The sequence below is a fragment of the Camelus dromedarius genome, chromosome 32 (assembly GCF_036321535.1).
Source record: "Camelus dromedarius isolate mCamDro1 chromosome 32, mCamDro1.pat, whole genome shotgun sequence".
Lineage (NCBI taxonomy): Eukaryota > Metazoa > Chordata > Mammalia > Artiodactyla > Camelidae > Camelus > Camelus dromedarius.
The window spans coordinates 2,923,273-3,067,451 of NC_087467.1; positions in this window are offsets into that span (position 1 = coordinate 2,923,273).

Consider the following 144,179-nt stretch of genomic DNA (forward strand, 5'->3'; position numbering starts at 1 on the left):
GTACTCATGAGGGAAAAAGGTGAAAAATCAAAAAGGCAGAAGCCATGCCACATGATCACTTATACCACTGGCTTCGTACACACAAGTTCTTTAATTAAAAAAAATTTTTTTTGAAATACAAACAGGTAATGAAACTTGAAAGACATACATCCCTACTGTCAAAGAGCTTATGATTTTTTGCACTTTGTGAAAAGCAGGTGGACTGTGAACACCAAAACCTCCATTCTAGACCTATTTTATTAAGACAAGAAACTGACTTGACCACACTGGGCTAAAATTTCTCCATGCTGTATTGGAGGTGATAATCCCCATCTTCCCATAGCACCAGACAATTTAAAAATCTAAATATAATTAACTATAATTAATATATACATAATTCAACAGAGTTTTTAAAAAATGCTGTTGATGTAAAACAGACAGAAATTTAAAAAAAAAAAACAATGATAATAAACACTATGGAAGTACTTTAAAAATTAAAAGATACTCTACAAATACTATATAAATGCAAAATACACCTGTTAGTGACATTATTATGGTATTTTGGAAATTCTCCCTTTGCTCTACTTCTGCGGGCATTTCATTAAAAGACAAAAGAAAACAAAACCACAACAGACACAAAGACTTTGCATGCCATTCCTATATTATTAACAACTTGATCAAATGCTTAGGGCTAATTCAGTCTTGGGATTCTAGAAACCATGACTACCTGAAGCCTACCATGGAGAAATGCAAAGTTTATGAAAATACAAATCTCTCTTTAGTCAGAATGAATAGAATAACTTGTTAGGCATGATAGCTTCAGAGCTGCCATTGTGTCTTCAAAGCCCTGGTGCATGAGGTGACTAGGAGGGACTTGATGAGACGAAGTTTCTCCATCAGGAACAAAAATTGCCTTCTCCAAGCCCAGGATGGAGCGATTCTGTAATGGCGATCATGGTTCCTGCCCTCGAGCTGTTTTTAATTTTCTATAGAAACAACCAACCAGCCGAAAATGATTCGAATCCAATATAAGGAAGTGTGCAGTTGAGACCTGGTCTTTGCAGAACGCATTTTAAGGAGTTAGAAAGGCAGACATTATGAGCTTTAATAATTTGTGATAGAGTGAGATGACCTCTAGATATTTATATTTCCCACCCTTCATTTTCCCCTCTGTAGTGAGCTGTGGCAGGACCAGATGGACAGCCGGGCTCTTCCCCAGCCCCCTTGCATGCAGGGGTAGCCACGTGACTAGGAGAGGCATGGAGGCATGCCTTCTTCCCCAGTCTCTCAGGCCCACCACTAACTGGTATTCAGCACAGACCCTGCAGGTCAATAAGGGAAGGTGGAGACAAGAGGTTACAAGAATCTTATGCCTCTGGATCACAGTCCAGAGGAAAGCCTGCAGGCAAGGACACCTGCACCCGTTGGTCTCCTAAGAGATCATCTTGCAGGAAGGGAATAGCTCAGTGGTAGAGTGCATGCCTAGGATGCATGAGGTCCTGGGTTCAATCCCCAGTACCGCCATTAAAAAAAAGAAAGAAAAGAAAAGACAAGAGATTACCTTTCATTGTGTTAGACTAGCATACCTGGAGGTTTATTTGTAGAGTAGCTAGATTCCCCTAACTAATGCATTGGTCATTAAACACAAAATAAATTGGAAGTCATTGTTCATTAGACAGAATTCCCAAAAGAAATTCTTCCAAAACATTAATTTTCACAGAACAACAAAATATGAACTAATTTACCAAAATTGATAGTTTGAGAGAACTGTGTCTCCCACAAAATGAAGGTTTAGCTACAGGGATTACAATGATTCAGACAGAAAGGAAGGAACGGGAGGTCCAACCTAGGATTTAATTACTTTAGCAACCTTTGAGTAGACAGAAAGGAAGGAACAGGAGGTCCAACCTAGGATTTAATTACTTTAGCAACCTTTGAGTAGCTTGTAAGATAGAAAATTCTCAGCACGAGGGCCCTTGTTGTGGGTACCAGCTCAGCCTCCCTCTGAAGCGAGACTGCAGGGCCCTCTGAAAGTATCCTGAGTCCTGAAGAGAAGGGTGAGACAGTCTCTGAATGAAAAGCTTAGGGCAAGATCTAATGCAGAAAAGCATGTGTGATAAAGGTCCTGCCCTCAAGGAATGTAGAAAAAGACCAAAAAAACAGCAAAGCACAAAATCAGAATGAAATATGATACAATTTTGGAGGAAAGAGGTGGGGGGGGGAAAGTTGTTTTTCTTGGAGGCTGTTTTTCCAAGACAAAGAGGGCTGCTCTCCCTGGAGAACAACACTAGAAGGGAATAATGATGGTGGATTTGAGCCCTTTTTGTGCAGGACCCAAGAAGCACCTTCTGTCTGCCCGTATCTCACACAGCTGGCTCCGGGCTAGTACTGATCCTGAATACTCAGTACTTATGGAGCCTTTTGCTAGTTCCAGGGAGGTTTCTCACTGCTTCATCACGACCAGTCCCTGGAATAATATTTGGATTAATAATTTAATGATTAAAAAACAAATTGTGTGTATATATATATATATATATAAAATTATACATATATGCTACACATAATATTTCTTTCAGTTTTAAAACTTTTTTAGCATTTTTCATAAATACCTAAACTAAGATCATGCTCTTTTATTGATGAAGTGTGTGATAACAGATACACGCAGGCAGGCACAGGGATACACACGTGCACACACACATTATTGACTGAGCATATTTATTCTCCAGAAAGCTCCCGTGACTGGGCATTGCTGTTACCAGTTGGAACAAATTGCTGTAATTTTTACTCTGTGGTAAATATTTGCTCAGTGGCACGAAGAGGTGTGACATCAGATGCTGAGGAAGATGACAAAGACTTCCCCGGCAGTCCTCGGTGACTTTGTACAGTCGCCCAAGGAGGGGCAGGTACTTCAACCTCTATCTGTAGCATTGCTGGGCTAGTATTAGGAGAACAAGATTAGCCCTGGAGGCCTTTTCTACTCCATCGGAAGCCGCCTACTACAAACAGTTTAATAACAGAATAACATCACAATCATAATACCATATTTTTTCTTTTTAAAATTCATTTGCTGCTAAAATTAAGGAAATACAATACTACATTTATTTTCTGAAAAATGTAAATTTGGAACTACAGATTTTTTGGCTATGTTCAAATTCTGAACTCATGTGTTCTATACATAAAATTAAATCAGTGAATCATTATAATGCATTCACTGGCAAAAAGCCACAGAGCTAGATGCTGTAGAGAAATCTGGACACATAAGGTAGTGTTCCCACCCTCCATCAAGTTATAACTGAGAAGGAAATGGAATTTTTATATATTTTAAAGGTAAATAATACCATAAAGTGTTTATAAATCCCAAGCCTCAACAAAGGAAATCAAACAAAAAAGCAATAGCGATATTAAATGTTGTGATTTCAAGGGTGCAATAATAACATAGAATAGTCTATGAAACTCCATGGAAGGGAGGGGAATATAAAGCTAGATTATCCAGACTGTTTAGTATTTTAGAACAGGAAGAGGACAGAGAATATTCCAGGTGGAACGTGAGATGTAAGCAAAAGCAGCCAGGGTGAAAATGTGCACGATGTCCCAGGGGAACGGCAGGAGGACTATTTTAATTCCCTCAGGAGGGTTCTGCGATGGGGTGGTAGAGACTAAGAGAAAGCACAAGTCCAGACTGTGGAATACCTTAGAAGTAAAACCGTGGAATCGGATCTTCCAACACTGTGGAACTACTAAAGACTTTGAGATACGAGCTGTCAAGGTAAAATTTATGTAGCTTGAATGGAGAGCACTCTGAAGTGTGAACTGTTAGTTGCATCAGAATAAAGAAGGTTTACCACAGGTGGAGGCAGAGAAGAAGCCAGTTTCTGAAAAGGCTACAAACTGCGCGATTCCAATCAAATGACATCCTGGAAAAGGCACAGCTACAGGAACAACAAAAAGATCATGGTTTCCAGGGGTTTGGGGAGAGGGAGGGAGGGAGGGATGAACAGATCAAGAACAAGGGATTTTTAGGGTGATGAAATTATTCTGTATGACACTATAGTGGTGGCTACATGTCATTATGCATTTGTCAAAGCCCATAGAATGTACAACATCAAAAGTGAACCCTAATGTGAACCATGGACTTTGGGTGATAATAATGTGTCCATGTGGATTCATCGATTGTACCAAATACGCCACACTCATGAGGGATGCTGAGGGGAGGGGAGTATGGATGTGTGGGCGGGGAGGGCTATGCGGGAACTCTGTATTTTCTGCTCAATTCTGCTGTAAACCTGAAACTGCTCTAAAAAAAAAATAAAGTCTATTAAAAATAAAAAAGAAAGATGCCTTTTGGTGTCAGGTTGACTTGAGATTAAGAAGTGGCTATGCTGTTTAGTGGCTGCATGATCTTAAAAACATATGTAACTAGATAAGCCTTACTTTTCTCATTCATAAAATGGGGGACCATAGTAATATCCACCTTGCTGGGTTGTATATTAAACAAAAGGTGGATCTCAGCAAAATATGTGAACTAAGTAAGTTCCTAATAATAGTCACCTCTTATCACACCATCATCATCATCCTTATTACAAATATCAGTTTTTAAAGAGGCTGAATTAAACATTAAAGAGGTAGACAACTGAACAGTTAGACATTAGACGGCAAAGGGCATTTTTCTATATGTGAGAACTCAGCCATTAATAACCAAACTAGAAGCTGAAAAATGACACTCACACCTGCTTTATTTCTTTTAAGTGGAAAGAATGTGTACTCCATGCCAGACAGAACTCGATTTAAGTTCTAGCTCTAATAATGAATGCTTATCAGCTTGTATGGCCCTGGTTGGGTCATTTCACTCATCTCAGTCCCTTCTAGGGCATTAATTAGTTTTCCTGCGGTTCACCCAAGTCAAGTGGCCCCACCATATTGAGTTAAGTGTTGTTTGTAGAAACTAGGAGATTGGACCATTTTTATTTCAGGTAAATCTGAATCTTTCTCAAAATCGATGGAAGCATATATCCCTTGACATGTTCAGATTTTGTTACATAAATAAATACTCATTGCTCGTGGTTTGAGATGGTGATCATATTATATTTCTTATACATACTGTTTTCTTATATATTTTTGTTTTTCTTTTCTTTCTCTTTTTCTAGTAGTATGGTTTAACCCAAAGGTCAGAGTGTTTTAAAGCAGACAGATCATGTTACTTTTTTGACAATTTCCTTCTTGCACTTTTGTGCTTTGATATGTACCTTTAGGAATAGGAGTTACGAAGAAGCAGTTTGTTCAATACAGCAGACAGAGAAACAAAAATTAAAGAGAGTAAGAATGGTTTCCCTTGATTATGAAAAAGAAAGCAAGGTTTCCTTTGATTATATATAAAAAAAATTACCGTCTCGGGAATGCTTGGTGTAAGTGGCTTTTAGCTTTTGCTACGTTTTTGTAAACCAGTGTAGTTGGCTGAGTTTCAAACTTTGAAGATGCAGCTCTGGTCAGAAATAGAACAGAAAAGAGTTATCCAAGGTCAGGAGCATTATTGAAAACAATCACCCCTCTGGCATTTCATTCAGCTTATACATCATAGAAACAAGGGTCAGACTCTGAAAACCTCACAGAATGTAGAGTTGCTTTTAATATAACTTGACAAGAAGGGAAGTTCTCAAATAGCGTATCTGTTGTAGTTAATTTGAGTAGATGTTAAAGAACAGATAATAAAATACCTTTGTTTTACTGTTTTTTACCAAAAGTCTTGGATATGTTGTTTCATTTCTGAAACACTGGATTGGGTCCACTAAGTACCACTGTAATGTTCAATACAGTGATTATGAGATATATTTCGATTTAAGTTTAATATTCCAATGGAAATTTCAGATCCAGGCAGCAGAGTTAATCTTCCTACAGCCCCAAGTTCTTTAGCACAACAGAAGAGCAGTTCCTGCAGAAAGGTTACCCCATCATGTCGGCCATCTGGGATGTGAGAGCATCTTGTGACATATCAGGGAAAAGAAAGTTGTCAAGACTACAAGAAAAAAAAAAAATTAGACTGAGTGTCTCTGCATCAGGATGTGGCAGAAATCTCAACAAAACTTGTTAACTAGAATTTCCCAGGCCCTCACAGGGAAGTTGAGAAGGGAAAATTCTGTATTCTGGATGTGTGAACTTCAAGTGCATTTATCTCAAGCACATGACTTTCTTGACTATGTTTCTGAACTGAGTCTGTGGGCATCCCCAATCCTTCTTCATGTCTAAACTTGTCTTCTTAACTCTATTTCTATTTACTATAAAATTTTTACCCAAAATGATATTTATTTACTTTTTTTTTTTTTAACCTGTGCCTGGAACCTGAACTAAACAGCGCCTATTTGGTTTACCATTTGGTTCTGTTTTCTAATTCTTAACTGCTCCCATGTTACTTTGTCAGATACAATAAGAAAAGAAAAGTGAATAATTCCAGGCATGAGAGACAACAGGAACCAGTGCATGGTCATTGAGGTAAGTTGATGTAACTGAGAGGTAACTCACCTGGTTTGCAACGAGTAAGCTAGTGAGATGTGAGCTGTGAGATGATTTTCATTACCCCTCACTGTCTCCACGTTATAATGATATGTTGTGGTGATTTGATTTAACTTAGAATAATTGGGTTGACTCACTTTCCTTGAATTTGTTCAGAGGTTGAAAATACAGCATCACAATATTCTTTTTGTAAGTGGTTAATACTCAAACTCATTGCACTACAGTTTTTGTACTTACAAATATCACCCTGATATTACCTGGGTCCTACTTCCCAAGATGTCTGGGCATCCTGTCCCTTTACAGTGGTTTGATATAATATCAACTGAAAACTTCAGTGACTTTGGGGGCTATTTGCTACCTGGGCATCCCATGGACATCTTTATCAATAGGAAAATTCTTTCAGGAAGCTAAGGTTAGAACCTCAATCCTGCTGGAAATAACTTAAAGTAATTCTAACAATCAAGGATTGATGAATCAGGAACAATTTTAAGAGGCAATCTAGCTATGGAAATAGAAATAGTTACTTTTGAACTAAGACAAAGCATTCTGTTTCTGCCACTGGATTAAAGTATGCTACCCCAAACAGGGGAGTTTCAAAGTTTTTTAAAGCAATGCCTTGAAATCAGCAAGTAAAAGGCTTTTAAAGGAGTAAATATTATTGTTTTCCACCAACGTCAGTGTTGCTGGGAAATTTGTTGCAAAACTATTGACAATGTTTCCTGTCCCTGAATTTACAAGCCTTATCGATCCCTTCCATTTGGTCGGAGTATACAGAATCAAATGGAAACTTCGACCATTTTTTCACCTTTTTCGTCTGATTGGCAAATATATTGATTTCAAAGGCATCGTCAGCAGGGGCTGTCCACAAAATGCAAGGGTTAGCTCTGTGCCTGAGATCACCCTCAGCCCTTGTTCAATGAAAAATTTGTCAAGGCCTTCCACTGTCCCCAGGGTGACAAATACAAATTCGTTTAAGAGAATTTTCAATTCTGAAAGGGTCAACTAAAAATATTGCAATGGTCAGCAAACTTTTCTGTAAATGGTCAGATAGTAAATATGCAAATATGGCTTTGGGGACCACTGGCTTAGCTCCATTTACTCCACTCTGCTGTATTAACACAAAGGCAGCCTTAGACTGTAGGTAAACAAATGAGCGTGGTCTTGTTTCAAATAACTTTATTTATAGGCACTGAAATTTGAATATCATATCATTCTCAAGCTTTATAAAATATTATTTTTCTTTTGATTTTTTTTTAATCACCTAAAAATATAAAACATATTGCTAGCTTGTGGGTTGTATAAAAACAATTAGCAAGTTTTCCTTGTGGACCTTAGTTTGCCAATCCCTTATGTGTTATAATGTAGTATATTAAAATTTTCTTGCTCTAAACCCTATGGCAGTTGTAAAACTAAGAGCCATTTTGGGTAGATTATATAATAAAAAAGAAGCATGACTCTGTATAAAAGTAACATGTGCAGGCAGAAATGACAATAACACTCAGAACTTTAAGGGTCTAAAGTCGCCACCCCAAGTGGTCTCCCATCTCTAGACAAATACAGTTATCCAAGGATTACATAGTCTTCTTCCAAAAACCATTGCCTTGGGGGAGGGTATAGCTCAGTGGTAGAGCGCATGCTTAGCATACACAAGGTCCTGGGTTCAATCCCCGGTACCTCCTCTAAAAATAAACAAACATAATTACCTCCATCCACAAAAAAAAAAAAAAAAAAAAAAAAAAAAAAAATTGCCTTAGTAGCTCACCTGGGAGAGAAGGAAGTATTCCTAAAGTTTTAGGAGAAGGAAAATTTGTGTGTTATAATGTGAGGAGGCACCTCTCTTGGGTTTAGTCTTCCTTTAAGAAATAAGATATATTCTTAGATCTCCAGCAGGGTTCATTTTCTGGGTCCAAACTAATGTCATTCCCTTCAGTTGCGCATTTTGTAAAATGAACACATTGCCGAGTCTCCTTATTATAAAATCTGTATTTTAGGAATAAGTTCTCATCAAGGTGACCGTCTTTTGAATTCCTATAGACGGTGTCACTCATAATCTGTATTATTTATTTGGCAAGCTTCCTGGTATTGTCAGATTGTAATGAGGAGAAAGCAAATGAGCACGCCTAACACAAGGCTGGACACTCAGCAAATGCTCAACAAATGTCTCTTAAGTTTTATCCTTTCAACGGTATATCCCCGGTATTCAAAAATGTGTAATTCACGTACCTTAATGAGTCTCTAACGTTGATGATGATGATAAAAGCATTCTTAGTTTGTAGCTTCTCAACATTTCAAGTGTGCTTGTATGTGTGTTATCAGAGGGAAGAGCTGACATGAAACAGTCTGATGAAACAGTGACACTTCCTTTCCATTTCTAGTATTATCCAATGAGAACAGTCCTTAAAAAGGAATTTGACATATATATTATTTTAGGGCCAATTTAGCCTTATTTATTTTTCCTTTCTCTAGTCCCAATCTCATAGCCTAGATAAAATACTCATAAAGCCATTTATTCTGCTCCTTGACAATGTTATACTGGCAGACAATGGAGTAACCCATTGAGGACTTGAAAAAAAATGTGACAAAAAATGGACTCTCCATGTCTACAGAGAAGTTTTTTGAGTTGAAGTTTACTTCAGAGGTTTTCCGTCAGTGTTTCTGCATTTCTGGGGCTATTCTTTGCTCTCATGCTACAAATAGGACAGAGTTCAAAGGAGGTCAGTCTTACTTTCTTCCGAAGCATTTTGCCCAGTCTATAAGTATATTTCTGGATTATAGTGGGTCAAGAATTCCACACAATTTCTAGATTTGATAAACTAAGGTTCAAGACAAAATAGAAACCCATAGCATCTGAAAATAAGGTTTTGGTCAGCCAATTTTTTTTTTTTTTTTACAAGGCAAAAAATATAATTCTCTTCCATTTTTTTTTCTTGGCTATATAGTTGTCATGCTCAACTAAGAGAAACAGAAAGTAAATGTTAATGGAGTCTTATTAGAAGATATTAGAAATGAAAAGAAATATGCCTTCTTTTTACTCTACTGTAAATGCAAATGTTGTGAAATCTGCAAAGTGTTGGAGGAAATTGAAAAATATATCCTGTCATCTTTTAAGGAATAAATACGGGGTAAATTAAGAAAACCAATTAAGATATAAAAACAGCAGGACTGATGGTTTCAAGGCAAGAGATAACAGATCAAAAGTTTCAGGAAGAGACAGAAAGATCTCTTAGCTTGCAGCAAAGAATAGCACATGAATGTCGTCAGCCTTAGCAGAAAGTAACAGGAGGTTAAACATAAAAATTGAAATGATCAGAGAAAATGACTGTGAACCTTCAGACTAGCTTCCTACTCTTGGGGAAAGTTTTCCTTTAGCTAATGGAGAGCCACAAAAAGAAAGAGACAAAGAACAAAGGGTGTATTAAGGCTAAATGTTTGGTAAGTGTCCAAGAATCAAATAAAATAGAAATTTCCAAGTGTTACAACCTAGGAGTTATGTTTTATTTTCCCTCAAAACCGTATCAATCTTTTAAAAAAATAAAGCAAAAGATCAAAATATGTTCTCATTGTCTCCAAAAAAACGTACAAATGTATAACCCAGACCACCACCTTTATTTATAGGCTTCTGGCTGAGTATACAAGCTAAATCAATCCAGTTTGAAAAAGATTGTTAGAAATCATATTGCCATTTGCACATTCCCTGTGGTAGATGAAGGATAGCCACATGTTATCTGGTACTGCCCTCATTGACAAACAAGAGGGTCAATGCTTTGAATCTGGGCAGTTTCCACGACTGCTTCACCAAGAGAACACAGCAGAAGTGATGTTATGCCAGTTTCTGGGTCCAGTCCTTAAATAACAGGTAGCTTCCACTTCCTGTTTCTCAGAACACTCTATCTGAGAGTCCTGAGCCACCAGGTGAAAAACCCAACTAACTGGCTGAAGACAATACTGAGAAAAGGTCTGGGAGTCTACGGAGAAGGAGACAGGCTCCCATCAGCTCCTTCCTCCAGCCATCCCCACTCTGGCGTTAAGCCTGGCTGGCAGCTCAACCTCAGCGGAGCCCTGGGACATGGTCTGGGTCACAGAATAAGATGAAGTAAAATCACTGCTTGAAGTCATCAAGTATTGGGGTTGTTTCTTACTCAGAAAGAGACAACTGGAGTAGAATTGATTCCTGGAAATGGCGTTACTGCACACAAACCTAAAACATGAAGACAGTAGACGAGAGAAAAGAGGGTCCCCTTTATGTAGTGGTCAAAAGATTATCAACACCATTGCCCGTGGCAACACGGGAAATAGAGGGACCGAATGAAGTCACGGCTAGAGTTCACTGGATATTTCACTCGATAGATTTTCAGGACAGGACGTAGAAATTGCCAGCTGAATTTTCCTAGCTGCCTAGGATAAAATACGAGGAAAGAATTAAAGGGCTTGTTAAGTTATTGAGCAGACTGAGAGGGAATATAAAGAAACCAGGAGTTGAAGGGCTGGAAATAGGAATGTTTCTCATTTCTGATCTCTACTGGGACATAGATTCTCAAAGTAAGAAATGGCTTTGGGGGAAAACGTCAAATCCAGTGGACTCTCGGAATACAATGGCTTGGTTCTAAAGATTTCTCTGACTTGACTGTAAGACCTTATTGTTTTAGACATCAGAAAGATTTGAGGGTATGACTAAAAGGGCTTCTAATATTCTTAAAAATGTGCCTTGTAGATGAGCAATAGGCTTTCTAAGAATATGAAAGGTGTTGTTTTACAGTAGTTTTATTGGGGCCCAAAACCGAGAAGAGCCTAACCTCATAAGATTAAGATTGAATAGATTTTATTTGGTTCATAGAACTCTCCCAACCTTTTAAGTAATTATCTAGCATGGACTGTAAAGTACAGAGCTAAGACAAAATTAAAAAAAAAAAAACTTTCAGGCTCCTAATTTATTATGCCAAAAGAAGCTTAAGAAAATGACTCAGCTCCAGAAAGAGTATTTCTGATGGAAAGCAAAAGATTTTGAATCATCCATGGCAAAAGCCACTGTGGCTCATTTCCAGGGAACAGGACTGAGGAGAAATCAGTGAACTGACAGCATGCACCTAGCTACATTTCAGGAATGCGATGAGCCAGGGAGTTTCGTATAGATCCGAATTCTTCCCTTTCTCAGTGGAAGGGTATGTCATAGCCTCTCTCACATCATATGTGATTCATGCAGGGCCAGATGACTTTTCTTTTAAATCGCAAGACTGAGCACAAGTGAGATGATGTACAGAAGCGCCAGCAGCCCCATGGAGAGGCTCATCTGTGGAAGAACAAAGATGTCCAGCCCAGATCTCAGCTGAAAGTCAACACCAACTTTCTAGGTGTGTGTGTGAGCCATCTGGAAATGGGTACTTCAGCCTCAGTCAACTGCCCAGCTGATGCCACATGAGGATGAGATTTACCATCTCCCCTGAACCCTGCCCAAATTTAAGATTCATACACAAAAGTATTGGCATCATATGAAACCATTGAGTTTATCATAGAACAATAAGTGATCTGCACAGTTTTATGAGGTTGAGGACAGAATGAATCTACTGTCTCCAGGATTGTAAGCAGACAAGGCAAGACAGAAAGTCACAAAAAAATGGACAGATCTCCTCATAGACAACACAAATACACAGTTCAGAGAGTAAGTGATGCATTGAGCTCAGTGCAGATCACATGATATTTACCCATGAATATAAGATCATGGATATAAGATGATTCAGAAGTTTTATAACATGCATTATAGATAAAAGGCATTACTATGGTGAAGTTGAAACGACGGCATTAAGTGGTCCTCATCAATCCTTGAAGATCTGAGTATCTCCGGACAATAGGTTCCAAAAATATTGGATGCAGCAGAGTAGAAAAGCCTCTGAATTGAGAATGGATAGTCCTTACTAAAATAAAAGGAGGAAAGAATGCTCATGAAGAAAAGATATTATAAGCAATTCTGAGGTCGAAATGCCTTTGGTAGCAGGTAGAGGAGATCATGCTTGTCTTGAAGAGTACCACTTCCTTAGATGAACGGTAAGAAATGATCTAGAACTAGAGATTATAGAAAAGCTAGGAGTCAACAAGCTGGAGGCTTTTGAAATGCATGAAAAATGAAAGTGGATTGGGTCTGTATCCCAGGATAATTTCAAATGTGCTGTACCTGGGAGTTTAAAGGATAGACTTAACTTTATACGCAATGTCACTTCTGCCATTTTTTTTTTCTGTGTATGCCATTTGCAGAATTAAGAAAATATTAGAAAATAGCAACAAAAAAAAAAGCCCCTCAAACTACAAATACAGGTCTATTCATTTAAAAATGCTGATTCTTTGAAACCAAAAGATAATTATAATAGGAGAGTTTCAGGGAAAAATGCATGGTTTTCATGGCCACATTCTGCCAGGGAGCTGACATGCCCTGTTCTCTCTCTACTACTAAGGTGCATTCTGTTGGGCAGCTGGATTTTATTTTATCTCATAATCTGAAGTATATTTGAAGGGGGTATTGAGGGACATACTGAAGATAAGAAAAGCATTTAAATACAGTCAAGTCTAAGGTGGGAAGTAAATGTAAAGACAAGCGATACATGGTGGCAGTCATCACCTTGAACTCACTGAGCTCTTTTAGGAACAACAGGCCATTCAAATAGCTTCTCACCGCAATCTTTGTGTATTTTTTAGTTTAAGATTAGGTGGAGTGAAAAGGTACTCTGTTAAATTTGCAACACAAGGTTCAATTATTGAAAATGCAATGAATTAGTTTTCTATTTATGAAACGACTCAAAGTCCTGACCCAAATGAACTAAACTAGAGGAATCTAGATGCTCATGTTTTTATCATGAGTTTTTAAAAATCTCATTAAAAACACAGCAGAGGGAGGCTAGTGATGGTGTATAAGCTGGAAGGGAAAGTTTATCTCCTTTCCGTTGTCATATTCCTGTTACCGAGTCCAAACTAGGTTAATAAATCGGGAGACGAGATGCTGGGGCAAGGAATAGTGACTTTATTTGGAAAGCCAGCAGACTGAGGGGATGGTAGACTAATGTCTTGGAGAACCATCCTGCTTCAGTCAGAATACAGGCTCCTCTTATGCAAAAAAAAAAAAAAAAAAAAAAAACAGGGGTGGGTGTGTGGTTGGTTGTTGTAAACTTCTTGCTACAGGAATTCTTTGTTCTTGCAGCCATCCATGTGGGTCATCCTGTAAACCTCCAGCAAAACAAAGGCTGTTCTCTATTTTGCAACTTTCCATCTCTACCTAAGTGCAGAAGTGCTGACAACCTGAAAAGTCAGCTCCCGGAGACTAGGCTCTCCTGTCTATTTCAGGCTAAAGGCAACATTGTTTCCCAAAAGGTGCAGGGCTGGCAAGACTGAGCCTAGAAAACAGAGCACAGTGGTTAAAACTAAAGGAGCAGATCCAATATGCACTCAGATTTGTTCTACTCTGTTACATTCCTATGTTCCATTCACTCGAATTAATGCACACCCTGTCTCAAATACCCCCACATTCCTTCTCCAATATGACACCTGGAATTCCCTCTTCATTGCTCTCTATATCCTGAAATTGTATCCATAATATGCAGCAAATGTTACTCAGACTCTGACAGGGCTGTTGTTCTTATAGGATTATTTCTGTCTTTTAAAAACCTATGACACATATTATGTATGTGTCATTATTATTTTTAACCTTGTATATTTATTTTATGGTTTTCATATGGATCATCTTGCCAAATACACACAAGCGACAAATGTTTCCGAGAAGACTAAATGGCCGACAAATAGAAATGTACTATAATGAATCAGTTAGGAAATATTTACTAAAAATTTACCCTATGAAATTACTAGGTAGAAGTTGTTTTCTTGCCAGAATTCTCATCTATATCAATAAATATGTGGTTTTTTTTTAGTAGTATAAATTTCCTTCAGTCTGAAGGATACTGGACATAGTCCTTTTCTCTGAAGATCAGTGTGAAAGTTACAAATGTTATTTTGTTAGTGTTTCAATTTTCTTCTTTTTTTTTTTTTGATTATTGAGAGGATGAACATTTTTAATGAACTTATCAATACTCCTCATCTCACTCCACAGAGGGAACAGACATTATATTTTATGTCTGTAGTGGAGGGAAAACACATCCTACTTTCTTTTCTTTTCTCTTTTTTTTCCCATAGTATAGGTTTTCCCTAGATCTGGTTGAAAAACTTACTCCCCTACTCACAACTCCTTTGACTACAAGTTTCCCACTTTCTCTAAAAGCTCATCAACTTTCACTGTCCCTTGTGTATATCATGGATTTGACCAGTTTTCAGAGAATAAGATTGCCTCAAGGTTAAAGTCAAATGAATGTGCAAAATTTCAGAAGAGGATAGTTAAGTCAGGACTAGATTGACTAAAAACCACCTCCAACATGGGGGTGGGAAACAAAGCCGAGTATGTTAGAAAGAGAAGAAAGCACAGAAAAACAAGTTATAGTTGGAACATCTAGAAAGTAGCTTAGAATTTAAATTTAGTATTGGTGGAGGTTAAGCCTAGCTTCCCTCTGTGTTAAACAGTAACCTGATTAGTGCCTGCCTGAATTTCCCCACAGGGTTTATTGCAAGGATCCAAGGAAAAAAATTTATGATCATAAAGCTGCAAAATCTCATAGCTTAAAAATATATTAGATCTGATTAAGTATTGAATGATTAGCAAAATCATGGAAGCGTAAGTTGGAAGGAAAAGTGGTATAAAATCTTTGCCTTAACTTTTCTTCAGTCTAAGGTAAGAAGCAGACACACAAGGAGTTACAAGTTGGCACCTTTAACTGTCATGTTTATTCTTGGTTGTTCTAATGAAACACAGGGGATGGGTAAATTCGGTGGGATATTTGATACTTTTCCATGAAAGTTACATCTGTTATATGATTTTTAACATCTTACGCCAAGGTTGTTAGTGTCATTTCAGAACTGTAAAAGAGGATGTGGTACCTTGTATCCTTGGCAGAGCTGGGTCATGACTCATCTCCAGTTGCTGTTCTCTGGGCGGGGAGCGTGAAGGGTTTCCATGGAGCAGAATTATCTCAGGAAAGCCTATTTGCCATTTAGCCTTTGGGGATCAGCAGAAGGTGTACCAGTCCTCTGCCCCACTCTAAGAGTCTGAACTAACATCATCATTTGGGGAATACATTTGCCAATTAGTCCTGAACACAGAATGTTATTTGCAGAAAGCAAATTTCCAATTAATCTTGAGGTGGGGAATGTAGCGTAGTGTTGTTTTCTGTTGTCCCTAATGTGATGGTGCTTGGCAGCCTTTTCGGAGCACGTGGTGGGAGAGTTGCAGTTGCTCAGCTGGGGAAAGAAAAAGAACTCGAAAGTCAGATAAAGAAAGTTCTGGATATTCACTGGGTGCGTGGTAGAGCAGTCATATTTTCCTTGAATATAAAGGTAAGACAGTTATACTGGGGGCTTCCAAAAAGCATCGATATCTTTAAGAATTTAAGGTACCAGCACTTGCCAGGGAAGATGATAAATATGAGGCATAGAAACTACAGAAAGAAGGCACTGAGAAGAATATACCCAGGCTAGAATCAGCCTTAATAGTTGGCTTTTGATTATGATATTAAAAAATTTTTCACGAAAAAAAAATTTTTTCCATGTTTTAATAGAAAATTGAGCAAAACAAAATGAAGCAGGAATAAAGAAAATAATTCCATAGTTTATAGTAAAAAGAGGCCATAATAAATGTCAAAGATGCTGCCAAAAGGTGGCATTGTTTAAATTTTGGAGTAGAAATATTTGGAGTCTGTATAGGAAACGTACATCTTCATCTGGGAGGAAGGTTTAATTGTTGGGGGTGGGGCAGTGGCTACGGGGCAGAACACAAAGTGACCCATACAGGACAGAACAGCCTGGAGACGGGGATCATCACTGCTCCAGCACAGGAGGGTTGGTCCTCGGTGAGAAGGCTGCCCCTCTCTCTCGGTTCTGTCTTCTGAGCATCTCAGAGTAAAACCTCCTCAGCTCTCAAACAGAACTCTGTCCCTTTCAGAACACTCAATGCTGGTACTAGGCTTGTTCTTTTCCCCTTGGAAACAAATTTCTCATTGGGGCAGGTTGTTCTAATTAAGGGGGTTAGAGATATACACTGGTCAGGGCAGCAAAAACTAAGTCAGGGTCTTAATTCACAAGGAGGCTTAGCCAGACATCTGGCTCTAGGTATTTTGGCAGACTTCAGACTGATTTATATTTGAATGAAATCCAAGACACAACTATATTCAAATTCTTGGAACTTGGCACCTATGCTATTGAATTATTGTTTTCACCCAGTTTCCGTTGTTTTTTCCCAGTATTTACTAGTAAAACCCTAAAGGAGTTTGTTTCAGACATAGATAGTAAATTAAGAAAGAAATGAGAAACGTTCTCAATTTTTCATTGACTCTTAGGAGAAATTAGTTTATATTGACTGTGAAGCAGGGGTGGGCTAGAGTTCTGACCAGCTGATGAGAGGTGGCTGTGTCCGACTTCCAGCTTCACAACGTGACATCATGTTGGTAGCTTAATGGCCACACTGAGGTTATTTATACCCAATAAATTGGGAAATGCTACAAATCAGTGTTTCCCCCCAAGAGACAGCCAGTTCTGAGCTGTTTACCAGCACGCAACTGATGCTGGGCGGTGGCAGCTAGAAAGGATATATGAATTGCCAAAGCTGGAGTAACAGTGAGGTCACTGATGGAATGATAGTTCAAGCTAGTAAATACCCTAAAGAACATTTAATATGGGAGACTATTCTTCAAACACCAATAAACAAATAAATACATACATTCAAAGAAAACAGTGAGTAATCACACAGTTAAAAAAAAAGTGATGGCCATCTTGCCATTGCAACTCATATCCTCAGATAGCAGTTGTCAGAGCACAGACAGCGATACCCTCTTAATGGCTGCAACAGTAGAACTTATCAAACTGAGCGTTGTTATTTGCCATATTTCACAGGTGAGCAATCTGAGGCTTACTGAGCTTAGATGTTGCCCAAGATCAGACAGCTGGTCTATGACAAAAGTCAGGGTGTCATTTTTCAATTGATTTTCATACTATCTGGGGCCAGAGAAGGACCCGTATATTATGACTCAAATGTTTTCCTAGGAGGCAGCTGATTTTTTTTTTTTAATCCCAACCTTTTGCTCATTTTATTTGCTTAGGTACATGTCAGGAGATGCGCCACAGCCGCAGGCCTCAGGCTCACCCCTCATCTACCGCACACGCTCAGCTTCATTGAGGTTCCGCGCTGGTTGTCCACCACATGTTCAATGAGCTCTCCCTACTGAAGGCTGTGACAACACCCCAGAGAGTAAAAAGATGGCCATCTGTCAACCAGTCATCATTATATATATATATATATTTGCATTTTCCATTATTCTCCACCTTCTGTCACTGTTTTTAGTGTGTGAATTGCTCATTGTTTATTTCTGCTCCTTTCTTTCATCACTATTTCTAATTTTAATGACTTTCAACTGCCAAAATATTCTTCAGAGCAAAGCTGCACTTTTCTTCATAAAGAGAAAGATGACAGGCTATGTAGAGAAATCCAGAGGTGTGAGATATTTTTCCATCAGCGGCAGGAAGTGTGATGGTTGCCCTGACTTACATTTTAATCCCATCAGATTGTTGCTGAAAATTATGATAGAGTGGTTATTTTCCCACCGAAACGCTCACAATTTAATTGAAGAAGGCTGAATTTGAATCATCCTAGAGACAACCAGATTCTTAGTTGAGTACTTAGACGTGTGAAATGTTAAACTATTATCCCATTATTTTGTTCCCTTCTGCTTGACTCCTCTTTCTGAATCTAATTCAGTAAATCAAAAAACTTTTCACCAAAACTTAATACCAGCTAACATGCTAAGTACAGACCATACAAATATAAATATATCAACAGACATCCTGCACTAAAGGAGTTCATGGCTATGTCCCAAGAAAATTATCCATAAAACTATTTATAATAGAATGTAGTAATAAACACATTAGAGATAGGTACAAAATTAACTATGGGATAACAGAAGAGGGAGTGATTAATTTTCAGCAGGAACTTAGAAAGTCTTTACAAAACTAATGATATGTTATCTGGACTTTGAATTATGAAAGCAATTTTTTTACATGCATGAATTAACAATGGTATTCTGCACACTAAGTAAAATATGGCTAAAAATTACAGGAGTGTATGCTGGTCTGATAAAATAGTATGCAGTGAATTTGGTACAATGGTAGGAGATAAGGATTAAAAATGTAGTAAAAGATAAATTGTGAAGAACTTTGAATGCTGGACTAAGTTTGCAGAAATGTATCTAATGGGTGCTGCTGGCCCCATGGAAATTTTAAATTATTCCCCTTGTTTATGTATGAGCCCCACAAAAGATTGGAATTTAATCTCATTTTGATTCATACTCTGAATATTAACAAAAAACATAACATATCCTTGGTTGAGTAAACCTTGAATAAAAATTCTCTGTTCAATTAATTTATGCTGCAAACATTTTTCAGTACTTCCTCTGTACCCCAGATTCTGCTCAATAATGGAGTATAGTGGGGAACAGTATAGACACGTTGTGCGCGTGACAGGGTTATTCTTTGCAACATTTATTGTAATAAAAGTACTGCATATATTTGCTGTATATAAATATTCTTTTCAACTTTATTCTGAGTATTCATCTAACTATACAGAATGATTTTGGCTTGAATACTCAGGATTTAGAAAGGTTTTGAGATTTTAAAAAAAAATGATCTTTATGCTTGCTGTAGCATTCTACTTGGCATATGTGGAACCAACTTCTGGTTCTTAAGTCAAAAAGCTGTCCTGGTTAGTAATTTAGTTAGAACAACTTTGTAAATAAGGTAGTATTGTCACCTCTGCTCTGTTCATCTGTAACCGAAGGTTCTGAGTGATTAAGTAAATTGGCTTCCTGGTAGTTGGTAATTTCTGCAAGGAAATTCAAACTCAAATTTGTCTGGGCCCTCGGACCCAAGGTTTACATTTTATAAATATATTTATTTGTGTCTGTTTCCTTGTTTGCGTATTACATAGGGAGCTGAAGAAGTCATTGAATGGGATGGAACTAGACCTCTCCATTAACAGCTACACAAGTACTAGTAATTAAATAATCATTAAATGTGAATTAAACACCCACTAATCTATCTCAAAAATATGAAGATTAAATGGAATCTAAGTGATGTGATACTTTATTGTTTCTTCAGGAAATGACAGATAATTTTTTTTCCCAAACCAATCAAATCTGTTATATAAAGTGACTCTGTCTTTCTTCTAATAAGAAAACTGTTTGCGTCTCAAAGGATTCATAAAATCTTATCCATTTGATGAAATATAGGTAATTTCTTTCTGGTTAACACTCAAGCATTAAATGTATTCCTCCAAATAGATGAAAAACATTTTCTAGTTGATAATGTTTCTTTTAAAAGTAAAGATACTGATCTTATTACATAAAAAGCAACATACACCTAATTGAAGAATAATAAGATAGAATGTATCTTCTTAGGAAGCATGAAAAAATGCAAATCCAATGTAACTGTTTTGATTTCAGAAAGAAACGAGTGTTACACAAACATCTAGTTTCAGTTTAAAAAATAAGAATTTTGACTCTGTAGATAGTCAGAATACAAAGTTGGATCGATAGACAGATGGATAGATATTGCAAAGATGAAAACTTAGCAATTAAACTACCTGGAGATGGTTGTAACATTCTAGTATTGACAGATACTTTAATAACCTTCATTTTGTGTTTTGAATATTGGACTCTTTGTAAGGGGTTAGCTGAAACCTTTCCTACACTGATGTTGTCTGTCTCAGTTTCTCAAGGCTCTGTAAGCATCAGAAAAATTCTGACATTGCCACTGAGGATGGGAACCTGAAAATGGCATTTTGTATGTAGATGCAAATTGAGTCTGCCAAGAAAATTCTTCTGCTCACGCGTTCACTGCAGACAAGGTTTTTCTTGTGTGAGTGATGCAGGGTTAAAAATGGAAAGTGTAAATTTAGACCTGCTGTATTATAATCTGTGATCATTATAAATAAGATTGCTAGAAATCCTGGAAGTCAAAATCTAAAATGTCCCCAGTAGGCTTATTACATCAGCTCCTTTTGTTGGCTTTTTTTTTTTTTTTCCACTTTCCCATTATTTGCTCATCAGAGATTACATATCATAGTTCTTCCCAACCAGCAGCTGACCTCTTAATAACTGATAAGATAAACTGCCAAAGACAAAGTAAATACAGGGATTTTTAACCAGGAACAGGTTTCTGTCATTAAAAGGTATTAAAATGAGAACTGTGTAAAGAATCAATGCATTCAAACCCATGAGATAGAGACCTGATATTTGATCTCTATTATTAGCTGCTAGTAGGTTTCCAGCGAAAGTTGCTTCCTTTTATGCCCAGAGCTATTCTGGAACCGTGAATACCGGGCTCCTTTAATTCCATTTCATGATCATCCCAGGAAAGGACACAGTGTGTTAGTCTCTTTGCTGGACTCGTCAGATTCAATCGCATGCATTAACCTTCATGGTATTTGTTGAGTTATTCGACTCTTTGTATATCATGAATAATTTCATTAAACATTAAGAATTTACCCATACTGTATCTTTGTGTATTTTTAAATATTTACAATTTGTAATACCGAATAAATATGTAATAGGTGGGGCAGTGTTTCCAGGTTTTAATATTGCTTAAACCTGTCATGTACTTTAACCTTTGGGAGCCTATATAATATTCAGCTCCTTAATTCAGCGTCAGAGCTGTTATCATATGTTGATGGGGAAAATAACGGCCATGTTGGGGCTCTCCAGTCACTAATAATTCCTATTTTGATTTGATTAGCATATAAATGTTCCTAGATTTATGCAGTGTCAGGGGAAAATGTATTAAAAATACTCCTCAGGGTTCTCTTTCTCTCATTTTAATCAGGCAAGAGAGAAAGAATCTGGTCATGCATGAAGCCTAACTTGCCTTTCTTCAAATCCTTGACTTACAGAAGTTTCCAGAAAAACAAAAAATTTGGTAAAAGATCACATCAAAGGGAACTTTATTTCTCAGTTTATGAGCAGGAACCAGTGAGGAACTAGACCTTCCCTTAAGGTCGCCTTTCCCAGGATGTCTGTAATGTGGTCCAAGATTGGGTGAGGATTCTGCTCATAGAAACATCTCCACTGAGCTCTGACCAGATCACCTAACAAATGGCAAAGTGTCCCTTGGATTAATCCTAGATAATGAAATCCCGTTAAGCTAAACTGTGCACAATAGTTTCTGCACATTTCTCTTTCTCTCATACACTGAAAATCCAAATGTATCTATTTCGTCTCCAGTCCCACATTGTAAATGCTCCTCATATAACTATGTGACCAAATAGAACTTTGTGAAACCACCAATACATCATTACAGTCATAAGGACACAACCCCTTAAACATCTCAGTAGTCATTGTATTGGAAGGACGTGAAAATGGAAAAGAAGAGGCAAAGCTTCAATGAGCATCAAAGCTCTATTAAATTCAAACTATGAAGCAGAAGTAAAGCCCCCCCGCCCTGTAAATGGACACAGTAGACCTCAGCACTGAGCCTTCCAAAAAAAGAAAGGAATTTTTGAGAGAAAAACTTGACCAAAACACATAAACAATCAAATTTAAATTAATATAATATAATCCACCTGGGGTGAACAAGTCATCTCTCAATAATTACACTGGATCAAAAAAAAAATCTAATTCAGATGAAAAATAAAAGGCAAAAATAATCTAGGATAAAAATCGAAATAGATATAATTTAGCAAGATATTCTTTACAATGTGATTTAAAAGTTATATTTAGAAAAAGGATTAATGAAATTATCTCACCATTTTGCAATTAAATTTATATTTATCTTTCTGATTGGTTTTTAATTTTTATGTGTCTTCTTGATTACTGACCATTTAAAAAAGTCTTCTTTTTCTGACTATATTTCTAATATCATATTTTAAAGATCCAAGAATTTTTTTTCCAAACTTCATCTCATTTTGAGTTTAATCTTTCTTAACCATTCAGTGAGTTTTTCAGTCACCATTCAGATACATATCAGCGCATGTCAACAGATACGTGCTACCCTCTTATAAAATTATCTTGCTGTTTTTCTTTTTGCCATGTGGAACACATGTTCTTTAAAAATATAAAAATCAGCTTTTTTTTTGGTCAGGGCAAATTTATTATCCTCATAGGCTACTCCCAATTCATTCTTCTTACCAGTATTATTTTAAAAATGCGATAGTCTGACCTATTTAATCGAATAGTTATAAGTCTATAAGAATTTTGTTACTCTTGGCTTTTTTTTTTTTAAATTAAAGACATATACAACTGCCTGCCATTTATTTGAATGATTTGCAATTTATCTTTGTGAGTCTCAGACAAAATTTATATTTCCTCCCTGACTATCAGGCTCTAAAAGATTTCATGATCACTTTCTCACAAAGTTCCTACCATTTTCACTTCACCAACTTATTCCTACATCTTATGCATAATTAGGGATAGAACCATAGTTCCCCCATCATTTCCTTATCTTCTCGGGAATGAAATTGTCAACCAGTATATTAAAAATTTGTCAGATTAATTAGGGTAGGGCCTCTCAATTGAAAACCAGCAGACATTTTACAAATATTTGCTACATAAAAATATGGATATGCCTAATGGCACAATTTTATAATAAATAGGAAAGTATAGGATTTTATGTGCAATGTGATTAGAACTCTTTGGGAATAAATACAGTGATGTGTAGCAGAGAAGTCTAGATTCATGAGTCCAGGTACAAGATGACATGCTAAATGCATGCTATAGGCTTCCTCTATGTGCTGGAAAAGGCAAAACACATTTTGGCAGAGAAAGAATCATGTGTAGAAACAGAACAAAATGGGAAGTATCAGAGAGACAGAAACTGAGCAGACAAGGTTTAGTTAAAGAGAACAGCCTGTTACTGAGTCCAAACTTGTTCTGCTCACCACACGACAGGCCAATAAATCAAGAGATGAGGTGCTGGGGCAAGAAATAGCATCTTTATTCGGAAAGCCAACAGACCAAGAGGATGGTAGACTAATGTCTTGGAGAACCATCCTAGTCAAGTCAGAATTCAGGCTCTTTTTATACTAAAAGGGGAGGGGGTGTGGTTGGTTGTTGCAAACTTCTTTGTGTAGGAATCCTTTGTTCTTGCAGCTGTCCATGTGGGTCAGATCATGGTGTCCCTGTAAACCTCCAACAAAACAACAGTTATTTTCCATTCTGCAACTTGTTATCTTTATAGGAGTGCAGAAGTGCTGACATCCTTAAAGATCAGAGTCCCAAGAATAGACTTTCCTGTATATTTCAGGCTAAAAGCAACATTGTTTTACAAACAGTGCAGAGCTGGCAAGACTCAGCCTAGAAAACAGGGCACAGGGTTAAATCCAAAGGAGCAGATCCAATATGGGGTCAGATTTGTTCTTTTCTATTACAAGCCTATACACATGAAGGCATTTCAGGAGAGTAAGAATAGTAAAAACAAGAAGGAAGTCAACAGATTATACACCTATAGGAAGGGTTAGATGGTCACCTAGCAGAGGTGGGGCTTCCCACAGTGGTTGCAACCAGGCAGACTGGGCCCAAAGTATAGTTGATCCCTGAAAGAGAGCAGTTTTAACAAGATTTCATGATATCTAGCAGGAACTAGAGATAACAGCATTTTGGCTGTGTCTTATGTTGTGAGAGTCCTCAGAAGCAATGAGAAGTAGTTGATCTTTAAGGACCACCTATGAATGCATCTACATGATAATATATTCAGTCCTTTCCCCAGTGTTCTGGAACTCAATTAGGATCACTTGCCCTGACAGTGGATTTTGTTCCATATCCCAGGTAGACTACACAAGGGGAGGAAATTGACACATTCTTAGAGAATTGCTTAAGTGTACGTATGAGCTCATATAGAGGAGTGAAAGGATAACTAAAAATAACAATGCATCAAAGGAGAAAATTAAGAGAAAATTTAAAGAGGGTTGAGGAGCACAACATTAGTTGTCAGTCCCTGTGGTTTTATGCTAATGCGTGTATTTTTTTTTTCAACTCTGATATATTTTTAGTTTTACTTTGACCTTGAAATTTTAAAGTAGCACTTTAGGAAGGAAAATAGCATTATGTATACTTTAACATTGTATTCTGCTTCCAATAATGCGGGGATAAGTAATTTGGACCAATGTTTTTTGCTAGGAACCATAAAAGCATGACAAAATGTTTTTAAAAACATACATTTAAAGGCCCAGGATAATTATCAAAACAGTGAAGAATTATAAGCTCAAGATCTAAGAGACAAAGTAAGGGGGTAGGGGTTCCAAACTAAAACTCAGGGTCTTATGCTGTCTAGTGAGGATCTGTAGAATGAGCCTGGGGTAGAAAGATTATTTCTTAGGAATTGAAGCCCAGCTTAGAAAACTAACTCATATTTTACTCAGATTAACTAGCATTGTAAAATTCTGTAGCCATGTGCAAAATAAAAAAAAGTAATAATAAATGCTCTTAGGAATTCTAGAGGAAGACAACATTATCTAACAACTGAAATTATCTCAAATTTCTTTCATAAATAATGTCTGCCTGTTACTCAGAAATAATCAAGTGTTAGAGGAGATGAAACATTATGAAAACCCAGGAGAAATAAAAATGAAGTGAAATTTATAGTTATCTAAATAATGGAATTATTAGTCATAACTAAGATAATTATGCTTGCTAGGTTCAAGAACACAAAAGCTTAGACCAAGAAGTTGTCATAGAAATTGAGACTATAAATAAGATCAAAATGGACATTCTAGAATTGTAAACAACAGCAACAGAAGACAACTAACCAAAATTAAAAGTAAGAACTTAATTGATGGTGTTAGTTGGAAATTAGATGCAACAAAAGAGAGAAGTAGTGAAGTGGAAAATAGGTCAGATACAAATTCCCAAAATAAAGCACATAGATTTTAAAAATCTATAATAGAGCATAAAATATGCAAAGTTCCAATATATATTGAATTTCAGTATGAGGAGGAAAGGAGATAGATTGCAAGAAATATCTGAAGAGAAAATGGCTGAGAATTTTCAAAAACAAAAATAAATTTAAGCCATGACAATAAAAAGTGCTATAAAACCTACGAAGAATAAATAGAATAACTGTAAATAGTAAAACTGCCAGAATCCAAAAGCAAAGAGAGCAGTAAACTGAGAGAGAAAGAGAGAGAGGGGCAGAGAGAGAGAGGAGGAACCATTATAGGTAGAGAATTAAAATGTAAGGTCGACTTGGCAAAAGAAATGATGAAAGAAAGAAGATATTAGAGTGATAAATGCTACAAGCAGTGAGAAACATATTGACATTAAAGGTATAGCAGTAAAATCTAAGATTTGTTAAAATCAAATGTCTATATTAGAAATAAAAATCTAAAATCAACAGCCTATGCTTCCACCTTAAGAGATTAGAAGAAGTAAAGCAAAATAAGCAGAAAGAGGAAAAGCACACAAATTGGAATGAAAATCAATAAAATGGAAATGAGAAAATTAATAAGGAAAATCTTTGACACCCAAAAGCTTTTCTTGTAAAGTCATCAAAATGAAGAAATTTGTTGCCAGACTGATCAAGAAAAAAATAAGGCAAGCCACAGATTACCAATACCAGGAAAGAGGGAACATTATTAGGAATTCCACAAACATTAAAAGGATAATGAGAGAATACTACCACAACCTTATGAACATAGATTTGACGACTTAGATCAATGGCCACTTTTTGAAAGATATAAACTATCCAATCTCACGTAAGAATAAATAACTAACCTGGATACTCTATATCTATTCCAGAAATTAAGTTTACAGATAAAATACTTAGCAAATACAGTAAAAGATCCAGAAGATTTCGCTGAAGAGTTCTTCTGGATGTTTAAGGAAGAAATAGTACCAGTTCTAAATGAACTCTTCCATAAAATTGAAGAGAGATCTTATCTCTACTCATTACTTGAGGTCAGCATCCCCCTGATACAAAATCCTGAAAAAGACATTGTCAGAAAAGAGAACAAATGTCAAGGTCACTCACTGATGCCTACCCAAAGAGTCTCAATACACGGTAGCAAATTGAATCCAGCAAAACAAGAAAAGTTAATATATATGACTAAGTAAGGCTACTTCCATTAATGTAGGACTGGATCAACATTAAAAAAATCAGTTAATAAATTCCACTGCAGTAATTGGTTAAATAAGGGAAAACCAGATGAACATCTCTCCAGGTGCTGAAACGTATATAAGTAAATTCAATATACATTTTTAATAAAAACTCTCATAAAACTAAAAATAGAATGAGATTTCCTGAACCTAACAAAGATTATTCATCAAAACAAACAAAACACTCCACAGCTAGCTTCTCCCTAATATCAAAAACAGATCAAGAATGCTTTTTGTCTCTACTCAGACGTCCTACTGGGGACATCTTAGCCATTGCAAGACAAAAAAAAAAAAAATTATAATACAACCTTGAGCCATGTATGTCTCAACTTATACACAATTAACTTAAAATGGTTTATAGTTCCAAATGTAAAAAATAAAACATTAAAGAATAAGCATGTTAGAAAATCTTTGTGATCATTAAGTTTGGTGATGATGAATTATTTAGATATAACATCAGAAGCAAGATCCTCAAAAGAAAAAAAAATTCATTGAAATTGATAGAAGTAAAGACAAACGTTTGTTCTGTTGAAGACACTGTTAAGGAAATGGGAAGTCATATGACGCACTTAACTATAACTCACATATCTGATGACAGATACAGATGCAGAACTCTTATAATTCAAGAATAAGGAAACAACCAAAGATTTTTAAAAAAAAAGGTAAAATATCTGTACAGATTTTTCAACAAAGAAGATCTATAAATGGAAAATAAGCATATAATATTACTCTGCATCATTAAATATTAGGAAAATGCAAATTAAAATTACAGTGAGATGCTACTGTACACTTCTGAGTATTGTTGATGTCAAAAACACTGTCCATGCCAAATACTGGCAAATATGAGGAATAACAGAAACTTTCATTCATTGCTGATAGGAAGGCAGAAAGATACAGCTACCTTTAAAATCAATTTGGTAGTTCCTTAAGAAAATAAACATGATTGCCATATAACCCCCCTCCACCTCTTTTAGGTGTTTGCATGATCAGGTCATTCAGGATGGCTGGTCTCGAGTTCTCTGCACATGCCCTGCTGGACCACTGGCTGCTTCACTTACAATCTACTCACATGACTGACCTTCCCACGCACTTGTCCCAGGCCCCAGCTAATAACTGTTCTAGCTTTAGATCAGAACCCTCCACTATGCTCATCAAAGAGGCAGTGAGTGGCTCACTTCTCTGCTGATTTCCTTGGTAACCAATGAGTCAGTCCACCTGACTTCAATTCCCCCATGACTAATGTCCTTCCTTTCCCGGGGGAGTGAAAATTGCCACCACGTCCTGCCCACCATCTGCCACAGACAGTGGAGTGTTGCTCCAGGACCTTGCTTCAGACGTGTAAGGCCCTCCATCCAATACACCACTGATATCTCTGTTGCTGCCTCCAGGCTCTTTTTCAGTCTTAAAGCTGGGGAAGTGCAGGCCTTGTAGGACTGCGGGGTGCAGTCCAACAGGATTTCTCATGGAAAAATAAAAAAGAAACTTGCGCTTAAACATGTATGAAAACATTTACTGCGGCTTCATTCATAACTCTCCAAATGGGAAACAGTTTCCAGCAGATGAATGGATACACAAACTGTGGTACATCTGGGATGCTACTCAGCAATGAAACAGAACTACCGAGTCACATAAAGACACAAATGAATCATAAATGCATTTTTCTAAGTGAATGAAGCTAAACTCAAAAGACTACATATTGGGTGATTCCATTTATATTACATTCTGAAAATGGTAATACTTCAGGAACAGACAAGAGTTTGGTGATTGTCAGGTTGGGCTGGAGAAGGGACTGACTACAAATAAAGCATAAGGGGATTTTAGGACGATGAAAGGGCTTTGTTTCATACTTCTGTATGCATTTGTCAAAACTCTTAGAATTGTACTCTACAAACAATGAAATTTACTACATGCAAATACATAATAAATGGCCAGATTGCTGGGGAATCCTAGAACAGAATGCTAACTGTGGCACAAATCTATCTGCATTGCAAATGCATGGCATCATTTTACTGAGAAGATGGGGAAAAAAAGGAGCTGAACTAAGTCTGTAAATGTTATTTTGACTGGATACTGTAAGGCTAAATGGGAAAAATAACTGCACATATACACTGCATTATAGTTGGTAAATTTGTTTTTCACAGAGCAATAGGTTAGCAATTCTGATATTATTTTATCTGTATACCGGGTTTGAAGAAATACACAATTTGTTGATAACAAGCGTATTTGTTCACCATCAGGAAAGAAGTTACAAATAAGCATGGGCAGAAGATTACAATGAACCTTGTATTGCTGGATTAGAGTGTGGGTACACAGATTGATAGGTACACATGTATGGTCTATCTTTGTCCATTGAAAGAAACGAGAGGCAGTAGGAGAAGTGTATCTAGTGCTCAGATCTTGGTTTCCAAATAACAATCTCCAGATAAAGGAACCAGAAACAGCTAATTCTAGAGCCAAGGCAGGGAAAATACCAGATGATTCTAGAACATCCCCTGGTTTCAAAAGTTAAGGGAAAAAAAAGACGTGTTTACACCAAAAGGACACACAAGTCAATCTGAAAGAACTTCCAATGACTAGAGCAATAAAATAATTTCAAAGAATTAGCTTATAACTGAAATACACTTATGCAAATGAATGGTTGAATTAAATAATTAAATGGTGCTTATTAAATGTCAATCTTCCTCCCAGAAGGATATCAATATATGTAGAAGAAATGAGAGAAATAAAAAATGTAGTTAGACATCACAGTAATACTTACTTTAGGCAAGACCAACAGACAAAATCTAAAATTGGTGAGGGGGAGGACATTTTTGGAACTTTGCCTAGATGGTAGAGTAGGAAGATTCTGAACACACCTCTTCTCATGGGCACATCAAAAGTATAACTATTTCCAGAGCAACAGTTGATGAGAAAGACCAGAATGTACCAGAAAACTACAACGAAAGACATAAAGTAGAAACCACAGCAAGATGGTAGGAGGGACAGAGTCGTATGGTGAAGACCCACACCTGTGGGTGGGCAACTCACAAATGACAGAGTCACTAACTCTGCAACTGCAGAGTTTCTCCTCAAGGAACGAGGGGTCTCAGCCCCACATCAGGGTCCTCAGCCCAGAGTTCCTGCACCAGGAAGACGAGCCCCCAGAATGGTTGGTTTTGAAGGTCAGAAGGACTTACTTTCTGGAGACCCAGAGGACTGTGGGAAATGGAGACTCCTTAGTTAAAGGGGGCACACAAGAGCTCACGTACTCCAGGACCCAGGGTAGAAGCAGTCATTGGAAAGGAGCCTGGGTCACACCTACCTGCTGATCTTGGAGAGCCTCCTGGTGAGGCAGGAGACAAGTGGTGCTCACCCTGGGACACAGGCACTGGTGGCAGCCATTCTTGGCAACTGGTTCTACCACATGGACACTGATGCTATCAAGCACCAGCCTCAGGACTCAGCCTTATCCCCGCCCACCAACCTATAGGCACCAGTACTGGGATGCCTCAGGCTAAGTCACTCACTGCACGGGGGGCAGACCCATATACCAGCAGGCAAACTGTCTTAAGTCCTCCTGAGCCCACAGCTGCCCCTGAACATGACCTCGTCCACCAGAAGGGCCAGGAGCCAGCCCCAACCCCACACACCATTGCACAGAGGCTAGAACCAGGAACCCGAGGGCCTAGCAGCCAGAAACTGGGACCCAGCTCTGCTTACCAGGGGCAGGCATGAGCTACAGGGCACACTGGGCTCCAGCAGTGCCCACGCTGGCCCTAAATAACCCATTGACTAAAATAGGCTTCATAAGTACACACAGAACATTCCAGCCCAAAGTAGCAGCCTACACTTTTGTTTCAAGTGCACGTGAAACAGTATCCAGAGTACATAGCGTGGTAAGTCACAAAGCAAGTCGTAACAAATTTAAAAATGCATAGCCCCCGTCGAATCAAGAGAAACCACCAGAAAAGCCAGACTGAAGGACCTTCTATCAAATACCTGCCGAATACTCTTCAAAAGTGTCCAGTTCATGACAATGAGAAATTGTCACTGATTTAAGGAAACTAAAGAAATATGACAATTAAATGCTATGTGATATTCTGAATTGGACCCTACAACAACAACAACAAAAAAAGGGTATTAGTGGAAAAAAGTGATGAAATCCCATAAAGCTGCAAGCTGTTGTCTGGCATAGGTTCTCCTCTTGTTCCTAGTAACACCATTTTCCATTTTCATCCATTTAAAATACACTGTTAACGAGGTGAAGATTAAATTTCCCAGTCTCTTTGCAGCTTTATCTGACCACATGACTGTGTGGTTCATCAAGGTGGGAGTAGAAGTGATGTATATGACTTCGAGGAGCTTCCTCAAAGTGAAGAGGCATTCCCTTCCAACCTCCCCCATTACACACACACACACACACATACACACACACACACACACACACACACACACGATCTACTCTGTGGAACAGGACCCATCTTGGACCATCAAATTGGGAGCCAAAGCAAAGGGATGGCTGAGTGGAGAACAGGAATTCTCTGGGATTCCTTCTACCAGCTCAGAGTTCCCAGACAGCTTTCTTTTTTAGATGATCTAACTCTCTTGCTTAAACCATTATTTTTCAGCTCCTTTATCCCCCTTGAATTCCCCTTGATACATGTTACTTTATAATTGTTTCACATTTTACTTTATTTTTCCTCCTGCAATACTGTAATCTCCTCAAGTGACTACTGTACCCCCTCTGAGGGGGGCAACACTCAGTATGCATTCCATAGTAATAACCAAGAGCTCATTAGATGGATTAATCATTATTCTATGCCCCGAAATTCCTAAGAACGAGACTCTAAACTGTGGCAGTTGTGAAACAGCCCCTCTGAGCAAGTTTTGTAGATCCTTTAAGGTTTACGTCTATCTGTGAAGTTTCACAGCACTTCTCTTCAGTGCACTCTGACTGTCCTGCTTCTCAAGGTGTTCCAAATCCACACAACAAATATTTGACTCTATAATGAGTTCACTGTTAAGAACTGAAATGGCTATTTGTGTCTCTGTTCATATATTGATACAGGAGCATTTATTGATTTGGGTGCTCTGCTTATCACTGTGACATTAATCCTTATTAACGCTAATGCAGCTTACCCTAAGTCTAATTAAGATTCACCAGGATAAAAATGAGATTGGGACAATTCTTATTTTTTGCTTAAACCAGCTTGTCCATTCCCATTTGTCAGCCTTTCCCTGTTCATTTGTTGAGAATGTTGCTTTTCATTAACTCTGCAAAGTAGTATGTCGTTTTGATAGAATGGTGCCTGAGAAAATCAGATGATATTTTAAAAATTCATTTACGAAAATAGAGAAAAATGAGCAGATGATGAAAATCAAAGAGTATTATTAATGTTATTAATAACAATAACTACCTTTGAGGATATTTCTTCATATCTGGGAATTACATTAGCTCTAAATCTAACTGCTGCGATGCCAAATGGAGACAACCGTTAACTTTTACATATTGGGGGTGGGGTCGGGCAGACTTCACTGTGATGGTCACTTAGTTACATAATGTGATTCTGGAAATAGAAATAGATTTAAGCCCATGTTTGCATTCAGTCAATACACCAGATAGGGGTTCCTTCCTATTTACCAGTAGTGATGGAGTCTTGGAATAAATGTTTCCTTTTATTTAAACTTCCAAATGTATGAGCTAAGCAATGAAATGTTACAGCTCAAATAAAAGGACTTGTGAGAACTATGAACTCTTTTCTTTGCCTCTCAGTAAGATTCCATTTAAACCAGTTCTTCTCATATAAGACGTGCATGGAGATTTCCATAGAGAAGATTGAGCTGTCCCCAAACTAAATTATGCCTTCTGAACATTAGGAAACTAGCATCATTTAATTAATCCTCAACAATAATGAGAAGACTGTTTCCCATAAAGGTGCTAAAAGATGTTGAATTCTCAAACAATGTTTTTTTTTTAATCTCAGGAGATGTTCAGTTGCATTTCTGAAGAAATATACAGAATACTTGTGAAAATGTCTGAAATAACTGCCCAATTTTCTTCCTTTTAATCAATGTACTCTTTTAAAATGTTTACATCAATCTGAGTGGGTTTCCCCTCTATTTTTAAATTAATTTTACATACTTTTTCAATAGTCAATACATAAACACAAAAAATGAAAAAGGTATACAGTATAAAGAAAATTAAGTCTTCCTCCCATCCTTTCCCCATGTCGTCTAGTCCCACATCCAGGAGGAACCACTGTTACCAGTTTCACGTGTGTATGATCATAGACAATTTGTGCACATAAAGACAGGTATACATAAACACATATGTTATACAAGGGATAGCAAGTTATGTATACTATCTGAAATTGTATTATATTGAGCAATAAATCTTGTAGATCTTTCTATAAAATTGCATGGAGAGATGCTTTATTCTTAACAAGTACATAGAATTCCATTATAGCGTATAACATTTAAAGGGATTCTAATCTCTTGCTATGATCAACAATGTGCAAAAGAAATTGTTATACATGTGTGACAATAGCTGTAAAATACATTAATAGAATTGCATTTGCTAAATCAAACTGTATGCTTTCCTTTTTTAAAATTTGGTTAAATGTTGTCAAATTGCACTCCATAGACAACACACCAGTTTATACTCTATCAACAATGTATAAGAATCACCATTGGTAATCTTAACAATACTATAAGGAATATAGCGTTTTGGGTTTCTTTTGTTTGTTTGTTTTGGAATAGAGTGGATTATAAAAAAGTATCTCATTGTTTTAATGTGAATTTGAACTATTTTGCTTGCCCACTTTTGTTACTGGTTTATTGGTCTCTTATTTATTTTTAAGAAATTACTTCATATACTACAAGTCATTCATCCGTTGAGAAAGAAAGTAATCTTTTTTGTTTTGCAATGAGTTGCAAATGTGTTTATATAGTTTTAAATTTGTTGTTATTTTATATATGGTTTATTCACAAAATTTAAGTTTTTATGTAACTAAATTCTATCAAAACTTCTTTATGGCTTCTTATCCATAAAGCACATCAAAAGTTCTTCCATATCCCAAGACCATATTCAAAACACAATTATATTTTTCTAAGTACTTTTATGATTTTTCTTACATTTGAATTTTCACCCATTGGGCCTTTAGTTTGGTGTTAACTTAGAATAGATTTTGAGCTTCCTTTTTTTTCAGATGACTGTTTAGCTGTCTCCAAACCATATATTGAATAGTCATTTATTTTAGTAATTTGAAATTCTATCTTTACCATATACAAAATGCTGACATAAAAGCTAGTACTTAAGAACACTTACACTAAACCAGGTCTACCCTCAGCACTTTCTGTATAATTTTATTCTCAAAATCATTCTGTTCTCAGTTTCTGGGTAAATCGTGATGTGTTAGAGCTGGCTTGCATTGGCTTTTTCTAAGATGTGTAAAGCCAGCTCTTAAACATGGCCATTATTAAAAAATAAATTATATCAACATAAAATTAAACAGGTATAAAAAAATAATAAATATTAAACACTCATTTTCTTCTAACAATTGTACTATTATTTATGCTCCAAAGTTTATGCACATCTACAGATATATGTGGTAGAAATATTATAGAATGATGTACTATTACACATATTTTTCTGGTTCTATGTTCGGTAACATCATGATTTTAGCTTAGAATTCACCATGGTGGGAGTGTTCATATCATATAAATTGGAAAAGGATAAAAATCAAGGCTTCTCCCTCCTCTGTTAACTTGTTAAACTTTTACCAGCCCACAATTGTAATTATGCACACAGCCATGGTAATGTCCTTCTATGCATGTCATGTAAGTTATGCATATGTGTATTATATATGTATGTACTTTCTGTGTATTTGAATGTGTATGTATGATTATCTATACATTTCCAAGTATTCTAATGTCTTGTTTTGTTGTCTGTTCTGCTAATTCCCACCAATTTTAACAATCACGGTTTTTAAGATGTTACAATATTGCATGAGAGTCACAAAACAATTTTCTCTACCTTCAGATTTTTTCCTGGCTGTTAATGCTTTAAAATATTCTGCATTGTTTTTCTTCTATTTCAATCTAGTTTTCCTGATGATTGCTGTGCTTTTTTTTAAAGTTGGGATTAAGTTAAATTTATACATTATTTAGGAAGATGGACATATTTAGGCAGTTGAGAATATTTATCAGAAACACAGTATCTGTTTTCATTTGCTGGTATCTTCTTTTGCTTTACTCAGAAGCTTTTTGCAGTCTTTGCTTCTCTTCTGGACTCTTTTTAAAATCATGTTGGTGTCATTTATTCCTTAAAGATTTGGTTACATTCTTCTTTTGAACCTTAAGCCCATTTTTCTTGTTTGTTTTGTTTTGTTCTCAAGCATAGGAGTTGGTAATGGGGGTAGTAAATCACCTGGCTATTTTTTTTTTTTTTTTACCTCTATAGCAATTGGTCTGTTTAGAATTTATTTTCTGGGCTCAGCTTTAATAATTTTATATTTGCCCACCAGTTTGAGCAAAACAGTGCATCGAGCAGCCAGTGACTTGCCCTGCCTGTATCCCTCAGGACTTCTCCAGTCAGCATCTGCATTTCTTTGCATGAAGCTTTGTCTAAGCTGTGGAAGGCAGCCTGGAAATGCCTAGGACTTGATTCACAGATGCTGGGAACAACATTCAAACAATGACTGACGGAAGTTGGTGTGCCTGTGTTTCTGTTTCCTCACCCCATGTGAGGTAAAGCTGAGGCTGGTACTTTCAACTCTCTCCCTGATTAAGCTCCAGTTACCTCCCCTGGGTGATAACTTTCCTGATGACGGTCCTTATGGACTGTTTTCCCATTGCTTTTTCTGTTTCCCACAAAATAAACTACTTAACAGGAGAATCCTTGCCTGAGGATCTGCCCCTGAGCAAACCCAGCTAACACGGATTAATTTTCTTGTCTTTTTATCTATGTCTCTGAGTATTTCCCTAAATATACTTTTAATCTGGTAATGCATGTGCGTTCTCTAATTTTTACTGTTTCATCAAAACGTCTATCTTAAAGGTTCTCAACTAGGGAAACTCCCCCAGAAAGCACTGAAAAGGGGTTCTTGATGGTCCCAGTAAGTGATGGGGTGGTATTTACCTCCCAAGGCCAGCTACACTAACTGTTCTTTACTTAGCATCACACAGCCTCAGAAAACAAGTGACTTTCTGCTCCAAATACCAAGAGCAACCCTGTTGAAAGGTCTACTATATTTTTAGGTCTTCCAAAGAACCAAAATGCTATTGATTTTTATTTTCCTAATTCATCAATTTGTATTTTAATATAGGAGCATTTCTTTCTTCTGTTTATGTATTTTTTTCTATTTGTAACTTATGTAATTGGTATCTGTTAGACTATTTACACTGTAAATGCTTAAATCAATGTTATTAAAATATTCACAGCTATGTATATTCATTAACTATATCCTATAGAATCTGCTATGTAAGTGTTGATTATTCTTATTTTTTAGCTATTAAGATATTCATTTTTGATTTCCTGAGTGCCTCAACCATTTTTAAGATATTTTAAACAGCATTGTGATATGATATTGTTACTGGGAAAAGGGAAATAAGAATTAGCTCGGTTCTTAGTCACCCCCAAAAAAAGAATTTTTGACAAGAGACAGAAAGCGTGATATAAGCAAGATTTTTATTAGTGAAGTAAAAAAAAAAATAGTAAAAGATAGACTCCTGAGAACTGAGAGCAGGCCAGTCCAAGAGAGGAAAAAATGGTGCCACTGTCTCCTTCCTCCTGTTTTCATATTCTGGTTGAGTAATTGGTTAATAACTGATTGATTCCCTGCGCTCTGGTTAATTGACACCTCAGGTTCCTAGTGCTCTGGTTAATTGACAGCTCAGGTTCTGTGTGTTCTGGATTGTTCCTTTCCCTTCCTCTCTCCCTGCCCAGTGCTCAGTTCTATCTAAACCACTAAACAGTATAGTTGTTTTTTCATTGATTTTATTGTTGTTAACTTCTAGCTTTATTGAGTTATGATCCTACCATAAGCCTTGTATTATTTCTATTTTTGAAAACTTTCGAAGCTTTCTTTGTGGTTTAATGTGAGTCAATTCCACTGTTATGTTGATACTTGTATTTTCTGATTTTAAAGAAATACTGCCTCAGATAATTATGCTGACCATATTAATATGTTATTTTGATCTTATATACTATTATTTTAATCTTATTTTTATTCCTTTCTATCTGTTGTGAAATGAGAGGTGAACTAGAGTCATCCAATGTGTTTTGTCTTCCTCCCCATATTGCTTTATGAATTTTGATAAATAGGCTCTTAGTTGTGCACATAAACATAACTGATTAATTTTATTTGTGTACTGTACTCTTTGTCATTGTAAAACACACTTCATCTCTTTTTAACATTTTTAACTTAAATTCTATATTTAGTGATAGAATTACTTTGTTCACTGTTCTCTTTTGCATCCATTTGCAAGTAGTACTTTTGTCCATTCTTTTATTTTTTAACATTTCTAAAGGGCTATGGTTTGCAGAGTCTTGTATTTGGGATTAATGTGAAATATGCGCTATGATCAGTTCTGAAAGTCTCTCTCTTTTACTAGGTAAGCTAAGAACACTTATATTTATTGATGTGGCATATCTGTTTAATCATAATTCTGTCTTTGTACTTATTTGCCAACATACACTTTCTCTATATTATGTTGTCTGTGACCTCTCTACATAGCTGAGTGTGTTTGTACTCACTCTGATAAATTTGAATGTTTGAATTTGATCCTTTATTCCTATTTTCTCTTCCATTACTCAATTTCTTATTCTTTTCTTTTTATCTTCAAATATATCATTTTCAATTTTTTGTCAATTTTGTGTAATTGACCCTCATATTCCAAATACTATCTTGTTGTTTATTTTACCTTCCATTCCTATAATTCTTTTTTCAATTTCTATATTATTGATATTAATAGCAGCCTTTGTTTTTTTTCCTTATCTTCTTTCTGTCAGGACATTCCAATAACTTTTCTTTACCCCTGAAATCCAGATTTTTGTGAAGATGCGACTTGTTAGTTAGTTACCCTGACAATTATTCCTGGGGTAAATTGTGCCTTTTCAATTTGTTAATTCAAGTGTTTTTGTTTGTTTTGTTTCATTTTTAATTTCTTGGAAAAGGCTATTTAGCTTCATTTAAAATTAGCTAATTCCATTTATTTTTACTTTGAAAAATGTGAAAGTGACAAAAAGTTCAAAAGAACAGTTCAGCTAACAAGTATCCGTATTTTAGTTGTGCTCCTTAATTGTTTAAGTTTTCCCTCCCTGCGATCTCCCTCTTTCTTTTTGCTGAACCATTTAAAAGTAAATCACAAGATCACTCATCCTGAAATGCTTTATTATATTATTCCTAAGTACAAGTATAATTTTCTATATAACCACACTAACATTATTATACTCAAGACATGTAATATTGTTCTCACATTCTAATATGTTTCCAGAGTCATATTTCATTAATTGTTCAAATACATGTATTTTGTATCTATATAGTTCTCTTTGTTTGAAATCCAGTCAAGATCCATGTATTTGTATTTGGTTGTCAAGTTTCTTTAACCTCAACTAGTACCCCAACCACTTTTGTTTTCCATGTGATTACTATCTTTTGAAGAATTCTGACCAGCTGTCTGGTAAAATGTCCTACATTCTTAACTTGTTTGAGACGATTGTTTTTTCTTTTTAATTTCTGCTGTTCCAATAGGTGAAATATGGGTTGTAATATACATATATATATATGTATATTATATATATATAGTCTTATTTTGAGTGAAGTATTTTAATAAATCTGAGGGTAATTTACATTTCATTTTCTGCAGAATGTGTGTGGCTGCCATTCTATAGAGCTTGTGGTTTTATGCTTCATCTGTTTATATAGTATGGATAGTATCCCTTTGCCCATTATATAAGTTGTAAATATTCTCTCAGTTTGTCATTTATCTTTTGACTTTACTCATATTATTTCCATGTAAACTATTTTTACTGATTTGTATAATTAAGTTCATGATTTCTGAAAATTGAATCTGGATTTTCAATTAGAAGACCCTTCCCCACACCCTGGTTGTGAACAGTCCCCCTAGATACCAGAATATCATCTAGTATTTATAAAATTTATTTTTAACATTAATTATACATCCATGTGAGGTTTATTCTTGTTTATGGTGTGAGCTGTGGATCTTACTTTATTACTTTTTAATGGCTATAGAATTGTCCAATACTATTATCTAGAAACATGTTTCTCCCAGTTATTTGAAAGCCTAATTTAGCTCTATGCCAAATACTTACAGGTATTTAAAACTATTTCTGGATTCTTGATTGCATTCCATTGGTCTGTCAATTCATGTTCCAGAAACACCTTGGTTGAATTATATGGAATTTTTAATATGTTTTAATATTTTACAAGACTGGCCCTTATCCATTGCTCTACTTTTTCAGGTTTTTCCGAAGTATTCTTCCAGGGTTATGGTTTGATATAAGCTTTAGAATCTATTTTGTCCAGCTCCAAACACAAACAACAATGATTTGATATTTTTATTAAATTTGTATTAAATTTAGATATTAGCTTTGGGAGAATCAAAATCAGTTCAGAGAAAAAGCATGTCTTTCTACCAGTCAAGTTCATATTTCCATCTTTCTGCAGTATTTTGAAGTTTTCTTTATATAGGTTTTATTTCATTTTTTAAAATTTTTATTATTCCTAAGTGTTTCATTCACTGTTGTTAGTGTAAATTGCCTTTTCTCTGCCATCATATTTTTAAGTTAATTCTTGTTCTTACATCTAAAGGTTATTGATTTTTGTTGGGTAATTCTGTATCTTGCTGTCTCACTTAATTCACTTATCATTTGCATATTTCATCATGTATTTTCTTAGATTTTCTAGATATACTATTACAGTATTTGTAAATAGAGCTATTTCTACTCAATGGTGTGCTGGCAAACCTTTATCAATTGACTGTCAGGAAAACTGAAAAAAAAACAAAAAACAAAACAGAATCCTGATTTGTAGGATTTGCCAAAATTCCATGATGTGTTTCCCACCATGGTTAATTTCATGCTACCCACGTGTTTAACAACCATCTCAGACAATTTCTGAAAAGTTAAATTTTGGGTCTAGCCAACCAGTATTACCAGGTGTGGGCAGGCTCTCACACGCCAATTGGTTATGTTTCTGCCTTCCTAGTTTATTAGTTTATAATTGCTTTATTTTATTCATATCTTTGAGTAATCCATCTAGCAAAAATTTAAATAATAGTGGGTATTGAGAGCAGGTTGCCTGCTTTAGCAGGGATATTTTTAGTAGACCCTATGCATAAAGCCTTCCTCTCCCAGAAGTAAGGATTTTCCACCTCTTGCCTTCTTCCAAACTGCAAAGACTATTGACCATTGCCCTAAGCACAGCAGTGCCCTTTCCTCCACGTATGACAACTTCAGTTCAGTAGGAGAGATTGAGAAAAATCCAAGTATGGTTCCTCACTCCTACAACCTGATAGCTGTTTTCTTTCCCCAGGTCCATGACACAGAAATACATTCTAGGGCTCTTTCTGACCTTTTCTTTGAGAACCTGATGGGGTTCCTAGAGGAAGAGACTGCAAGACAGTGTAACTCTCCCAATTTCTGGGCCCCAGGAATTTTCACATTCTCCCTCCCACGCACACTGTGGCTTCACAAAGTTTTCAAATCTGTTGGCTGAAATTATCTTACTAGTGTTAGGTTACATCTATTTCAAATGAGGAATACCTCTGGTCTCCTCAGTACCTTCAGGAAAGATCTCGCCTTTTGCTTTAGGAGCAAATGATTGTTTTTCAGTGGTTTTGGGAAAAGTCTTAATTTAAACTTTGTTCGGTTCCCTTCTGCTGTAATGAGGGGAGTGATACTCCTTCTTGTTTCTACATTCTAGGACTGAAGATAGAAACTCCACTGTGCTCTCTTTTACCATCTTCTCTATTGAATAACAAAAAAGAACAGATTAAAAAATCCTTAGAAATACTACTTATACACACATATATAATATATATGTGTGTGTCATGTATATATTCATGTGGTTTCATCTTCCTGTGGTAGGAAGTATTGAGGATACAATACAACTCTATATGTGATCATGTGTGATTACGTATTTGCATGCATGTAGGTGCAGCATATATCTGTATATAAATGCATAGACAATAATCTAAATTACACATGCAAAATTGACAATGGTAGTCAGATCTAGGAAAGAACAACATAGTTTAAGTGCGGGAGAGACAGTCAAAGTGGACGTTATCTCTTTGATATAATGTAACTGGTAAGTAAAAGACAAGAAAAGCATTATTTCCAGATATTGTTTCTAATTATGTTATCTACAGGGATGGTGCAGGTGATGATAAAAAGAAGATAATAAAGTTTTTTCTTTTTTTACAGATATAGGGAAGCTGATCTTAAAATTTATACATAAAGCGAAGGAATCAGAGTAGTCCAAATAATAATAATAAAAAAAAAAACCCAAAAAACAAAATAGGAGCACTCACATTACCTATTTTTATTTTATAAAGCTTCTATAATCAAGACAGTGCAGCACTGTGGAAACAAGACACATAAATCAATGAAACAGAGTACAGTCTAGAATTAACACCCACACAAATCTGGTCAATTGTTTTTTGACAAATGCAGAGGCAATTTGATGGAGAAAGAAAGACTTTCCAAGTTATCATTTTGGGACAATCAGACATCCAAATGAAAAAAATAAAATAAAAGAACCTTAATCTGTAACTGAGAATTCTGAAAAATAAGCTCAAAATAGGCCATGATAGACAATATGTGTAAATATAAAACTGAATTATAAGAAGACAAGAAAATCTAACCTTGGGTTAGATGAACAATTCTTATATGACATAGAAAAAAATAGTCATAAAAAATACATTGCTGGTAGGAATGGAAAATGGTGCATTCAATTTAGAAAAGACTTTGGCCATTTCTTACAATGTTTTACCTACATTTACCATTAGGCCCAGGATTCTACTCTTACTTATATATCCAAGTGAAATTAAAACTTAAGTTCACATAAAAACTTATACAAAAAAATCATTGAATTGTATACTTTGAGTGAGGGGATTTTATAGTACTTGAAACTCAATAAAATTGTTTACAAGAAAAAAAGAATGAGGCATTGATATAAGTTACAACATGGGTGAATCCCAAAGGCATTATGTTGACTAAAAGAATCGGTATCAAAATGTTACAGTTGTGTGATGTTCTGGAAAAGACAAAACAAGGGTAGAGACCAGATCAGCAGTTGCCAGGGTGTAGGGTCTGATCATGCGTTAAATCTTAATAGATTGTATGACCAAAGACAAAGATAGTCTTCTTTTATATAGCATTTTTAGTAAAAATGATAATGAATATTTGATTCAGAAAATTGACATGAATTTTATAAGACCACCCCCCCTTCTCTTGACCTATACTTTTGAAGATACAAAAACAGGTTAAATAATGTAAAATACTAAAATCTAAAACTCTACTACTTGCTTACTGCTTGATTTTGGACATAATAGTTGGTCTCTTAAACCCGATCTGTAAAATGGGAATATTAGGTCTAACTTTACGATGTTATCATGAGGGTTAAAAATATATGAGTGGATATGTATGTATGTGCATATAGTGTTGGTATGTTTTCTCTTTATGTGACTTGAAATGCAGTGTGTAGGCACTCATTAATTTGCAGCTGCTATATCGTTATTGTTCTTTAGAATTAATTTAGAAGAATAAAGAAGTTTTCTTCATAGGTGGTGAGTTTTTATCCTACTTACATTTGTGTCTTGGGGCACTCTTCATTAAACAGAAATATATGGCACCAGAGAGTATATGTTGCCAGATGAGTTCGGTTTTATTCCTTGGATATAAAGAGAGGAACATTGTATGGAGAGCTGAATTGTTCATATTATTTATTGATATACATGCTAGTCTTCTCATATGCACCAACTAGTCTATTTTTATAAATGAACTTGATAAATAATTGAATATGAAACTGCCCCTGCTGTGCTGTCCTTGGACCCCTGGGGCATTAAGAATTCATGCCTCTCTTGACCTGCAAACTTCTACTCGAATTCCAGCAGCCCTGTGTGACTTTTGAGGGGACTTGTCGCTCAGGCTGAACTGTATAGTGTTTCTCTGATGTGCAAAATGTTGACCCCTGGGAAGTCTCTGGACTCATTTTCATTAGTAACCTAAACACATTTGGAGAGTAGGGGCTGGGGTGGGCAACCGATTATTTGCCTCTCAGCACAGCAAATCTACCCTTATTGTCACTGCCCACTGGCTTGGAAGAAATTGGCCTCTGAAGCCTGATTGTCGCTTGTTGTGCATGGCGATGGGCTGATTTGTGCTGCCGTCTGGTTCTTGGCCGTTGCCAGTGAGGGCCAGATCTCCACCGAGGAATCAGGCAAGCCAGAGCCCCAAGGAACAGGGCTGGTTCTTTGTGTTCATCTGGGGGCTTCTTTTGCACCTGTTCTGAGTTGTGTGCAGAGTCAGAATGTCAGCTGGCTTTTAGTAACGTTGGATGCTACCTTGTGTTGAGCAAGTTATCAGATTCTTGGCTACTTAGTTATTTAGTACCTAAGAACCAGCCATTAATATATCAGAAATCAGACCCCTGTTTCTTTTCTTGTTGGTGTCCAGGAATCATCATCCTGCAAGGCCCAGTTTGACTATAGCCCCCTAATATAAGCATTGTACTTCTATGATCTTTAATAATTTGAAGGAAAACCATGATGTTAGGTATTCGGTAGCCCACAGTTAAAAAGGACTAGTTGTGGATGACGTGAGCTCAGCAAGGATGATATTCTGTAACGGGAAACGTTACCCTGGATGTTATAAAAGACACAAAGCAGCACCACTTCCAGACAGTGCAGTTAGGATAGTTTCCCATTAATTTGCAAAGGAGAAAAACAGAACGTTTTTTTCCCCCTCACATTCCAGGAAAGACCTCAGTTTTCTTTCTGCAGCAGTTTCTTGTCATTTATCCTTGTCTTTCATCCATAAAGAATTTTTGCACTAAATAAGTTTTTTAAAGCTCAGATAACACAATGGAACAAAATTGTTTAAAGTCTGTTGGAACACCAATCATATTAGTTTCTCAATTGTTTCTGGGATGGTTGGAGATCTGGCGTCAGCCTTGAGCGGGGCTGTTTAGCAAGTGAGCTGAGAAATGCCAGGGGCTCACAGGTCCAGCCCTTGTCTTGGGTCCTCCAGGGATGATCACCGTCACGGACCTGCTGCTGCCCTCTGCTGCGTCGGCTTGTATATCTCACAGTTTCTCTCTCTCTCTTTCTCTCCTCTCTCTCCAACTTTTTTTCTTTTTAACCGAAAAAGACAATCTTTTATTCTAGCTCTGACTGTTCTGATGCAGCTAAGATTTCAATCGACGGGGGCCCAAACCACAAAGATCTTGATACAAAATCAGGAGATTGTCAAAGAATCTGCCTGTTTAACAGTATCCGAGTTGATTCAAATACAGCAATTGGAGATGCACTTGAACAAGAATGCCTTAAGGGAAGGAAACTTCTTTTGTAATTTTTTTTGCAATGTCTGATCTTGTCAGGAGGTGTCATATGATTTATAGTCATTATCACACTTTATACTTACAAAACCCCTGTGAGTTAAATATTATTAACTGTATTTATCAGATGAAAAAAAAAAAAAAAAAAAGCCAGGTTAGGGAACTTTAAGTACTTGCCCAAGGTTACACAGCTAGCATAGAGCAGAGCTGGGATGAAAACCCACGTCCCTTCGATTCAGAATCGATCGCGTCACACTGCCTTCCAAGGGGAGACATTGCCAAAAACCTTGCCAATGGCTCTGGCAACCTGTGACTCTGGCATTCTCCCATTCTTCTCTCTGCATCCTTCTGTGACTCCATAAGGACTAAACACTCATATATTTTTGGGCTTTGTCCCAAATAATGTGGGTGAGGCCAAAAAAAAAATTGAAAATACAGTATCTGTGCTCCAGGATTATGGATTTTATTGACAAAGACGTGTGTCACAGGTAACAGTATACACACAGAATAAATTACAATAAATGTGATTATGACTTGGGGCTGACTTGGTTTTGAGATAAAGAGTGTCCTTTTTTTCACTTAAAATTGATGTTGATGTTACAGAGATTTCCTTTTTAGCAATAAAGGCGTGTGTCAAGGTCAAACACACATGTTTCTAATACTGGTTTTACCTGTAAAATCTCCAAAATATTGTGTCTCCTAAACTTTGTAGGACACGCTACTTCTGAGCGAATTCTTTAAAAAAAAAAAAAAGAAAAAAGGAATCTTGAGAAGCATTTCACAGTTAAAATCATAACATATCAAAGATAAATGTTGTCATATTCAGGAAACACTGATCACGCTGGTGGACTGAACTGATGCGGACGGGACCTCCTCTGATGGAAAATACAGGTTGTGCGTCGCAGGCAACAGATACAAGTCACACAAAGAAAGAGTTGATGGCCCAAGAGCCCACACAGCAAGCAGGAGATTCAGAACTCTAAAAACACAACAAAATAAAACAATCATCAGAAAGACACTATGAAATAACTATGAATGAAGCACACAAATAGAGCTGAACTCTAAAGAAAGAGAAATACGAAGGTGTTAAAATTGAAGACAGAAATCAAGGCAAATGCGTTAAAGAAGTTTTGCTCCTAATGTTTATCATAAGCTACAGACAGGGCTTAAAAGTTACAGTCTGGGGGGTCTGACACTGAGGAACCTGGAAAAAAACAAGAGTTTGAACTTGAACAGAGTGATTATATTAGAACCGAATCTCTTGCATAAATCCTAGGACTCCAGGCTCTCCCCATCATTTTGGAAAATACTTGTGGACACCACACTGGGCTATTGAAATCCTTGTAGGGATAGAAGAGTTATTTCTCCAGCGTCAGCAAACTGCCCTCACCTATTTTTTTTTATTATTTTTATTTGCCCTTTTTTATTTTTATTTTTTATTATTTTTATGACCCTTTTTATTACTATTTATTTTAATTACCCTTTGGTAGTTGTCTCAGCTAAAGAGGGACATGTTTCCTAAACTTATGCTCCCTTCCTGGGCTGGACCCAGTCCAATGATTGGACGTAGAGGCATAAAAAGACTGGCTTCTCCATCCAACTCAGGACACATCTGTGAAGTCGTCCCACCTCCAGAACTCCTCACAGAAGCAGCCAGGTCTTCTGCTAGGAATGCATAACTTTTATCCTCCCTCTGTCCAGTCCTGCACTCCTTCCTGACTTCCCTTCAGCCAGTGCCGATTTCACAAGCACTTCTTAATAAACCTTTTCCCAGGGAACACCAGCTGAAGAATACTTCTAGAGAACTCAACACGAAGAGATTCACAGAGGGACAAGCAAGTCTGCATTTTACTTTTTATCGCAGGCATTTGATGTTAAAGAAGGTGGGGTGGGGAGGAGGAGAAGGACAAAGAGAAGGGGGTTAAAATAAGAACTTGAAACTCCGAGACATTGCACCCACAGCTTTTAGCTGAATTGATACGACGTGTGCTGTGAGTAAACCAAAGCCAACAAATTAATCTTAAAATTGCTCTTTGGGGGATGAATCCCCAAGACCCAAGTTGATACAGGTAAGAACTTCCCTGTCATGAAGCTTCCATACACCATGATGTACAGGGCTTTCAAAGATTAAACAACCTCACTGAAGAACGGTGCACAGTCAATGCAACATTACATGAAGAAATGGAGAGACCTCTGACAATGTCGAATTTCTGCTGACTCATATTCCCAGAGAAGACAATGGTAAAGGAGGACTTCACATATTTTGTGCTTTAAGAAACAGCTAACTGCAAAGGACTGCCTTGGTCTTACATACTTCAGAGCTAAGAGGACCCCTTTCCTTTGCTTTGAGAAGTTTCTCATTAGTGAATGTATTTTCTATTGTAATAGCCTGAATAAAATGACCTCCTTCACTGTGTGTTGTAATTTGTCTTTTATCGATTTGGTGGCATGACTTAGGTCGCCTGGTCCCTTGGCTTCCAACTACTTTTCTACTCAGCCCAGGGACAGAGCCTTCTTGAAGCCCCTCTGCTCTGTCTCTGACTCGCAATCTGGGGACCCTCCTGTGACTCCAGCTCTCTCTCCTGCATTCTTGACTTTTCTTCATCTGCTCTGTGATGAAGAATTGATTTGGATTCCTTCTGATTGCTCACGTGTTTTCTGGTACTAGCATCTCTTGGCACCTTTGATCATTTTGCAATGCCAGTAAGTAGACTGATGGTTCGTAGAGAGTTTCTGTTTGGCAAAAGACAGAGAATCTGGCTTCTTAGTGTTTCATATTTGTTTGTTTATGTTGAGCTCAAATAGATTAAGAATTTCATGTGCACCAGGAAGAGTATATCTGGATGGACAAATTTGATTTTGTGTATTTATGTCTAGCTCATGGTTATATTTTACAAATGAAGTAATAGGCTTTTTTGTCTGTATCTCCGTATGTTTCTATGTTTATAACTCAGAAAGGCCTTTACTTCTCACGTGAGTGTATAATATTATCCTACCTCTAAAAGTTATTTTCAGATTCAATTATACAACCTTTTGAAGGAGTTCTATTGTAATTAGTGTAGAATAAATAAGCATTAATGACAATTAATTATTCCTAAATTTTCCATAAAATAAATCTCTTTACTTTTCATGTAAAAAATAAAAATTATTCTTATATCTAAAAATTAATTCAAGAATTAATATACTTTATATTAATATATAATATACTTTATGTCAATATATAATATATAATAACTTTGTATAACTTAGGTGAATCTTTGGCAAATGAGATTACTATGTATGGTTTAATAACAGCAATTGTATCTTCTCTGTCCATACTCTGTAATATAAAAGAACACATCTTTGGTTTATTATCTCTAAACTTATATAGGTTTACTGATTGAATCAGCTAATATCACTCCTATTAAATGTTTAAGATAACTGAAAACATAAATCTGTGAAAGCAAATTGAATCATTATTGTGATAAATTTTATCTCAATAGTAATTATGTTTTGTGACACATCAGATTGAAGATTGATTTGAAGATCTTTAGATAACTGAAAAACTTGAACTGATAATAAACTGAATTAGTTAATGGGTATCCAGTTAATACCTAGAAGTAAAACAGGATGCTGAAACATTGATTGCTAAACATAAGTTTAAATTTATATATTTTTCCACATCTTTATTTGGTGAAGCTGTACATTTTGCCATTTGCAACTCTGAGAAGTTGCACTGTAAGAGATGTAGATAGACATAGAACACAGGTTTGTGAAAAGGCAGTTTTACTTACTATGATCAAAGCTAGTTAGGGTGTGATGGGTTGTGATGGGTTTATTATAAGACTTTCAAAAACAGCTTTTGTAGTAATTATACTAATGCAAAACTGGAATTTGGTTTGGCTCTCTGTTTAAATAAATAATTTTGGATATTGGTCTTCCCTTATAAAAGACTGTATAAAATATACTTTACATTCTGTATAATCTTGAGATAGCAAAGATTCTGTGTTTTAACAAGAGAATTTTTTTTGGTTTATATTTATTTTCTTATATCCTGATTATTTAAGTAAACCGAGTTGTCTTGCTTAGGGAAGACTACAGTTTTTTAGAAATCATATTACCTCTTTTTTCAAAAAAAAAACTTTATCTTTTCTTTGGTTAAATGGGTGGTAAAGTATTCTATATTAATCAAATGTTCAAATCTCCTGACAACTGTTGATATTTTGCCTTCTTCAAATAAAATCCTTAATGATGTGTTTTGCATGTGAAACTGTTCTTTAGATATCCCAGAGGGTTCTCGGAAAATCACAAAAATGCATTCTTTCATCTCGTAAAAAGAGTGCTGCTAGACATAATTAGGTTTATTTGATACGTTACTATTAATGACATATATGGAAGGATTTGTCAAGTCAAAAGACATGCTTAGCCTTCCATAGGTTAAATTTGGGTGAGTCAAATGATGTTAATATACATAGTTCATAAATTGTATACTGTACGAGAGGTTCCCAGAGATTTGCCAATGCTCTTGCCAGCCATGCAATGTTTCTGTTTCTCAGTCGTGGTGCTATGTTGCCTGATGTTAGAAAACAACAGTATAAATCAGCAGCCGTAATTTCAGTTATTTGTAAAAATGTTGTTAGTCACATCTTTACTTCTTTAATATGAATCTAGTGTCTTCTAGGTCATTCATATACAATGGAGGATTGACATTAATTACGTATTTTTATTTTATTATTATATGGATATTTTATGACCTACTCCAGACTTAATGAGCCTCTTTATTTGATATTCTTGATATATCCTAGGTATATTCTTACTGTATGCATGGTTTATTATTCTCATGATTATTTTATGCTATATTTGAATTTTTTCACTGTACAAATTATTCATTTTAAAAATTTAGATATCATATCCACTCTTTTATGAAAATAAGGTTAATCATTATATTTACAGATACTCTAATTTTTGGATTAATTTTACCCTCTTGCTTTACATGCCACAGAAAGAACCAAATTTCCTTGCCCGCTGCACTATTTTTGTAGTGAGCAAAATAAAAACCAGCCAAAGTGAGAACGGTAAGACAGATCTGACAAGAGTTAAATGTTTACCTAGATGCAACAGAGAGATAAAGGAAACACCTGGAGAGTGGTGAAGGCTGCCTACAATGTAAGTTCTCCATTCACGCCTCCTACCCATTTGCATGTGGATGATTGTTCTTGCTGCCATCTTTTGTGGTCCTTTACCTGAGGGCATTCTCTGACTCAAGCAGCCAGACTCTAGACCACACACAGAAAAAGGTGCAAATGTTAAAGAACTGAAACCCGAGGGAGCAACTTCAAGAAATATTATATGGGAGTTGGTGGGTAAGTGTCCCACGTTTTCAGCTATTTGATGGTGATTCCGTAGAGGTCCCCCTAATACTGAACTTTAGTTGCTCATCATGGTACTCTCCTTATGATTTCTCCCAGTATTGGCCTCCTTCCTGAATTAGTCCCTTGTGGCTGCCATAACAAAGGGCCACAGACTAGGGGGCTTAAATGCAGATACTTACTTTGTCGCAGTCTGGAGGCTGGAAGTCCAAGATCAAGGCGTTGGTAGGGTTGGCTTCACCCAACGCCCCTCTCCTTGGCTTGTAGGTGGCCATCTCCCTCCGCTGTTTTCACACGGTCCTCTTTCTGTGTTTGTCTGTCATGTGCTGAATAGTGTCCCCACATGTGAAGCCCTAACCCCTAGTACCTTAGAATGTGATGACATTTGTAAGACAGGGTCCTTAAAAAAGATTACCTACATTAAAATATGGCCAGTAGAGTGGGATCTAGTCCAATCTGAATGGGGTCCTTTTAAGAGGAGGGAATTTGGACGCAAAAAGGTACCAGGGATCCTCGTACAGAGAGGGCAGAGCTTGTGAGGACACAGAGAGGGGGTCTACCTGCAAGTCAAAAAGAGACATCTCTGGATAAACCAAGCCTGTCTGCATGTTGCTCTTGGACTTTGAGACTCTGGTCCTATATGGGGTTAGGGTCCACCTATATGATCTCATTCTTCTTAATTACCTCTTTAAAGGCTGTATCGCCAAATAAAGCTACATCTCGAGGTTCTAGGGTTAAGGACGTCTACATACACATTTTGGGGGGAAGGCAATGCTGCCCATAACACTTCCTCTCTTAAAAAAAAACCCTCCTGCTCTCCTCCCTCCTCCTCGTTTCCCTGGGAACATTCTCCAGCAAGCCAGGGGCAAATTACTCTTTGACACAGACTCTGCTTTTGAGGAGTCTCAAACTAAAGCAAGTTCAGTGAAAAAATGTGGAGAAGAAAAGGAGGAAGTTGAAAACGTGTTCTAAAAAGCTTAGAGAACAGGAGGATAGAGAGAAAGAGGGAAAGGTGTTTAAAAGATAGTATTTTTTTAAAAAATGGTGGAGCGACATGAGTTTTCCGATTAAGGGTTACACTGAGTTCTGAATAAGATAAATGAAAACAATGTCTTTGTACATTGTACCTGTCTTTGTACATGTGATTTGTTAAGGTCATGGCACATAAAATTGCTCAATCAGTATTTCCTAAAACGTAATGGTTCAAATTCTTTGAGGTTTGTTTTCCCCTTGCAAAGCCATTCAGGGCAGGTGCTCTTAGTTTATGAGAAACTCTTTTCTCTGTGGAAATTTGTGTACTCCCAACCCTGCCTGTTTTTTGTAGCTCTGCCTTTGTGTGAACTTGCTGCCATCCAATGCTAGATGGTGGAACGGGAAATTTAAAGAAGCCAACAAAATAGAATCTTAGTTTAAATGATAGAAGAAAATATAAAAATCAAACAAAGCAGAAAAATTTTGAATAAAATAAAAAAGGGGAATTCTTACAAAAAAATCATCAGTAATTCTTTTGCACAATTCTACTTATACATCTGAAAATCTGAAAGAAATGGGTTACCTTCTAGGAAAATACAATTAACCAAAATTAACACCAGTGGAGATAATTTAAACTGACAAATAACTGGAAAATAATTTAAGAAATTATACTATGAAAAGCATCTCCATGCATAAGTTTCATAAAAAGTTTTACAGGGAAATTATACCAATTCCATAAATGTCAGATAATCCAAAAAGTATAAAAATAATAAAACTTCCAAATTCCTACATACAGCAAACATATACTATGGTTACAAAAACATCACTGAGAAAGAACACAAAGTAAAATTGGTAACAAATCTCAAATATCAATGTTGTTGCTAAAATATTAAAGAAAATATAAGCAAAGATAATGCAACTACAATTAAAAATATATTTTAACTAACTGACATGAGTCAAACAGGAAGGTAGTAAAAAAGAGAGATTTATTTTTAATGGAAGATTTTTGTATAGCAAAACCCCACATGCAAAGTCCAAAGAAAAAGAGCAAGCAGGCAGAAAATATTTGCAGCTTTTATCACAAATAAAGGGCTTATATCTTTATATGTCACAACTTCTACACATCAAGTAAGATGTGGCCAACCATCTAATATAGAGTGGGGAAAACATAATCAGTTCACTGAACAAGAAATCAAAATTCTTAATCATGTGAAGCAAATATTCAACTTCATGTATAATAAGAAAAAAGCATATTAAGTCATTGATAATACTTTCATATTGTCTAAAGGGTCAAAATCTAAAAGATTGGGAAACATTTTATTTACAAGTCTGTATGTTGGTTCTTTGAGAAGACCAACAAAATTATGACCGCATTTAAACAGTACAAAAGAAGAAAAATAAATTGCCCAAATTAGTAATGAAAAAGACGTCATCACTACAAACCTACAGAAACTAAAAGGTTAAATAGGGAATATTATGTACAATTTTACGCCAACAAAGTAGGCAACTGAGATGAAATCAACAAACAATTAAGAACAAACTTTCATAATTTGTTTTAAGAAACAAATTAAAAACTGAAAAAGAAGAATAAGAAAACCTAAAAGATCTTAAGTAATGAAATAAAATAATAAGTTAAAATACTCTCACAAATAAAAGCCCAGGCCTTACTGACTTCAGTAATGAATTCTGCCAAATATTTAAAAAAGAAATAATAACACTCTCTCTCAAATTCTCTTGGAAAACAGATATGAGAAAACACCTCCCATCTCATTCTGTGAGGTCAATATTAACACTGGTACTAAAGTCAAAGTATTAAAAAAAAACCTACGGATTATATACCTCATCAATATAGACATGAAAATCTTCAACACAGTATTAGAAAACTGAGCACAGCAACACACAAAAAAGATTGTATACGATGGCCAAGAAGGTTTTATTCAAGCAATTTAAAGTTGGTTTAACACCTGGAAATCATTTAATGTAATTTATTTTATTAACAGAAAATGAAAAAAAGAATCACATGATCACCTCAGCAAATAAAGTATTTGAGAAAGTCATAAAAACTCTCAACAAACTAGAATTAGAAGTGAACTTTCTCAACATGATAAAGGACATCTATAAAAAACCTACAGTTAACAGCACAGTTAATGATGAAAGGCTGAATGTGTCCCTTGTGACAAGAAGCAAGGCAGGATGTTGACTTTTACACTTCTATTCAATACTGTGCTACGGGTTCCAGCCTGTAAAGTCAGGAGACAAAAAGAAATGAAACACACTCAGATCAGAAAGGAGTAAAACTGTCTTTATAGGCAGATGACATCATTCAGTATGTCGAAAATCCTAGGCTATCTACAAAACCAAACAGGCTCCCCTCAAAAAAAAAAAAAAAAAAAAAAGTGTGCACTATTAGAATTAGTAAACAAGATTAGCAAAGATAATGAGACAACAATTTTATTTCTATATTCAATCAATTAACAATCAGAAAACAAAAGTAAAGTTATCCTATTCTCAATTGCATCAAACAGAATAAAACCTTAAAGAATAAATTTAACCAAAGAAGTATAAGATTTACTCTGAAAACTATAAATCTTTGCCTATTGAAATTAAAGTCTAAATGAATGGAAACACATTCTCTATTCATGAATTTGAAGAGTCATTATCATTAAGATAGGTAGTCTTCCTGTGGGAACTCTAGTTTTTAAAGGTCTCTCCATACTGTTTTCCATAGTGGCTGCACTCAATTACATTCCCACAAATAGTGTAAGAGAGTTCCCTTTTCTCCACACACTCTCTAGCACCCCAAAGTTCATAGCAGCACTGTATACAGAAGCCAAGATGTGGAAACAACCTAAATGTCCATCAACAGACGATTGGATGTGATATATATAGAGAGAGTAGTATTCCATTGTGTGTATAGTTGTGTGTGTATATATATATATACACACACAAAGGAACACTACGCAGCTATAAAAAAAGAATGAAATGCTGCCATTTGTGACAACATGGATGGAACCTGAGATTATCATACTAAGTGAAGCAAGTCAGAAAGAGAAAGACAAATGCCATATGATATCACTTATATGTGGAATCTAAAACAATGGCACAAATGAACATGTTTACAAAACAGAAACTCATAGACATAGAAAACAAACTTATGATGACCTAAGGGGAAAGGGGAGAAGAGATAAATTATGAGTTTGGGATAAGCAGATACAATCTACTATCTATAAAATAAATACCCAGGTCCTACTGTATAGCACAGGGAACTATATTCAGTATCTTGTAAGAACCTAAGATGAAAAAATGTATATATAAATGTACAACTGAATCACTATGGTATACACCAGAAAGTAACACAACATTGTAAATCAACTATATTTAAATTAAAGACAAAAAAAGATAAATTGTGTTTGGGAAAAAAAATAAAAAGGAATCTTCCAAAATCAATCTAGCATCCTTATAAATAGACAAGCTGATCCTAAAATTTATATGGACCCCAAATAGGTAAATCAATACTAAAGAAGAACAAAGTTGAGGGACTTATATTTCTCAATTTTAAAAACTTAGTGCAAACATACAGTAATCATGATAATGTTCCATTGACATATATGTAAATATATATATAGAGAGAGAGACAGAGACAAAGACAGAGAGAGAGAAAGAGGATTAAAAGTCTAGAAATTAATTCTTACACTAACAGTTGATGTTGACATAGATATTGTCGACTGAAATAAATGGGCAGCCTAAAAGTTGAGAGTTATGTTTTATTTGGCAGACATCTGAGGACTCGAACCCATTCCAGCCCGGGATGATAGCCTCTTGGTGGCTCTGAGGGGCTGCTCCAAAGAGACAGGGGAGGAGCCAGGACATATAGGAGTTTTACAACAAAGACCACATAGTTGGAACATTAAAGGATTACTTGTTAACTAAAGAAAACCAGGCATCTCAAGTTAAAGAATTGAGTGCTTTTCTATGCATGGGAGGAAACAAACATTTGGGCTCATTGAATTCATTCCTTTGACAAGCACCTCAATATCTAGGGCCAGTGTCCTGTCCTTTCTTATTCTGAGTCCCCTCAGGGTGCACCATTGTGAGTGGCTGCAGAGGCCGGGCTGCAGGCTTGTCTTCCCTGGGGGGTGGCGGCAGCTGCTGATGACTTGATGGTTTCAGCATTCTTTGTTTACTGATATCAGGTCTGCAGTATTTTTTGTTCACAATACCAAGGCAATTCAATGGAGACAGGAAAAATCTTTCCAAGTAAGTTAACTTCTGCTAAGGAAATTAGATATTCACATGCTAAAAGATGGATTTAAACACTTAACTCACATCATACACACACACACACACAAAATTACAGTGAATAATAAAATTCAATGTAAAAGCTAACACTGCGAATGTCTTAGAAAAATACATAGAAAAATAAAATCTTCATGACCTTGGTTTAGGCAAAAATTTCTTAACTACACCTAAGGCACAAGCCACTAAAAAACAGATAAATTAAACTGTATGAAAATTAAAAATTATACTTCAAAAGACATTATTAAGAAATCAAAAAGATAAGCCAGACATGGAAAATTTATTTACAAGTCATAAATCCAGTAAAGGACTATGTCTAGAATTTGAATTTAAATAGGCAATTGAGTAAATACTTCACAAAGGAAGATAGACAAAAAGTAGATAAGCCCATGAAAAAATGTCCCACGTTGTCATTAAGAAATGCCATTTAAAATTATAACGATATAATACTTCACACCCACTAGAATAGTTGAAATTAAAAAAAAAATAGGCAATAATAAGTATTGGAGAGGATCTGGAGAAACTGGTACCCTCAAATATCCCTGGTAGGAAGTAAAAAAGTGTTATCCACTTGGGAAGACAAGATGGGAATTCTCAAAAAATTAAACATAAACTCTCCATATGCCTGTCAATTCCAACCCTAGGTGTCTATTCGAGGAAGTGAAAACACACATCTACAAAAAACCTAGTATTCAAATATTTATAGCAGCATTATCTATAATAGTCAAGAGCTGGAAGCAATTCTATCAACTGATGGATGGATGAAGGAAATGTGTTATATGCATACAATGGAAAACTGTTCAGCAGCCACAGGTAGGAAGTACCAAAACACGTTACAAAGTGATGACACTTAAAGGCATGCTCAGCCTGGGACAGACTGCTCCTCTAAAGAGACAGATCATAAAGTCTTTGGATTTTGCAGTCCATAAAATTTCTGTTGCTACTACTCCATTCTGACCTTGTAGTGGGAAGGTAGCCATCGATACTATGTAAAGGAAGGGGTTTGGCTGTAGGCAATACAACTTTACTTGCCAAAAAAGGGGTTATGTTAGAGCAGGCAGAGAGCTAGATATGAGCAGAGAAAGGGGGTCACAGACCAAATGGCAGGAATTGGGCAAAAAGGAGAGACAGAGGCCAAATGCAGGAAACCACACGTCATGGAAGCACCAGGGGTCCCTGGGCAGAAAAGGAAAAGCAGGAACCTCTAGGCTGTTAAGGGGCCACACTTTTTGGCCTGGAGGCCAACAAAGAAAGGTGGGAAAAGGCAGGAATCTCCAGTGTCCAAATGTAACCTTTTGCTCATTATGCCCTCATTTCAATAAAATTAGCCTTGCAGATCAGAAGTACCCATCCTGCACTGACGCCATGACACTTCTAAGCCAGACTAAATAAGGACAAAAATCCCTCTTCCATTTGGGAAGGTGGAGTTGGGATGAAAATCAGGGAATACTTCCCTAAACCCTTCCCTCCGCAATGAATACTCCACCCGTTCATTTCTACACCCTATGTAACCAACTTGTCAAAGAAACACAGGGCAGCTGCTCACCTGAGCCTGCCCACTCTCCCCTTGACAGTGTACAATCCATCCCTTAATACATCCCCACTTTATTTTTCTTAACCTCTACGTCTTATCTCTGAATTCTTTCTGGGACGGGACAAGAACCTGGATCACCGGTTGGGTCCACCGGCAACAGTTAGGCAGGCAGGACTGGCCTCTGGGTTGCAGTTTGCTGATTTGTCTGCTAAAGGGAAAAAGCCAGACACAAAAGACTACATACTGTCTGATCCCATACGTGAGATGTCCCAAATGGGCACGTCTGGGAATAGGGATTGACTGTGAAAGGCATTTAAGAGATTTTTGGGGGGTAATGAATGTGTTCTTAAACCTGGATTTTGGTGATGATTACACAGCTCTGTAAATGTATTAAAAATCTTTGCGCTATAAAATGAAATTTAATCAATTTTATGATGTACAAATCATATGATGAAGTATTAGCATGTGTTAAATATGTGTAACAGAGATATGATTATAATACCATCCGGTACGCTTTTCTATATTCTTCAAATATTTCCACAATTAAAATATGAAAAGGTAATTATGTGAGGCTTCAAACCCACGTATGGAACAGAATTAAAATAAGACCCAGAGAAGTTACGTGACTCATTGAGAATTACGTAACCAATTAATACAGAGTCAAGACTCAGATTCAGGCCTCCTCATCTTCGTTTCTTTCACACTGAATTTCATTGCTCTATTTTCATAGAGGGGGAAAAAACACGGAGGCAAGAGAGTATTTTATTCTTTGCTTTCTATTTCTTTTCCTAATTTCTCCATGTTTATCTATTCTATAAGAAACGAGCTCACAGAAGGAATAGTAAATTCCTGAAAGTTTATAGGAATTCACACAAACATGAGTAAGTAAATACTGTGTTCTGGTGGCCTCTTTTGTCTTTGATAACTCTCTGTAAAAATTACTTGTTAACCTACTAAAACTTTAGAAAGACATTCTCTGAATAGTATTCTGGATTTTTTTTTTTTTTAAATCATCTTTCACTTAGTGTCAGACTGGGTACACATTCAATGAATTAGTTTCACAAGGGTTAATTTTTTTTTATTAAACGTACAATTTTCAAGTGCTACGTAGAAATTATTTTTGGAAAACTTATCAACTTGCCATGACATGTTAATACTGTGTGTGTGTGTGTACGTGTGTAATTATTTCATCTTTTCTTTTTACATCTTTCATAACAGTGCTTCTTAAATTTTAACCTACATAGATAAACACCTGCCCTGTCAAAAAGGGAGCAATTTAATTCACCCCTTTTTGCAAATGCTTTAAAAGCTGTACGATTATTTAACAGGTACAATAAGCCAGAATCCTAAAACAAAATTTTGATGAAAAGTTCAATACTTAACGATAGTTATTTTTTATTTTTCATGCTGACTTCATTACATTTGTATGTTTGCCTTTGATATTTCTTTACATTGGGAAAAGTCATTCATGTAATTTCTTTCTGTGTTGATTTCATACAGCTTGTTTCCTCGCTTGGTTCTAGGATACTGACTTCATTTCTCACGAAGGATACCCCAGATCATTAAGTTTAGCCATCTGTATCCCAAAAGTTTTGTGTCCCAATTTCTTTTAAGAGGTTGCTTGGCCAAATTTTCATGTATTAAGTCTTTAAGAAGGAAAGAGGAAGATGTAGCAAAAATATGAATCAATTTCTGTAGATCTCAGCAATTGGTTCTGCCAGAGTAGAGCTTGTGAACGAAAAATACTGCAAACCTCGTATCAGTAAACAAAGAACGCTGAAACCATCAAGTCATCAGCGGCTGCCGCCACCCCCCAGGGAAGACAAGCCTGCAGCCCGGCCTCTGCAGCCACTCACAGCGGTGCACCCTGAGGGGACTCAGAACAAGAAAGGACAGGACACTGGCCCTAGATAGCGAGGTGCTTGTCAAAAGAATGAATTCAATGAGTGTTGAATGTTTGCCCCCTCCCATACATAGAAGAGCACTCAATTCTTTAACTTGAGATGCCTGGCTTTCTTTAGTTAACAAGTAATCTTTTAATGTTCCAACTACCTGGTCTTTGTTGTAAAGCTCCTATATGTCCTGGCTCCTCCCCTGTCTCTTCAGAGCAGCCCCTCGGAGCGATCTGAGAGGCTGTCATCCTGGGCTGGAAGGGGTTTGAGTCCTCAGAAATGTCCCCCAAATAAAACATAACTCTCAACTTTTAGGCTGTACATTTATTTCCGTCGACAAGCTCTAAGTAGAGCTATGGAATAAGAGTGGGATTTGGGGCATATCTGGAGCAATTTCCCATTCCAAATTTCTCATCCTTGTCTATTAGAGAGCTAAAATACAAAGTGAAGGGAAACAAAACAAAAACATTAAAATCCAATAAATGCAAATCATGGGAATGTGTGCAGGTAGTCAAGAGAAAGTATTTAAAATTTTATAGACGAGACCCAAGCTCATTCATTGCCAAGCTGAGTTAATTGGGATAAAATGCTATTACTCGTGTTATTTTATTAGGTTGGAGTTGAAGTTATCACTGCAGGAGTTTACACTTAGGTCAGAGTTTACTATAAATACGGCAAATGTTATCTAATTTGTTTATTTTTATTTCTCTCTTTAAACTGTGTATGTACACATATATACAATAGCTGACTGCATATGAGATTTTACTTTGGTTTTAAACTACAATTATTTGCTAAGGGTCTTTAGTGGCCTGGATGGCCAAAAACCTGTGAAATCGTTCGCTTTCCAAGCGAAGCTTTATTAAAGATGGAGACATCCTTTTTGCATTCGCTACATGACATACGTACTGTGACTCTGACTCCTCTCTACCTAGTGAATAAGTTTTAAAATATTGGGTCATTTAACTGGCAGTAGAAAAGTGAAAACAAAACAAAACAAAATAAAAAAACTTGTTTTCTGCTGAATTTTAAGGTTATCACTTCATTATCTATGGGGAATAGAAAAATGTCATGAATTCTGGACATTTCATTATGCTGTTTTTTTTTTTTTTTTTTAAACATTTTCCGCCCCTTGAGATGATGTGTAAGTCTGGCAGGAGAAGAGGCTCTGGATAAAAATAGTGGGGGAGGTGGTGGATGATGGTCCCAGTTGTATAAATGCCAACAGCTTGTGTCTCTTGACATATGTCTCATTAATTGTTTTGCATCAAAAATGAACTGCCCGATTTAACTACCTGTATTTTTTTTTTAACAGTCTCTGTCTCAATTCTAGTATTCGCTAACATTTTTCAGAGTTGTGTTTGTTTGTTTTTACTGTATCGTGGGCACTACTTGGAGCCTTTAAAAATTTAAAATCTACGAAATCATTTATTTCTCCGAATGACTCTAGGAGGTTGACACTTTTTTATTCTAACTCTACAGATGGGGAAGTTGAAACACACAGAGATAAGTGACTTGCTCAAATGCGTCCCCATCTTAAGAAACAGAGACAGGATACACACAGGCTTTTGCATTGGATTTTACCTTTAAAAAAGTTGAAACATGGTTATAATAAGGACTCTGTGAAAGGAATACATTATCAGCTCTGAAAGCAACATGCAAAGGAGCATTCCTACCATTTTGGGAACAATGTGGGCTGTTTAGAAGGATATCCTCTCAGTTTCTCATTTTTTAAAGAACAACACTCCTATGGATGCATAACGCCTCATTTGCTTTTCAAAAGCAAAAGCATCACCTGTCTTCTCTCTGATGCTTGTAAAAGTGTTTCTTTCTCTGAGAACGTATTCTTCACCAGCCTGTCCCTTTATCCTCTAATCCCAACACACACACACCAGTCCCTCTCTCTGTGTCAAAGCATGTGAGTGTGTCAGATTCTCATGCAAACTGGTCTGCTCTGGAAGCCCTGTAAAGGCTCCCACCTCACTCTAATTAGCAGATCTTAACACTACAGTTTGTCGCTTGAGGTTACAGCCCATCAGGACAGCGAGAGGGGCTTTTGCTAACGTAAGCCTGAAGGCTGCCCTGCACCTGCCACCCACGTCAGTAGATACACGTCCAGATTCTTTGACCGCTGCCGAATCAGAAGCGGAGACTGGGTAATGAGAGAAGATTAATGCAGATCTGAACATAAGCCTGCATAGACAGCGAGCTTCCCTCTCTGGTCAAAAGGCCACAGGACTCTTCCACGGGTGGTGGGGTCAGTACTCAGTAGCCCTCAGCGTCCAGCTCAAACCCATCATATCACACAAACATCATTATTCATGACGAAGTTGCCCAGCCCTGCCACAGCACAGCTCTGCTTTACTTGACTCTATAACCTATTCTTAAAGTGACTCCTAGGGGTTGACTCCATGCTGTGTACAGAGAACAATTTTTTCCCTTTATTTGTTAAACTTATTTCCGTCATTAACCTCTTGCTGTAACTCTTTGATCTCCCTTTTCCACTGGTTTCAGGATGTGGGTGAGAAATAACTCACCTGTTTATCTGGAACCATCCTAATAGGAAACCCCACAGTGAAGCCTCCTTGGCAGGAATTTCCCTAGTTGGGCATAAGCTCTCCTAAACCAAAACCTTGTCTTAATGTTCTCTGCACTGGGGGCCAATTCAAGCACCCCAAATTGTCCGGCACGTCACTCCACAGTTTTCTACAGGGAGAGAAGTGATCACACACCACTGGGTCTGGGACACATTCTCTATCCTTAACCGAGTTTTCTAAGTTTTCTGTAATATTTTCAAAGACAAAGTCTCTTTTGTCAGCCACATTCCATCCCTGAGGTGCAGGCCTCCGAGAAAAGAGGATGCACTGGATACAGTGCAGGCTGGACCCAGCCACGTCCACCTGCAGATGTGTCATGAGGGAGACCAGGACACTAGGCTCAGGCACTGGACTCCAGGTCTTCTCTCTGTAACCTGGGAGATGTGCAGATGTCCCTGAAAATATCCATACCCCTAAACAAAACTGTCTCCGTAAAAGCACTGCTCTCCTTCAGCAGTGTACACTTATCTAATCAAGACTCCTCCTTCAAACAAAATCTGCCTTAGGAAAATTTAATATATTTTAAATTATTTTAAAAGAAAAAAATACTTTCATCCTGCCAATATTTGCTTGCTTCCAGAAACTCAGAATGCTTCTAGGCTGTAGTCATTTCTTTTGTCAAATTAGGAACCTGGACTAGGACCAGAGATTCTTAAAGTCTGGAATCCAGAGCATCAGCTGGAAATGTGTTAGACATATGCCCGTTCCCAGGTCCCACCCTAGATGTGTTAGAGCAGAAACTTCCTGAATGCTTATTTCCCATCATATTTTGAAATCCATCTTCCTACTGAAAAATCGTTGAAGTTCATCTCCCTACGTCAGCTCACTGCAGCTACATCTCCGCTATGTTCAAAATAACTCCCTGGTGATCCAGAGTTGACAAAGGCTTTAAACGTCGCTTGAGCCAAATCAAAGCCTCAGGATCCCCGGGGGAATCATGTTACAGCAACAGGGTTATTTGACGTGCGTGTATGTGGGTGTGTGAGTGGGTGGCGTGTCAGTGTGTCTGTGCAGATGGTGAAATCGAAGACTTTACTACACGGACTATATTACATAGAATAAATAATTTTCTGTTCTGTTTCCTTAATATGTTTTGCCCTCAACTGATTTGGATCTTTTTAAAAAATGGCTTTTCCACTTGTCCACATTCTTGAGTTAGCCTCGATAATTACCAGGTGTTAGGCTCTGAGGCTCACAGAGGCACTCCTCACTCTCTCCTGGGTTCTATAAGCCATCTGCCATCACTGGACTAGGACGCCAGGATCTCAGGACTACCTTTAACGGCACTTCGGGGAGGATGACACACTTGAGCGACTTGTAGGCCATGAAATGGTCCCATCCTTCTTGGCCTGGGACAGGTTTTTATGAACCTGCTCACATTTCGATTGTTGGATGATAATGTTATTAACGAATGTAGGAGACTGGAGATTGAAGACATCTGGAAAACAGCTTGGATATGTTGACAATTTTACGTAACCTAAAGATTGTTAACCCTGGCTCGGTATGAAGGAAAGACTAGCCATTCAACATTTAATGTTAAGCATACATTAAATTACTTTTGCCACCTTCAAAAAAAGCAGTCAGTGCTTAGTTTCTCTCTCATATTATTTCTGCCTGCTTCTCACACTGTATCCCTGTAATGCATGGTCAGGGCTCCCTCCACACCCGCCTCCTTCTGGTAGATTCCATACCCGAGACTTTTCTTCTTCCCCCTCTCCTGCTTGTTTTCAGAAGGATTAATTCTTTTTCTCTATCCATCAGTGTCCGTTTAATTAAACTCTAATAAATTTTCCTAATTTTGTAAGTTTCTTCATTCAGTTAGGACACGCTGAACCCCACCTCATGTAGGGTAGTTTCTCAGTGATGGGGAAGCTCAGAGAACCAGGGCATGGTACGAGTGATGGCAGGGAGAAGTCCACTTCACACAGCGGGTCAGGGAAAGCCTTTCTCTAGGATGACATTTGAAATGAGACCTGAATGTTAAGAAGAAGTCGGCCACGTGGAAATCTTGGGAAGAGAAATCTAGGGCGAGGAAACAGCAAAGTCAGTGCTGGCGAGGCAGGAAGAAACTTCTCATGTTAATGGAGATGCCAGACAGCCTGAGAGTGGGCGGAGATGAGGGAGGGTAAGGATTCAGGTTCCAGGATGCCCATCAAGGTAAGTCATTTGGATGTTACTCTAAGTACTTGGCGAGACTGCTAGCAAGTTTTCAGCTGGTGGTATGAGTTGACTTAAAGGGTGACTCTGGTTACTGGTGAAGGAAGCTGGCAAAGGGGCAACTGAGGAAAACAGGAGACCAGTTAGGCGCACAATGCAGGAATGCAGGCCAGGCACAGCGATGGCGCAGCTAGGTTGACAGCCGTGGACGTGGAAGTGGCCAGAGCCAGCACGTACTTCAGTGACAGGGTTTTCTGTGATGGGTTAGATGCAATGCAACGAAACCTGTGAGTCACATCCCAGTGGAATTAGCCGTGTAAAGGAAGACTCTTTAAACCTGAAATGCCTTAACTCAGACGGACGCTGTTGCTAATGGTGCAATCCTACATAGGGGCATTTTAGGACAGGCGTCTTTTATAATTTTTCAGATATCACTCATAGCTGGATAGAGCGCACTGTTTAATGCTCAGTCACTCACTTGACCAAATCCAGCCTTTTCCTCATCTGCATGACAAACAAAGGCTAATTATTCTTGCTAAATGACTGCAATTTACTGAGAAACAAACAGCAAAAAGCCAACTTACAGAACAAACAAATCAACAAAACAAACAAACAAACAAACGAGGGTGGAGAGGAATAAAGAAAGAGGAAACTCAAAGCACACCAGGCCGAGACATCCTGGTTTAGACCTTAGAGGTCCCACGTTCCTTGACCACCATGGGATGCCCGCAGCCTGTGGTCTGGAGGCAGCACGACCGGAAAAGAAGCAAACCCTGTTCACTTTGGTTGACCTTCCCGTCACTTTCCAGACAACCACAATGACAACAGTGGCCACAGTAGCAACAGCCATAAAATCCCCTGGCCTGGCTCTCCCTCCCCTTTTATTTCCCTCCCCTCCTATGGCAGGGAGCACAGAGGACAAGTCTGTCATTAACTATTTGCAAATGATCAGTTACCCGGGGCAGCTGTTTGCTCACCGGATGGCCATGCCGAGCACAGCTGCTCAGACGTGCCAGCCCAGTTTGGCTGGGCCACTCACCACCCGCCCTCAAACGGCCCCCAGGCTGCCTCAGGAAAAACAGAGCGGGCTGAGCCCCAAACTGGCAGGATGGACAATGGTTTCTCACTCCCCGAGGAGCGCAACTTCCCCACATCCTGGCCTCCTTGGACCCCGCTGCGAGACTGGCGGAGAAGCGCTTGACCAGCAGTCTCACCTCCGTGGACGCTGCTGGGCTGAAGACTGAGGGGTGATAACTCTTCAGGGGTTACTGGCCGGTTCCTAAGAAGAGCCGCCTCGCCGCTGCCTGGGTCCTCTGGTTGCATTTTTAAAAAGCAAGCGGCTTTGTGCTTCCACTTATTAATTTTCACCAGCTTCTAAAGGTCAACGACCTGGCAAGCGGAGATTCACAAGTAACAGGTGCAGAGAGGCTGCCGCCTGCCTCCACGGGACATCGCTCTGTCACTTTTATTTACTGAATCAATCCACCAGTGTCCAGCAGGAGAACAACAGCTAAATGGCCATTAATTGTGGGCTGATGTGCAGATGAAACAAATCTCCAAAGGGACTGTAAACCTTTGTTCCTTCACCTCCTCCTGCTCCTGCTCTGGAATTAGCAGTAAATCATCCAACAGCCTCACCTCCTTATTATAAATTTACCATTAGGGGCGTCCCAGGTGAGCCAGCGCTAACCTCTCTCTCCCGCATCCTTTCCTCCCTCCCTCCCTCCCTGTCTCTCCCCTCCTGCCCTTCTCTTCTTCCTTTGCCTTCATCTTTTTTCATCTCTCTTTTCACAGTCTTTCTATCTCTGTTTTTCTTTCTCACACACACATACTCTCATTTCCCAGCATAATGGCCTTTTATTAAAATTACCTCACTGTCCCCAGGAACGTCATTTTCTGCCCATGCCAACATCCATCTTTGCCCTTCTCCCGCATGTGTATATATAGACACAGGGTATGGATACAGCTGGGATTCCTAAGGAATAAAAAAAAAAAAAAAAAAGCAGAAAAAGTTATCTTCAAAAGGAGTTCTTCCTCTCCACCTTTCTGTCCTTATTCTTCAGAAAAGCTCTTTAACTCCTCAGAGTCCAAAAGGAGCTTAATTAAAGTATAAAAGGGAATTTGAAAGTAAGCAATAGACAAAGAAGAAATACAGTGGATCTGAGCTCTGTCGAAGAGTCTGGGGAACACACTGCGAGGTTTTTTTTTTTTTTTTTTAATCATCTCTAGGACATGCACAGCACTGACCTGGCCCCTGGTGGCCAGCTACGGGTACAGTTTGATTTGAGAGGCATTAGGGAGGCAACCTTGAGTCCCCAAATGAATCTTCAAACTGGTCACCATAATGAGCACAAATCCATAATGGATTTCAGTCTGCTCATATATTGGTATTAAGCATCATCTTTTTCATATGTCCTTTAAAAATAATGTATGTTTTATGCTAATCAGTCATCTATGCCTTAACAGAGCGATTTCTCTCTGCAGTCATAGTGGGATTGAGACAGCGGGATGGTACTGACAGAATGACTTGGAGTGAAGTGGGCGGACCCGAAAAGACCTGTCCTTAGGGAAATGGTGCATAGAAGCAGGGAGGGCGAGGTAGCAAAAAGAATATACTTTCCATATTTCATACCAGGGCTAAGGAAAGGCTCTGGGAGTAAGTCTCCAGATCTGGAAAGGGGGTGTAAATCACACTTCCCTAGTGGTCACTGCTATTAATAAAGCACAGTGGCTGGTGTGCACGCCCAGTGAGTTATTCATACACCTGCTTTTGTAGCTTCACGGTGCAGCACATTGCCTGGGACACAGGAAAAAGCAAAACTAACTTGCACAATTGTGTACTGAGGGCTAAGCATATTCACAGCTGGGATTTCCAGGTTATCCAGAATTCCAAAGTCACTGAAGAATAACCCAATTTAAAACATTTGTATTGACATTGTGCATTTAATATTGTTTCCTTACTAATGTTTATCAACTATTTTGGAGAGGAAACAGTGTAGTTTTAGGAATATCACCTCAGTCTAGACAGCCTGGATTTATACCCCACCTCTTCCATGTATTCACTGTGGGATGCTAGGTGTTTTGGGCTTTTATTAATTTATTCAACAAACAAGATTTTCTAGAGTTCACATGGTGAACAGAAACTGACTGTGGCCCCGCCTCCATGAGACTAACAGCCTAGACGTAAAATCCTGACTCTTTTTTTTTTTTTTAATTGACGTACAGTCAGTTACAATGTGTCAATTTCTGGTGCACAGCACAATGTCCCAGTCATGCATATATATATACATATATTCATTTTCATATTCTTTTTCATTAAAGGTTATTATAAGATATTGAATGTAGTTCCCTGAGCTATTCAGAAGTTTGCTTTTTTTAATCTATTTTTATATAGAGTGGTTAACATCTGCAAATCTCAAACTCCCAAATTTACCCCTTCTCACCCCCTTTCCTCCTGTAACCATATGATTGTTTACTATGTCTGTTTCTGCTTGTAGATAAGTCCATTTGTTTCTTCTTTAATGTGCTAAGAGGTTTAAGATGCTGTAAGACAGGCTAATTTGGTCTTGACCTCCTGGAGAAGGGTAAGTGCTTAGCAATATTTCCCACCTATGGGCTGTGAGGCATAAATGGGTTACAGGTGCCCAGAGTTCAATCTTTTTGTGCTCAGAATGACTGGGTAGGACTCAGGCAGGATGGACACCTACTGATGATCACCTCTACTGTGAATTATCCTGTCTTTTTTTGTGTTTTTTTTTTTTTGTTTGTTTGTTTGTTATCATCATTTTCTGGGAATACCATCCTGTGGAAAAGTTTGGGAACAAACAGAGTGAAGAAAAACTTCACAAAGAGATTGGTTATTATGCTAAAATCTAAGTGATGACTAAGTGTTAACCAGCGCAGGGTGGGCTCTAAGAAGAGCATGTTTGCTGGTCTGGGAGCCAAGCGATTAGGGCTTCTCCAAGGACAATGGAAAGCCAGCCTGACAGGAAGGCAAAGTAAAAGGCAGCAAGGAATGGAAGGGGGGTGCCAAGAGGTGGAGGCCTGAGGTTGCAGGGCCAGTAGGGGACCTGGGAGACCTTGACCTCAGGATGAGCATTATAAACAAAGGTACAGACTCACTGAACTTTCTGTAGCCTCATAATCACTGAATACTGGGGACATTATCTAAATCTCAATACGAGCTCAGCTGTAAAGTAACTTTGTGAATTTTGGTCACCCAGGTAACAACTTTGTTTCTCAGTTTCCTCTTCTCTAAAATTAGAAAATGTAAATACATTTTCTCACAATTGTTTCTAGCTCTACAATTCTGATTATTACATTTATTGGCAGAGATTCAAAAGTGTCAGAGGATTCATCTGAGAGATAATCCAAGAATAAATTACAAAACTTACTTTTTGTGTGTTTTTTGTTTTTGTCTTCCAAGTACATACTGGCAAGTAATAATTGTGCCATTTGACTCAATAAACCAGCAGCAAAGTGGACTCTTGCTGTAGCCATAAAATCTAATTACTAATGAGAACAGGCAAATATCTAAATTTCAGTGGAGGCTTTATCCCTAGAGAAATCCACACAATCACTCAAACTTCTTAAAAATCTAGAAATAGAGAATTCCAAATATTGAGTATCTCCTTTCAAGCATTTAAAACAAACAAACACAGAAAAAGCCTCAAAGCCATTGCAGAATTGTAGGCAGACAAAGGAGCTAAGACCACTCAAGACTGTGGAAGGAAAATTCCACCCTGGCTTCCATGAATACCAGCCAGTCCTTTGAGTTCTGCACGTGTGGAACTGAGCTAAGTTCAGATCAGCGAGGATTCAGGTCTGATCGCCAACTGGATACGTATGAAGATGAAGAAACTCTAGTATACAGGATTATAGAAAATCCTTGACTAGAATAAACCATTGAGAATTTAAAAGAAACAAAAAACAAAAAACAAAAAACAAAAACAGATATTGAGAAGACAAAATGCATTGGTAAAGCTTTATGTAAATCATGTAGTCATTCTGAAAAGAACGTTCCAATGACCGTGTAGCTTATGTATAAAGTTCCTCTCCACATCCTTGATGGTAATGAAACTTTATTTTCATGTTACAGAAGGAACAAAAAGTCATGTCAGCATTCTTATTAGGAAAAAAAATAAAAGCTTATTTTCCCTTTTACTCCAGGCTATAAACAGCTATATTTAACTGGAAAACCTACCTAGATTATTGTAGAAACCATTAATTTATTTACTCTTTTACTTATCAAAGAAAATACATTTTTATCATATACCATGTCCAGTGCTTGATGCTAACACACAAGATAGACAAAATTTATGCCCTTGTGAAGTTTATAATCTGAATATTTTGTTATGGTAGCTCACAGAGAAAAAAATGTGACAATGAATATATACATGTTCATGTATAACTGAAAAATTGTGCTCTACACTGGAATTTGACACAACATTGTAAAATGATTATAAATCAATAAAAAATGTTAAAAAAAAATACTTTTCATGGAAACTAGGGAGTATATGAGCATATAAAAGGGACCCCTAGTCTGCTCTCAGAAGCCAGGAAAATCGCTGGAAAGCAATGTTTTAGGGGCGTGCCGAAGTAAAAGTCTGAACAATGCCTGAGAACTTAGGAAAAGTTTTAACTTTCTGGCAATTGAGGAGAGAATCAATCTTGAAATTTCATCTTCATTTTGCGAGCACCGTCCATGGTACAAGCTTTACCAAGCTTTTGACAGCGAGAACGTTACCCACAGCACTTTTTAAAAATCTCATGGGTATCGCCGCATATATTTCAGCCTTAGCACCATTCAGGGATTGGACATGAATATTCTTTAAACCTTTGATCATTTCAAGAGGGTAGGACAGGATAGGAGGAGACTTTCATGCTGGAAATTCTTATGTCATTGTCCAATGTAATACATAATGCACCTGTCATCTTCACAGGAAAAAGGCCAGTTGCCTTTTAAAAATTCAGCCCTAAGGGTCTCTCCTGTGATATGTGACCTAGAAGACAGATAACTAGGGGGTTCTTTGAGTGAAGGAAGCCTGGGTTTTATTGCTTTCCGATGTAACCACCTCCAGAGCTATGGAAGTATTTCTCTATAATTAGAGAGATTAAACCAGGAATGTACTTTTCTCCTAACAAAAGGAGAAGACGGTGGGACTCGGGGGAGTTCTGGATATCTATAACCTTGCCCAGAAGGCAGGATTTGCTTCTTTAAAATGAGGCATCCATATGTCTGGATCTGGCTGTCTATATTTGTCTTGTTTTATTTATACTTATGAAATAACTATCCAGTGTCCAAGAAATATGGGCACATTTATCTACCTGTCCTCACTGTTGGGGCTAGGCTTATAATAAAAGCTTTAGATTGTTTATTAGAACAATTGTGATCAAAGTACCGGTTTATATAAACCAGGTTACCAAAAAAAAAAAAAAAACTACCTATTTTTGTGGGATTTGAGGGGTTTACAGAAGGATTTCTACTTGAGAAATCTATTTTTCTTTGATACTTGTTTTTCCATCATGTAAGAAAGAAGCAATGCACAGATTTAAGATACGTAGGGGTTAGAGGTGAGAATGAGATGTAGAGGTTTGGTTGGGAGTAGCTGTGTCAAAAGGTTAGCAATGTACTTACCAGGGTACAGAGACCCTTTTATGGTTTCGAATATGAGATTGACATATTCCAGCCCTCATTTTCATAAAGTAACGGCAATAAGGTGTCCGGCAAAGTCTAATACGATGGCTCTGAGCACGCTTCCATATTGTTAGTATATGAACGGGATTCTTACGCTGACTGGAAGCTCAGATAGCCCAGAAGACCTGGAGGAAGTGCAAATGGCAACAAATATGGCTGCAGTGGCTACCATCTTGCTGCATTAGACCTATTTAACGCCTCCTGGTCGTGTGCAAACCACTTGGCACTTCATTTCACCAACAAATCCAACTTGCATGCGGTTCAAGACCTCTCACCAGGCATCCTCACTCTATCCCTTTTACTTCAGCTACTGCCCTTGCCCCTACTCTATCTGAATGCCCAGTTCTGATGAAATCTTTGCTGTTGTTTTAACTCCCTTGTAGTTTCAAGCGTCCATGCCCTTCACTCAGAATGAATGAATGAAGGATCGTTTGTTATCAAATTCCAGCTTAGCTTTAGGGCTCAGTTCAAACACTGCTTCTATGTCAAAGAACACCTCGCTCTCTCAGTTAGGCTTCGCACCTCTGCTTCCCCAAGACCATGTGCTCAATTTTAGCACTTCATCCTTTTAACAAATATTTGTTGAAAAACTCTTACTACAACCCAGGATACCGCCGTGAGCATGTAATTCTCCATTGAATTCTTTGGTTTTGTTTTGTGTGTTACTTCCCCACTAGACCACAGATATCTTGACAATGGACCCTATTCTAATCATCTGCATGTTCCTGTTATTTACCAAATTCCTCAGTAGTTGCCTGATTTATGAATGGATTTTGAATAAGTGTATTTTTATGATCATGCCTGATTCTGATCACGTTAATATCATCCGCATCCCTTGTTGTCAGATGGCTGTGTTTCTATGTACCTTATGTTGCAGAGGGGCTGTAAAGTCATTCATTTGTTTATCAAATAAGTTTTGAGCCCATAATCCAGACCCTTCCATTACTCTCTCCTCTCTTCATAAAACCTTGCTTTTTCCTTGTCCTCTAGGCCACCTCCTGAGAGGTCAGCCACTGTGAACCATTCATTTGCTCCAAGAAAGTAAAGTAGAGATAGGGGGTTAAAGAAGGCTTCTTGAAGATTACACATATTCAGTGCACCATGGAGACCACAAGGAGGGGTGAGTCATATCCTAGGACATTCGTGTTTCAGGTTGGATTAGCTGGGGATGGCAGAATTGGAGGATGTTTGATTTAAAGAGAGTTTGCACGTGACTTAACCTCATATCCTACCACAGGCTTCAACTTCATCACTGATAAAGTTTCCAGGCTGTACTGGAACGGTTCCAAGGAGAGGGCCCACACTGTGTCTTAAGACATTTTATTCTAGTTTAGAAACATGTTTAATGTTTTGTTGTTGTTGTTGTTTTTATTACTGATCCCAAGTCTACCTGCTTATCACTTCCTGGTGCTGAAAAAGTCATCAGGATAAATAATCATTAACATGTTTATATTAATGTGTTAACAAATTGCAAAATCTTGGAGGAAAATCCTAACTTTCATTTTAGAAAAAGGTGGTTGAGGGGAACTTGAAAGTCAGCGTGCCAGGGTCCAGGCTGAGCTCCTACCCTATTTTTACTTCTGTGACCCAAGGAGGGGCCAAGGGGGCATAGTCCTTAAAGCCATCAAGGACTCTTTTTGCCAGTTTCTGCTCGGTTGTCTCACTGGAAGCTCTCTCTCGCCCCCTCTGGGTAATTAACATGCCTGTTGGATCTTGGCCGTTGACACGTTTTACTTCCCTAGTTTGTGTCATGTAATCAACACTTACAGAGAACCTGCTGTGACAGAACTCTGTGCTAGGCTCCGCGGAAACATTACCAACAATGGCCATGGCAGTCACCACTGCTTTTTTGTTTTTGTTTTTGTTTTTTTACCCCAGGGGCTCACATGAAACAGAAAGGAAAGAAGAATGTGAGCGCAGCATTCAGTTTCTCATTCTCGGTCTTCTTTCTAAGAACTCTGGGGAGCATCCTCCTGAGGTCAGTCAACAAAATATCTCTTCTGGGAATCTCTGGAGCTTAGGTTACCAATGTTTCAATTCAATATTCTTCAAAATACAATTATATTTTTATTTGCACATATGACTGAATGGGCAGCTCTGTAGAGAAAAAGCTGAGTGTCTTACCATGAGACCTCAGACCCTGAATTTGTCACTTAGTGGGGATCATATCTGCCCCTATCAGAGCTCTTAAGCCAAGGGCGATAGATGAATATTAGGTTGACATTTGGGCTTCATGATTTAACCCTCCCCCAAATTACATGCAAATTGATGCGAATGCTAAGTTTTTGAGACTGATGATGTTCATGACTTTCATCAGAAAATAAACTCTAGGAAATAGACGCTGCACAGAACCATGACAGACAGCTCTTTCTCTGTTTTCAAAGACAATTTATTCAAATAACTAGTTCTGTCCTTATTGTGGCTTTATCTTTTTGCTCTGTACCTAAATGCAGAACAACAAAACACAAAACAAAATGAAAACATAACCACCACAACAGCAACCACAAGCTTTTTGTGGAGCTCTCTATTTACAGCAATGTAAGAATGCTGGAAAAAATTCATAAACAAAAACAAAACAGAGTTATTCAGATTTCTAAGACACGGATAACTATTGAGGTTAAATTCAGGGCCACTTATATCTGTAGAATTAATCAGATGGTGTCCTGTCATTGTTATTAACCAGATGAAGATAAACATAGATCTTTAAATGGAATAAAAAGTTTGAAAGAAAAAAATACAGAGTTGTGGTTAAAGACAGTGACCAAATAGGTCAATGATCAAAGCTTTGCTTGATAGATTCTTTTTTTTTTTTTTTTTTCTGTGTTTCATTATTTCTGGGGCCTGTCAGTTGCTCTGGGGAGAGAAACTGGGCTGTTACGAGTTTTCCCGAGGAGGGGAAAGGAAAAAAAAAAAGGCAGTTAAAAGGCTTTTGAGTTCAACAAATGCGTCCTGAGAGCCAAATGGAACAGGGGTGAAATCTTAGCTAAAACCCGTGGGGAATAATTTGTTGTTCGCAGCATCTGGAAAGAACAAATGGAAGGAAAAGGGTTTTTAAAAGGTAGGTTTGAAGGCGGGAGGGGGAGGGAGGCAGCGACGGACGCTTCGCCGAGTCTGGGGATTTGGGAAGGAGATTTAATAAACTGAATAGCAGGTCACCGCTGAGGAAGTGAAAACACGAGCGAGAGATGTGGGTGAGAACGCGGAGTGGGAGCTCGGGCTGAGCGCCTAAAAGCAAAGCAGATTAAGTCTTTTGTTGTTCCTCCAGCTGCTCCTACCGCTAATGATGTGTTTCCCCTCAAGAACTGAGTATTTTCAAAACCCGTATTGAGACCAGTGTTTGCACTTAAATCCATGGACCGGCCTGTTGTTGGAGCCACACAGGGAGGAGCTGGGTTGTGGTAGCCGGGATGGGTGGGGACCACCTCCACCACCATCACCTCCACCACCTCCACCACTGCCATCACCGCGGCCACCACCACCTCCATCACCGCCATCACCCCCATCCCAACCTTGCCTTTTCTTCCCTACATCCCACCCGCTTCCCTTCCACAGGCTGTCGCATAGAGAAAGCAAGACGTGGCCACGGTATGGTCCCCCTGCCCCCAAGGCCACATCTCAAGGGTGCAGTCAAGGTCATTGGTCCCCTAGGCTGCTTGGAGGTTGATGCCTGGCTCCTTAGGCCAGCTCTACGGGAGAATCATTTTGTCCCAATCTGCTAGGCGCTCACTTAACTTTCCAGTGTGTGGGGTAATAGCGGTAGAGAATGAGAGAAATGAGGTCAGACTCACAGTCCACTTTGGGTCCTTGAGACTCAGGTTGGTCTCTTTCTAACTCTGGAGCGTTTGGTCATCCTTCTTCTTCAGGGGCATCTTTTGCTTACTGCTAAGGGACTCCCCAGAATGCTAGACCTGAGTAGAAACTAGCCTGGTGCTAACCTTCCTATGAATATTTGAATATTATAGGAGATGGAACCCAATGACAGCAATCATTTATTGGGAAGATAACATAGCATGGCATTCACTGCCTACGTGGACTCTAGGGTGGGAGGGCCTGGGTTTGAATGCATATCCCCCTCTTGCTGGCTGTGAGATTTCAGGCAAAGCACTCAACTTCCCAGACCTCAGTTCCCTTATCTGTAAAATGGGTTGTTGCAGGGAATTAGTTAATATATGTTAAGTGTTTAGATCATTCGGTGTTGAGAGCCAGAATCTTAAGTCGCACTGCATGGGTGTTACTGTTATTTATCCCAGCACTGTTACCATCATTGTGTCCCAGGTACTCTGTTAAGTTTGCATACATTGCTTATTCTGTCTAAAAAATGTCACGTGCTATGTGATTCACTGGTCATCCAGTTTACACATTAATAAGAGGCAGAGGCACTATTTGAATTTGAATCTGTCTGTTTTCAAACCCTGTGCTGTCTTCCTTATGCAAATATTTCAATTACAATGAAGTTAAGTTGCAATATTAAAATTTCTATCAGGATGACAGATGACAGAAGAGATCTTAGATGGCTAATAAGATTTTAGATAACTGATAATACCTTTTACTTTTTATTTATTTCTTTTAATTATTTGCTCTGGTGCCAAGCACTACACAAAACCACCAATACTTCATTTTATTTTAACAAGAACCCTACAAGGCATCTTTGATTATTATTCCCATTTGACAGGTAAAGTGTCTAAGGCTTAATGAATTTTTTGAAACCTTAAGAGTTACAGAGCCAGGAAACAGTAAAGGTGGAATTTACTATGCTATTCAGAGCCCAGATTCTTACCATTGTGCCTCCTGTAGAAAATGGCCAACTCTAGATGTTCAAAAGACAATGACTGAACAGGATGAAATGTTGAATGGTAGCTGGGATTACTGATGACTAAAGAAACCCAGAAATTCTTGGGTAATGACATTCAATAAGACAATCTGATGAAATTTCTGTGATGAATAAAAAGGTTATAATTAGGACTTCAGATCCATGCCTTTTTCCTAATCTTCTGGAGCACATTGTCGCCTTTACAGTCATTGTCTACTTAAAAATAACCTAATGAGCATTACTTTTTCTATATTTTCAAATAGCCTCATGTACAATATCTGATTTCTCTTTCACTGCATACCTTTGAGACACTTAGCATGGTTCCCATTTGGGACATCAGGAAACTGAGACACAGAAAGAGGAAAGGACTTTTTGTCAATGCTAATGAAGATAAGGCCCAAGTCTCGTGATGACTCACTCTGTTCTCTTAATATTTTGTTGGGTCCACTTCCAAGAAATATACCAACAAAATAGAAAAGAAAAGAAAAAAAGGCCATTTCTCTTTCCTACTCTTCCACCAATAACTCCCAACTAGTGGCTGGGATTTACAATGCGTTGTTCTGGGTGTGAAAGGCAAACTGTGTAGCAGAATAATAAAATAATAAAAATCTCTTTTAATTCTTCTCACTTTTAATTTTAATGCCTTCATTCGACAAATATATTTTGGGCAGTGACTCTGTACTAGCCAGAGTTTAGTTGCAGAGATGAATAGATATGACAGTCGTGGCCTCTGATCTCAAAGATTTGAGAGCCCACGAATAAAACAGATACAGGTACAAATCACAACGACACAGTGTTTTAATAGAGGGTCTCAAGCAGGGCTGTGAAACTGCTAGGGAGGAACAATGGCTTCTGTCTTAGAAATCTAGGGAGCCTTCAGAGAGGAAGAGGACTTAGAGAATTACGTGTAATTCACCAGACAGAAGAGGGATGTAAAGAAAGGCGGGTGTCATTTACAGTGTGTGCAAAGAAAGGCCCAAATGCGTGCCCATCACCCAGATCCTCCCTCCTGATTTAGAGAGAGTTCAGTGATGTTACTGTTAGGGCCACAGTCAATCCTATTTGGTTACTCCATTTGATAAAATGGCCCTGGGAAGGGGACACACCTGCACGTCAAGACAATATCCAGTTTTATAGTCCTGAATTGCCATGAATTGACTGTGTGAACTTTAGGGGAGTCAGTTTACATATTAGGACCTCTGCTTCTTCATCTGTAAAACAAGAGAGTGGGTATCAGTTCTGTAAAATCTTTCACCATCAGTGCCAAATCCTCCAAATAATGATGGAAGCAGTTTTTACCTTCCCAGATTCTGTAGGTGAGCCTATGATCATTGGGCCCAGGTGTTTTTGTAGTTGTGATAAATTGAACAAGGACTGAATGCTCAGTGGCCTTCAAATTGTGTCCTGCCACCTGTGTGGTGGTAGGTTGCCCTTCTGATCGCGGTGGAAGAAACCACCACCCAACTGACCTGCTTCTACTGCCTTAGGTATTTCAGATACCTTTACACATTTTGTGAAACTTTAGTAGGTCAATAATTTTTCCAGAATAGAGAGGACCTATATATATACATATATATATGTAGTAAAGTTGTACATCTTGATGTATCTTGGTGTCCTGTGGAAGGGTGAATTGCCCTAGGGTGAGAAGGATCAGATTATGACCCAGAACTAATTTAAGATTTGCAAAATCCCTGACGTAAGACAGCAATCCCTGCCTAATGAAGGGGGCGAAGGGCCTCTGGTGGTCAGGGCAAATGAGAAACCAAGACAAAGTGTTCTAAAAAGGACTGATAGTTTAAAATGAAATTACATTGACAGATTCCAAAAAGGAGACCACATCTAGACGTTGTTGGGGTAACGAGCTGATTAAATTTGGTAATCTGCTGGCATTCTCCAGGTTCTGTTTGTTTTCGCCCTAGCCAAAGTGGAAAATAAATGGGGAACTTGATTCATTTTTTTTTTGACAGTTATTTATTGAGCATTTAGTTCCTACCAGTCATGTCTTTTCCTACGACAGCATGCTTGTCACTTGAGGTTGTCATGGAATTAAAAGCAGAGCCTCTGGGTGAATGCTGGGAATGTGAATTACTGCAGGATAATACCTGATTGCAGGAAGCCAAGAAGAAAAAAGAAGTTTACCTTGAAGCAAATGCACTGACTTATCTCACTGACTCTTTCTTCCCTGTCCCCTCCATACCACCGTTATTGTCACTGCCACTGTTGCCCGTTTTGGCAAGGACATGCTGAGAGGACAAATATAACTAAACAAGTGTGCGTTACTCTCTGAGGCTTTAGCTTTCCTTGTTTACTCGACAGACACCCCCTTTTTGTTTAGAATAGGGGGGGTCTAGACTTCAAAACCTAGCTCTAAGCAAGCTGAAGAGTCTGCACTTTATAATGTCAACAAAACCTAGACCTACGTTTGAAATTGACAAGTGCAATTGAAGAAAGGTTCATGCAGTCTGTACTCATGGGAGAAAAAAATCCAGGGGGGAAAAAGAAAGAGAGAGAGAGACAAAGGGAATTTGCTGCTGTGGCTGTTAATACAGCCTTGGTCACCCAGCAGGCTTTTTAGAGGGAAGTGTTAATAGTTCCCAATGAGAAGATAAGATCGATATTCAGGGGACATGACTCTTGAGCGGGACCTTGAAGAATGAATGAGATTTGAGAAGCAGAGAGAAGAGAACAGAACACTCTAAGCAGGTAGAACATGAAGTGAAAAGCACAGAGTGGCTACAACTCTGGGGAAGTTACAGGACACAGGAGAGAGTCTGGTTTCTTCCCACTGTCTTTCTCTTCTTCTTACTGAGGTCCTGTCTCCGTCACTCATTACTCCAGTTTTGATTCAGTGAAGGATTCAGTGAAGGAAAAAATTATAGTAAAGGATAGTGTGGCTCCCAATCCCGAATAAGCCTCATCACTTTAAACTCTAAGACTACATACGTAGACTTTTATATAACTTTCAAGCTGCGTATCACTTCTTTCTTTCACATATCTGATCAAAATTAACTTTCCTCATAAACTTTCTCAAATGAACTTAAACATTTCCATCTGCATTTAAATTTCTTATGCTTCTTTCCAAGTTTATTTTTGTGCCTCTCAGTTTGACTTCAGCTTTCAATGAACTAAAATAGAATTGTTTATATTCTTTGCATATCAACTCTTGTCAATTTTCCTCTGTCAATGGTGCTGGGTTTTTCCAGGTTGCCTCTGCCCCAAACTTGGATTTGAGGCTTCCTGTGTGTCTCTTTAAACACCCACAGAAAATAAATAATATGCAATCTTCTCATCATACTTTGGTAGCATATACTATCTCTTCCTCCCTTTTTTTATTCCCATGGCTCACCACTCAACACAAGCCCATCACAATAGGTTTACTGATCTGAATTCAGAATGTGATGTTTAAGTGATCAAATCTTATACATAACCCAACTCGAATACAATAACCCTGTATTATTCTAGTAGTACCAGTGGAGATAAACCAGAGAGGGTAAAAACTGACTAACTCTCTGTGGGAGCTAATACCCACTTCACAGGTTATATCAACTGGCTTCTGAAAGTTCCTCCACTTCCAACATCTCTTCCATGCTGGACGGTGTGCCTTCTAATGCCAGGTGGGTTTGCCCCCAGTCCCACTCTAGAGCATTCTAATAGCCTGCTATAAAATGAAAATCAAAAAGAAAAAAACAAACAAAACAATAAACCAAGCACACCACCACCTTCCCCCACCCCAACACACACATACACAACAAAACCGTGGAAGCCGCTGTTCCAGAAAATTCCACAGGGGTGTATCAGCAGGCCCTCACCCCTCAGAGAAGGCTCTCCAGAGTCAGGGAGGGGTGACAAGGAGACATCTGCTTCTTGTATATGTGAGTGGGTTTTTATTTTCTACTCTCATTTCCTCCCTATTTATTATTGTCAATGTTTACCTTGATAGTCGCCCTAGTTCTGTTTATTTTGTTTGGGTTTGTGTTATTTGTCTGTTTAAACTGAATTTCACCCTCGTTCTGTATTTTCTTCCCTAAAGAATCCGATTCCATTGTGAGGCCTTGGTAGACCCGTCTGCCTAACGTAACTGAATCCTGGTTGACTGAAGACCCCACTGGGATCGAGGATCAGTGCTTGTAATATCAATTCACATCTCTGCAGAAACAGGAAGTGTCTGAGATTGGGCCAGCTGTGCGCTCAGCCCAGAACTTTGTTTTCTTCTTCTTTTATGTCTGTATTTCTTTTCTTTTGTCTTGTTTCCTGTTTATTGACATTTCATGGAGAAACAGCACCGAGCAGAAAATGTCAGTTATTTGGGCAATCTGATAACAGTGGTTGCTTTCTTGTTAATCAGTGGTTGTGTGTGTATTATAAGCTTTCCATCTATTGTCTGCTCTCTCATAAAACTCTGTTCTACTTTATTTGTCCAGTGTCAGCCATCGGAGTGTATGTTCTTCAAGGAATGACACGCCAGTACAGAATTTAGCATAATATTCATGCTAAATGGACCTGGACAGCATTCTAGATTAGCAATAATTTCTTACGAACGAATATGTGAGGTTGTAGAGAAATCCATTTTGTAAGCATCAATTTTTGCCTATTCTCATCCCCAGGAATTACAATAAAATAATATATAAAATAAGTTCTTCTACTTAGGGAATGTTTGGGGAGAAAGGAAATATGTATATAAACTAGGGGGAAAAAAACTAAATAACACTTAGAAAAGATCTTGATGTGTACAGTGGAATATATATCTGAAGAGTCAATTAATTTAAAATTATACAAATGGTCAGTGTGGTTGTTAAATGATCTAGGAAATTTAAATAAAAGTCCACTCCTTTTTACCTTCTCCTTATGACTTCACCTCTCATAATACCCTGTATTTATTCATATTGACCAGTTCAATTTCTTCATAGGTTTCCTATTGCATTGCTGTGATATGCAGATATGTGTGTTTCTACACAGAGTATAAGCTACATCCGTTCCTTTAACACGAACCTGGAAGCAAAAAGGGCCACTGTTACTGCAGGGTATTATTCCTGCCTGAGAGATGACAGGAGAGGCAGAAACTATTTGGAGCTCCGTCTGAATTGCAGTTTTAAGCACATCTGATGTAGTACGTGTCTGGAGGTGGCATCACTAACCTTTTTATCAACTGGGTTCCATGGATCAGAATAAATGATAACAATAGCTCACCGCCTTCTGCTGGACAGATTCGCTACTTGAAAAACGATCGGGGGTCCTATTAAGAGAGGCCACACCGCCCTAATGGGGAGCGGATCACAGGCCGGGTCTCCCGGTGGCTGCATCGCTCCGCATGAGGGGACGTGACCTTGCCTGTCTTTTTCCCGGGGATCAGTTGAATGATAAACTTCTTTTCTTTTCCTGAATTGTTACTGCAAGGAGAGAGGAAGGATTGCAGATTTTTTTTTTTTCTTGTCCTTCAGAAAAGAGACATGGCCCATTTTAACATCCCCATTATCTATGTGTCTGTCCACAAAAGCACCATTTGAAAAAGCCCCGTGGGGCCACAATGATGACAAGCCCTTTCTAATGCCACTGTCTCTGCCCACAGTGTGCCTGGGGCTCCATTTTCACACTTGGAAGGCCTTTGCTAACTGCCCCTAGACCTTCCTTACACTGACCCACCCCTCAGATTTCGCTCTGGTCTTCCCTTTCACGGATCGGATCTCGTTCTTCCTTTTATGTCCACATATGGTAGCTCTCCTTCAAGACGTAATTCAAATTCTGCATTCTCTCTGAAGCAGTCCTTACCCATCCCGACTCACAACGCTACCTCCTTCTTCTGAACTGCTGTATGTTATTCTCAAGACCCAGTGTAGATAGCGAAACTAACACTGTGTTCATTTATTTCTCATCAGAGAACGGAATGTTGTAGTTGATTTCCTCCCGTTCATCATCTAGCCCCTTCTTCATTTCCCCCATCACCATCCAATTTTATGTGTTTCCTCTATAACCTTAAAAATCAATGCATTCATTAAATTTCAGGGTGTTATTTTGTGGGCAGATGAGTTTTTTTAAAAAATGTATATATAAACTGTATTGTGCGATTGTTGTGTTTTCTTTCTTACATATTACTCTATACGGAAACAGCAGAAAAAATTAGCTAGATCATAGATGGATAGAGAGATGGGTAGATATATGAATGAATAGATAGAGAAAGAGAGAAAAAGCACAGAAGTTAAGAGAGAAAAAGAGAGAGAGCGAGATGGGTAGATGGACTGATAGTAGACAGATAGGTTAGGGAAAACCTCACAGACTCATTTCAAAGCACAAATAGAACCAGCATAGGGGCTGAAAGCAATTAAAACCAAACTGCCTTATTCACTCTCTAGTTCTCATTTTAAACTTTTGCCAAACAAACAAACAAATGGAGAATCCTTGATCAAGAAAGGGCAAGTATTTCTAGGATAGTTTCATGACTTAAGGAAGAATGAATGAGTTTGCTTTTAGTCCCACTGTTACTTAGAGACAAGGACCATTGAACCATCTCAGAGAGAATTCTTCTTACCTATGGCTTTGGAAGAGTTAGTGAGTGTGCCGTCCACATCCAGGTGTGACTGTGGAATGTTCACGTCTGAACTTTCCTCCATCCCAGGCTGAAAAAAATGTGCAAATTCTGAGACGTTTAAGACTGAAAGTGCTTCAGATAGGTAACTAATTCTCATGTAGAGTGAGGGCAGGGTTGCATTAGAACTTTTGTCTTTGTGGACCTCTTCCTCCATCTTACAAAAAACGACCAATCAATAATATATATCATATTTAATGAACCCTGTTGGCCTAAGATGACTATAATGATCCAGGGAGGATTCATTATATATTCATTATTGTTGCATTCACTTTCTTCTGGTTGTAAAATTAGTTAAAACTGAACATTTTTTCTGGCCCCTGAAACTGTTATTGACCTTGGGCACCTCACCTACTATGCCTGGTGGATAAGCCAGCCCTGAGTCAGGGGAAGGAAATGAATTATGCATCCCTCCACCAGCTTGAACAATTCACACTGACACTTCACAGTTTGTAAAACTTTTTAGACATCACCATATTTGGTATTTACAAAAACTCTATGTAGTAGATATCAATGGCACCCGTGTATGCTGACACTAAAGTCTTTAGAAATGCTCACGATAAAGTCTTGCCAGTTGCCCATCACAACTAGGAATCGGTAAGCAACGTACTTTTACAACAGCTCACGTCTTAGTTCTTCAAGGACCAGTGCGACTTCTTTCCCCGTTGTAGGATCAGTGTTCGAGTCAGACTTGCTTCTGTTTTGTGCTTGGCTGTCTCATCTTGTCACATTACAGCCAAGTTAATTTCCCCTTTTGATACGACGCACAGGCTTTTTCCCCTCCCTCATGTATGTTTGACCGGATACGCAGATACACATATTTATTGATTATATGAAGATGGACATAAAGAGCCCTCTTTATGAGCCTCGACTTTTATTCGTGGCAACTGGTACCACCCTATCACCCTCCAAAAAAAAAAAAAAAAAAAATGAAAACAACGCTAACTTTCCTTAGGAGAATTTAATTTTGAAAAATTGAGTATTCCTCAAAGCTTCACACAGTTATGGGATTGGCCTATTAACACATCGTGTGCTTGGGGGAAAAAAACCTAATTTTTGTAAAATATCTGAATTCTATAAGCTTTGTTTTTAAGTGAAATGCAAGTGTCACAAGTCTCGGGGGGAGTGGAGTGGGAAGGGATAAACTGGGAGTTCGAGATTGGCAGATACTGACTGGTAAATATAAAACAGATAAACAAGTTTATGCTGTATAGCACAGGGAAATATATTCAATATCTTATAGCAGCTCATGGTGAAAAAGAATATGAAAATGAATACATGTATGTTCATGTATGACTGAAGAATTGTGCTGTACACCAGAAATTAACACAACATTGTAAACTGACTATAACGCAAAAAAAGACATAAAAAATCTTAAATTTTTTATTGTCAATTATACCTCAATAAAGCTGGAAAAATACACATTAAACTTTTTAGAAGTCTGAATATTTTCAAGGGTGTGTATTAAAGTGAAGCTTTTCCTGCTGTCGGTCAGTATTTCTCCCGTGTGTGTGGAGGGAACTGCCTGAAGCAGGCTCCGGCCTCTGTAATGCGTAACACCGCTCATCTGTCAAGCTCCTTCATTTGAAAATAATGAGCAGCCAAGAGTTTGTAAAACTAAATCTATTAAGAATATTTATGCAGGAAAACTATCACTAAACACCTCCATTCACTCATGTAATGAGATTGGCATCACAATAAAATTCTTGTCTTGTAAGATAATGATCTTACGGCTTTTTCTGGCTCTTAAACCAAAGATAATTGGGTTAATCTCTGTGGGAAGTCCATCTGTTTCCAGTAAACCATTTTAATTGTGGATGACTTTATTTCAGAAACGTGGAAAAGGTCTTGCCACTCGCTTCCTGATCTTGCGAAATACTAAGAATGCATACCAAAATTCAAAAATGTAGGTGTGCTGAACATCGGACCGCCAGAGTGGATTTGCCAGTCTGCACATGGTGTGAGATGGGCGATGTTATACTATATTTATTGAATGCTTTTCATTAAGGATTTAAACATTAAATTTCTGGCATTAAATATCTGGCATTCATATCGTTCCTGATACAAGGACAGAGGGATGTGTCAATCTTGTGTAGGTAACATGAGGTTATGCTCAGGCAAAACTATAAAACTAACAACTTAGGTTGCTTGCAAACCTTCCATACATGGTGCCACATGTGTGGCATTTGGTTGTATATTACGGTATACCTTGGCATGCTCTAATTGTCTCGTGTGTGAGAATCCAGTGTGTCTGAATCTATTTAGCAAGCTCGTTAAACATAGAGACTAGTTGGAAGCCTTACGCTCAGCTCAAAGTTGCTAGGCATACATTAGGTGCTTCATACACTTAAATATTTTTTTTGAGCAACAGATTAATTTTTAGTTGAGTTAGATAAGCAGTAATTCTTTCAAAAGAGCAATGGATTTACTTAGGAAAAAATTTTCAAATACATTTGCCTTAATTTGTGTTTTCTTTTCATATATGCTAGAACATCATTGAATGGAAAGAGATATATGAATACATTCTCCCTGCCAGACTCTGGGTCTCAGCTGATGGATTTAACGCCAAGTCTGCTACTTAGCAGTGGCGACAACCTAGGGCAGAGATGGTGTTGAGGATAGCATTGTTGGCAATATTCCAGAAACAGGGAGCATTACGTGGGAAGCTTCTTTGATGAAAGGGAGCAGAGCATATTTGAGACTCTGTAGAGGAGGGATGGAGGGTGACTAGCAACACATAGAAGCCATTGCAGGGTTGAAGGCCATGATAAGATATTCTCTATCTTAAACATATAAGACCACTGAGTGTTTTTTTTTTAATTAATAAGTTAATTAATTAACTTCTATTGTGGTAAAATATATGTAACATAAACTTTACCACTTGAACTATTTTTAAGCGCATCATTACCTGCATTGACAACACTGGGCGACCATCACCATTTTCAGAATATTATCATCATGCCAAACAGAAACTCCGTGTCCATTAAGTAATAATTCTCCATTCCTCCTCTCCCCTGGGCGCTGGTGACCTCCATTCTGTCTTCTGTCTCTGTGAGTTTGCCTACTCCAGGTACTTCTAAGTGGCTTCATATGAAATGTGTCTTTCTATATATGACTTATTTTATTTAACATGATGTACTGAGGGTTTATTCATAGTCTCCACCAAATGAGGGAAGGAAGTCAAATATATGCTCCTGAATTCCACTTCAGATGTAGGGTGGGGAATACAGGAGACGGATGTAGGGAGAGCTCTTAGGAGGGCACTGTGATTCTCATGATGAGAGACCATGGAGTCTGGATGAAAACATATTGATGGGGGGATGGGAGAAAAATCAGTGGATTGAGGAGATAGTTTAGATGAAACTATTGCTTTTAATGAACTTACCATCCATTTCAAGGACTTGAAGCAAATATAAAGCACGGTCATGCTGATTTATTATAATAATTACAGAGCTATATACAGCCATATAGAATCAACAGATATTAATTTAATAAAATGGCACCTAATGATTGGCTAAGCAAGACACAGTTCAGATGAGAATAACAGACATAAGGTACAGAACACTGAGAGAACAAGGTAAGGCAGAAGGATCAAATGTCAGACCCTGGGATTTAGACCAGACTCATCACAGCTATAGAAATTCTAAGAGGAAAAAAAAAATGTGAGAAATGGGGAAACCAAGGAAGGCTTCATGGAAGAGGTAGGATTGAGCTGACCCTGGTCACAGGGCAGGGTTCGGTTGCATGGAGGATAAGGGGGAGCTTATCCCAGGAATGACTAAGTCAGAGTGTTCAGAAAATGCCACGCTCATCCAGCCGCAGTGAAACCTCAGAAATGGATGAGAATTTTCTCAAAGGAAGAGAAGCAATGTTTCCACATGTATTTAGACAATAATAAATAATGCAGGAGCAGAAAATCGATTTCATGAAAGACAATCTTTCTTTCAACTTATCCCCAGTATGCCCTAAAATGGTGGCATTAGACACTCTTTTGCCCTGAAATGACTCCACGGGGATCAGCGGAAATCTTTTAATTTGGAGCAGTATCCCCAGTTCAATGCGAAGACCAGATCCGATTTTCTAACTAAGCTTAATAATGTACTTGAACGTCTAGAACAAACAGCCAGGAAATAAAGGTTTTCTCTAACACGCTGGAAAACTCAGATCTGACTGTCAAGGACCTGTGTCTACTTCACACTGCCAGGAAAATCGCATTCGTCTCTGAAGCAACTCATATCGGCAGGTGAAGGAGATGAGTAATGAGGCAGAAGAAGAACAAGAGGAAGACTGGATGCGCAAAGCCACCCACCGTGAGGCAAGATATTGGTTCGAAATTACTCTTGATTACACTGGTAAGGGGCAAAGAAGGCAGCGTTTTCTCAGAGGTGAACAAATGACATTTCAAAGCACTTTCTGTGTGTTTGAACCTCTCACAGGACCTGGCGTTGGTGCAGAGAGGAGAGGGAGGTAATTGCATGAGGTCAGCGCCCTTTGTTTAGAAAAAGGCATTTTCTGATTAGAATCTCCATCGAGGGCTTGGGAAATGATGGATGAAAATATATTCTAATAAGGCCATACATCTTCCTTTGATTTCAACTACAAGTTTCCCCATAACTTTGTTTGGCTTTAGTTTTACATTGGGTCCACCAATGATTCAGTTAGAAATGACTTTCTCTCCTCAGTCTGTACTGCTGCAAACAAAGCACCAGATCAGGCAAATTTCTAATGCCACCTCTGGAGAATTGAGTGTAGAATGCAGTATTTTGAGACCAAAAAAAAAAAAAAAAAAGAAAAAGGTCAGGAAATAAGTGTCATGGGACTTGAAGAGTCACCATGGCTAGGGGATCAGAGGTGTTGTGGACTAGGTCCACCAGGAGTGGAGTCGTGAGGGTCAGAACCTACTATCAGGCATAAGGGAGAGAGTGTGCTTCCAGGAGGGGCAGGCATGCGAACAAGGGAAGGTGAGCAAAGGGAAGGATGAGGGCATGTTGGGATGACAGTTCTGTCAGAGAAGTCCTGGATGGAAGAGCAGAATGAGATTCTGTGAAAGGAGTGTTGGCTCTCAGTTACAAAGACAGTGTGACTTCATTGTGGGGCCTCAGTGACTTTTTAGAAAGCTAGAGATTTAGTAAAATGATTTTTTTTAATGTTTAACAAATGGACAAGGAGTAGGTTGGAAGACAAATGGGAAGTCCAAGGGTCAAGGTTGGAAACCTTTGCCGTGGTTCAGGGGTAAAGGAGTCAGGACCCGATTCATGCTGGCCCAAGCAAAGTCAGAGGAAGAAGCCAGGGTGGGCGCCCTCAGAAGATGCCAGCCTTCCCTCCCCTGGTGGACCCGGGCTCTGACCTCAGACAGGTTGGGCTCACTATCCTGTGAGCAGACTTGCTAAAGAGCTTGCGATGACCAAGTGAAAGCTTGAGAGGGCTCGTGTAGGAGGCGAACAGCCCACCACCCACGCAGAACCATGGTGCTGCACCAGGAGTGGCGCCCCTGGACTGAATACAGATGAGGATCTGGGGACAGAGTGATTGACTGTATGGAGAGAGAGGGTGTGGGCCTTCAGTGACCTCGGGTCATTCGGTGGGGCAGAAGAGGGTCGAGTTGTGGCTGGGGCAAGGACAACAGTTACAGTAGTTCCCCAGGACTTCATTAATCCCCAAGAAGGTTGCCAAGGGCCCCTTACACCTTAGCAGCCCCTCTCTAAGAAGTTGTCTTCATTATTTAAGCACCTACCCAATTAAGGGTGTTGGTTCCACAGAGACAGAGCTTGCTGGGTTTTAGGTAATGAAATTTTTTTTCCTGAGAGATAGTGCTACTTGTCAGGAGTTCTGGATCTTCAGAGAGGACTCAGATTATTCTGAATCCTAATTGTACTTGAGAACAACCTTTTAGAAAGGTGAGAGGATGGGGTCTCCCTGAGCTGATTAAATCTTAATCTTTGAGGTGGGCAGCGTGATTATTATTATTTTGTTTGGCTATGTGATTCAAAGAGGCTAGCAAAGGGTTTTGATTGATGTTTCTTTCAGCATGGATTATTCACATCTGACTCACTTCAGACCCACATGAACCGGTACAGTGTCTCCACTGAGGAAGGAAAACAGTTTCCAGCCATGGGCCGTGGTCAGCCTTTAGATGAGCTCAGTATAAAAGAGGACAAGATGGTTGGGCACAAAATGAACAGCCAAGAGACAGTTGGTTCTCCCTTTTTATTTGTGTCCCCAAGGAGCTGATGTAACGCCAAGAGTAACATTTACCCAGAACTTGATCAGAACACTGTCAAAAAGGCAGATTCCTCATGGTGCCTAGCAGTTCTGAGAAGCACCACATTCTGAGAACTAGTAGTGTAGAGGAATTGAGATCCCCTTGGACACCTCCATGGATGCGTTCTAAGTCAAGTCTGGAAGGGGAATCTTTGAAATGAGATTTTTTTCTCTGAGTATTATCTTTGGGGGATTCTGAAACCACAAAGGCAGCTCAAAACTCTTTGCTGAAAATGTGTAATGATACCACTGGGTCTCGAGGTTACAGCCTGAGTTGAGGCTGGTGCCCTGAGCTGTTGCAGAATTTTCCCTAAAGCTGCCATATCTTTTAAATAAATAATGACTGAAATCCTTGCGATCCCAAAGATTATTAGTAAACTGAGCCCTGACGAGCTGTCTCCAACAGACATCCACTGGGCCTCTCCTGCGTGTAGGGCACAGAGAAACACATGTGTGGGAAACACAGCCGTGCACAAAGAGATACTAGACTTACCTTAGAAAGGAAAGCCAAACACAAAAAAATGTGAAAAGCACAATTTGTCTAACTTTATATTTTAAAATTTCAGATTTGGGAACTGAGATCGAGGACTTGTTTATTAGTTATTGTTTTCCATTTGATATCAGCCACGTTCGACAGATCCCTCGAGCTAATATCCCCTGCAAATAGAACCTTCCTAACCTTCCTATGTCTTGGGTACCAAAACACATGATTGGTTTGAATAATCATAGTTTTAAAATGTTTGGTTTTTATTCATTTGAATCTGGCCACTAGATTCAGCAGCCTCTTGGTGCACCTGCCTTTGTTACAGTCAAAACATTGACCCAGAACGAGGCTGGTAATTCGCTCCTTGCATCATTTTGAAATGTGATAGCTTTATCATATTTACACACATGTAATTCACATGCATGTAATTTCATACATGTAATTTTCATACATGTAATTTTCCTGTCAAGGAATTAAGTTTTCCGTTCTTTCTTTCTCTCTTTTTTTTTTAACCCATTATTTACTTTCCGGGAGTCAAACCCATTACCTTATAATTTTCTGTTCTCATTTTCTTTGCTTGTACTTTTCAGCATGCTTCAATCACCTTCCCCTCCCCACAGAGTTAGTAAACAATCTCCCACGTTCATGAAGCCACTTAAAGATCAAATATTTTATATTTACTGCCCACTGGAATCTAAATCATTATCATTATCGTTAACCAACTGCTCCGAAGCATGAACCAGTACAGTGCGTACGTCGAGCCGGGAAAACAGTTTCCAGCCAAGGGCAGTGGATTGTGGCCTGATGAGCTCCGTGTAAAAGAGGACAAGATGGTTGGGCACCAGACCGACAGCCAAGAGGGAGTTGGTATCTGAGTTTTTATTTGTGCCCCCAAGGGGTTGATATAAAGCTAAGGATGTTTAGCCAGAACTTGGTTTAACTGATTACTAGAAAATGCTGCCGACCGTTTGGGGTTGACTGATCAATGCTAGGATGATTGCATAACCCTGTCGGCGAAGTTACCAATGAGACAAACTGCCTCCCCCGGGAATAAATGGGGTGTAAACTTCCAGGGCTCATTGTGAAAACTGTTTATATTAAGTTATTTAATAACGTGGATCAAAAATACCTGTGTGTTTTCTTATCTGTTGTTTAATTTTTGTTTTATTTTCAGTTTAAGATTACTTCAGTTACTGCCATGAATCTTTCTCACATAGATAACTGAAAGGAAGTGGTGTGCAAAAGGATAAGGCAAATAGAAACATTTCAGACTTTCTCTCCCAGTCCTCGTGCTCTCTCTCCATCCTCACTCTATTTCAACTCTTTAACTTCCTAAAGAGCAAATACACACACACATGAATATACATACACGTAAAAAGGAACTTAACTCTAATATGAATCTCCATACAGGTTTGTTTGGTTTTTGCATACAATATCTTCACTCAGTTCAACAGAATCCTACTGAGACCCACGCCAAGCACTGAACCAGGTGATGAGGGTCCTTACATAACAGATCAGGATGCCACGGACATCGTATGAGTAGAACGTAGGTAGCTACACAACTCACCCTTCCTGTATTGCTTGCATGTCAAACTTCTCCTGTACATCTTATACCTTCCCTTTCATATTGGCATTACCAGAGCAGGAAGTGGGTGGGAAGGGATGAATTGGAAGTTTGAGACTTGCAGATACTAACTACTATATATAAAATAGATAAATAATAAGTTTATACTGTAGAGCACAGGGAACTATATTCAGTATCTTATTGTAACCTACAATGAAAAAGAACATGAAAAGGAATCTACGTATGTATATGTATGACTGAAATATTGTGCTGTGTGCAAGAAATTGGCACAACATTGTAAACTGACTGTACTTCAATAAAAAGAATGCACCAATGGTAAACATAGCAAAAAAAAAGGAAGATTTTTTGACATTAAAAAAAAAAGGAAATTCGATTATTTTATAGAAGCTTAAATCCTTTGGCCAAGAAGCCTTAAATTATAAGTGTCACTGTAAGTCAAAGTTAAAACTTTATTTAACAAAGACAAAAAGTGCAGTTAATATCAACCTAGCTGTCATTTGCTTAACTTTCAAAATATGTTTCAGACAATGGGCAACTTGGGGACTTTGAAGTTGGCCAAATTGGGACCTGGAGTAGTTACAGGTGTTCCAGAATGTTGGTCAAGTAGACAGAGCTTGAACACAATTAGGATTTGACTCAGCCAAGGAAACAGGGACAGATTTTTCAAGCAAAATGCCCTTCTCATTCTCAGTTTCTGTCCAAACATATCCATTTTGTTCATCTTTCTTTTTTTTTTTTTTAAGCTCGAAGTATATACATACACAGAAAAAAATCAGCCCCAAATTGAACAAAGATTATGACATACCGTATGACCCACTGTGCACAGAAGGTTCAGACAAGAGACAAAGAAAAATAGATTTTAACTTCTGAACCGAGTAGTTATTATTTTTATGATTGCTTCTCTTTTTTAATTCGTTCATTTTCCCTTTGCACGTTTGTCTGGTGCTTCTCACAGCTAGGTGGGTAGGTAGACAGGCTTGGATGTCCAGACCATAAAGCAGATTTCCCCAGGGTCAAAGCAAATCACTGCGTAAATCAACATGCATGAGAATTTCAGTCTCTCAGCCTCAAGAGGACTTTTGAAAACTGACATGCTGGAGCTTTTCAAGTCGCCTTTGTGTAACTTGCGGGGTATTCTCAGCATTCCTCCCTCACTACTTCCTACAGAAATGTTAGAGAACTTCAGACAACAGCTTTTGCCTTTGAAATGTTTGGATATTTTTCCACCTACTGCTTTATTTTTGAGTCTCGACTGCCACAAGCAGCCTTATAAACTGGCTTGCCGGAGCCCAGGGACCGTGCATCCCCAGTCTGCCAAATATAAAGGAGATTTTGCTGAAGAAATCTCCTGGTCGCCTCCCCCTACTCTAAAATGAGAATTTGGAAAGGACTCAAAAAAGTCCTCCCTTTCCTCTCAAAAACTGGGCCCAAAGGGCCTTGAACAATTTGTAAAACACAACAAAAGGAATCAAGATAAAAAAAATCTATATACCCTCTGGCAGGATTTTATGCATTCATCCACAATTTCAGTGGGCATTCTATAGCTCTGTGGGGGAAGTTGAGCTGCAAGGAGATTCTTCCCATGCTTTTTTTGTTTGTTTGTTCTGAGAAAGGAGCAGTTCCATTATTTAGGAGTTAGACTGAAAAAAAATGTATCAAAAATCTTCTTTTTGTTTGTTTTAGCTTAAATCATCTGTGAGACAGAGAGGCAGAAGTAGTAATGACATTCAAGGAGGTAATGGGATTCAAGGAGATAATGAGGTTGGTACCCTGTTAATGGGAAAGTACTTCGTTTCTCAAGCAAGAGTTCTTCCTCTTGGGGATTCACAGCATCTCCAGGCTTTCCCCCTTCCCTGGTGGAGTGTAGATCTGGTAAGGGTCATTCAACACTTATGGATTGGCCCTTGCTATTTGCTACTTATTCCATTAGCTCTTCTATTTTCTGAGAATATGAAATTGAATAAAACATTTTGTCTTTGTCTTCAGTAAGCTCCCAATCTGGTGTGAAAATGGATATATAAACAATTGTGAACTAGTTGGATGAACGCAATGAGAAATCTGGTTTGGTTTGTGTGTGCGTGTTGGGAGGGGAGGAGCCTGCTAAGAAAGAAACTTACCAAAATGATGTATTAATCATGTAGGTCAGGCAGAGAGGTGGTTGCCAAAGAACTCATAAGCAATGGTATGTTATTCCATATGTTTGACTGATGTATGGAGATACACAAACACACACACACGCACGCACACACACACACTTACACACATACACACATACAATATCATAAAACAATGGATGAGTAACTATGAAAGTGTTCCTGTTAGAAAACAATATATTTCTAGCACATTTTACTTTTTAAAAGTCTCTCTCAAAGACTTCATGGGACATTATAATTATAGGCATTCTTGTTTCTTAAGAAAATAAGCTGATTGGGCACAATCACAAATTACATTAAGGACAGAACATTTTGATTTCCAATTTCCAGTTATATGATTTCCAGGTGAATACTCTTTTCAACAAATTGGCTTCCACTAGGAAAAAAATGTATTGGAATAGAGACAAAAGAAAGATCAAAGTAGAAAATAGAGATATGAGTCAGGATCTGATTAAAGAGATGTAAGTTATGTAAGTTTGGGTAATTTGATTAAGTGAGGCATTTAGAGTAAACAGTGGCCTCGTCTTGACATCCTAGTGATGAGACCATCAGGAATCACTTCTAATCAAGTTGTAAAGTATAAAAAAGTACAATTAAACAATAAAATAATAGGACATAAAATAGTAATATATTATAAAGCAAATTATAGGCTCGTAAGTCCTGAGCATACGGATCACAAGACCCAGTAGAGATGGAGAGATTTATAATGAATCAGAAGTGGGAAAAGTTTCAAAGGAAGAAGAAATCGGCAAAAGGCTTAACTGTGGGAAATGGGAACAATATTTCTTCTCGGAAGTAGCAGGAATGGAAAGGGGGCAAGGTTAATACATATGCTGAGATTTTTAAGTGAATAAGATGGAAACAAAGCTCATTTGGATGGTAGGCACAGACTCAACAAGTCTAGACATTGAACATCCAGGAGTAAATGTGTGAAGGCTGAGGCTTAAGACTGAGAAGACCGGAAAAGGTTGAGAATATCCAACACAAGAATGGAACAAAGAGAGATGAACAAAACGACAGAGCAGGTGAAGACCCAACTCTGAATAGAGAGCAAGGATGGGTAATAGAACCAGTCAGTGTATCGGACACCTACAATCACACCAGACCAGAAGCAGAATGTACAAGAACAGAAGATAAATGTCCTGGTGTAGAAAATTATTTTGGACTAATGTGAAAAGTACCGGATGGTAGTGGGAAGAATGATAGTGAAATGGGTGGGTTTCTGAGACGGCAAATCTCAGCTAAGATGAAACGAGCTAAGTGGCTGTGAAGGGGGAAAGAAGTTATGTTTCTTTTTTTTTCTTTTTATAGAAGTAAATACAATAGAAGTTTAGGAATGAAAGTCATGTGTATGTTGCAATAATCATAATATTTATAGTAAAGACACTAAATAATATAGTGCAAACAAATATCTGTAAAGCATAAGTGGCAAAACATTTTAGAAATGTGAGAAAAACTAATGGAATTATAATCATAGCGAAAAGTTTAATTTACTTCTGTAAGAATTTAAGAGACCAAGCAGAACATTAATATGGGTATATAAAATCCAAATGGCAAAACCAATGCAATCAATCTATCAAATGTAACTACATTGTTATCAACTAATAAAGACATTATTTTGTGCATATGAAAGTTTTAAAAGCCATTATGTACTTGGTCAAACTGGAAATCTTGATATGTTCTTCAAAGCAGAGGGCTGACAGCCTAAATTCTCTGAACACGATGTTGCATAGACAGAAATGAACAAGAAAAGTTATCACCAAATGACTTTAAATGCTTCTTTCTTCAAAATAACATGTATGGTTTATCTCAAAACTTAGAGATGTGGCTATAGGTTTAATGAGGAAAATGTCTAACCTTACAACTTGTGTTATTAAGTAAAAAATATTGAAAAAATATGCTAGGCCTTCAATATAAGACACTACACATAGAAGTGCAGTATTAACTAAAGGAAAATAATATAAAAAAAGTAACGGCAACATTGAAAATTAATGAACAATAAAATAAAATGTGTATTTGATTAATAGAACTAGTTTGTCAAAAAGACAGTTTAAGTAGAGCCCTGAATATAAATATATGTTATGTGTGTGATTAGAAATAAGATTTATCTACCTATCTAAACCACAGGTAAAGAAGTCATTTGGATTAAAAATATTACATTTTTATATATTATATGAATAACATATTAATTATTTGAATAGTTGGACTTATATTAATAAACTTGAAAATCTAGCTGATTTTCTATAAAAGTATAATTAAGTTGCCTCAAGAAGAGGTTAAAAATCTAATGGATGGGGAAGGGTAGAGCTCAGTGGTAGAGTGTATGCTTAGCATGCATGAGGTCCTGGGTTCAATTCTTAGTACCTCCAGTAAAAATAAGTAAGTAAATAAATAAATAAACCTAATTACCCCCAAAACAAACAAAAAACCCTAAATAGACTTGAAAAAATATTAAAAAAAATTTTATTAAATAATTGACATTTTAATTAAAGCAAACTCAATAAGATTAGAATTTGTTCCAATTTTCTAGAATAACTCCTAAATCATCCAAATGTTTCCAGGGCATAGAAATAGTTACAAAGACCTCATCAATTTATCAATTCATTTCAGATAGAAAAAAGTTAGTTTAAAAATATATCCTCTCTCTCTCTATATATATATATATTTTATACACCTCCCCCCACCAGAAACACTACACACCATTCTTATTTATAAATCAAAAGGAAATGTCGTAATAATAGGCTAAGTTAGTATATCGTGTTGCACCTAATTTCGCAACTATTAGTATGATTCTTCGATTAACCTTCTGGTAACTTAGGTATAGCCATTATCATCCTTGTTTTACAGAAGAGGGGCTAATTCAGAGAGAGAGGGTGCCTCTTCCAGCCCCCCTCAGCAGGTAAAATGTGGAAAACGGAGCCTCAAAGGTGTATTGTAGCTTAGCATCTGCTTTGCTCCCCAAGGCGCTCAGCGCCGCGGAGCCCCGGCTGCAGGCTTCATCCTTCCGCGGCTGCCGCGGTCGGCTCAGCGGTGTTTTCCCCCCCAAATGTTGACAACTGGACATCCGCACAGTTGCACTGATACTGGTTAGCATGACACTAGCTCATCTGAGGCAGACTCAGGAGCAAATCATGAAAGACGAGATTCCAGGGGCCCCAGGTCAGCGCGGGAGGGAAGGCTGGGGAGTGGTCATTTATATACACCGGGGACCTAAGACCCTGAGCGTTTTCAGAGATGGGCAGGAAGCTGGAGCAGGGCTCACAGAAACAGACTGTGAGTGCACTGCGTTACTCCTTAGGGCAGAGCACAGTGGGGAGGCAAAATTAGCACTTGGGTCACCCGTTAGAAACTTTTATTGCTTGTTTCAAAATGCATTTCTTAAGCACTCCCTGATACATGTCATTCTTGGCTATTAATTCATTAGATACATACATTTCTTGCTCTTGTGGCGTGTAAAGCTGATACGGGAAAACAGACTGTAAGTAAACAGTAAAAAAATGAAATTTTGTTCCGGTACTGGCTGCTGTGCTAAAGGTCAGCTAGCACTTGGACACGCTTTAGGTAATAAGATTCCTGAGAGATTGTTTAAATTTTCCAACCTTATATTTTCTTCAGCAGAATGGATATACTAATATTAGCTGTGTTAACTCCGTTATGGTCCTGGTAAGCGAATATGTGTGAAAGCATATTTAAGGGAACTAGCATCTCTGTTAGTGAAAGTGATTATTAGTGTATTATTTTCCAGATAATCAAAGATAAATATGCTTGAACATTTTAAATTGTTATTTGAAAGCCATGTGGTGACAGTATTTTCATGTTTTTCTTTTAATTTAGGAAATAAACTAATTACTATTAACATTGTAGTATCACTATGGAATCATTAGAAGATAATGGTAAAGATAAAGAAATCATTGTTGAGTAAGCTATATATACATAACAGATACTAAAAAAAATAAATGGTTTCATCATGGTCCATTAGCAATTTTTGTATTTATTCTTATTTCTTTTGCTTTAAATTTTGGCCATTCAACAGGTAATTAATTGCTCCATGAAGATAAGATAAGGGGCCAGAGGATGAGAGTGGAAATCAGGCTAATTGCCAGATAATGTATCCATACAGTTCAGAAAGAATTGAAAATAGTTTTATGAAACCCTCATTCATGTCAGTTAGCACTAATTGGTGGTAAAACAATCCGCATATGGGAACGAAATTAGAAACCCAGGGGAAAAAAAGTCAAAGCTAAAATGAAAGCAAATTGCATAGCCAACATTACTTACATTATGGTATCAAATAAAGGAAAACAGTACAAGAGAAATGAAGCCACAGGAGCGAAAAAGAAGAAATTTGATTTCTGTTTGCACGTCCAAACGCCTTTTACTTAGATGCAAATCTAAAGGCTTAACATTTGACCCTTCTGAATTTGCTCATCCCCCCTTTCCCATTAGTTTAATTGACTCTATCTTAAAAGCAAACATCATTTTTGTAAATAGTTTGATGAAAATGATTGTCTCATTACATAATTCTATGAATATCTTAATAGCATCCTCGGATGAGAAACAGGATATTATAGTGAGGCCTTGTAGGCAGAAGAAGAAGGATGTAGTATTTGCTGTCTTAAGGATGATTTAGGACAGATCTTGGGCAGATTGTAAACTATGAAAATCCTAGAATTCGGAGAAAATATAAAACTGTCTCCTCGAAGACCAATGGGCACCTGTTACCTCATCACCTGAAGATACAGGCATACTCCTAAAATGATAATAACACCTCACATCTATGTATTATTTTGTAAAAAACAGAACACTTTCATATATATTAAATATATATTTTCTTTTCGGAAGAATTTTAAACTTTAAAAATAACCATAGAATACACAAATTTAAAATTAATTTCCACAAACAAAACCAGGAAAAATATCACAGACACTGTACAATAGTATTGCTTTCTCTTCACTTGAGGTTTGTCCATAAATTAATTTACTCTTCTAGCTTCTGTTTTTCCCTGACACTTTTATAATCCTCACTATTTTCTAGGAAATATTTATTATTAATACCAGGTAATTAAAAATGTTTTTCTTGTCAATGTATTCCCATTCTATTTTAAAATAAATTCATGTTCTTCCACCACAAATGAATATATACAGATTATTAAAATCTTGAAAGTATGAAAAGAATATAATAAAGAAAAAATTCCCCTCCCCCATCTGTAGTTTACAATAGTGGGAGAATTACATTTTAAAATAATGGTGCTTTTACTCCCAGAATGTTCTCTGTACATGTTTGAACACTGGTATATGCAATATTGGACATATGGAATTCTTAAAAAATGTTTATCTACTTTATAAAAGTTTTTCAATAGTCATTGCAAATTTTAAGTACAACACAAAATCATAGGCTGAAAAGATGCTGTTAAACATTTTATCCCCAAATACCCCAAATTTTATTTCTGTACTGAGGAATATATGAAACCAGTCTAAATTTAATGGAAAATCTTAATTTGCTGTCTATATCATGTAAGGGGTGATCCTTTGTTTATTTGCAGTATGACTTCCTGCATTTTTGAATACATAATGTTTATTCCCCATTCATTTGTCCAAATCCTTGATTGTGAAACTGTTTACTGTGGTACTCAAGGTGCCACAGATGTCCATGGGATATCTCAGTTATTTTAAATGTTTGAGGGAAACACGGCATCTATTAAACACTGTCAGCTTGAGTTAGTTCATGGTTTTAACATTACATCACAGGCACATCTTTGTAAAACTGAATTTGGGGGGTGATGCTGTGATAAATAGCACATATTTCATTACAATTATAATTCCACTGGAAACAAGAGTAATAGAATATTCAATTAGATTTCAGTGTTTGAGAAGTTGCACAGTGCCCAAAAGGTGCAAGCAACCCATTAGTAAGTAACGGTGATTATTTAATAATGAAACTAAAATATTATCATTTTAAAATTTCTGTATTTTTGGACATTTCTAAATTTTAAAAAATGGACACTTAAATTATTGAATCTAACTTCTTAAAAACAGGACTATTAGGTATTCATCTTGGTTTGGATACTATAAAAAAAATCACTGAAGCAATAGGGTGTCATTAGTTTGGGAACCACTGTCCTGGAGCATCAATTCAAGTAGTATTTTTCAAAATTATTAACTAGTTATAATTATTTAAATCTGTACACATTTAATATTTGTGATGACTTTACTCATACAAGATAATTCAGCTGGTTATAAAATTTTTAAATGTAACCTTTCCATCTCAAAACACTATAGATCCATTTTCTCTGTTTTAAAACACTGAGTGAAGAGGTACATTCATAAGTCAAAAGTATATTTAATTATGGAAAGTTGTTTAGTGTTAGTGATACAGATGTTGAATTTGTACAAAAATATTTACAGAATGGAAACTATAAACTATCTCAATTAATTACAGTATTAATAAAGTTTTCTTTATGAGACCAGCATTATTAATCTTGAAACTATTAATCACTGAAGTAGGGTATGTTTTTGTATAAAGTACATTTTTTTTCTCGAAAGAAGCCATAGCTTTCATTAGTTTTCCAATGCGTTCCAGCATCAACCCTGCTTTCCACTTTCAGTTTTTGTTCTCACCAAGTTCTATATTTCTACAGCTGCTAAATCAATAAGTATACATTTTATTTTATTAGAATCATAATATTTTGAACAAAGCCTTTTTTATTTATGCATTTCCTTTATTGTAAACATTCTTTGTGGTACATAAATTGAATAAAAGGGATGTGAATGCTTTGTTCAGTCCTCTGATTTTCATACTGAGGTTAAATATGGAGAAAGAAACGTCACAAAATATTTTTTTTTGGTAAATTTAAACATTGTATTGCTTCCTCTGGGGCAAGGTAAGCAGCAATCCTGGGAAATGAATGCTTTTGATCAAACTATTCTGTAGATACTACTATAAATAAGAAACTTGAAATAAAGTCCCAGGAAAAAAGGACCCTACAGACAGAGCTTGTCATAGGAAAAGCAATTTGCTATTCTCAACCTTGATTTTTAAAACTGTTTGCTACCCTGAGTAGGTTCTGGATCCTCCGTGGTTCTGGCATTACCGATGTTGCTAAGACTCAGCATGTTGGTGATTCATCGATATTCATTTACGTGACTCATTTGGGCTCCCGAGGGCCTGTACTTCAGATTCATTTTGACTTTCAGGCATCACTGAACCAAAAATAAAAAGCAAAGAACAGCCAAAACCATAGCATCTCATTTCATTTTGAGATTGAACTTGGGAATTTGCAAGAGAACTGATCTTGACACAGAGGAATGGCCCGTATTGTTGGGAATTCTTGTAAAAGCCAAGAATCTTTTCAGGAATTGAGCCTGATGATTTGGTTGATAACATAGTAAAGAAATCAAGTAAATAGCAGGTGATTATCACCTGGTTTGGGGTTTTGCTGCAAACATTTTACAGCATTCTAACTGTGATGTGCATTAGTCACGCTACTGGAGCAGAAAATCAATAAAACGAGGTTCCAAAAATAAAATATTCTTTTGGAATGTTGCTCTGAACTAATTAGCAATGAGTCATTTAAAAGGACTTACCTGTCATTAGGGGGGAAAAATGTGTTTACCAAAACCAGTTTCCTGACAAAACATTTTTTTTGAGATTGAAGGGGGAAAAAAAAAGATTAAAAACTTTGATTCACAAAGTGACTTTTATTTTGACAATAAATAACACAGAAGTCATATTGTGAAATGAGAAACTTAATCATTTTTCTGTCATGTTATTTGTCAAAATATAGAGAGGAGAAAATGATAACTCATAAATAAAAGGTAACTTTCTTTTTTGCTATTTGAAAGTTATAAAAATAAAAAAAAGCTTCATTTGTTGATGATTTGGGATCATATACAAACAGGATAAAAACAGATCACAGTTGCTTGATTTTGAATTTTGTTTGAAGTTCAACTTTTTAATAGTTGATAAGTCTTCCAAGAAGATGGAAATCACTTTTAAACTAATATTTCTTGTATTTTTCATCTTAGAAGTAAAATTTAGTGTTACAAATATATAATCTCCACATGGAGCAAAGTTTCTATCTCCAAACATATACATATTTGTAGATGTACGGATACATATCTATATTAAATTCATATACAGTTAATGGATTTAGCATTAAGCCCTCTTTAAATAATTTTTACATTGGTTAGACTTGCTTCATCTGATTTTTTCCATTTCAGCAATTGGTCTTTAAAATATGAAATTTCCATTAGTTTTAAAAGTAGTTAAAGGGTACACAACATAATCATCTCTAAACATTCCCACTAATAAAAGGCAGGAAGGCACAGATTTGCAGAATTTCATATTATTTTATTTCAACAGTTAGGTTTGAAAATGAAATGTACTTCATACTTGTGTTCAAATAAGAGTAGTGCTTCAAATATTCTGAGAATGTCTTCTCCCATCTCTTCTCTCTCTCTCTCTCTCTCTCTCTCATTTCCCCCTCTTCCTGTCATCAGACATTCCTGTATTTCATCAGAGAGGCTGATTCCTCCTTCCGGACACTGGAGTGTGAACTTGCTGACCCCCACACCACCCCATCTCTACCATCACACTCAGGCTCACACATCCACACCCTACGTGTGTGTGCACACATCTGCTGAGTCATGCCCCTGTTGCGGAATCACTCATCCTCTGGCTCAAGTAAAGAGAGACACAGGAAGGAATGAAGCAAGTCCAGGGGAGGCATCTACCTGAAGACCTGGGTGGAGGGGAATTTAGAGGAAACTGAAAGAGGGAAAATGGACTAAGGAGGAAAGTGAGCAATAGAGCACACTGTGAAAGGGTAGATAGTAGAGAAAATATCAAATTATGAAGATACTTCCTATAAAATGTCTGTGGTTTCAACCTTAGATAGAAATTGTCAGGGGCGCCTATCAGGCCTGAACATCTGAGCAAGCATTTTTATTGTCCTGTTGAGAATTATTTAATTTAGAAAATAAGTTGGACAATGGATCATATTAAAGACATCGACTTGTTAGTTTATGATGATAATAATAATAATTAATAAAGAACAAGCAAACTATGGGATATAAATCCCCTAGTTCATAGGTTGACAGTCTTTCCATCTTACCATTCAATCTTTCACATTTGCTTCCTTATTCTTCCCCCCAGTTTTTGTCATCCAAAAAAGCTCATGGTGGTGGAAGCATTATTTTAATTCACCACATTTCACATGTTCTTTTAAGATCCACAAGCAAAAGTCTTTACAGTTCTGTCTTCTACTGAATCTGCCTACAAGCCATACCTACTTGCGTGTCCTCAGGTCAAAATGACTATTAGAAATTATCTCAGATATTTTTCTGTCAAAGTCTTGATTGCCTCCCAAAATATTCTATCAATTCTATTAATATTGTGAACATTAATTTTATTTTACATCACCTAGAAGCAAATCCTTAGAATTACAAATAAACTCCCCTTCTTCCTTATCAATGTATTTTTACGAAAAATTGTATTGTATTGTTTTTTTAAATAAAGTTTTTTTTATTCATTACATTTCCATAACCACCACTGAATCGTAACCTCATTGCATATTCACTTGTGTAGTGCCAATATTTTGATATATTTTAATGGGTATGTTTTCCAATGTAAATACTTCCTTTTTATGTACAGTTTTTCTCCTAATATATCCATCTTTTACAACAAATTTGATTATTCATCACTGTAGGAAAGTTGGATAACACAGAACATCACAAAAATAAATGACCAAGAGAGTTACTTTATGTCTGTTGAGCTTTAAAACCCAAGTTCTGAGGATAAATATTAGATTTTAAAGAATATTAGATAAGTAACTTAATTTTATTTTATTTTATTTTTCTGCACCTGAGGAAATGCACTTACTTGTCTGGAATAAATAAGAAGACATGATTCAAATCTAAAAGAAAGAAGATTCTGCTTTCAGTGTGGTATGTTGGTTTTTAGCAAAGCATAGCTGTCAACTATAAACTCTGAACAATGTGCAAAAAGAATTACCTGAAAGCTCTGAAAAATGAACAAAAACAGACTGATTTTGGTGATAATCTAAACTTGGAGGGTGCAGACAGCCTGGCCTGAGTTTCCCATTGTTAGGGGTTTAGTGTGAGGGCAGACCTCAGATATGGGGCAGTATGGACCAAAATGGCTAAAACTCTTATAGAAATATAGAGCTCTAGATTCTGCATATAAACTCTGTCCAAATATCAGACTAGTACCTATATTATGTGTGAACAAAGCAGATTTAAAGCAACCTTCAGCTGATAAACATAATTCAACTGATACTTGAATTGTCCACTCTACGTGAGGCAGATATTTCTGCTTTTAGTAAAATTAATAGCTTGAAAAAAAATTGAAGGATTAGAAGAGAACACAATTTGTACAAGTCAATAGCCATGATATCTAGAATACAGTCTAAAGTTGCACAAAACACAAGGAACAGGAAAATATGACTCATTCTCAAGGGCAAAATCAATCACACAGAGGGAAACTCCTAAGATGATAATAGAATTATCAGATAAAAAATCAACTGTGACAAAAATGCAAGATGAGAAAAAGGAAAATCCACTGGTTATGCATGAAACAGAAAAATTCCAGAATAAAAAATAATTAAAATATAAATGTATAAAATTAAAAATTAACAACATAAACTCAATACGACAATGGAGATGAGAAAGAGTCAGTGACCCTGAAGTTAGATACAAAGTTATTGACTCTAAAGAAAATTATTGGAAAAAGCCTGAAAAAATAAGACCCTCAGGGCCTATGAGACAATATAAAAATATTTCACATTATTGAAGTTGGAGTTGCCGAAACCAAGGTGATACTTGAAGAAATAATTGCTAAAAACTTCTTAGATTTGGTAATAAACTGAAGTTTACAGATGTAAAAACATCAGTGAAATTCAAACAGGATAAATAAATATAAAGCCATGACTAGACACAACATAGTTAAATGGTTGAAAACCAATGATTAACATACAATTTTGAAATTAGCTTGCAAGCAAATGAGACATTGCCTACAAGTAAAAATTATTAAAATGACTATAGATTTCTCATCAGAAAGATAGTGAAATACTAATTTTAAAGTTCTGAAAGGAAAAAAAATGTTAACCATGAATTCTACATCCAGAAAAATCTTTCAAGAATAGAAGCAAAATTAAGGTATTTTTAAGTAAAAGAAAACTAAGACAATTTGGTGACAGCAGACTGCCCCAGAAGAAATGCTAAAAAATAAATAAATAAAATTTTAAATATGTAAAATAATATTAATTTCTTTAAGATACAGATGACTAAAGAAAAATTACCATTTAGTGCTGGTTATAATGTATATAGAAATAATACATACAACAAATATAGCATTTATACTTCCAGGTAGATATTAAATGGACCTATATGGATAAAAGTTTCTACATCTTAAGTAAAGTGGTAAAATTACCAACTGTAAATAGCCTGTGAGATGTTAAGGATGTGTATTTTAATCCCTAGAACAATCACCATAAATTGGATAACTTAGAAGAAATGGACAAACTTCTAGAAATGTACAGTCCACAAAAACTGAATGAGGAAGAAACAGATCGTTTGAGCAGACCAATCACTAGAAGTGAAATAGAATCAGCAATATAAAAAAAACACCCTGCAAACAAGAGTCCAGGACCAGATGGCTTCACTGGGGAGTTCTATCAAACATACAAAGAAGAGCTCATACTGATCCTTCTCAAACTATTCCAAAAGACTGAAGCAAAGGAAATAACCCCAAATTCATTATATGAAGCCACTATCTCCCTGTTACCAAAGCCAGGCAAAGACACTACCAAAAAAGAAAACTATGGGCCAATATCATTGATGAACATAGATGCAGAAATCCTCAATAAAATATTAGCAAGCAGAATCCAACAACATATAAAAAAGATCATATACCATGATCAAGTCGGCTTCATCCCAGGGACACAAGGATGGTTTAACATATGCAAATCAATCAACATGATACACCACACGAGCAAGAGAAAGGATAAAAATCACATGATCATCTCAATAGATGCAGAAAAAGCATTTGATAAAATTCAACACCCATTTATGATAAAATCTCTAATCAAAGTGTGTATAGAAGGGACATAGCTCAACATAATAAAAGCTATTTATGACAAACCTACAGACAGCATTATATTCAACAGTGAAAAGCTGAAAGCTTTTCCACTAAAATCTGGAAAAAGACAAGGAAGCCCACTCTCAACACTTCTATTCAATGTAGTATGAAAAGTCCTAGCTATAGCAATTAGACAAGAAAAAGAAATAAAAGGGATCCAATTTGGAAGAGAAGAGGTAAAACTGTCATTATATACAGATGGCATGATATTATATACAGAAAACCCTGAAAGCTTCACACAATAACTATGAGAGCTGATAAAAAAATTCATCAAGTAACAGGATACAAGATTAACATACAGAAATCAGTGGCATTTCTTTACACTAACAATGAAATATCAGAAAAGGAAAGTAAAGAAACACTCCTTTCTAAAATTGCATCCAAATAATTAAAAAATTAGGAATAAATCTGAAAGGAAGTGAAAGACATGTGGAGAACTACAAAACACTGACTAAGTAAATTAGAGATAAGAAAAGACACTATGAACCTCTTAAAAGAAACCATAGGCAAAACATTATCTGGCATCAATCTTAGCAATTTTCTTCTAGGGCAATCTACTTGGGCAATAGAAATAAAAGCAAAAATAAACAAATGGGGCCTAATTAAACTTATAAGCTATTGCACAGAAAAGGAAATCATAAGCAAAACAAAAGACAACCTACGGAATGGGAGAAAATATTTGCAAAAGATGAGACTGACAAGGGACTAATTTCCAGAATATATGAACAGCTCATACAACTTAATAACCAAAAAAATGAACAATCCAATCCAAAAATGGGCAGAAGACCTAAAAAAGCAATTCTCCAGTGAAGACATACAAATGGCCAATAGGCACATGAAAAAGTGCTCAATATTGCTTATTATCAGATAAATGCAAATCAAAACTACAATGAATTATCACCTCACACTCATCAGAATGGCCATCATTTAAAAGTCCAGAAACAATAAATGCTGGAGAGGGTGTGCAGAAAAGGGAACCCTCCTACGCTGTTGGTGGGAAGGTAGTTTGGCAGCCATTATAGTAAACAGTATGGAGATTCCTCAAAAGACTAAAAATAGACTTACCATATGATCCAGCAATCCCACTCCTGGGTATATATCCAGAGGGAACCTTAATTCAAAAACATGCATACATCCCAATGTTGATAGCAGCACTATTTACAATAGCCAAGACATGGAAACAACCTAAATGTCCACTGAAAGATGGCTGGATAAAGCAGTTGTGGTATATTTATAAAATGAAATATTACTGAGCCATAAAAAATAAAATAATGCCATTTGCAGCAACATAGATGGATTTGGAAATTGTCATTCTAAGTGAAGTAAGTCAAAAGAGAAAGAAAAATACCGTATAGTATCACTTATATGTGGAATCTAAAAAAAAAAAAGACAGATGAACTTATTTACATAACAGAAACAAACTCATAGACATAGAGAACAGACTTATTGTTATGAGACGGGGAAGGGATGGGAAGAGCTAGATTGGGAATTGGAGATTTGCAGATACTAACACATATAAAATAGATAAACAACAAATTTATCCTGTACAGCACAGGGAGCTATGTTCAATATCTTGTAGTAGCTTATGGTGAAAGAGAATATGAAAACTAATATATGTATGTTCATGTATGACTGAAGCATTATGCTGTACAAGTAGAAACTGACACAACATGGTAAACTGACTATAATTCAATAAATATATATATTCTAAAAAAGCATTGACTATTAAAATGCTACATATGAATACCATAATTATCTGAATATTAATAAATTCCAAGGCTTCCCCATTCAGGAGTGTCACAGAGCACTCTTGCCCAAGATTATTCCTGTCTTCTCGTTGGACACTAAATTTTTAGAAATGACATTGTTTTTTTATGGCTGAGAAATATTCAGTCTGTAGATCTGAGTTCAAGTATATAAGGAAGTTAAGTGACACACAGAAGATTGTCAACCTTAACAACCTTAGCTTTCTTAGCACAATATTTCAGTCTATTCAAAATAAGCCACAGGCATCCCATTATGTATACACATGTTACACTATAGAAATAGACATAGAGATGGAGATATAGATATAAATATATAGGTTTATTTGTTTATATGAACATACATAAATATCCTGTTCATACATATTAGAGATGGGTTTTTGAAGAAAACCACCATCCTGACAGGTCACCAAACACAAAGCATGACTGCGTTCTACAGACGTCAATTCATTGAAAAATAAGAGTTGGCATATATAAAAAGATAACGTATCAGTCTGACTTAAAACCAGCATTTTTAACTAAATTATACCTCATTGATCCAACGTATCTTATGTAATCCAACATAGGCAACATTCACCACAGTAGGCAAGACACACTTAATACACTTTGATATCCTTGCGAATTGAAGACGGATGGTTTTTAGACCACAAGGCTTGAATTGTTTTTGTTTGTTATTTTTTATTATTTCTCCTGCTCTTACAATAAAAGGTTGAATATTCACTGATTCTATCTAATAGTCATTCATAGTCATAATGCTGGAATTCATTATCGATTACAACATGTTTTTATATTATTTTTTTCTTGAATGAGCAGGCCAAAAATCTTAGGGATATTCTCAACTCCTCTTTCTCTTGCAGAACACTTCTAAACATCCACAAATGCTTTCAGCTACCTCTTCAAGGTAAATGTCAATTCCACTCACAGCTACTTAACTTCACTCCTACCACCCCTAGTTTAAAACATCAGCGGTATTCCCTGGAACTTAACATCAGCCTAATATTTAGCTTCATTGTTTGTAATCAGCCTTCTCCCTCACAGATTTTTTTATTATTTGTTATTTGTCTTTTTGTTGTTCTCGACGTGTCAGTCAGTGATCCTTTAAAAAACGTATTATGAATGTTCTTCTTCGGTTGATAACTTCCACTGGTTTCCCATCACAATTAGAATCAAATCCAAAATCCCTGCTACAGTCACCATGACTGGACCACTGGCTACAGTTTCCTACCACTTCTCCCTTCTTTCATTCCTCTCCAGGGACAATGTCCTTACCTTTCCTAAGAAAAACACATTCCTAACTCAGACCCTTCACATTCGCTGTTCTCTCTGTATCTCTCTCAGTCTCTTTCTCCTTTTCTTGCTGTATTTCATTGCCTTCTATGTAAAATCTTATGCCATATCATATTTAAATAGTTTCTCCATTTTTCTCTATCACTTTCCTTGCTTTATTTTTCTTTATACTACTTCTCACTCCATGAAATACTATTTTATTTTTGATTTGTTCATTTTCATATTGTCTGTAGGCTCCATAATGTCAGGGAATGCCCCCTTTTTTTCACCATTCTATCTTTAGTACCTAGTCAATGGACACAGGATACGTATTTGTAGAATGAATAAAGAAATAAACTTATGTATCCCCTCAGTGATGCCTTCTAAAAGAAGGAACTCACTTTATTTCATATATATATGTATTATGTAAAATATAACTAAAATATATTATATATTACATACATACAAATATATTATATATATATTTAAATTCAACCTTTGCATTTATTGTTTATGTCAAGATAAGCCAAACTGTATAACCATATAAGCACCATTTATCATTTAATAAAATGTGATCCTGTTTTCTTTCAATATTCAAGTTTTCAAACTGAAAAATAAGAACTTACATATTTTATATCACATTGTCTTAATACCTCTAGTTATTTCATGTACTTTTATATGAGTTTCTCAAACTCTTGGTATATAACAATCAGAATTTCATCCATTTTCTCAAGTAAGATTTGTTCTCATCATTAAAGAGAAGAAAGATGTTCTAGGCTTTGGGCTTTTGTAATTTTTTTAACATTTTTTATTGATTTATAGTCATTTTACAATGTTGTGTCAAATTCCAGTGTACAGCACAATTTTTCAGTTATACATGAACATATATATATTCATTGTCACATTTTTTTCTCTGTGAGCTACCATAAGATCTTGTATATATTTCCCTGTGCTATACAGTATAATCTTGTTTATCTATTCTACATTTAGAAATCCCAGTCTATCTTCTCCCACCCCCCCCAGCCCCCTTGGCAACCACAAGTTTGTATTCTATGTATATTTATACAATGGAATACTACTCAGCCATAAAAATTGACAACATAACGCCATTTGCAGCAACATGGATGCTCCTGGAGAATGTCATTCTAAGTGAAGTAAGCCAGAAAGAGAAAGAAAACTACCATATGAGATCACTCATATGTGGAATCTAACAAACAAACAAGCAAACAAAACATAAATACAAAACAGAAATAGACTCACGGGATTTTGTGATTCTTCATTGAAGATTTCCAGGTTTACTTGGTTCTTGTCATTAGTCATACACACAACTGAGGGTCTCAGGTAACATTTGACTCCTGTTTCATTTTCTTGTTATTTAATCTCTTCTCATTCAATCTGATAAAGGGGATATAGTGATTCTCCTTATTGGAAAGTTTTTCTCAACAGCCAGCTATCTTCCCTGGATATTCTATATGTCCTTTCTGTCCTCGATCTAGATATGAAAATATCTAAATATCATTGCATTTATATCGTCCTCCCCTTGTGAGTGTGCCAAGACACTTTGCTGCGTCAGAAATTACTTAAGTTAAAAATGGCTTTCGTCTAATTGTGCCTGGTGCAGATCCTCTTAACTTCCTTAAAATTCAACAAAAACAAAACAAAACAAAACAAAACAAAATGAGGCAGCTGGAATTGGTCGGCAAGTTATTTCAACTTGAGCCGAATACCCTTCTGGCACTATTCACTAATGGTATGGCATACACATTGTCAGTGGGCAAGGTTACGTGGCATAACCTACTACGAGAAAAGGCTCGCACCACACCTGAGAGGCGTGAGAGCATCCATCACATAGGCTGTCCTAAACCACCTTGTTAGGTCCTGATGTGGACTCTGTGTGAGTAACCCACACGCTCCTTTATTTTGAGCTTTGACCTAACCAGCGTTACAAATCCCCTGGTCCATCAGGTTGAATCCTAATACATTTGCGTCCAGGATGCAGCTGATACAGAATGACGTACCCTGGTCATACATGAATGAGCCTGCTCTAAGGCTGACATGTTTGCCAAGCGGGAAACATAAATAAACAATAGGTGCTTTGTCTGCAGGATAAAATATCACTTCCTCAAAATAAACCATGAAGGACACAAATATTTCTCTGCATGGGTTATACAGCTTCTTTTCTGAGTTTTCTGGAAGATAAATTCTCATTCTCCTTGGTTCTGACATCACTGACTGGTAAACATGTTGCTGGATTTTCCAACAATAACCAGATTTGAGAGAATTATTCACAACTGAACTGTCTAGGTTATTGTAGCTCAAAGAAACTGAAGAATGATCTAATCAATGGGTTGGCTAGTGTCGAGAGTGTGATTATATCATTTTATTTTGTATGTTTAATGCCAAAAATACTCCTGTGAGTTGTGGTGGGGGCATCTTGGGTTGGGAAATTCACCATAACATCTAATAGTCTCTGGAGATTAAAATCCTTCTCTTCCTGCAACGTGGTGGCCCTGGATTCAGGTTTCTTGCTTTACAGACACCAAAAACTGCCTAACTCATAGCTACACCTCTTAATACTTCCTTCTACGTATATTATTAAATCTGTATTCTTATTTAAATATGTCAAAATATAATATATTGAAATTATATGAAATTATATATTGAATGAATGGGAAAACAGACTTATCTAGTTATGGGCAGAGTGGGCTAGAGCTTAGGGGGTCTTTGTTCTTAGTCTGGTCCTTTCTGAAAACTCTTCTTGCCTTTCAATTGAAAGCAAGATATATTTTTTTAAAATTAAAAAATATAAACCTAAAATTCTTTCTCATTTGTTTCAAATTTAGAAAAAGAAAAAAGTATGTATCTATTCTAATGTCCTTCTAGGCCTGTTCATTCATTCATGGGATAATTTCTCCCCCATCCCTTGACTGATGGCTAATCTAGGAATTGGTACAAGCAAAGTTATCACTAGTGGTTCTGAACCGTGGTACTTCTGCGTGTTTGTTTGGAGACACCAATTTATGCAAAGGCATTAGCCACCCCTGCCACAACTAAAGAAGAAAGCTATTCATAGTTTCTGCAAAATAGAACATCCATGTAAGAGAGATTGTCTTAAAATATATATTAAAAAAAAAAATCTAAGGAAAACTTCTAGAAGTTTTAAGTAGTGATCAGACACTACCAATCTGGAAGATTAACTGCAGAGAGGCCAAATGGTAGAATCTGGTAAAGGAAGGAAAGAGAACGAGGGAAAAATCAGGAAGAGAGAATTTCAAAAAAAAAAAAAAAAAAACCCTAAGAAAATGAAATAGAGAAGGCTTTTCAGCCCAAATTCAACAACAATCATCGGGATTCACAAAGCAGAGCGACTGTTGCTGGTTATGAAAAAGCTATTTTATAATGGGCTGTGAAGTGGGCTCTAACTTTGTTCTCTCCACTTCCTTTTCGGATTCAGTACAATGTTTTTAAGGGGCTGCCTCTCCTTGGCAGCACGCGTGCGTTTGACCAAGGGCGCCCAGAGAAGGCTCAGCGCAGGGCGGAGCTCCCTGGATTGGTGACCCTTGCTGTGACTCCCTTCTGTGACGCGTTTAACATCTCTGTCCCGTTGCTCACCTTCCGTAACGTGGACCCAATGAGGGGACAGCTTCTTCCTCAGAACAAAAGGATCGGTCTTACTCCGCAGCCTGGATTCTGTCGAAGCGTTGGTGGCATTTCCTTTGCATGTCTAACTAGCACAAAAAAATAGAATTTCTCCTCACATAGGTGTTAGGAGAATTAATTAATGTTTATGAAGCACCTTAGATCCTTGGATGAAAGGGCCCCGAAGAAGTCTCTCATTTGAATGCAGTATCATTGCATCATCTGATTCTGTGCTGAAGCAGGAAGATAAAAATAGCGCTCGCAAGTTGCAGTAACCAGCTGCGAGTCTGCGAGGGCGGCGCACACTCTGTTCGGTGTCTGGGTAGAACATTTACTAAGTGTTTTCAGGAAAAAAAAAATGGATTTCGTGCACATTTTGAGACAGTACAATTTTCTCTCACAAGAGACTCTTCTGATTCCATCTCTTTCTTTCTTGGGTGGAGTCCTATGCTTTCTCTAAATATGAACACCAAGCACATACTATTTTTTGCTTCTTCTCTTTCAAAATTTGATAGCAATAAATGTTAGTAGTTCATATATTAGTATCAATAACTGGTAAAGCTTAAACTGGTCCACTTAGAGCGACCACTAACCACATCATAAACTCCACAGCCCAAAGGAAATAACCAGATAAACGGAGGAATTCTCAAACAAGGACACGACAGACTATTTTGATCGGTTACAGTGGTCTTGCTGCCCTCCCGAAATTCGGAATGCATTATCTGAGATTAACTTAAAAAAAATAAATAAATAAAAGATCAGATAGAATTAGTGGAAGAAAAAAAACATTGGAAATAAATTTTTTCTCTCCTGGAACAGTTTTTGACTACTCTAAGATACTCTTTATTTAAAATTATAGTACTAAAAATATAAAATAAAATAATAAAATAAAATAAAATAAAATTGTAGTACTAACATCCGCTTTAGATTGGGGAAATTTATTTACTCACAGTACCTTCGTGAAGGTAAAACAATAGATACGAGTTTATCAGTGTTTATGTTATTGACATTGTTTATCATTTTATGATATTATTTGATATTTTATAATGTTAATACCATGGACAATATTTATAATAATGAAAATTAATATAGCGTTTATGAGCTAATTATATTTCAGGGTCATTTGTAAGTCCTTCATCTATACTATTTTACTTCATTCTTCTAACCTGAGAGGTAGACACCATTAGCGCCACACAGATGGGGAAATTAAGGAGCAGAAAAGTGCAGCGACTCGCCAAAGATGGCAGACGAGGGCGGGGTGGAGGCCAGGTTTAAACTCGGGCCGTGTGAATCCAGAACCCCAGTAGGTACGGAGTCGCCCTGTGAAGCACCACGAAGGGCCATTTGATAACGAAACCCTGAGTGTGAAGAAACGTAAGCACTTGGAAGAGAGATGACTCTTGAAAAGTGCACATTTAAAGCAAGCGTGGAAAAGGGAAATGTATCAACGTCCCTGCTTCAGCCAGTGGCAAACCTCTCTGCGCTTGAACAATACTGGCCCCAGTGAAGCAGGAGGGAGGCCTTCCGCCAAACGAGGACGCGAGGGCTGACAGCAGGGCAGGACGCTTCATGCTTGTCTGTGTGGGCCTGTTCCATCTCAGCCAGACGCGATTCTGTCCTTGGGTCTCTGTCTGAAGAACTCGCAGTCGGCGCTGTGTCACCGCGTGTCTGGAGAAGTTTGGTCATCGCTCAGCAAGGGATCCCGGGGCTGGACCCGTGACCTTGTCGCAAAGACTACGCCTCGCGCGCTCCCTGCCGGCAAATAAACAGATGTGTCTCCCCCGGTTCAGTGGGGTGTAAAACAGCACTTAGGCTTGTGGCCGCTCCTCCCGGCATTCGTCAGCGTCTCGCTACTAAATCGTGTGCTCCCAACTCAAGCAGCTGCCGTCAAGGCAGGAGGTGACAGGCTCTTGGATGGCGAGACGTGTTTTCAGATGTGGAGCAGTCAAGGCGCCGACATGAGTAACCCGGAGGGGAATTTAGCCCTGGTGCTTTTATTTTCAGGGCGATGAGTCAAAGGGAAGGGTCTACCTATGCAGACGGCATCCACAAATGACAGGTGAGGGGTGAGATCAGGCCAATATATGTATTTTGTTATTAGATTTAGGAAACTGGCTTTTTACCCCCCATATATCTAATTGTTAGATTGTAATGAGTCAATACGTAAGAATGCTTGTTTGGGGATCACTGGATGCTTGCACAACAAGACCACCAAAGTGATGATCAGCAGAGTGGGGTGTTTGACCTCACGTGGTCTCACCCCTTTGCCTGTCTTCCTGCAGGTTTCAGGCTAGACTGAGGAGGGTAATTCACTGACCCTGCTTTGGGCAGGAGCCTTGCTGTGCCCAAGGAGACACTGTGCTCACACCTGAGAGATACTCACAGACTCAGAGAAGATGGAAATGGAGACAATGCTTTGATTTCAATCCTTCGTGAGTTTGAGGTTATGTTGGCCAACACAAAGTCAAGTCCATAGAAGGGAGGGTACAGCTCAAGGGTAGAGCGCATGCCTAGTATACACAAGGGCCTGGGTTCAATCCCCAGTACCTCCATTAAAATAATTAAATAGATAAATAAGTGACCTAATTACACCCCCACACACACCAAAAAAATAAAGTGCAGAAAGTTACCCACAGAATGTCATCAGTGAGAGCAAACCCTTCTCAAAATTCCTTGGTTTTCATGCCTTGAATTTAATATTCTGAATATTTCTATTGATTGAATTTACCAGAAAACGTAGATTTCTATTACAGCATGTGCTGCATAATAATAGGCATAAAATGCCAACTAATGGTAACATTTATTCAGTAGTTAAAATGTCAGGGTTGAAATTCTTAGATTCTCTTTAGGTACCCCACCCATGTTTAAGCTTTTGCCAATAATGGCTCAATCCTATGAAATCTATAGAGATCTCAGGCTTGGTAGACATAGAGAAGGAGGGGACAGATACAGAATATGGTCCCTGAAATGTAGGCACTTACAGCATAGCCGGGGAGAAATCACACAATTATATTAGAGAATAAAGAAGAAAGTTAAAGAAAAGGAAGAACTACAAGTAAAATGGATTCTAAGCCATACAGCAGAGCAGTTCAGCATACGGACCTTAAAGGAGTATTAACCACATGGTGATAAAGGCTTGCCTCTTGCTGGTCATGTATCCTTATGCAAATTACTTAAAGTCACAGGGTTTTTTTTAATCTCATCTATAGAGTAAACAAAACGACATCTACAATCGTAGGGTTCTCGTGAGGATTAAATGGAACAGTGTAGGTTGGTGTTTAACCAAGCACATGGCATACAGTACCTATTCAACATGTATTAGATCTCGCTGGCATGGATATTACTGTTACATTTTGCCTGAGATACATTATAGGTAAGCTCCTGTAACACTGAGGACAAAATAATGCTTGAAAATCCTCCCGATTTTCTCTCTGTTGTTTAAAACTCAGGTTCAGTTCATAATACATTGTCTTTGATAATTCTCTCTACATCCATCTGCATACCTAATTCTACGTCACGCCAACCCCTGCTCATACACATTTCTATTTTAGACACAGATTTTAAAACAGATACACACAAACACACCACATACTGGATGGTGACATGTGGCATTTTGACTTCTTTTTGTCTATTAGCTATTTTTCCCTACAGTGAACACATGATAATGTATATTGTTTATGTAATGGGAACACAGGGAAAATGTTTTTGAATTCTTTTCCTCTTCCCCAGTCTTACTGTTAATTCCTTTTTTTTTTTTTTAAATCATTTTTTTAGCCACATCATTGTAGGAGCTCCCTTGGTGACTAATTTCCATGCAAGAAGTTTGGTGGGAACTCCTATCTGCACGTTTATGTAACTCCATAGTCCTGGAGAACGTGGGCCACAGGTGCACACTTTGTGTAACCTTTCACACAATTACAGCACAAGTTACTATATCTGTGTGTCTCTCTGCCTCTCTCTCCTTCCTATGAATGAACTAAATGAAAGAAAGTGGAAAACATTTTACTATCAAGTTACATTGTTTTTCCAAAAAGACTGTAGATGACAGAGTATAAGTAAATCCACAGCTTTACCCTTAAATTGAATTTCATTTTTGAAGTTTATCTTTTTTTTAAAAGTGGAAAATTGCCACCTAAGAGAAGTTGGATGGTAATAATTCACTTTTCGTAACCGTGTTTAAATTCATTTGAAAATAAAATGAAACAGAGTTCGAAAGAATTATATCCCGTGAACGTTGAAGAAAGGAATGATCGAGATTTCACTCCTTTTTTCCTTATATAAACCGCCTGTTGTACCACAGAATGTCAGTGTCTGGCATGCGCTCCTGCCAAAATGCAGAACAGATGTAGGAGGGCACCTTGGGAACCATACATTATAAAGTATGGCTGAAGAACGATTTCATACCTCTCCCAGCCCTGTCTTCACCTGTTTATGCTGGAAACAGACCTGTGGATTTTAGTTCATCTGGTTCTATGCCAGTGGATTCCCAGAGGCTCCAGACAACTGCTTTCTCATTTGAAGTTCTGTTGTTTTCCTCCCAGTTTTTGGCTGACAGTTGCTCAGGTCTGGCTGCTGGCGGGATGTCAGAGGCCTCTTTGCCACAGGTTGCTTCAGTTTAAGAAGTTGGAAACAGGGCAGATTTCTAGGAATGAGTATTGGAAATGTGGGTGGTGGTATTTCCACGATGCGGGGAGACGTCTATGTAGGTACCTTCGGAAAGACAAGCTGATGTTTGTTTCTTCCTGGTTCCCACTTGTCACCATGAGCCTGTGAATGCGGGGACAGAAACCTGCAAACTCAAGGCAAATGTCCATACCCATCAATTAATAAACCCATACAGTGGAACAGCATGTAAACAGTTTCCTGTAACTAATGATTTTCATGTGATGTTCTCAGCAAAGTAATCAAATGCCCCAGCAATGTCAGGTCATATGTGTTAAGTTATAATATGAATTGTGTTAAAGTCAAATAATTAAAAGAGAATCAGCCATGAACTCCCATGAGGCAGAAAACTCAAACTTTGACGCTTTATGGATTAGAATGAATAGAGGCTGACAATAAGCTATAAAGAAATGGAAGCCAAAATTCAACATTTCTCTCCCCTGCATTTTTCTTGGCATAGGGAACACTGCAGGTGCTTTCCCAAGGGTGTGACACAATTACTGCCATAAGGCTCTGTTAGCTCACTTCTGGGGTCTCGTTCCAGAAATGCTCACATAGGTGATGTGAACTTGGTTGGGGAAAAAAAAAAGTCCACAGTCATTTCACAGACTCTCTTTGGCTGAAAGGGATCTGAATGATAAGACATCTGTGTGATGTTTCTCTCTTTGCATCCCAGTGGAGTGAGAATATCTCCAAGAAAACCAAACAAATGCTGCCAGATATTTACAAATAAGGCTCTAAGTGTGACCCTGAACTATGTGTCAATCTATCCTGTATGTGCATCAGGCTTTAAAGGACATGGCTTGGGCAAGGGCTGGAAAACTGAAGACAAGGTGTCTCATAAAAAGCTTAATTCTTTTTTGTAGTTGTTGATAATTATGCAGGGATGCCAAATTGATGAAGTGTCAGTAGTTTACAAGGACAAACTCGGAGATCTTCTAAGCCTAAAGGTTAAGACTCTGAGCCACCTTGATAGTGTTCTTTTGCCGTCTTTCCCTTTGTCACATGGATACCTGTCTAAGGGAAAATGGCGTGGGAAGTTACAGTGACGCTGGCGCTTCCAACGTTGTTGGGTACCACTCCCCCAATTTGATGCAGGATTGGTTTTAAAACTTTGCCACATTCCCCAAACATTGGAGGTAATCCCTCAGCATAACAAAATATTAATATTCTGAGGCCATGGATTTTTTTTTTTTTTGAGGTAACGGAGGTGTGTTAGGTCCCAGCTACCCTTAAAATGTGAGCGTCTTCAGAATGTGTTGGGTACTTAGGAGTAAAACATTGTACCAGTCACTGAAAGTCTGCACTACCAAGCAGTGTAGACTAGAGACAAGCAAACATCCTTTTTTTTTTTTCTGTAAAGGGCCAGGAAGCAAATATTTCAGGCTTTTCAGACCACGCAGCTTCTGGGATATTCAACTCTGCTGTTGTAGCAAAAGGGCAGCCACAGATAATACACAACAAATGTCTGTGTCTCAATTCCAATGCAACGTTGTTTACAAAAAGTGACGAACTGGACTGGCATGTGGTCTGTAGTTGGTTGATTCCTGCTCTAGACTTCTTCCTTTTTTTTTTTTTTTAATTGAAGTATAGTCCGTTTACAATGTTGTGTCAATTTCTGGTGTAGAGCATAATAGTTCAGTCATACATATACATGCATATATTAGTTTTCATATTCTTTTTCATTTTAGGTTACTACAAGATATTGTATATAGTTCCCTGTGCTATACAGTATAAACTTGTCATTTATCTGTTTCATATATAGTAATCAATAACTGCAAATCTTAAACTCCCAGTTTATCCCTTCCCACCCTCTTCCCCCCTGGTAACCATAAATTTGTTTTCTATGTCTGTGAGTCTGTTTCTGTTTTGTAAATAAGTTCATTTGCCTTTTTCTAAGATTTCACATATGAGTGATATCATATGGTATTTTTCTTTCTCTTCCTGGCGTACTTTGACAAAGGAGGCAAGAATATACAATGGAGTAAAGACAGTGTCTTCAGCAAATGGTGTTGGGAAAGCTGGACAGCTGCATGGAAATCAATGAAGTTAGAACACTCCCTCACACTGTACACAAAAGTAAACTCAAAATGGCTTAAAGACTTAAACAGACGACAAGACAATATAAAGCTCTTAGAAGAAAACAGAGGCAAAACATTTTCTGATATAAATCTGATCTAGACTTCTGCCCACAGGAAGTTCACAGTCCAGTCAGGCAGATATGAAAGCATATAGAGACAATTAAAGGTAATAACTTGAGAAACACCAAATCAGCAGTGGAGATAATAAGATATGCACAAGTTCAGAGGAGCAAGCGATACTTGAGAAGAATAATTGTATTTTACATGAGCCTTGGATAAAATCACTGGTGTTCTTTCAAATTCTGCAATCTAAAATGTAGGATCATTATAGGTCCTTCTCTTTAAGTAGATTTTCATTCCTGGTAAGTGTACCTTGCGAGAGTACATTTTTATTAAAAGAGGTGGGCGGAAAAGGTCCAGAAAAGTATGGAAAATCAAGGACTTCTGAAATTTAAGTGGGTGATTAAATAGACTTGAAAGTACCATAATATGAAGTTTGTGCAATCACCGCCTTCTCTATTTGACTCATTCCAGATCAGGGCCCGCGAGCCTTAGAGTTTGATGACTGTGTCGTTTAAGAAAAACACGCCTGGCAATTCTTGGAAATAAGTTGGCATTCTGTTTTCATTACCGGCGAATATGGAGCTCCTTTCGTACTAAAAATCAGACTTATAACTCCCAGCAAATATTGTGGCCAGCACATTTATTTTTGATAAAAATGAATGTCAATTTAATTGCAAATGAGGCACTCTCCTCAGACTCATGGCAAATTGCAACCCTGGCCCTCTGTGCTGAAAGTTTGGGTTTTTTGGGCTGGATTTTCCTGACCTGGTTTAGGAAATAATGTTCTGAGTTTTGCCCAGCAATATTTAAAAAGGCATCTTGTGCAGATGGTTTTATGGAGATGTGAATGAAAATGAGTTGAAGGTGTCTCAGAGCAGCTGTAGTCTCTCATTCAGAGCAACCAAAGACATCAGAGACACTGCATGAAAACAGAGGACTTGGCCATCGTCCTTACCGGGGAGCTAAATTTCCCATCAATGGAAAGAGCTTTTCCTTTTAATGTGATCAAGATGGGTCCCTTAGGGTCAAAGTTGAAGTACGTTAGTGAAGAGATTAAAATGTGCCTTCTGCTCATTTATATGTAACCTGACCACAAAAGAGTTAGAAGATTTTAGACTATGGTGAGCTGACTCATTCTTATTCTCTCTCTCTCTCTCTCCATGAACACTGAATTTATCATTTAAATGTTAAAAAGGGAAACCAGATGCTACAGTTATTAACTTTTGGAGTCAACTATAATCTTCCTATTAAATTCTTCCATCCAGGTACGGGCAATTATTTGCTTGATCTAAAGGTGCAGAAAATGCAGGCACACAGGGTTTCAGAAAGTCCAGTTTAATAAGACAGGTGGGTAACTAATAACGTGGAAAATTACCTGCAGATTGAGGATATTGGGAATGACTAATGGCCAAAACTAAGCGAGTAAATTAGTTGCAAAATGATACCATTTGCAGTAGTTGTGTGAACGGGGGACGGGAAAGCACAGTGCATGTGGCAGCGAGCGGAGCTGAGCAGAGTTTGAATGTGGCCCAGACTCAGGAAAACATGCCATCAACTTCTGCCTCCCCCTACCCCCACCCCTGCCCTGTGGCTGCCTCAGGCCTCCATTTATTGATTGATTTTTGCTCATCTGTGCTGTGAGAGTAAAGTTTAACAGTGCCGGCTGTGGAGTTTAGTTAGCTTTATGAAGTCTACCTCAAGGTCACCACCAAGGTCAAAACCATCAGTAACAAAACTTCACAAAACTTCACAAAACAAAAACTTGCTTCACAAGTCCAGTGGATTTCAGACACTCAAATAATGGTCCAAACTTATAGAAAAGGGCACAGGGTGTGCTTTGGAACCATCAAAATTTAAGGTTGATTGTTACTAATTGGGAATATGTTGGTTTTAGCCTCCAAGACAAGGCTGTTGAGCAACTACACCACACACACACACACACACACACACACACACACGTTTTTCTTTAAAATATTTCAAAATGGCAAGGAGTGTCGTGTAATCAGTGGATTTGTTTTATGTGTTGGTGTTTCTCTTCTCCTCAAAGAATTTTTAATAAATTGATGGTGTGTCTTCAATTCTGTGGTACCTTCAGATGGAAAATGTACGTATCTTATTGACATCAGATGCATTTTAGAGCAGACTCGTTGAGCTACCCATTTTTCCTTCTTCCAGACTCTCTTTGAGATCCCATCCAGAACCGCAGTTCAAGGATGGTAACACATAGCATCTCAGTCCAGCGTCTGAACTTACCTCAATGACAACAGAATGCCAACTGAGGCAACTTTAATCGATAAATTATTATTATTATCTATTCTAAAAACTGTATAAATACAAGAAGTTCTCAGATCTAATGTTCTTGCTGCTGAAGTGCTGTGAATCCAAAGAGAAGGCTAATAAAAAGGAGGCTGGTTTGAGGTTTGTATGTTGTTCAGGAGACGCAGTTGGGACGAGGATTTCCATGCATATGCAGAGGATTGCACGGCTTTAACTCCCAACCTGTACCAAGGAAGGGAGCACCTTTCATAGCAGCTTGTCCAAATATAGGGCATAAGGCGAAAAAGGAAGGGTGAGGCGTAATAGCTTGACAGACAAACATCAAAAATTAAAGTCTAGTTCAATCCCAGTACCTCCATTTAAAAAAAAAAATAGAATATACTGGGCTGAAAAACAAATAAAAAAGCATCGATTAAAAATAGTAGAGTCTGACTCTTTATTTCAGAGACATAACCATCTGGAGCGACATATCGAAGGTGGGAGGCTGGTAGTGAAAAAGGTTCATTCCAGTGGGGGGAAGCATTTTGCCCCTGACATTGTTTAAAATTTCTGCTGCGTGGTGATGACGAAAAGCATATCAATTTTTAAATAAGCTCTTATTATTAAAAAAAATAAATTTTTCTAGCGAAAGGGTACCCCCTTCTGTCTGCGCCGCTCCCACAGCATCCTCTTGCCACAACTCTGGTATATCTGTCTGGCTTACAAAAATATTTTTCCATTGCGTCTGAGGCTGGGCACTCAGAATAGATCCCTGAGGTGGTCTGGGACCTGGAGGGACAGAGGGGCATGTGGTAACATTGAGGGAAGCTTCTGAAATAGATGTTGCAGACTCTGACAAAAGCATTAGTCTTCCATTCATGCAGAAGTAGTGTCCCTCACTTCCAGAGGCTAACAGAACTTTCTTTTTATCTCACGGATTTTGTCAAACCTGGATTATATGATAGTTATTTTTGTGCATTTTAATTTTTCTGTAGATGTTTTATTTGGGGATAATTTCGATCTCTAGAAGAGTTGCAAAAATAGTGCAGAAAGTTCCTATATAACCTCACCCAGTTTCCCCTAGTGTCAATATTTGACATTGCCATGGTATTTTGTTGAAACAAGGAAGCCATTATTGGTATATTAAATTTCCAGACTCTATTTGATTTCACCAGATTTTTCACTAGTACATGACATTTATTTATCCTATGTTTTTAGTCTCCAGTGTCTCAGTCTTTTCTTGTTTTTCATCACCTGGGCAGCGTGAGGTGATGCCTGGTCAGATACTTTAGAGAATGTCCTTCAATTTGCATTTGACGTTGTGCTCATGGTTAAGCTGGAGTTTTTGATTTGGGGTAGGGACACGACAGAGGTGAAGTGCCTTTTTTATAATGTCACATCAGGGGAGGCTAGTTTTTGTTTGTTTGTCATAATATCTCTTCTACTAGACTATACAAAAGCTCGCTGAGGTGAGAACTTGTGGCTTTTTCACTTTTGTATTCTTCACTTTGGTTACTAAAATGTTTTCCAGATAGTAGTTACTCAATATGTGTTTACTGAATTACATTTGAAAAATGAGTAAATTCTCACAATAGTTCCTATTTAGAGAAAAGAGTAGGGAGTGTAAAATTTTAAATTAGAGTCAAGAAAAAGGAGACCCAAGCCATAAGGTTGGTAATTAGCCTAGGTAGGGCAAGAAAACAGGATTTTTTAACTTTCATATTTATACCAGGATCATTGACTCAAACTGCTTTCGATTGGTATGTGTCATGCCTAAGTTCCTCAAATCCCAGAGTTGGCTTTTAGAAAATAATTGATTTGTGTTCTGTTTGATGAAACCCCCAAAATTTGGGGGAGTTAACCCTCAGGACAATTTTAAAAGTTAGGGAAAATAGTATATTATTAGCTGCTATGGTGTACTGCTCAGATACACTCTGTTAAAGTTGGCTTTAGGATACGACATTCAGTGAGGATTTCAGGAATTCTCCTGGTCTAGGAAGAATAGATGTTTGTGGCTCCTAAATCTTTTAACTTCTTCTGAGTGTTAGCTGTTAAGTTTCCAGTGTTTCTGTTCTGAATATTAGCTGTTTCATCTGCTTATGGATTGTTTGCTCAGGCTCAGGATTAAAACTGAAGACACATCACATCGCCTGAGGGATTCAGAATTTGGGGTTTCAGCATTGACTTCTTTAGTCCTTAGCATAGCAATTTTCCCTGCCAACCAGACTTTTATATATGGATCTTCTTTGAACCCATCTGATTATGAACCAAAAATAAAATAAAAGCCTCTCTCATTCGAGAAGCAGACACACGGACAAGGAACGCTGCCGTGAACGTGCATTTCTTGAAATACTTGCTCTGATTCCCTGAAGTCCTATAACCTTCCCTGACATCAGTGAAAATTATTAGTTTTGTTCTGTGGTGCCGTGTGTCATGGTTACCTCTAATTGAAATGGAGGTGTTCCGAATAGCACAATCAGTTAAGAGTCTTGCCAAGTGCCTCATTTGGATAATTTATGGTAGGACTCAAGGCTGATGAGTTCAGAGCCCATGAGTCCCCAGAGTGCTTAATCTTTGATCATATTTTGTAGGGGGACAATGCTTGATGAGAGTGGAGTTTGAAGATATAACTGCTCCCTGCAAATGTATTTATCAAATACCAATGTTCCCAGCAAAGTGATTGGAGATGGGGATTACCTATCACTGGAAATGAACCACAAGGAGTATCTTAATTTGAAGAAAGTACAGGCCTGATACTTTTTAATAAATTCTTGATATTGAATCAAATGTGCCACAGCTCTCAAGTTTAAATGACTTTTTTCATTAGAGACAAGTAGAAAGTTGGAAAGGGGCTAAGAAAGCAATGAAGGAATTAACATCTTTGGAAAAGATTCTGCTGAGAAGTGGCAATGATAATGGTTAAAAAAAAAAAAAGTCATTCTGGATCAGCTTTGGGACACATTCCAGCCCCATGTTCCATGTGTTACACCAAGAGTTTTCTAAGTGGGGTACACCAAGCCCAGGAAATTGGCAACACAACCCATCAGAGCATGAAAATTAGTTATTAAAGCATGATAGTTTATTTTTATCTCACTGTATTTTAGGGAAATCTCTTTTTAATGTATGCAATGTTTTACAGGAAAATTTATTTACACAAATAAATAAATAAGTGTACATATGCTGGAAGTGCATACTGTAATTTTTAAAAATTGAGATGAGTGTGATGAGAATATTTTGGTGAACACTGTCAGACCATTCTGGCATGACTTGTGATAGTGCAAAGCTGTTCTTTAAAATGGAAATATCTTTCAAGTATTTCTCTTTTTTTTTCTTTTTTCTCTGGATGTTTACTCTCTGTGGAATGCCTGAAAATTATCTAAATCTATGTGGCTAGCTTGTATTACTTCTGGAACTGAGCTTCAAATGCTTGAAAAGTAGTATTTCCATCATTTATTATATTTTTATTTCACAATTTTAGTGTTTTTCCTCATTCTAGTGCTTTGTTTTGATTCAAAGTTTTGAACTTCTTTTTTCTATGACTTTTATAATTTTATAAATAATGAACATAAATACTTTTTTAAGAGAATTAGTCTTCATACATTCAATTGTTTCTTCATTTAATCTTGGATATCTTCCATTGTTTGAACCTTCCCGAGATAGTTTGACCAGAATGTTTTGTAGTGTTAGAGATATAAGCACATTTAAAACATTGGCCAGTCACTGGGATGCTGTTTTGTTCTGCTTGGCTGCGACAGCAAGGTGCCATAGGCTAGGGAGCTTACAAGTATGAATGGAAAATATTGCCAACAAAGGATGCTGTGGCCATCAAGTCATTGGCCACTACCGCCACCCCTGACAGTGAGCAGAGGGAGGTCAGGCTGCAGACAAGCAGGCAGCCCGGCCTCTGCTGCCACTGTCAAGGGTGCGTCCTAAGGGAACTCAGGGTGTGGAAGAAATGGATACTGGCTTTAAAAGCTAGGTTCATATCAAAGGAATGATTTCAATGAGCCCAGATCTTTGCGCCTTCCCATACATAGAAAAGCACTAAATTCCTTAATTTGAGATATCTGTTTTCTTTAATTAATAGTAATCTTTTGATGTTAAACTACCTGGTCTTTTTTGCAAAAACTCTTAGGTATCCTGGCTTCTCCCTTGCCTAGGCAGAACCATCTCTTACAGTGATCTGAGAGGCTGACTCCTGGGCTCGAGTCCTTAGAAAGTCCACCAAATGAAACATACCCCTCAACCTGTAGGTTGTGCATTTTATTTCAGTCAATACAAACAACAGAAATTTATTGTACAGTTCTGAAAGCTGGATGTCTGAGCTCAAGGTGCTTGTATGGTCAAGTTCTAGTGAGATCAGTCTTTCAGGTTCTCATGATATCCTCACATACTAGAAAGCAGAGACTGGGGAAGCTAGCTTTTTTGTGTCTTACAAGGGCATGAATCTCAATCATGAGGGCTCCATTCATAGTCCCATCTAATCCTTATACCCCTCAAAGGCCCCACATCCTAACAGCATCATGTAGGGATGGTAGGGTTTCAATAAATTAATTTTGGGGGGACACAAATATTTAGTCCTTAACATATGGGGAACAAATAAGGAGAATAGAGTGTTTTCTTTTCAGACCAAGTAGAGTTTGAAGGGTCTAGAATATTCACGTGGGAAGAGTCCATTTGAAGTTGGATGTATGTGTGATTGGATTTCAGAGAAGATATTTAGGAAATAAGAAAGGTAACAATTCACCCAATGGAAGTAGAGTTGAGGTTATCCAGGGAAAGGATTTAGTCAGGGGAAGAGAAACATCTCATACAAACAATAAGCAGATGAATAAAGCAAATAAAGGAAACAGAAGTAGAAGCCAGAGAGATAGAGGGAAGTAGATAAGAACAGTGTGGAGAAATAGACGTGAGGATAGAAAAATCTTTCAAGAGAAAGAGAGTTGTCAATGATGTCAAGTGATAAAGAAGACAAGAAAGATAAATCTATTGGATTTACTAAATACAAAACCATTGAAATATTTTGTGAAAGTGATTTTTGTGGAGTCATGGAATTAAACGCCATGTTGTTTTGCTCTGAGCCATGAATGGGATCCTAGGCAAAGAGTAAAGGCTGCTGCATCAAGAAACTCATCTGGGTTACGTTATTTGATTCATTTCCATGCTGACAGCAGGCACCTACAGATAAGATGCTAAAGATAAAGAGGGTGCAGGACTGAAGGGTTATCTAAAAAAAGAGTTAACTTCTGGAGAAAGTTTTTTTCTTTCCGCAGAAAAGAGAGAGATGCATATTTGGATAAGTTATATCCTAATAATTGACTGGCTTAAATACAAAAGCAGTATCATTACTTGCTTGGCTTGGTTAGAATGTGACCATTGCTTTGAGCTGCCTCAAGAACTCATTGCCACAGGGAACTCAACTTGAGAAACCATGAGTATCAGGAAGAAAATGAAAAGGCCAACAGAAGGGTAAACACACATACACACACACACAGAGCAGACGAAACACTGTTCACGTGAACACACACACAGAAGACCCATAATCTTACACATTTCTAAGCAGAGGAGTAAACGATGAACATATGAACAAGATGATCAAATACACAAAGACAGTACACTGCTGCTCCCAACTTCAAGACAACCAATCTATTTGGTGTGGAAACATCCATTACCCTGCGTGTCTGGCAACTTACAAAGACACAACAGTCTGACAAACTTGGACTTTTCACTTTACCATTGATGGGGTTGTTGTCCTGGAGACTCAGATGAAAATACTCATTTTATTAAACTAAGACTTTGTCCCAACCCCCGGCACACAAATCTCCACATTTTTCTTTTCCTCATGTTAAAGTCTTCATAAAGAGCCAATTTATCAGCTACCCAAGTAAGGGTGGTGGAATCCATAGGGAAAGAATTGTCTTTTGCTTTTTGGCATGAGTACCCTTTGGAATTCACAACAGTATGTGAGCAGGCTCACAGCATTTCAATATAACATCAGAGTACGAAAGAGAAAAGGCAGTGATCACCCTGAGAGCAATGCTATCGAGAGTAACTGGAAAAAAAGTCATCTTCTTCATGGTAATATTACAAAATAATTCCATGGCAGAAAAGTCAAGGTAAATATTCACTCCAAGTTTCCTAGAAACTGCAGGAGGCTAAAACCTTCAGTATTTCTATTTTAATATTTATCTCATGCTTTCGTAAATTAGTTTCATCAACTTCACTTCCCAAAGGGTCACTATTTGAGAAAATTGTGCAGGGACCATGCTCTTATGCTGATGTGGAATAAATCTTTCTTTCCTTTCCTTTCCTTTCTTTTCTTTTCTTTCTTTCCTTTCTTTTCTTTCTTTCTTTCTTTCTTTCTTTCTTTCTTTCTTTCTTTCTTTCTTTCTTTCTTTCTTTCTTTCTTTCTTTCTTTCTTTTCTTTCTTTCTTTCTTTCTTTTCTTTCTTTCTTTCTTTCTTTCTTTTCTTTCTTTCTTTCTTTCTTTCTTTCTTTCTTTCTTTCTTTCTTTCTTTCTTTCTTTCTTTTCTTTCTTTCTTTCTTTCTTTCTTTCTTTCTTTCTTTCTTTCTTTCTCTCTCTTTCTTTCTTTCTTTCTCTCTCTTTCTTTTCTTTCTTTCTCTCTTTCTTTCTCTTCCTTCCTTCCTTCCTTCCTTCCTTCCTTCCTTCCTTCCTTCCTTCCTTTCTATAAGGAGACAAATATCCCCATCAGCTCTTTGGAACGGATGAAATCTGGCTTCTCCATGTGTGTCCTGCTTCCCTCATGCAGAGGTCGGGTCACCCATGTCCTGTGGGGAAATACACAATATTCAGCTGTGTAGTTTGTGAAGAAAGTAAAAGTAAAGCCTGTGAGGCAAATATCAGAGTGGAGGGACAGTGGCTAAACCACTTAAGAAATAAACTTGAATATTGCAAAGTATTGTGATTTTTCAGGATCCAAAGGCACAAAACTCCCGTGAGTGTCTAATTTCTGCTTTCAGGAAGAGGTACAAAGAAACAAAGTATTTAGATGGCGTTTCCTTTGAATTTATTCAAGGGAGCAAAATTGTCAATTGTTTATCAATGTAAAACTCAAACAATGAGCCTATTTTGTATTTAATCTAGTGTCTCTGGGGTATATCTGTGAGGGTGTGTGCATGTATGTAGAAGCTACTCTTCATCTTAAAAGTCTTAGATCAGTGCAGTTAGATGTTAGCCAGATTTTGAAAAGGAATAATGAAACAGCAAAGAAGAATGAAGTTGACTGCAGCCTTTTCTTTGCAAGGAATCAGCAATGACCAGGAGAGAAAAGAAACCACAGAGACAGCCATAAGGCAGCAGTCAAAAGACTTAAGAGCAAATTTTGATGCATTATTTCTCTGGATTACAGTTGGTTACATCACAGTTTTGAGGTAAATTTAAGATTGCAGGTTAGATCAAATCCAGTATTTGAATTGTGCCTTCTTGCTATGAGTGTAATCATGAGCAAGCTACTTTATCTCCGTGAACCACAGTTTCCTTATCAATACAATTGAGATGATAACATCTACCTTATTGAGTTGCCAAGAAGGTCAACTAAAATAAAGCTTGTGAAAATCCCTTACAAATTACAAGAAGTTATACAAATATTAAGAATATTACATGTTGAAAAATCTTCAACTATATATATAATCTTTAAGATTTTTCTCACATTTTATTTATAAAAGAGACATATATGGATATATATGGATGACTCAATTCCCCAACTACTGTATTATCAGAAAGTCCAGCATCTCCGTCAACTATTGAACAACACCCAGTTCAACACATAGTCCTAAAAGGGGGCTGTTTTTCACTTTATAATTGGGAAAAAGTTGGGATTTGAACAGTCCACTGCTGCCAGAATTTGTTGCTATCACATGGTATTGCACACACACAATAGTGACCACACACAACCTACCTGCTTACGCTGGTCCATTGCTGATATCTGGTTTAGGTTGTCATGACTTTGCACAGAGGACAGTCCTACTCATGCTAAACTCAACCAAATGCTCTGCATTGGTCACAGCTCTTAGAAAGTTCTCATCTTTTCTTTACATGATTTACATGTTCATTTCTCTATCTTTCAGGGTATAATCAGGCCCTATAGATCTCATTCACTTCAGGTCCACTATCAACCATGTCACAGACCCAGAATTGTCATCCTTTCCTCAGCCTATCAATTCACACTCTCAAAAGGAGCAAGATTTTCTCCTACACTCCTTGTACCATGAATGTACTCTCTAGTTCTATGGGATGTTAACTTGACTGCAGTTGAATTTGGGATAATTTACTTTTTTTTTAAAAGAATGTCTTCTAAAGTCATTTTGTTACCAAGTCCAAGCTCATACTGCTCACTGCACAACAGGCCAATAAGTCAAGAAGTAAGCTGTTAGGGCAAAGAATAGCAACTTTATTGAGAAGCCAGCAGATCAAGAAGATGGCGGACTAGTGTCCCAAACAACCATCTTACCTGAGTTAGATTTCAGGCTTCTTTTATACTAAAAGGAGACGGGGTGTGGCTGGTTGTTACAAACTTCTTGGTGCCAGAAAGCTTTGTTTTTTCAGCTGTCCACATAGGGCTGATCACAGTGTTCCTATAAACCTCCAACGAGACAAATACTGTGATAATTTTTACAAAGTTTTATCTCTATATGAATGGAAAGGTGTTATACATTTAAAGAACAGAGTCTTGAGAATGGGCTCTCCTATATATTCCAGGCTATAGGCAACATTCTTTTACAAAAGAAGAAAACCAGCATGACTCAGCACAAAAAAACAGAGCACAAAGGCTAGAGCTAAAGGAGTAGATTCAGTATGGGGTCAGGTTCGTTCTCTGTTATAATTTCAATAAACTCCATCACTACCTTTCAGGGAGAGCCTCTTTCAGCCATCTCCAGATTTTCTACCACTTCTTTTATCCCAGAAGACAAAACAAAGACAAAACAAAACTCTTAAATTTAATTCCACCCCTTCAGTAGGATACATAGTTAACTCAGTTTGCTACAGCTCAAGAATTTTGAAGACCCCATGTATTAGTTGGGTAATACAAGAAGCTATAACAAACAAACCCAGAATTTTAGCAGCTTAATACAATACATACATTTATTTCTCACATAACTGTCTAACGTGGCTTCATGATCCCATGAATTAGGGCAGAGAAAACATACTGGGTATTTAGCTTACTTCAAAAATTACATCATCTGTGTTCACATTTTATTGTGAAAAACACTTGACCATTCCTCCAGGGAGTGGGAGTGGGAAAGGGGCTGGGAAACACAGTCCCTGCCTAGATTGCTGTTGACTAGCAACAAGGCAAGGGAAGCTGAGACGTTGTTAGACAGCAATGTATCTCTGCCATGTAGTGTTCATGCTGCTGCCCTCTGAGCTCTTTGAATTTTTCCAGAGTAAAACCAACACCCATCCTTGAAACTCATCTGCCTCTTCTTTTAGATGTTTTAAGAGGAGAATCATGCCTCCAACTCCAAGTCTGACTGACAGTAGTCCACTATAAGCAGTGCTGTTGAAAACAAACCCAGACTCATGCAAGATCCTAAGAGAACTCTGGCATTTGAATTTTGAATTTGAGGCTACCTGTCCTGTCAAGGGATGTGCTACAAAAAGGCTGAAAGTCAGAGAGAAACTGAGCCACAGTGATGTCCACCAACAATCCCCATGCTCCAATTTTGTAAGAAATGTTGAAAAGCACTGCAGCTAATGACGGGAAGTTTAAGTTTGCATCTATTGGGATAATCAATTTGTTTGGAGTTTAAGAGTTTGTAGGCTTTAGGTGATCATTGTATTCACTGTGAATAAAGTTGTGTACATGATTCCAAAATCCACTACCAGTTTCTTCCCTAACTTACTTTCTAATAGAAAGGCAATTAGTATGTCTATGAGACAATACTGGATTCAATGAAAGAGTGAAGATAACAAACAAAGGATATTTTTGCCTTATCATGCTTATGTTGTAATTTTTATTTTGTTCAGTAGGTGAGACGCAACCCTTCCAAACTCATGTGATAACATTTACCCTTTTTTTTTTGTTTTCTTCACATAGTCCATAGTCTTCCCAGGCTTCCAGACTCCCAGGCTTTGTGTTTGCTCTCCCTCTGCTAGGGCTTCCCTTTTCCTGCCTCTTGGCTTAGCCAACTCTTCTCGCTCTTCAAGAGCTCAAATTTTATCTCCTGAATCCCAGTATCTAAAGTCACAGTCTCCCAAACTCACAATTTCCCTAGAACGTTTCCATCAAGAGCTTTCTATCCGAAATTATTTATGCAGTCGTGAAGTTCTAGTTATTTATTCACATATTCAGTTATTCTAGAAATGGAGATTTCTGCTTTCTTTTTTTCTAAAACTAAACTGGATTTCCTTTTAATAAAGCTGATACTTCATCTCAGCACACTCAGGAACATGCCTGGCTCTTCCTCCTCCTGACCGGACTCCAAAAAGCAACTAAATTCTAGGGGTTCACCAAATGACCCTGGGGAGGTGGCAGGATGTGGTGTGTGTGAGGAGAATCTTGTTACTTGTCCTTTCCTGTGAAACTAAATGAAGCGTGAGTTTCGTGACCCTTCCATGTCCTTGTATCCAGTTCTGTATTCTTTGTATTAAAAGAAAGCCCTCCAATTGTGTAAGTTTTAGGTCCCACAAAACCTGAATCTACTCCTAACAATATCCTTAGAAAGGCCATAGAACTGAAACATTGTGCTTCATACTGATTAATCCATCCATACAAGCCACATTCTCACTTGGGGAGCTTCAAATTAAGAGGAATAGTGACAAATTGCTTGCTCTGGAATCTCTGTCATTGGAAAGATGTTTGACACTTCTACTGAGATGTTTATCCCAAAGAGAAGAAGCCACAATGTGACCACATTGGCAGTATTTGAAAGCCCGATGGACTTCATGCAAAAAAGAAGATGCAATATATTTTTGTAACTCCAAGGGAAGGAATTAGACCTAGAAGGGAACAGGGAAGGGAGCAGGGTTCCTAGAGACCAAATACGTGCCAGACACTTTCCACCTCCTCACTGCTTCTTACAGACAGGAGGGTGTATGGTGGATGTCCCAATCACAGCTCTTTACAGAGTAAGAAAAGCTTTAGAAGAATTGAATCTTCTTCGCAAGGTCACTTACCTAGTGAGTGCCCAAAACAGATGCATTCATTCCTTCATGACTCTAAATCTTTCCAAGAGCAATAAATACCCTGGGGAATATGTCTCTGTTAGTATGATATGCTTAAGAACAGCGCTGTTATGTAGTATGAATATTACATTTCTTAATAATAAAATATGTTTTACATTTATGTGAGTTGTGTGTTCTAGACATATTATTGAAATATCCTGTAGTGACCACAGCAACTACATAAACAGGCAGGTGAAATAGAAACACAAAGAAGTAGATATATGTACATTAATTACTTTTTGTACAGGAGACATGGGGCAAGACTGTGTTCACGCTGCGACACCACCTGTGGCCGTAAGAGAACCATTCAGAAGAAAGATAGAGGACATGAGACTGGATGGTAGACTGTGGATGGGGAAGGCAGGGGTGGGAATCTTACGGCTGGAAAAGAGAAACAGGCTTTGGAAACAGGGAGAGAGGGAGCAATATTAAAAAATAAACTCACAACGGAAGGAATCAAAATAAAATAAAACGAAGCCCTTCCATTATTTTGGGTCCCATAAGGAGTCTGCAAAACAACAACTTGCTGTCAGAATGAAACTCTGAGTGTTCCCATCAGAACTCAGTTGCATTAAGCAGGAGCGGCTCTCGGCGCATTATGCTGCTGTCATTTCTCCGTAAATCCGTGTCATTAGCATTGATTTCTCGAGGAGAGATTAAAAGAGGTTTAGTTCGGAGAGGAAGGCAGGAGTGGATATTATCCAAGCCAGTGCAGCTCTGGGTCTCAGAGATGACATTTTCCTCTCTGCTTCATTAACTTGCAAAGCTTGTCGAGCTTTGACTGTTTCTAATTAATTCTTTTACTTTTTTTTTTTTTTTTTGAGTGTGGATCATCTCAGGCAAACCATGTAAAATGAAGAAATCTCTCTAAGGTTTTACCCTTTTAATTATTATTTTTATTGCTTAAATGAAGCTCCAGAATTGCAAATGTTGACATTTTGGTTTCTTCTAGTCATGAGAGTTTTCAAAAGGTTCCGGGAAAAGAAGGAAAAAAAGAAAGGAAGAGGAGAAGGGAAAGGGTGAGGAGGCGAGGTGGCGTTGCGTGGGAGGAAATGAGGTGAGGGTGGGTCTCAATTGTAGAGATAAATGCTGAGGAGGGAAAAACAAACAGGTTTGTCAAAAGTCACCTCCATGATGATTTTGCTCTTTTAAAAATGAACAGGAAATGAAATGTCATTAGAGGTAATTCCCATTGGTCTCTTACAACAGCCAGTGCTCAGACTATACAGAGCTTGCCACTGCCTGCCATTGGCTTTTTAAAATTTTATTTTTATTAAAGTATAGTCAGTTTATAATGTTGTGTCAATTTCTGGTGTACAGCATAATGTTTCAGTCACACATATACATATATATTTGTTTTCATATTCTTTTCCATTATAGGTGACTACAAGATATTGAATATAGTTCCCTGTGCTGTACAGTGTAACCTTGCTGTTTATCTATTTTATATATAGTAGTTTAGTATCTGAATCTGCAAATCTCGCTATTTGCTTTTATGTAAGTAAGTAGTTCCTAGCAAATGTGGTACATGGTTTTTTTTGTTTGTTTTCTGTTTTTGTGTCCATTTGTTTGTTTTCATTTGCATATTAGAAGTACAGAGAATAACCTTGGGAAAAAACATCAATCAAAACAAATTATTAAAAGGGAAATTTGCTTTTGTGATTCTGGGAGCATTTTCTCAGGAAAGCAGATCTGGCAGCCCCAAGAAATCTGCTTCAACCAATATTAATTGAACACCTCTGTGAAAAATAACTCTGTTGGACGTGTGCATAAATTTTGGGGGGGGGGTGTAGAGGTGGAGTCTTATAAAGAAATTCTAGAGAAACCTAACTTCGTATTCTGCATTGAGTTTGTAATCTAAGACACATTCCAATCAAAATGAAAGCTATGCTCTCACCAACAGTTTCCTCCCCACACATTGAAATGGAAAATGGAGTTTGATTTACAAGTCCACTTTTGAAGTTAGGAGGCATTTCTTCCCCACAGAAATGTTTTAGACATGTCGTTTTAGCTCCCAAGCCACTCACAAAAGCCTATTTAAGTCATAATGTAGCTGAACTACAGTCATGTCCTAATGACACGACGGAAACTAAACACAAAGCGTGGCGATGTTTCTGTGGGCTAATGTATTCAGAATTCAAATTTGCATCTCCGGGAATGGGTCTCTGCCACTGCGATGGGAGGGGAGTTATTCTAGCACTAAATCCTCAGAGTCCCTTTCATTTACATGCAGAGATTTAGCAGGGCAGAACCCGCAGACGGGTGGAAGGAAGGGCTGAGGGCCGGTGGGGAGGCGTCAGAGCAGGATGGCGAGGAGTCTTGAGAAACTGAGGCTCCTGGTCTAGACAATCCCTGGGGGGTGTGGCTTGGCTGGCTGGCCCCGGGTTGTCAAGTTTTCATTTATGTATCCAAAGGAAAGTTCGGGTTTCTTTCTTTGCCATTCCACAGGATTGGTCTCACATTTTTTTCTCTCCTTTTTATCACATCCCTGAAGGGATCACATACTTCTTTAAGAATTTTTAAGATTTGTCTGCTTGCTCTCTCTCTCTCTCTTTTTTTTTTTTTTTTTTGATTCCTTATGTGAAGGCAAAGAAGTTATAGAAGACTCCTTCCCTTTTTACTTCTATTCCCATCTCCTGTCCCCTCAGTGTCCTTTTTCATGTTGTAGCTTACACCCTAGAGAAAAAGCTAAAATCTGTGCATAATAATTTCCATTTCAAAGAATGAAATGGAGGCAGTCTAGGAAAGGAGAGAATTGAGGGGTAACAGTAATATACAAGTGATAACTGATACTTACTGGTTGCGCACTATGGGACAAGTAGCGTTTTAGGTAATTTGCATGTGTTAATTCACTTAATCTCCCTAAAAAGTAGGTAGAATTATTATCTCTTGTGTACAGATGAGAAGACTGAGGCACTGCCCAAGATCACAGAGCTTCATAGGTGATTAGGTGATGACAGATTCTTCAAAAGGGCCAAAGAACGGCCAGAGAAGCCCAGTGTTGAGACCAGAATACACCTGCTAAGAAAGGCCTTGTTAAGGGGGTGCTATTTCTCTCCACCACCCCTTTGTTCCTAATCACCCATCACCCCTACAAGTCTGAGTTGATTCTAAATCCAGAAAGGTAAAGGAAAGGGAAGAATTTCAGTTTCACTTCAGATATATAAGAAATACCTTTTTTCTTATTTTTCTGTGACTCAGCTGTATTTCCAAATATGATTTCCCATTCCACCAGGTGTTTGAAAATTTAGTTTAGTTGTTCTTGGTGGTAGGATTCTAGGATCTTACGCATGGGTTGATGGTTTGGGAAGATGCTGAAAACCCCATCATCTATCTGTACAGGTTACCTCCGAGGCATCCATCACTCCTGGGTACATGACCTCTTCAGGTCCCCAGGCTCTCTGCTGTCTCAGATTCACACATGGAAACTGGGACTTTTGATTAAGCCTGGGAACCCTGTGCCCAGAACCCACACACTCTGCTGCCATTCCGATTGGGGCATCTGGCCATTGACCAGCAATGCTGCCCAGATTCAAGGACCAGGGCCTCTTTGCTCTGGGACTTTCAGAATTTTCTTTCCCCACTCTCCAAACCAGGTCAGGAAAAGTTTCTATTACAGGGAAGAATGCAAGTGGATTCTCTTTTCACATTTCCTCTTAGTGCTTTTTCCACCTCTTTCATATGGTCTTTGAGAGCATTCTACCTATTCTGGAAAATTTAACCTTTTGAGAGAAAAAAATATATATATATAGAAATACCTGTAGGCTACTGCAGCCTTCCATCATGAGCGTGGTTAACAATAGAATCAGAGAAGTAGATCGATGAAGGGAAGGAAAGAGGAACCAATAAGGATGATAAATAAAGATAACCATTTCCTAATATTTAAAAATGCTCCCAATCACGGCAAGAATGAGGAGGAATACCTGAGCAAAGATAAAATGGCAGGGAGAGGGGAGACGTAAGGGAAGCCAGCATCTTGAGGCAGTGGCTGGTGGGTAATGGGGATTTCTGTAGCCATAGTGTCTATTAGGGAGTCACCAGAAGTCTTAAGCTTTAGATGAAGAGTGGCTGGGATGGAGAGATTTGGTGGTAGAATTACTGAGGAAGGACATGGGGCTTCCTCTGGGTTTTGAAAGATCAGAAGGATTTGGAAAAGCAAGAATAGGAAAGGAAATATGCTAAATTGCAGTCTATCGAGCTGAATATGTCATGTGGTTTGCGTAGGGTCAAGGACAGCCCACCAGGAGGGAAAGGAGTCCAGCTGGACAAGCACGAAGCTCAGACTTCAGTACCGGTCCCTGCTCTGCCAACAAACCCGACCTTCTGCCTGAAGGTCAGATTTCTCCTGCGGAAAAGGGAAGTTGCATTCTCGGACCCATTCTCTTCCTTCTGCTGCTGCCATTTTGCGTGTGATGCTGAAAATCAAGTCTGATCCGCCATCCAGATATTGGTCCTGGACACTGTCAGTGAAATGAGCACGTCATGTGCTCCCTTCCCTCAAGGAGTTTATAGTGTCGAGGTAAAAATGATCAGTAAAAGTCAACATTCAAGGAAGCAAAATACCGTGTTCTTTGCTTTTCTGATCTGATTTCAGATGTCATCCTTTTCTTCTTTGATTCCTGGCACAAATAGCGAAGCTTATTTTTCAAACTGCACCTCTCTCGCTGTTCCTCCTTCATATCTCTGTGAAATTAGTCCCAGTGAGACCGTGGCCACGAGTACCCGTGTGCAGATGACCCAGAGAGTTGCTGGCACAGCTTGTACGGTTGCGCTAATGAACTGATTCTCTAAGTACAGAGGTGTTGGCAATAGAGCGTTTGTTCTGTTTCTACACGGCACAAATTAATTTTCCAGGGTTACAGAATGGTCCAAGTCTAAAATGTTTACTTTCACTTCTCTCCAATGCTGGACTCCATTGTTTGGCTCCTTCTTAATAAAACCCAAGAGCTTCAGGCTTCAAACTGCATCTGCCCTTTTCTTTAAAGTTTCATACAGTTTCCTTCAAGTATCTGTAACTTCACAAAGAGACTTCTCCTCTGTAATTTTATTTTGTCCAAGAAATAAACAAAATGCTTGTGTGGGGTTCAGCCAGGCTGGAGGATTTTTTTTAGCATTAGTCAAAATGATTTATTTCCAGTATCTTGAGATTTGGTGATATTATTTTCCATCTCAGTGTATTTTTATTTTTATTTCTTTATTGATTTTGCCTCCCTTGGGAAACAGAGGCAAATTAGTAAAGAAGACAGGTCTGTTTGCACTTGGATTCATCCTTACATAACCATCAGGTGTTCTGGCAAAGGGTGATGCCACATCCGAAGGAACACTGGAAAGCAGTCACCCGGAAGAAAATAAATTGGAGATTAAAAAAAAAAGTCTGCTTGTTTGCCATGGTGATGTTTTGAGTCAAACACCTTTGACTGTCACGAAGATCATAGTGAATAAACACAGAAGTGATCCACTGTTCATATGCGTTTGAGTTTTGGAGACGGGAGGCAGAGAGGGTAGAATTTGCTGGTGAGTAAAACTTCTTCCAGGCAGGTGGCTAAACCTTGACAAGCTGCCAACGCACTTAGCAGCAGCCGCCATTGCTCAAGGCACTCTTCCCTGCTTTGAATTTTCCCAGACTGAAACACTTGAGCAAAAGAAGTTGCCAGCAACTGCCACCAGCAAAGCATTGGATAAATGACACAAAGAGAGGCTGAGTAAACGCCGGGGCAGGTAAAGCAATGGGTGGGCCTTCTGGTGATGGAGAAGCAGCGAGTACCAAGGTGAATGGAGGTGGCTGCATGAACAGGAGTGTGTCAGGAAGCCAGGGAATCTGCTCTTGGATCTCCGTGGACGACGTGGAAAGTGACATCTCCCTCATCTTAGGAATAGGGATCCACTGGTTTGACTCCATTGTCTGACATAGAATCATAAATATTAACTATTGATTGAAAAGGTGGAATAGAATTTCTTTGGAGTAAGAGTGTCTAGAAGGGCACTCTAAGCTGAATTCATCTGGGGGACAAGCTGTAAGCGGTTCCAGTCTGTCTTGAAAACTGGAGTGCTTGACCTGGAAGCCTGGCTTTTAGTTCCAACCTCTGCTCTGCCCCATCTGGCCAGATGACTTTGAGTGGCCAGGTAGCTTCTCCACACCTTAGTATCTTCATGTGTTAAAACTTACAAAAGTAACAATGAAGAAAGATTAGATCATGCTTAGTATAACTTCTAGGTGTGATGCTTTATTTTATTTCATTTCATTTCATTGTTTTAGGAGAGACTTTCAAAACAGCAGCTGTTCAGGGAGAGTGTTAAAACAGATCAAACTTAATACACAAATGCAATAATTGCGATTGGAAATGCCAGCATTAACGAGGTTACCTGTCCGCAGGGGGAAATGAGTTATTATAAAACGTATCCCTGACTCTCCATTAACATTCACATGATTGAGAATTTATTTTTAAACTCAAGCAATCTGCCATTTTGCCTGTACATGCACCATGGTGAAATGAGAGCTTCCAGCAGGAGCAGCTTTGAAAAAGCAGAATTCGGTAAGTGTAGTAGGACTTACATCTTTAGTTGATGGTTTCTTTAGTATCTGGAAGATCACTTCTCAGGAATAAAATTTCCCTGAGGCTCCACCTCTTTCCACCTTAATTTTGTCACAAACTGTTCTAAAATAAAAGGTCAGATAAGGAATTAGTCAGATAATGTATTTTTTTCCTTTACTTTTAAAATTTTATCTGAAAGGATTTACATACAATCTTAGTGGGAAATATGGATCAACAGCATGATGTCATAGAAAAAAAGCACTGTTCCTGGAATTAGAAGATTTAAATTCTAGACTCCTGACCTTGGGCAACTCAGTACCTCTGAGCTTCTGTTCTTTTGTGTTATTGGCTTTGTTTGTTCTTTAGTTGGTAAAACATAGGAAGATGTGATAAAGATCTCTCTGAACCTTTTCCATCTTAAATTTGTCAACTGCCTATAATGAAGAATTAAATTTTATGGTAAAACATTTTAGATTTTTAAAGTGCATCATCACATATGCACAAGATGCCTACGGACAACGGAACATTTAATTTGAGATTGTATGTTACGTAGGTAGGGTTGGCTCAGCTCAGTGAGAACCCTGACCAGCCTGGGAATTCTGACTTGGGGCCCTTAATTTCATCCTCAGACAATTGACATATAGGTGACTTGCTGGGGAAGATGCATTTGAAAGACTAGGGTGAGTGCTAATTACTAGAAGAGTCGCATTGTTTAACCAAGCTGTTTCTTATCCCCTGAGATAGGACTCTGTTGTAATTTCTACCTTCAGATCAAAAACTATAAATGAATGAGTTAAGGGATCTTTTCCCAGGACCTCAAAGCAAGTTAAGCGTCATAATCATGATTTGAATCCAAGTCTCACAATCACACATTTAGAGCTCAAAGCGCCTTAGAAGTTATTTAACAATCCAAGTACAGGGCTACTTTGAGAAAACATGTAGTTCAGGAATCTTTCGCTTAAAATAGAAATAAAGACAGATTCAGGAGAGATGCTTTGTGACTATATAACTACAATTTCCCTTTGAAAAATATCTATTTTTCTTTGCCCAACATCACCTACATAGGTATTCTCTAGGCAAGCAATAACACTTTCAAAATGTGTCTTCCTTGACCTCATTCCCGTTTCCTTAACCATTGTCTGTCTTCCGTAGCAAACATTTCCCTTACATCAGGTCTAATACCTACCAGTTCTTCCCACTCTGGCTAACCAGCAATCTGTACCTCATGGTACCTTATCTCTGGTTGGCATTTTTGTACTTATTTTTGTTTATTTCTTATCATCCTAAATTCCACAGAAAGTGAATCCCATGAAAGCATCCTTGGTCTGCTAGCCTCACCATTTCACCGTCTCCAACCTCATCGCAAATCTAGGTCTCCCCTCCTGCTGTTGCAAGACACCCAAACACATAATTGAAACTTGCTGGCTCCGCTGACATTCTCTTAATTTCTATTTGAGATACTGTCATACTGTAACTAATGTTCAAGGATGCCTTGCATGTGTCCTAATACGATCTCCATTTTTTAAGTCTCTGTTTATGCCTTTGTGTTTAACTGGAACCTAACGTTGTTCTTAATTGATGAATTTCTCATCAGGTGCTACACTCCCATTTTTGTCCGTAAAGTGGAGCTGAAATACGAACATATGAATATAGAGATTATCATATTAAGTGAAGTAAGTCAGACAGAGAAAGACAAATACCATATCACTTATGTGGAATCTGAAAAAAGATGATACTAATTTTATTTACCACCCAGAAATAGACTCTCAGACATAGAAAGTCCCCTATGGTTAACAAAGGAGAAAGGGGAAGGAAGATAAATTAGGAATTTGGGATTAACACTACTATATATAAAATAGGTAAACAACAAGGACCTACTATATAGCACAGGGGACTACATTCAGTTTCTTGTAAAAAGAGATAATGGAACATAATCTGAAATATATATTTATGTATGTGAAAAGGGAAGATATGAATAAATACTGTTAAGAATGTTCATAACAATACAGTCATGTTTGAGGGATATATCCCTTTGGACCTTATAATAATTGTATTCATTTAAGCCAGTGTTTCTTGTACTTTTTCCAAACTATTTCAGTGCTCATTTATACAGAAGATAAGACGGTGTCTATGGTCAAGATATTTACAGTTTAGCTTGGGAACTCTTTCTGATGAGAAATGATAACAATATATAAAAATGAATTGAAGTGGATTTAAAAAAAAAAAAAAGATCAGATATCACCTCCCTTAAAACTGGGGCCATTTCTGTAGCTACTTGTCCAAAAGAATGCAGCAGAAGTGACACTGTGCCAGCCTATGGGCTTGGCTTTTAAGAGGCAGGAAGGTTAACTTTTCCTTCTCAGTACTTGAATCCGGAACCCAGCCATCTCTGAATGAGGAAGCCCCGAATAGGCGCATGTAGAAACGAATCAAGGCTCCCAGCTGAAAGGTACCACTGACAACCAGGACCTGACTGTCAGCCATAAGAGTGAGCCATCCTGGAAACGGATTTCCAGCCCCAATCAGGTTGCTAGCACTGACACTGGTGGAGCACAGATAAGCCACTGTCACGAAGCCTTGCTGAAATTACAGCTCTCTGAGAAGAAAAAAAAAAAAAAGTGACTATTTAAAATGTGAACTCATTAAATTTGGAGATGGCTCATCATGTAGAAAGAGGTACGTAAAGTTCGGGTTTTGTTTGTTCTGCTGTCATTATTTCTCAATGTGTTTCTCTCTCTAAGCTCGCTTTGACTTCTCTCAAACCTAACTCCTCAGAGAGCTCTTCCCTGACAGCCCCACCCAAAGTCACACGCTGCTACCTAACTGTTCCCCCTACCTTGGCTTGGTTTTTTATCATAACATATACGTCTGCCTTAATTATTGTATGAATCTATTTACTCTCCTCTACCTCAGTAGAATATAAGATGCTTGAGCAGAGGGGACTTTCTTTTTGTTTATTGTTGTGTCCTCTCTTCCTAGATTAGTGCCTGGCATGTAGCCAATGCTTAATAGCCATTTGTGAATAAATGGCTGGTAAGTAAGTGCAAAGTGCCAGGGCGTCTCAGAGACGAAAGACATCATGGTGGATTCTCAGATGGAATAACAAGGAGGAGTTGTTGGTAAGCTGGGCTGGAAGCAAGAGAGGGAGTCAGAGAATGGAGATGGGGAGGAAGGGGGAAACTAGAAGGACTTTTAGTTGAGAGAGATAGAATGAATAATAGATCAAAAAAGAGAAAGTTCACAGAGTGAGCTATTTGGAATGGAAAAATGACGTGTGGTCACGGGGAGTAACATTTTTCTTTTACACTGAGGACCGCTCACTTCTTTAGACAGTCTTACACACAGTTCCATTGTTTGACAATTTGACATTGTAACCTTAAAGTGTAACCCCTTTTGAATTAATTGCAATTTCAGAAATAGGGAATTTTGCTCAAATGTGTGACTTTCTTTCCCTCATTTGAAAATAGAGTAAGGTCTTAAAATAATAAGAAACTTAAAGCATTATTGTAATTGTTAGATGAAATAAATATGTAAGAATTTAACATAAAGTAGCCTCAGTCCTCCTTTCTTAGAAATGTATTCAAGTTTAGTGTCACAATAGTACTGCTGTGCACAATTATGAGGCCCTGATTTGGATTCTTATTTCTCATATGTCATCTTTCAAATCATATTCTAGTGTCTTAAGGGTAATAGCCATGTCTCTTGCTTAATACCTCTCTATTACGTAATTCAGAATAGATTCTAATTAAATATTATTTTCATTATCAATATATTATATGTGAACGGAATAAAAGCCTCATTTTCTTACATGCAGAAAATCATGTATTTGATCCTGATTGGAAATGTCAATCCAGCCAGCTCCTTTTTTCTCAAATCTTTATCTTTTTTAAAGAGTAAAATCATTTTTGAGCCCAAATCCGACATCCCCATTGTTGACTCATAGCTGGGAAATAGTAAAATGAAGTAGCCAGGTGGCCAAATCCAGGTGTGACAGAGAGATTTGGGAAGGTTCTGATCAGAATTCAGTGGAGGTCCTTCAAATTAGTCGGCTAGTACTTGGGAAATCTTCTAAAATCACTTCATATATATTTTTCCTCTTAACTCTCTCTCTTTCTAAAGACCATCTCAATATTGGGTCAGATTATGCATATTGAGGCATCTGCAAAAGTCGCAAGCGCGGTGCATTGCAAATGACCCACACCAGCAAATCCTCTAAGTCTCTGTGTGTGTGACCCACCAAACTCCAGAAAATCAGGTCAGAAATTGCTCAGTTTAGCAATTTAGTGCCTGCAATGGAACAATAGCCATTTAGACAAAATGTTTAGTAGTATCATGAGACTGCAACAGATCTGAAAGCTTGAGTCTTTTCCTCAATTTGCATCTAAAATCTTTCTAAGAGAGATAGTTGCTTTTGTTTTGTTTTGTTTTTTGTTTTTGTTTTGTTTTGTTTTTTTTTTTTTTTGGATGGATCATCAGAGAACACTCTACTTCCCATCCTTGGGTAATGATGCATTATTTTGTTACCATGTTAGTTGTATATTCTCTCTTTCATTAATGCTATCAAAATAAGTATCATTAACTAGTGAGGACAAGGATACAGTCTGAACTCTAGTCTTGGTCCTTGGCCACGGGACCCCAAAGCATCTTTACTGTCACAATTATTAAATATTTAACTAGCAGATACTGCATCCCTATCAGTTGCTCCAAGTTGCCTCGAGTTCAGTGGAGAAGACAAATGAGTACTCAAGCAAGTGCAATGTCAGGGTAAACAGAAGATAGGGTTGAAAATAGTGTTAAAAAGGAGTCTAGAGGAAGAAGCCTAATAGAAGCTAGGGCTTTAGAGAGTGAATTTAAGATAAAATGCCAACCAAAGTGAACCTTGGGGGATGAATAGGAGATAAGGGAGAGATAACTGGCGTACAGTCTGCCCAAAGAGATGAGCAGGTACAGAGGAAAATGTAAGTACCTAACCACTCTCTTTTCCTACCTCAATTTTGATGAGGTTCAAATTCCTTAAAGGTTATTACCAGAAAATTATTTGTCTATTCACAACACTTTTGACATCAAAGGTGCAGGTTTTCCACAGCAAGTAATTGTCCAGTTCTTGTGGATATCAACAGGGTGTCCAAATGAAAGAGGTCCAGAGCTGACCTGAACACAAGAACGTCTGTCCTCTTGGAGTTCGAGGTGCATCACTCTCCTAGCACATGGATGCATTCACCAACCTGCAAGCTCTCAGAACCTCTTTATTTAAAGTTTTTGTGGAGGTCCCATTGCACAGTCACAATGAGTTGATCATTTGGCCATTGGTATGATTAATTAGGTCTTTAGTCCCTCTCGGCTCCTAGGAGGTCAAGGAGCAGAGCTGAAAATTCCAATCCTCTAATCACATAGTTGGTTCCTCTGGCAAGCAGCCCTCATCCTAAATCTATCTAAGGGCCCACCAAAAAGTCACCTTATTGACATAAACTCAAAGTATGGTTGAAAAGTCTTCATTATGGGTAGTAACACATGCTCCCCTCACCCCTAGTGCTCAGAACCTTACAAGGATGTTAGAAGCTCTGTGCCAGAAACCAGGGAGAAAAAAATATGCATATATATTTCTTGTTATAATATCACAGGAACCCAACCCTGAAAAAAAGAGTAAACCATGTGAAATGAATGTGCACTTATTTTAGAAAACATATTTGATTTTGGGAAATCAAATCCTACAGGACATTGTCACTGAATTGGCATGGCTGGGCCTTAATTCCATACCCTCCATGGAGAGAGGCACATGGGACGATTTACTTCCAACACTCAGCTTCTGTTCTGTACATAGAGACCACTCTCAAGATTTAATAAGAGAAAGTTCAGGTTAATTGATATATATGAAAGTGTTTAAAATGCCACGCAGGGTGAAATGAAAGATTATTATCTTTGGGAAAGCCATATTTTGCTTGTAGACACAGACTCAGGTTGAGCAAATCCTCATATTTCCAAACAGGAGTTGTTTGGTTCCACTGACGTTTAGGACATGGGGTTCAATGGTAAGCATCTGCTCATCTCTCATCTAAGACACTGACAGAGGCATTAACAAATACTTAGACTGTTCATGTAAATAATGTGATTTCCTGACTTTGTGAATCACAGAAGAAGCATGGATTAGAACGATGACTAGGAGAAGGAGAGAGGTTTATTGCATTAATTACATCAAAGTAGGCAGGATCTGTTCTTGTTTGTGCTCTTAATCAGACTGGAAAGACCAGTGATCTTTGAAAAGCATCCTTCCAGGCAGCCAACTGCGTATTTGCTTCCTGCCACTACAGGTTAGTTTACATTTTCTAGAGTTTTATAGAAACATAATACCACATTATTCTTTTTTTTTCCCTTGGCTTCTTTCATTCAGCATTTTCATTCTAAGTTACGTTTGAGCTGCTGTGTATATCAAGAGTTTGTTTATTTTTATTGCTGATTAGAATTACATGGATATGCCAAAATGTGTTTATTCATTCACCTTTTGAAAGACATTTGAGTTCTTTCCAGTTTTGAGCTATTACAAATAAAGCTTCTATGATTATTTATGGACAAGTATTTTTATGAATGTATGCTTTCTTTTCTCTTAGTTAAATATCTAAGGATGGAATGGTTGGATCATGTGGTAGGTAAATATTTAACTGTTTAAGAATCTGTCAAAGTGTTTTTCAAAGTGGATACAGCATTTGACATTTTCATCAGCTGTGTACAAGACCTCCAGTTTCTCCACATCCTCACCAAACGTGGAATAGTCAGCTTTTTAAATTTTTGCCATTCTGATGGGTGTGTAGCAATAGCTCATCATGGTTTTAATTCACATTTCCCCAGTGACTAATGATGTTAACCATTTTCTTCTGTGCTTATCTGCCAGAAATATGTGTTCTCTGGTAAAATATTGGTTCAAATATTTTGCCCACTTAAAAATTGTGTTGTTTTCTTATTGAGTT